Source organism: Typopeltis vanoorti, chromosome 4 (assembly GCF_054136105.1).
Source record: "Typopeltis vanoorti isolate ZY-2024b chromosome 4, IOZ_Tvanoo_1.0, whole genome shotgun sequence".
Taxonomy (NCBI): domain Eukaryota; kingdom Metazoa; phylum Arthropoda; class Arachnida; order Uropygi; family Thelyphonidae; genus Typopeltis; species Typopeltis vanoorti.
In genome coordinates, this window is record NC_143552.1 from 113,297,129 (window position 1) to 113,423,496 (window position 126,368).

The following is a 126,368-nucleotide window of genomic DNA, read 5'->3' on the forward strand; positions in this document are numbered from 1 at the left end:
TATCTAATTATAAGAAAATACAGGGGGGTAACTTGTTCTGCCTATATACAAATGTCAGGAGGATCAAAAACAAATGGGTTGAGTTCGTTACTTCAGTGAATACGTTGTAGCCTAAAGCTGTTCGCATTAGTGAAACCTGGCTACGGAAATAAAATATTGTAATAGTGATCGAGTATAAAGAGCATAGTATTTTTAGGAATGAAGAGGTAGGAGAGGAGGAGGGAAGTATTACTAATGATATCAGACGACTTAAGTCCAGTAAGGATAGAAACACAAGAAAACAATGATGGTAACAATTGTCCCACGTAGCAGAGACTTTGAGACTATCTGGTGTGAACTGGAGGATAACAGGATGAAATATACGGTGGAGTGTTGCTACACACACCTGGCGGTTCAGTTGCTGGGGGACGTTGAAATGCATCGCTAATTTACCCTGATGGGTAATAAACGAGTGACCATTATGGGTGACTTAATTATCCAAACATTGATTAGGTAGAAGAGAAATCTCACAAGAACGAAAAGGAATTTATTGACCTGTTGCGATACAGCTTTCTCGAGCAGCGTGAAAGAGGGAATTCAAGGTCAAAGAGTGTTAGATTTGTTCATTACGTAAGAAAGGGTCTCTGCTAAGAATAAGACGATTTTACCACAGTTGGTGATACCTTGCTTTCCTGGGAAGTAGCGAATTATATTGATGTTCCAATTAGGAGAGATCACATGTCTTTAGAGGGAAAACAAAGCTGGGCCTTTTTTTAATTAGAAAAACCGAAGTGGTGACTTCTGAAATCAGAAGACTAGCTGTCGGGGAAGAAAGTTATGTCAAACTTAATAGTTAAAGATATCGATGCTAGTTAGCTACTGTTACAACTAAGTGGGTCACAATCTCCCTCTCTCTCTCTCTCTCTCTCTCTCTCTGTGTGTGTGTGTGTGTGTGTGTGTGTGTGTGTGTGTGTGTGTGTGTGTGTGTGTGTGTGTGTGTGTGTGTTATAAACAATTTATTCGTCTCTTCATTATATGAAAAGAGGGTCTATCTTAATAATTATTAATTTTTGCTAATTATTTGCTATTTGCTAATTATTTGCTATTTGCTAATTAGCAAATAGCGAGGCGATTCTCCCTATTTCAGGAAGAATACGGTAACAGTTTTAATAAAAACAAGCTAACAATTAATACATGCTAAAATGGCTTAAACTCTCACATTCATTAAATAACTGCGCACATTAAACTTAATGACCTAATTAAGTTAGATAATATGCATATGAACGTATGCTTAAAATAACCTTACTGGTAGCTTCACATCTCATCATTAAATCTTTTAAGCAGTGAAGATGAAGTTATTTACATTGATCTCACAATGCATTTAATCAACATAATCAATGCCGAGTAAATAATCAACTATGCGAGGTTACCACTTATGGTTTATATTGTCCCTTCCTTAATATGGAATAACAGTTTACGTCATAAGAGAGCTTCTTTACATGTGAGAGAGAGGGACCTCCACTGTGGGAGTATCCAAATTATCTGTCTTTATTAATTTACTTAAATTGCTCTTTTTTCTCTCCTGGATTCTCGGGTTCGTCGTCCCTCAAAACACATAAATCCGCCAAAAGAACATAACGCTGTTAATGGTCATAATATACTGGCATCACACTTCACGGTTGCCGAAGCAACTAAAGCCACGAAGCCAGTATATTATCTAATTCCAACCAAATAGCCATTGTCCATAACTTGCTCAGTCGATTCCAAAACTAGTGATCTTCGTCACAGAAAAAGATGGTGTTTGTTTCCTGGAACGAAACTCGTATCTTTTCTTAATTTTGCAACTCTTGAAAAATCGACCTTACAACTCCTTTCATTTCAGAAAATAACTTACCAGTTAGGGTTTAGGATCACTAGATGGTGACGATTCTCTACCATAGTTTTAATCTCTTCGTGCCTTCAAAATCACCAGTGGCCATAAGTTAAGCAACTGGTAATAAGGTTAGAGACCAGCTGCCCACCTATTTCCAGTAGTGGGTTAAAACTAAAGGAATTCTTCTCACTCCTTTTGGGAAATAAAAAGTCTACAATGATAGGACTGTATTAAAAATGAAGATATTAGAAAGAACTGACATCGTCAGCATTCAGGAGGTTCACAAAATAGGTGTGTAATGCCAGGATGGTAGGAAAAAAGACTCAGAGAGAGGAACGATCTGAGTGGATTATTGAGGCATTTACACTACTCTAGACCAAACATGGAACTTTTAAAAGCCACTTCAGGTCTCCAATATAATGATTTAGGTGGTAGATGAATTTCATCTCTCAGCGTGAGACCACCGCTAGTTTTTGGAGCCTGAAGTACGAATTTGACCCCTTCCCTTGAGGATTAGAATCCCGCTTTTGCAGGATTCGAACCCTGAGAGCGGTATACTAACCATTTGGCAAACAAGGCCGGCAAAGATTTGGAACTTAGCTAATAGAATTATATTCGGCATTTTTTAAAAACCACGTACAAACACTATAGTGAGATGGTGGGCTTCTTCTGCACATATTTTTTTTTCAAAATGTGGAGAGTTTTGTGCTCAAAAATAAACAATAATGTTTACTATTGCTTCTCTCCCGTCACAGAGTTTGAAAATCATTTGTTTAAGTGTGCATACCAAGCAACTCGAATGGCGAAGATTATATTCTCATAAGCCCTGTGGTAAATTTTCAAAACTTTTCTTAAGATTTTTTCTATATTTCGCTATAAAATATTATTGCATTAATAATATTCTCCATGATACTGTCTTATTTATGCGAAATTGAACCATTTTAATTCTAGTTTCGATCATTTTATATTCTAAGCTATTATTCTTGTAAATAATAAAAACTTATAAGATAGTAAATTGCGATGTAATGGAATCTATCAGAGATAAAAACAGAGCTCGAAAAAGATTCCGTAACACGTGTGCACCACAAGACAAAACAAATCTAAACAGACTAAATGGGGCAGTAAGAGATGCACTGAATGCTCATAGAGACTATGTATGGGATGAAAAGTTATCCTCCATTTCACCTAGTGATCACTCCATCTGGGGACTACTGAAAAATACCAAAAACAAAGGCAGATCCCTTCCCCCAATATTAACTGATCAGGGCCTTGCTCACACAGATGTGGACAAAGCAGAGGCTATAGCGCACAGCTTGGAAGAGCAATGCAGGCCTTCGTATGGAAACCTTGACTTTGACCACATACATAAGATTCACAGTAAGGTCAGACACTCACTCAAATTTCCTATCACCAGCACTGACCATATTGCATCAACATCACCTGCTGAGATATATGACATTATTAAAAATTTAAAGAACAAAAAAGCTCCTGGACCAGACGGCATTACTAATCGTGTGATTAAACTTCTGCCCCGGAGGGCAGTAGTGTACCTGACCAGTATAATAAATGCAATTTTAAGATTTCACTATTTTCCTTCCACCTGGAAACTGGCTGACGTAATTCCCATACATAAGCCAGGCAAAGACTCACACCTACCCCAAAATTATCTTCCAATCAGTCTCATCTCAAATCTGGGTAAGGTTGCAGAGAAGGTCATCCTCTCACGACTTCAGGCCTCAATAAATGACCTAAACATCCTTCCAAAAGAACAGTTTGGTTTTAGGCAACACCATAGTACTACCCAGCAAATCCACAGAATTGTTGAATACATCACAACCAGCTACAACTGGCGCCAGTGCACAGGCGCTGTTTTTCTAGACTTATCCAAAGCATTTGACAAAATCTGGCATTTTGGACTCCTGCACAAGCTTATCTCAGCCGGCATCTCACCTAAAATGGTTCATTTAATCCACTCATATCTTCAAATAAGATCAATGCAAGTAAAAATCAACGGTTCTACATCCTTCCAGCGCCACATCTTTGCTGGAGTGCCGCAGGGATCTCTACTGGCTCCATTGCTGTTCTCTGTATACATGTCAGACATCCCACATAATCCGATGACTTCCATTTTGGCCCTATATGCGGACGATACGGCAATACTAACGAGATCTCTTAGACCCCTTTTCATTACCAGAAAGCTTCAAGAAAACATTCTAAACTGGAGGGTTGGTTCTCTAAATGGAGATTGGAAGTCAACCCCCAGAAAAGCTCAGCTGTTCTTTTCTCAAAAAGGCCAATGTCTCCTGTAGGAGATTTGTTACTATTCAATACTAAAATTCCCTGGCATTCAGAAACAAATTACCTGGGTGTAATTCTCGACAAAAAGCTATCTTTCAATCAACACACCAAGTCTGCATGCACAAAGGCATCTAAAGCCATAGCACAGATCTATCCGCTAATTAATAGAAATAGCAAGCTCAGCAACAGAATCAAATTGCAGCTATACCAGTTGACGATTCGTCCTATAATCACCTATGCCTCTCCTGCCTGGAGCCACACCTCTAATGCTAACATCATCAAAATACAGCGAGTGCACTACAAGTGCCTGAGAATGATTTTGAACGCCCCGTGGTATGTTAGAAACACTCAACTCCACAGAGACACAAATATTCCCTATATTTTCTCTTTTCTACGATCCTTAGCCACCAAGTTTTTCCTAAAGACGTCCACACATCCCAACGATTTGGTTCAACAAGCTACAGCATACGATCCAACGGACATATTCAAATATAGAAGACCAAAAGCTATATTGGCCTCCTTTAGTGATGCATAATCTCCATGCCCAATCAGGGCGAGCATTCTGCTCATAAATTTTACCTTCACTGCAACCACAACAGATAGCGGGGAATATGAAAAGCATCTTGCTTCACCCCTAAAGACATAAATGTCAATTGTCAATTGTAATGGAATCTGGTCAAGTTTCGGATTTATAAAAGAGCAAACTGCGAGAAATTCAGAATGCTTCCTATATATCTCGTATGCAAACTGTAAGAAATTCAAATATAAGTATACAAACTGTGAGAAATTCAAAATGCTTCCTATATATAAGTGTGCAAACTGTGAAAAAAATGTTTCCTATATTCCTACAGGAAGGGAAGGGAGAAATTGGGAAGAGGGAGTGCGATGAAACACAGCTCTTATATATCATATTAGATGTATAAAATATATGAGAGATTAAAAAAAATCTAAGTGAAATATATACGAGATTAAAAAATCTAAGAGAAATAATAACAAAATGCTACGGTGAGTTGACTAGATGCCCACTACATTTTATTTCTAAAGAAATAAACTACGTTACAAAATGTATAGAAATAAGTCTTACCTCAGCGTGAAGTACAGTATGAAAGGCGAGTGTTCAAAAGATTACACAAGTCAATCCAGTGATGCCATCTTTTGATCACTTATGGTATTAAAGCATCGAATACATTATGAATACCTAAAACAACTCTGTTAATTTTTTTATTGTTGTTTTTTCTGCCTGGATGTCCATCGTGTATGTAAACTTAATGGGAATAGGAAATTAGAATATTTCTAGTTCTACAATAGAAAATGGAGAAGGTTTGTTTGTTTGTTTTTAACTTAAGATACTGGCAATGTTTTCCTCGATAGCTTTGCACACATCTGGGACAAAGGGATACAGAACCTAGCGGGACAGAAAATCAATGGAAAGAGGAATATATTAATGAAACGATGCCTTCATTATTATTATTAATTTAAAACAATAATTTTTGCATTACGACAATAAATTATTAAAAAAAGCAAAATTTACCCTGGGTCCATTTCCCAGAAGTCCATACACAACTATCATAGCTACCACTTCAGACAATCCGCGTGTAAAATGATCCATCCGGGCATTTTTCTGCCCTGGTTTTAAAATATATAAATAATTACAGACACACCCATTAAGTTTTTAGTTGTACACGTGTATGTAATGTTTCTATTTTAAGTGGATTGACATCATTAGAGTTTCACACGGTTACTGTGAACGTTTCGTGACGTAGAAAATGTACGATGAGTCAGATATACAAACGTACATGAAGATACCTTGCTAAAGTAGCTATTAGTTGACTTTGTGCGTGTGTGTGTGTGTGTGTACTTTCCTCCCAAATCCAGGTGTCTGACTTGCCATGTGATTTGGTGAGTGTGTCATTTATTTCTACACATATTTCAAGTATATTTTTAAGCACTAAATCCAATAGATTCACTTATGCACTGTAGCCTTCTTTAGTTATTTAACCCCACTAGAACACGTTTGTTCCAATGTCTTCTATAACAGTAACTAAAGAAATGTTCAGATGGGGTTAAATAATTTCTACGTCTGCAACACTAATGTTAAATATAAAATAAATAAATAAATGATAAATAGTAAAAAAAAAAAAAAAGCCTTTATATGTGGAAAACAAATGTCTGTAAGATTGCATATTTACTTACTGTTTCAGCTTGCTGGGAAATATCCTGGAAAACAGCAAGGTATACACTGATAACGCTTAGAGAGAAGTAGTGGATGCTACATTTCCTGCTGTTTTTTCAGTATTACTCAGATATAGCCAGTGAAAGCTATTTTTAGATTTAGTTCGGCTACTCAAGTCCTCTCCTCTTCTTTCCAAAGGTTTTTATCCAAGACAGATGACATCTATTGATAAACAGAGTAATCACGATATTCACTCTTTTATTTTGTTTAGTTGAATATTTAGCTAGACGATAAACAGTTTCCCTCGAATATAATTATAAAAGGTATTTTATAATTATATTCGAAAGAATATAATTATAAAATACCTTTAATAATAAATGCAGCTTGTTATTTTAGAATGGGACTGATAAATGCACGCGTAAAAGGTGAAATCATAAGTACTGCTAACAACGTATTATAAAAAGCAACACTTATATTTCATAAATATCCGTAACACAACTTATGAATAATTTATTTGGTGCTTGGGAATAGTCACATTTTGATTCCGGAACAAATAAGCGTATGCAATTAGTTTGCTACACAGATAAGAAATTATTTGTATTATGGGTTCGCAAATAGAGTTTACTTGTACGTGATGTTAATACAGTATATGTTCACAGTATTTGCAATGACTATACGAATATTTTATCGATAGTTTTTTTTTAAAAAAATCCTTCATGTGAATTACAATGATGGAATTTTATTGGTTAGAGTAGGCACAGAACTTCTAAAACCAGCTTTTGTCAGGGAAACTGAACTATAATTTATTTGAATATTTAGTAATTTGTGTAACTGCATTGAGATTTTTAATGAATATTTTTGCTTTTCATATTGAATCTTTAATTATATACAAATTTTGTATGTATTGAAAATTTTTAACATATTCACATAATGAACAAATTGTAATCGTACTTTCTTTCTTCATTTTTTTTCTCTTGCTGTATACTTAGGTATCATCATTATACAAACACATTTCCTCCCTTAACTTCTGTACATGTTAAAGAAGTTAAGAGGAAAATCCTTTGTTACAGTTTCTCAGAGTTTCATCTCATCCCTAATGTCACAGATAACACATACCTAAAATGCTTCAGTCTGGTATAGTTTCTATTTTACTGTGACATCAATATATTGATCATATCCTAATAACCCATAATCCGTGTTTTCTAAATATAAAAAATAGTAGCATAATAAATTTTACGGATAGATTAATTTCCATGTTTCAGATTTCATTCTATCTTAATTGATTTTGAAATGAATCCTAAACAATTTGTAATTTGCAATTTTAAATATTAACAGTTAAGGTGTACAGTAATGATCACTTTTCTAAGTGGATAGCTTTCACGATATATCTTAAATCCATTAATAATATGATGCTTTTTTTAATACTTCATTTTATAAAAATAATGTGAAAATGGTCTTAAAGAAAGAGAACTGCACTCAGTTGCTTATCTCTTTCTTGAAACTGGAAATCTGAAACGGTTAGGTAAAATATTGTTTTCTTTCCACAATAAAGACGATATTTAATATGTACATATACTCAAAAAAAAAAAAAAAAAAAAAAACTGGACATCATTTTAATGGATGCTTAATTACAACAAAGTTTTCACTTATTGCTTTACAGTAACAAATGTTTGTTCAACCAGTTAAGTAATAATAATAAATAGAATACGTATTAATGTTTAAACCTCACGTTAAATTATTTATTATATTTAAGATTTAAGTAATTCATTGTCTCCCCCCCTAAGAAAATGTCAAATGACTGTTTATATATATATTTATTTATTTTTATTTTTATTTTTTTCTGAGGTACCAGAGAAATTCGTCGCGTCTGGGTTCAGTCTCAGAATGTTTGAAATTAGGACCAAAGCAACTTAGGCTATAAGACCAATGTATTATGTCTGTTAACTGTGTGTGTTCATCTTGCCGGATTTCGCTTGTGTTTACGGGATGTAGAATCAGAGTTGTCAGAGTAGAACGTAAGAAGAAGAAGAATGGCTTCCTAGAAAGTATTGGAACCATGGTTTTTCCGGTTGGAAACCAAGGCATTACCACCTGAGCTACGGAGGCTCCAATAGTTTGATCTGAAAAGATAATCACAGAACCTAATTTTGATATTTAATTTAATGGTGCCGTAAAGTGTATGCCAAGTGTATAGATTCAGAAATAATTCAGAAACACTGTATTCTTTTATCTTTATAATGTTTCGGAAACGAATTCGTTCTCCTTCGTAATACGTAAATCAGTCTTTTTAAAAATATAAAATAAATTGCACATATTTTGAGGGCGAGCAAAAGATTATGTTACTTCCTTGGATACAATATTGCACACGGTGTATTCCTTCAATATTTATTCTTGAACCCGATTCACTAACTCTCATGGATGAAGGGTTGCTTTGCTCCAGCAATCATTTCAGCTACGTGGTAGAGTAGCTATGGTATGAATAGACTTCGACATTCATTCAATCAGGAGTACATTACATACAATGTAACTAAATTTTTATCTGCTCAACACAAACACACAACAGAAAGAGATTTGCCTCAAAAGCATATCTAAATGTGAGATATGGTTTGGTTCTTTTCCATATTTGAAATATCTTATCCTTCGAACAAATCACATAACGTGACCCAAAATGACACTCCAAACAATAGTGCACAGTAGAGATACAATCACTAGCATAGAATTATTTTCTTTGAACCATAAGCTGTTTGTTCATCTTCTCGTCGTACATGGTTGACAGCTACCATCGTGTTTTTAGCGACACCTTAATAATAATAATAAGCATTGCTTGTCTAGTTAGGATCTCAATGTTTATTTACTTAATACATGATTTCATTCAGTTAGTTAGATGTTTGAGTAAATTAAATTATTTGAATTCGTATCAAACTAAAGTATTTTATGCGTGGGAGCCATTTTTACTATTTTTGAAAAAAGTGATACAGATGAAAATAAAATGCCGAATAGTTCGGAGAATTCTCTAAATTTTGGAGAATGAACAACTAGAAACTGGAAAAGGAGAAAGCTCAAAACACATAATAGAAAAGATGAAAAAAATTATGCAAAAAAAAAAAAAATTAAAACATGACCTTTCCCACTTTTCAACGTCACATTTGGGGATTACTGAAGTAAAATCTTTCTAATTTCTTCGGAATGGCAAAAATGTAATTGTGAGAAATTATTATTATTACGTGACACCTCCAGGGAGTCCAAAGACTCATTGAGGAAAGGTATCTACTTTACAACTCTCTCTCTCTCTCTCTCCACCATTCAATCCACCAACTACAACAACGCCATCTACCGCCTATCACCAGTATTCTCACAATCCAAAATCCATGTCCAGGGCGGGATTCTAACCCAGTCTTTCGGCTGGACAGCGGATGCGCTAATCACTCGGCCAAACAGGCCGGCAAATGAAATTAGGAAAAAGGTATGAAAATATATTTAAAGCAGAATCTCTATATAGAGACTCATGAAGCAGTTGTTAAGATTTTGGTAACTTATATCTTTTCTCTCTCTCTCTCTCTCTCTCTCTCTCTCTCTCTCTCTCTCTCTCTCTCTATATATATATATATATATATATATATATATATATATATATATATATATATATATCTGAACTGGCACTGGTGCCAGTTCAGATATATGTGTGTTGAGATATGCGTTCAGATATTCGTGTTGAGATATCTGAACGCATATGTTGAGATATTCGTGTTGAGATAAATGTTCAGATATGCGTGTTGAGATATCAGATATCTCAACACGCAGCACACCAGTGCCAGTTCAGATATATGTGTGTATATATATATATATATATATATATATATATATACACACATATATCTGAACTGGCACTGGTGTGCTGCGTGTTGAGATAGAAGTATATTCATTATTATTTTATTTTATTTTATTTATTTATTTTTGAAGAATTGCAGGACGCAGCTGTTTAGTAATATTTCATGAAGAAAGCTATTTCAGAATACAGAAGTAGATAGAATAAAAGAGATAAAGGATAAGCAGTTTCGGCGTGATTATACAGCAAAGAGATAGAGAACGCCAAGTTTTTTGGATGTTGATGAAGCAATTGATGTGTTTATGCCATGCGAGACTAGAGGTAAATATTAGTCCAAACAGAGAATACTCATCTTGTCTGGTGATTTGTGTATTAATGAGGGTAAAGGTAGGTGAGCTGAGATCTCTTTTGCTAGAGAAAAGACAAGATTGCGTTGTGGTGGCATTGAATGTGACTAGATTGTCCTCTTCCCCATTGAAAAATGGTACGTACATCAATGTTCAAGGCCCTTATTGTAGATGATTTTGTAGCTGAATAGAGAGCGTCATTGTCTGCAAAGCTGTGGATGGGATTAGTGGTAATTGAGAGTAGATCATTACAGGAGAGAGAGAGAGAGAGAGAGAGAGAGAGAGAGAGAGAGAGAGAGAGAGAGAGAGAGAGAGAGAGAGAGAGAGAAAGCTGGCCACCCAATTACTAAGGGTAGTATGTAGGCCAGACCAGACCAAAGAATGACAATTTGTTTAGCAGGCTTCGATGCTAAATACAGTCAAAAGATCTGGAAATGTCAAGAGGGATAGCACAAGTTTTCCAGACTTTTCACTAGTACGTGAACAGTGGCGGGTGATGTACGCTAAGAGATCAGCTGTGGATTTTGAATGCGGAATCCATAACTAGTGCTCGCTAATTAATTGGTAGCCTTCATGGTAGTGGAGAAGTAGTTGGCTGTTGATGACTTTCTCCATTATTTTGGAGAGGAATGAGTTACTTTTTCCTTCTTTAGTACCAGCTATGTACAGGATAATTATAATTAAAGTTCACATTTCGAAATGCTGTAACTGAGTAACTACTCAGCGGAACGATTTAATATTTAACATGATGATGATGTGTGCAGCAATGAACTTTATTTTATGGAAAATCAACGTTAGTTATAAACGTTGCCAGTAGGGTGATACATGGCTCTGCAATATAGGGAGGTAATTCAAAACGTCACAAATGACAGCGATATGCATCTCTCTGAGCCAATGAGGTGATTCCAATACGTCAATAGCGTTAGTACCTGGATTCAACAGTTTTTAACCAGGATGGTGCCCCTCCTCACATCGGCACCCCTGTCAAGCAGTTGCTTCAGACACATTTTACGAGGACAGAATCATCAGCCTCTATTTTTGTACAACATGAGCTGCTCGTGCGCCGGATCTGAACCCTTGAAACGTTTGGCTGTGAAGACATCTCAAAGACGTTGTTTATCGTCGTGGACACGTAACCAACTTAGTGGACCTCAAGACCAGCATTGCATGCGATACCAACAACATTTCAAGTGAAACTCTGCGTTCTGTGGTTGAGCATGCGATTTTGCGATTTCAACACGTTGCCGACAATGGAAGATAGCATGTCGAACATGTTGTTGTGTAACCACACAACGCGTCGTGTGTACCCTATGTTTTTTGGAGTTTTGAGTTATCACTACGGTACTGCAGTGCCATGTATCTCCCTGGTGGCAACGTTTAGAAATAACGTTGGAAATAACTAATGACAGCCTTTTGAACCAGAAGACCTTTTAGTATCCAAATTACTTAATAATTTACTGCAGTCTTTGTGTCGAAAAACTAGCAAAGGGAGGTATTCGGTGCTCGGATTCTGCTATGGTAGGAAGCGATTTCCAATGGTCATTTATTCGGGATTCCGAGGAAATTTGTGATGCTAATCTGTGATGTCAGCTTTATCTTTGGGTGAAGTACCTGTTGTTCTCAGAATGAGAGAAAGAGAGGTGGAAGTGCAAGTGAATAGCACTTGTGTCCAACGACCTTAGCAAGGGACCAGAAGGCACAGCTTTCATTTGGAGAGAAGGCAAGGTCTTTGCTGTTGGGCCTTATGAAATTAGATTTAGATCTGTCAATGACTGTTTTGCATTTGTCGCTTGCTTTAGTATAAGCTGAGTATGAAGCTGGAATTCTTAATGCGAGCTATCTGTGGAAAGCAGAATTTTTTTTCTTCAACTGCTTTGATACACTTTCTGCTGAACCAGTGTTTGGAACGTGGATGAGGAATTTGAGTAGAAAGAAGAGTGAATGCTTTCATGTCAGTTAGAATAATTTCTGTGACTCGTTCGGAGTAGGTGTTAGGATCGATGATCGAAACCAATAATCAGACCAAGGAGAAGAGGAGTAGAAAGTAGAACTCGCAACCTGTTGGTTGGTTGGTTGGTTGGGGGTGTAGTTGTGCTGTCTGCTATGCCAACAAGCAGGCACCTTATATTGTTTGTCACGTGTTTCTATGCAGTTTAAAAGCGGATATGCACAACTAGCAAGAGACATCGAACCTAAGAAATCTCACTGAATGTAGTCTTCTTAATGATTTGATAACATTAAGCTTATTGAATACAACGTGCTCTTGCTAAAGCTACAAGTAACATTGTGAATATGTCCATCTGTCTCTTGGGAAGATTTTAGATATTCATTTTGAATGTCTAAAAAAAATAGTTTTTCGATTCACGTCAAGAAATTAATTTCAGGTGGTCATCGAATTTAGGTGTATTTCTTTGGAACTGCTTTGATGTACACAGTGGGAGAATGAAAAACACCGTTTCTGTTTTTCTGATAAGGCAGTGTATATAACATGAAACTTCAGAAAATCGTATAGCAACAGGAACTTTTTTTAAATGTGCACGTGTTCATCTGATGGGTTGCAGAATATGTGCATAGTATTGGCGTTCATCTAGTAGAACAATCATTGATTGTGATGAATCATTATACTGTAAAGAAAAGAAAATATGTTGCTTTAACATATGTCTTCCGATTTTATTGAATTCATAATTTCTCTTGGCTGGTTCATTGTAATTTCTCCACCTCAAAAGCACCTCTCCTTTTTTTTTTTAAATTTAATTTTGAAAAAAAAAAAAAAAAAAAAAAAATATATATATATATATATATATATATATATTGGCCGCTTTTCCAGCTTACAATACTTACTCCTTTTCTTTCTTTGCTTCCGTAATCCCTTCTTTACTTCCGAATTTCTTTAGCAGAATTACAAGGCTGGATTCAGAATCAGCACAGAGGTCTATCACCGTGTGTGTTGGGGATATTCTGAATTTCCAAAAATTCTAAAACACAAAGATAATAATGTGGACATTACTTGGTGTTATACTTTTTCTATTTTTAATAATAATGAGTCGTATATTATTCTATTAAATATTTTATTATATAATAAATTTAGAAAATAAAATAAACAAATTATAATATTTTAATACATCTCATTAAAATTTAAGAAAATAGTACATACGAGAAATTCCAGTTATATATATTTTATTCTGAAACCCCGTGAATTCCCTGGCAGCAATAAGAATATCTCCACTGTAGCCCATGCATGTCGTAAGAGGAGACTAAAATGGATACCCAGGGAGGGTAATGGATGGCAATGCTGTAGCCAATGAAGTTTTAACTGAGGCTCGGCTATTGCTGTTACCCTCCTGCCATGATCAGAGCATATAGCGCTAAATTATACATTTTCTTCATACATTTTCCATACATTTTCTTCTACAGATAACGGGGAATATGAAAAGCATTCTTGCTTCACCTATCTAGCCAAAAAAATTAAAAAAAATAAAAATAATTAATATTTTATTCTCTGCTTGGCAATGGCAGTTTGGATGCATTGTATATAAGGGAACGAGTAAGTTTAAAATTTAGAACGAGCAATAAAAAAATTTAATAACAATAAATAATAATTATTAATTGTATGCTTTTATATTGTGTAGTAGACTTGAAGAGCTATCTTAAATCAACGAATAAAAAGATGCACATGTTTTAATATACTTTATTATTGAATATATCAAAGGAATCACAAATCTGTCTTTCGTTTACTCTTTATGCAACCTACTGGCAATGCTAGTTTTCGTCTATTCATCTTCAGTTGCTGAATATAATGTTTCGTACTAGGTTAAAAGTTGTTACATCTGCCTATAAAGCTATAGGCATAATCGTTATTTGATTAAATTCTTTAATTGAGTGCCGTGTGAGATACGACTAATTTTGCAATACTAGACTTCAAATAGTTATAATCTGAATACTAATTATATGGAATAATTAATATAGCTATGACCTTTGTTACATGGAATATGAAGCATAAATTTCGTAAATATCAAGCCATTTCAACGATCATGATGTGAATCAAATTTAAAAATGGAAAAGTAGATAAGCAGATTTAGTTGTGTCTATGGAATTGAGAAAAATTCGAGTAGGGGAACAAGAAAAGAAAAAGGAAGTGTATGAGTTATTATAGGAGGAAAGCTGACTTAAAGAAAAAGGAAAAGCTTGTTCTGGCTAGAGACCTGACCAACAGCGCGTAGTAAGCGAATCTAAAGTGTGTAGAAATGTTCTGGAAATTTTAAAAGAAAACAGCAACAGAAATAGGAATTGTTTCGTTTTAAGGAGAATAAAACTAAGTATCATACTGGTAAAGACAACTATGTACAAAACATTAGAAAAAGATTCAAAGTTGAGGAGTATTCAGATGAGAAATGTAGACTTAAATATACAAATGTTACTAAAGAAAACTAGGAAAGGAAATCATTGATTACACAGTCCAACACAATTTTTGCTGACTTTTATATGAGACTTGTTTTTTACTAATTTGGGTGCGCTGATTTCAAATATCAAACCCATTTTTCTCTATCACGTCAGGTTTTTCCTCTATGGCATTTTCTTTTTGCTAATTTGTAAGTTTTTGATAGTTTTAAGGAGGCAGTACTATTTAGAGGATCAAAAAAATCGATTTTTTAATATCATTTTCTGAAAGTATGTACTTTTAAAAATCTGTTCCTAACTTTTTATCAAGACATTCGAAAAATTCCCGAAGATATAGCCTATTATTCAAAGCGGTGCGCAGATCAGAATCGGAGCGCTCACCGCTCTCGCTTGTTAGTAAACGAATAAATGTGTAAGAACCTGCAACGGTACGTACTGGCGCTTTGAATGCGAGAGAGGCCGATAATTAGATACATAACTACTTAACAATATTCATTAAAAATTACAAGAATATTTATAAAAAAATAACAATTTTACTTACATATGAGTTTCAGGGAATAAATTTTTGTTTGTAGCAATTTCTTGCTGTGTGTTCTGTTTTGGAAATCCCTTTAAATACTGCAACAGTAGTCGGCCATCATGTGAGAATCCCATCTTCCTTGGTATACCGATCTTCCATAGTTTTTAAGTCTTGACAAGCGAGAGCGGTGAGCGCTCCGATTCTGATCTGCGCACCGCTTTGAATAATAGGCTATATCCTCGGGAATTTTTCGAATGTCTTGATAAAAAGTTAGGAACAGATTTTTAAAAGTACATACTTTTAGAAAATAATATTAAAAAAATCGATTTTTTTGATCCTCTAAATAGTACTGCCTCCTTAAAAATATCAAAAACTTACAAATTAGGCAAAAGAAAATGCCATAGAGGAAAAACCTGACGTGATAGAGAAAAATGGGTTTGATATTTGAAATCAGCGCACCCAAATTAGTAAAAAACAAGTGTCAGATCATAATCAGCAGGAAAAAAATTTTTTTTTTTGTTGGCCAGTGTTATCATTACGAATCAACCAATTATTTTAACCTTTGTTTTCCGATTTTATTTAACTCATTTCATTGCTGGTTCATTTAGAAAAGCAAAGTACAGTCGTTTGCTGTTTGTAATTTTTTAATCTTAGCAGCACCTTTCCTTTTTTTAGGCTTTGAAAAAAAAATGGCATAATTACCAGCTTATAATATTTATTCCTTTGCTTCTTGAGATCTTCTTCGTTAGCAGAATTATAAGATTGGATTCAGATCCCCCCCCCCCCCCCCCACACACACACACAGCACTGAGGTACTATAAGTTTAGGAATCAAAGATAGAAAAGACTATTCGTGATATATCGTATAATAATGTATCGTCTAGAAAAGAAGATTCATCTTTTAATCTTACCATCTAAGATTTCCTTGCCAAATCCTGATTTGAGTGCCAGAATTTCCCAACAATCGTGAAGATATCTACTACTGCAACTTTCTTCGCTGAGTTTCATATTCGACTCTTTCGTGATCATCCGTAGAGAAAGATGTGAAGAATACGATAATTTCTGTCTCTTTCTCTGGAAATCCAAAATTTTTTACTGTCCTTTTCTCTAGAGCGAGGGTGCATGCGCTATTATAACCCCCACTGATTAGATCATTCTATTCATTGATACTTTCATTTGTTTCCATTACTTTGCAACATCTCTTACGTGTATAATGAACAGAGAACATTAATATAACTCCGAGAAGAATTTTACTTTTACCGCCTTTACTGCTCTGATTTATGTACGTTGATTTTCTTTGATAAGATTCCAACTTCACTTGACCTAATTTATATATTTCTGGCTTGTCTTATTATTAGTGCAGTCAGGTCTGTTCGCACTCATTGAAGCATTATTCAAAGTGCAATTCAGTTGATATAAACAAGGTGAAATACCAGGGGTAGTTTCCTACAATCTCTCGGTTACTGCCTTCTTGTAGAGCGCGATACTATTTAATTTCCTTAGTTATGCGCGGATGAATCTTCTGCTGTAGTCAGACTGGTTTTCTGCAATGAAGTTTCCTGTTTATCAGAAAATAACGGATATAACTTTTAACATGATTTGGATAATTATTATAATATATAACAGCGATATGCTGCTCTTAAAATTTAGATATATTTTGCAAAATACATAAACACGTATTAGATTCGTTTTTGTCCGTCCATATGCGATATGTCTAGTCTCTAATTACACTGGTTTCTATAAATTAAGGAACAAAGAGAAAAATCACGTTATCAAAAAACTGAATTTTTGTGCATTTCGGTGAAAAGCAGTATGGTATGAGATGTGAAAGAACACCAGCAAAAATTGTAAATAAATAGTTTAATTCAGTTATTACATATGAGTACATGAAAACAGTGGTTAAAAAACAAGAAGTCAAAATGAAATTGTAAAAGTACCCCAGTAAGGAATGCGGTTACCCTACTCACAGTAATAGCCGCTCACCTCGATGTTTCATGCTGTTTGTAATGGTGCTGAAGAGGTTCAGTTGGTAATAATAATCATTGCTCCAGCGAAGCTCTCCTAAGTCTCAAGGTCTCGAGGAGGGCAGAACATGTGTGATATCAGATGTGAAATGTCTACTTAAAGCATCCCAAACATTCTCAATAGGATTATGGTCAGGACACCTGGCTGGCCAGTCCATATGTGTACAAGTTCATGAGTTCTAGGGTTTACCCCTTCCTATAATATATTGAAAAATCTATCCTATAAACCTTCTAACTTATATGTTTGTTATACAGTCAGAACCTACTAACTCAGTCGTTATAGACTGAGCTAGACGTTATAGACTCTCCAACCCTTTGGTTGGCAATACTTATGTTCAAATCCCGTCTAGGAGGTGAAGAACTATTACCAGGACTCTTCACCATAAGATGAGTTAGCCGGTCTTATGCGGTTGTGGCAGGGTTTGCCCTTTAGACTCTCGGGTTTTTCATCCTGTAATGAGACAAACCGGCCAGGAGAACACACGCAGTTTTACTTACAAAGAGTACTTATAGGCATATCGTATCCTACAATTATGGTTACGAAATCCAAGGATACTTGGAAGGTCGTGGGCGCACAAATCCCTTTTTCAACCACTGATGATCATCATCATCAGTGGCTGAAAAGGTTCTTCATTCTCTTTAAATCCAAGAGACCAAATCTGTAACACAGTAATCCAAATGCGATAGATGCCAAAAATTTTCCAGCATTGCTGATGTAAACTTCAATGCCAGTTATTTATAGGTTTTTGGTATGGGGGTTGGTTATGGCATTATGTTTAAGATAGTTTTTGATATAGATGGCAGTATCACCACCTCTGGAATCAAGTTTATCATTTCTAAACATAGTATATCCTCGTAATTTCGGATTATTTGCTGACCGAAAATGCGTCTCACTGAGTAGAATTACATCTGGGTTGTATCTGAGTGCGAATTCTTGCATTTTAGATTTTGTTGACGAGGCCGTTGGCATTCCAAGCGGCGATTAGGAGAGAGTTTGGTAGAATTTTATTTCTATTTCTAGACTAGAAACAAAACTAGAATAGAGTGGATCTCGCAGAAATCTTTTTTTGTAGAGATCAGTGATGGGCTGGATTTGCTAAAATCTTGTAGCATGGTAGCTAGTGATGCGGTTATAAGCGCAGTTAAGTTGGAATTTATTTGTTCATAGAGTGTCGATTTCTTGGAACGTACCGCATCTGCGTAAATTTTGTTCAGTGGTAGCTTTCCTTCCTGATTTCTAGAGTTTATTTGAGTTGGAGGGTGATCAGTATGATTGACAAGGGCAAACGAATGGGAGAGAGGCTGTGTATTTCTTCCCGTTCATTGATTTTTTATTTTTTTTTGGATAGAAACTACACCCTTTGTAGTTTCATCCCATTTCAGATATTTATAGTAAAGCTTCTGGACATGGCCAAATTTTTGGCATGTATTCATATCCCAGATGATGTTCTCTTTCGATGGGGTCCGAGACCTCAGATTGAAGTTAATTCATAAATTTGTTTCTGAGTATTGTTAATTTCCACTAACACAAGTGGCATTGGCTTTTTGTCCGTTCTGTACATTCGGTTCGCTTTATTAGAGCCAAACCATGATTGATAAGCTCTCTCGATGTTCTCAATGACTCCTCTAAGTACAACCTTTAGATTTCTTTTACTACTAAGGGTAAAAGTATGGTATTAAAAGTTAAATTGTCCATAAGTTTATTAACTGACTGTAATCGCTAACTGTGGTAGGCTGAATTTTTATGCTTTCATCCGTATTTTTTGCCCAGGAGTAGACGTTATTATGATCCTTAATAATTGGTGTGATCGAAGTTCACTTTTCTTTGTCGCGCAGAACTCCTGGCGGAACCTTGTCATTTTTATCCGGAGCATCCCCTATAGGAGAGTCATCTTCCATGAGATCTTCTTCAGCCCTTCGTCTTTTACTAATATGCTCCTCCTGTGCATCCAGCTGATGAGGCACCTTAGGTGGGGAGACCATTGAGTTTATATTTTCATCTTCTCTGCCAGTGTCATCATCTTCTGCGTCACTTGTCAATGAATATAGGTTTAAAATTTTAGAAATCCAGACCATTCGACCTCAACCTTCTTCACCAGCTTTTTAAATAGATCAAGCGTTCGATTCCAGTCTAAATTTTTGTCGTTCCCGTTCTTACCTGTTAATCGGCTACTGATGTTCACAAACACAAAAGTAAAGATCGAATAGGATCATTACTATAAACAACGGTATGACACTATGCTTACATATAACGTTCACACTCACACAAAAAAAATTCTCCTGAAATATCATCTAACTCATCATCAGTTGAAATGAAAAATCGAAGTGCATACGAATGCGATTTTTTTAATTTTATTTATATACATAGATATAAATAAATATCTACACATAGCTTTTAATTTAATAAAAAGGTGTATTAAGTTATATTTAAGTTATTTATTAAATTCTTCAAATTTTTAAAAGAAAACAAAAATATATCATAACAATTGTTACAGTATTGAAGTATTATTTTTGTTCTGTACTTGGCGCTGCAGATGTAACCTTAGATTTCCATTTGTTTTAACAAAAATCTCATAGAACACTGTTACTAAAAATCTCTGCATGTCATGGTGCCAGTAGATGAATACGAAGAATTGGAAATGAGACATGATGGACACAATGAGTATTCCTTCCCTTCCTTATGGAACGGTGTCCCACTGCTTTGGAAGACATGAAATGATTTGGTTTGAGACTATTGGAATTGGTTCCACAGTCTGTTAACCACGGAACACGTCACACGCAACCATCTGGCTATCTCCACCTGAGGTTTTTTGGCTTCTAGTCTTACAATGGTTCGCAAGCTGACTTGCAGCCATATCCAAAAGTTTTGCTATCACAAAATGTTTTGTTCTCACTCCAGACACGAAATGGAAAACCACTCCCAAATGCCAGGAGCATTTTGGAGTGGTTTCTATGTCTTGTGGTTTCTATGAGTGGAGTACGTTTCTATGTCTTGACTCATTTTGCATATATCGCTGACAGCACCACTCATTTGTATACGATAAACAAGGAGACTTTATATTTTTATTTATTTATATACGTAGTGTAAACGATGTTCATATATCCCCCCCCCCCACACACACACGAGTTATCACGATTTTTCCCGTTTTTGTTTAATTTATGGAAACCAGTGTACCTGGATGATATTGAAATTTCGATACTGGAAATACGTTCAGCAAATTTATGGAACCGTCTCAGGTTTTATTCAAACTTTTTGCAAAGAGTATTATTGAGTGGAAGTAAACAAAATTTAGGGTTAGTTTAAACACTGGTTTAAATCATTTCATTTTAATCGCAAAACATTTCAATCATATATTCAGAAATGGGTGAATGAAATTTAATGAAAATTGTTACAAGATCAACATTTAAATTTATCAGATATCATTTCTAGTCCCAACTGTGAGTGAGTCGAAATAATATAAAATAAATTTAAAAAAAAAACAATTATGGTTATAAAAATTAAAAGCTTTTTTTTGTTTCATTCGAAATTATATCAAAATTTTAATCATCACTATACAAACGTAACATCTATATTCATTTTTTTAATCGTGTAATTGTAAAAATATGATTTAAACTTGGCCTAAAATAAATAAATAATAATAATAATAACGTGCCTCAGTAACCAAATACTACTGCCTGGAATACAAAATGACGTTTATTTCTTCAAGGAACTGCTGTTACGTTCCTGACAAGGTCGGTATTATAAACAGCGAAACCAAGTGATGTATTGGAGTAGTTCTCATGGAGACAGGTTAGTTTTATTGTTAACTGATTTTCTTCAGCGTTCGTTTTTCCGTATCCGATAAACTTGCATTTTGGGCTGGATTCGATCCTCGTACGATCCTTTGGCAATGCTTACTATATTATAGTACGCATTGCCAAAGGATCGTACGAGGAACTCAGAAGAAAAACAATTAACAATAAAACTAACCTGTCTCCATGACAACTATGACAATACATCATTTGCCGTAGGCTTAATATACAGTATCATTTCATTTAGTACGTACTTGTTTTTCAGCAGAATACATTGGTCTCCACTGTAGTCATATCTCTAAATAACTCTCTTTTAATTATCCTACCACTTGGACTGGTTTTGTAGTACACGAATAAATTTAGGTAAGATGTTTTCTGAGATGACGTCACTGCCAACCTAACGGGCATTAGCCATTGAAGGAATTACTTTTTTAATTATCGATGACGCATGCATTTCTTGCAAGAATATAGAACTAAGTTCGTTGAGCTTGCAAGCTCAACGAACTAAGGCAGTAGAAATATATTTCCTCAAATTAATTCACCATTTAATTAGCTAATATAGTTTGACATACAATAGTTCTAACTGAAAACATCGAAACAGAATCCCAATACGAATTAAACCCTAATCTACTCATATTTGCAATACGCGTCTTAAATACGTTTTTTTTTCCCTTAATCACAAGCACAAAGCCGTGGTGTAATTTTGGAGACGAACTTCATAGGGAATCCAGGCACAACCGTAATAATAGGCGATTAAAATAAAAATGGTCTTCTGTAGGTAAGCAGGACAATAAAAAACACTCACTTTACAGATATACAGAACTTGTATCTATGTAGTTATTTCTTCTCTGAATACCTAAAAAAAGCTGAAATTCTGCCCTTTGTGTGCAGTTCACCTCTCACTTCACTGAACTACATTTCATGAAGTGAGAGATGAACTGCACGCGATTCCAGAAATATAATATTAACTCTTGAAGAGTTAATTGAAGAGTCAAATTCAATCATCACGTTTGACTGAAAGAAACCAAGAAACTATTGGGTCGATCACATAATTGTAAGAGTGAGAGAGAGTACAGTAAACCAACGTACGTTTCTACTATCGGTCGTTCTCTAGCGGTGTCTGTTAACCAGAAGTCTGTGTGTCCGTAAGAAGTAGAAATTTATTCCATAGCATTACTACATATAAGGATTGCTACATATAGGCTAGAATACAATTCTTCGTTTTCACTTGTGTGGTGTAGAACTCACTCTAATTTCACAAGATCATTAGAAAGCTACAGTACTAATCACAATAAACCCTCTTCGATTCAGATGAACGTGTTTGAGTATGGTAGCTTCCAGCAGGGCATTACTTAGCATCTTTCGATACGTTACTGAACAATGGTTGCGACATGACTACTAAGTCAACTCTATTTACTTGTATCCGTGATAGATCATTTGGGGATGAATGTATCTGGTAGAATTCTATCAATAAAATGGATATAAATTTTCGTTATGTTCGGAGCTCTATGTAAACGTGGTATTTCCAAATGTTTCGATTTCAGTCTTTTATTGTTATTATTCTATTTTCTATATGATCTGGTCGGCTATTTTGTGTGGGCTTCCACGTAGGATATGTGTAATAAGTATGTAGGTGCTGTCACTCGGTAGGTGTTTCTGTCACTCGGTAGGTGTGTATGTGTCAGTTTTCCATGGTAAGTCGTATTAGTCTACAGTTCGCTTCCTCCATTCTTCTTATATCTAATGACGGAAGCGGAGGGGTAAACTGCATATAGCAAAAAACAAAATAGCCACCGTTTGTAACTAATCTGTTTGATTGTAGTACTGGGTAAGATACTGTGTATTTTACACTCACATGATATATATATATATATATATATATATATATATACATACTAGGGGATACGCCCCCTTGGCGTATCTATTACGCCCCCCCTCCCCAAGTTCCGGACTGGTAGGCCGGTTCTCCTTGAATTCTGATTACTCGAATTTTGAAGACTCGACACTCAGGGTAGTAGCCCCTGAGTTTCAAAACGTTTCAAAAAACGTGACATAAAGAGGCTTATCATTATATATATATATATATAGAAAGAGAGAGAGTTTTTTTTTATGTTATTTACATTGGTTACGAAATGTCCTGCCGTGTACGCTTATGATAGCATTAAAGCTGTCTTTTTTTTTTCCTTTCTTTTTTTATCACAGTTCTATTCACGAAAGTTTGATGTCTTTTTTATTTGAGAAATATGGTCGCAGCACCTAGCACTATGAGGCCTAGGTATTAATGGCTTTTAACTGAGTGTGTTCTTTGATATTTTGCCAGTAATGCGAGGTGAAAAATTCTACCATACTCATATGAGATAGGCTAACTCTCTTCAATTGAAAAATGTATTTTAAAGATTCTTCACGTTCAGATTCGAAACCAGGTTTTGTGCTATAAGGTACAACCTTTCGTAGGTAATACGAAAGTTTGTACCTTATAGCACATAATCAATAATACTCTAGGTTAACTAACAGATAATCAGGAACGCTGCATCAAAAGACCAAAATATTAAAAATTTTCAAGCAAATAACTCTCCAATAATCAGAATAATGGTCAAAAAAGGATGAAAATTATTGTCGATACCATAAAAAGCATTCCTTTTTAGTGAGAGTACAAATATCAAAATAAATAAAATTTTACATCTTAAGTATGAAAAATGAATGGGAATTACTAAATGTCAGAGAGCAATATAATTTAAATCTTCTTTGTTCAGTGCTGAGTTCGCCTTTTGTTACCTCTAGAATCAGACAGTTTTTGAGATGCAAACATTTATCAGATTCCTTTTGCGCGTCTGTCTTTCCTCAAGTTATTCTGGAATATGGCTGTACTGATTTTAATGAAATTATTATTTTATTTTTATCAGTTTTATATTTAGTTATCAGAATCAAAAAGTACAAAGTACACCTAACAAAGTAATTGCATCTTTAACTGGCAGATATGACCAATTCGGACCTCATTTAAAAGACCTAGGTGTCCGTTACGTATCTCCGTAAAATGTTCCATGTGCCTAATTTTTTTTTTTTTTTTAAGGTTAAGGTGGTGTTATAACTGATGGGGGAGGGGACACAACTTTTTCAGATGGTTCATACATTGTTTTGGTATTGCTCTTATGAAAATTGTGAGTTTTTGCTTTTTGATTCCAAATTCGTTGAATTTCAGTCTACAAATAACTATGTCTTTCTGTCTTAATTTTTAAGTGCCATAATGTCGTCGCATTTTCATTTTCAACAGTATTTCAACTGTTTCCAAATTATTTTGCAAGTTGAGAAACAATTTCTTTAGATAATTTCCAGTGAACAGCTTTTGTAACGCAATCATGTTTTCTGAGAAAGTTTACCAAGAACTGATCAGATGGTCCAATCTTCGTGTCTAAATTTTTCTATTTACTATCATTACTAACCTTTTCAATCTTCCCTTTCGCTTTTATCACATTCATTTTCACTACTTGTTCTTCAGCAGCAAATATGAGACCTGTCTTGTCTCTTTCTTGATGGTGCCCTGCTGAAGTTTTATCATGAAAGATCAAATTTCCCTTCAGTTTCCTTCAAAATAGTAGGAGACAGAAATAGCAAAAAATTCTGGATTTATCTTAATGTAGTGAGTTAATACATACTCGCTGTCTGATTCTATTGTTTGCTTGACTTGAAAAAGTTTACTGCCTCCAATTTTTTTTTTTTTTTTTCTAGATGGATACAATTTATTTACCTCACTACGCGGATGCAAAGCATGATTACTGTTCAAATGCTTCTGAATCGGATTGTATTCAGTCAGTTATCCCTGTTGTGTATCTGATTACAAGCACGGCCCATATACTGATTGCTGTTACAGCGTTGCCTTCATTGAGTTTGGACTTTAAATAAACTTTTTCTGACGCTTTTCAGATATACAGAGCCGGCTTTCTTTTTCTTTTTTTTTTTTTTTTTTTGATTTCTGAATACAAAATGTCTAAATATACACTTATATTCATAGAAATCGCATCACCTTACATAAATATAGTTTTTAGTAGTTAAATGGTCATTTTCAAAATTTCGAAATATCTGATGATATCTGGTTTATCATCAGATATTTCGTTCTATTGCGTCATCTGTCATTCCCACGAGTTTCTGCAATAATTGCTGCTATTGCGTCAGATTTTTTTTATGCTATAAACAGAAAGCAAGAGCTAGTTTTCGAATTTTCGTGCCGAGATCACTATGGTTAGTTACGTGTAGTTAACACCTCGCAGAAAAAGTGTGATTCAAGCTTTGAATAGAGAAGGTTATTCCTCTCGTGAAATACCTAAAAGGGTGTCCAGTAGTCAATATATTGGGGTACGGCTGCTGAAGGAAACCGGATATCCAGAGAGGAAGAAGGAGGACAGGAAGAATGTCATTTTTTACACCATGCCAAGATTGAGTTCTAAAGCAGCTCTGTCTCAAAAATCGCCGTGCCTTGTCCGGAGAACTGAAACGGGGCGGCGAAGAACAAACAGGAATTGTAGCAGGCTCTGTAACTGTGAGAAAAAGACTCATTGGATAGGGACTAAAAAAGAAGCTCTTGTTAACCAAAAAAAAAAAAGATTGGCTCGATTAAATTGGTGCAAAATGCATGCCAAATTGACCCCTGATCAGTGGAAAAGAGTAACTTTTTTTTTTCTGACGAGAAAACGTTTAACCTGCAACACGCCGACTGCAGAGAGAGTTCGAAGACGATTAGAGTAAAAATTCATCCCTAACTGTCTGGTGTCACCAATCAAATTCTCAGTCAGTCAGATGGTCTGGGGCTCTATGTCGTATCATGGTGTTGGTCGCTTGCATTTCACAAAAGGTTCAGTGAATGCACAAGTGCACCAGAAAATTTTAGAAGAATTGCTGCCTACTATCAGAGACCACTTTACCTTAACGACGAACTGCATCTTTAAAAATGATTCTGCCCTTTGTCATAGGGCAAAAAGTGTAAGTAATGTTATTATAATCCTAAAATGTACAATATGAATTAGCACTTAAAAGGCTTTAGTTTTTATTGCAGTTAATAAATGGCTCAATAAACACTCGATTCAGAGACTACCGTGGCCAGGAAACAGTTTAAATCGGAACCCCCTTTGAGAATTTGTTATACCAAATGGGGACTGAAATACACAAGAAGCCAGAAACACTTCTGGAACTCCAAGAAGCCATTGTCAGTTCATGAACTGACAGTTGCATCCATCATGAAATTAATTGTATCAATGTCCCGCCGATGCCAAGCTATGATAAAGGAAAGAGGAAGACCAGTGAAGTACTAAACAGCAAAAAAGTGAATTTTTAGCTTTGAATGTTAGTAAAACTGTGTAGTTGAAATAAATTTTGATACTGGTATTTGTTTTTCCAGTGAAAATATCACAGTCCACACAATTTTGAAATATTTGAAAATTTGTCAAGTTTGTTGTCATTTCCTAATTATGTTACATCTTGTACTAAAATGAGCCAAATATTAATCAAATATTAAAATGTCATATTACCTTTATTCATTATTTTTGATAATTATTGTGGGATTATCCCTTTTCAAATAGGCATTCAAATTTAATTACCAAAAAAACATGGTTTACAGAAGGTGATGCGGTTTCTATGAACATATGAGGGTAGCTAAATTTTGTTATCAGCTTTGCTTTGGTGTCTGAAGTCGCTTTTTTTTTTAAAGCTCTGCGTTTGTTTTACAATCGTGGGCATCAAAAAGATCTTGTTCCCAAATTTCATGGTAATCCAGAAGTAATTCGTCCGGAAGTTATTCTGAGATTATGGCTTATACTGATTTTATCGAAATTCGATATTTGAAACCCTTACACTAATTTGTCAAGACACGCACGCACACACACACACACACACACACACACACACACACACACACACACACACACACACACACACACACACACACACACACACACACACACACACACACACACACACACACACACACACACACACACCATTTCAATGTGCAAAATTAAACAAAAACAAATTTATATCCACAGTACATATTGCCAAGAACCAGTTCTATGTTCAGTTGTGATAATAAATAATGTCACAATTCAAGATACGAAATGTATCTTTTTTCCCCTCTTTTTTTTTTTTTTCTTAATGACAGCCTCTCAACCAGTCATTTCCTTATTTGTTATACATCAAAACATCAAATCTATTTCTGAGAAATCATTTTCGACTTGATGAAAGTAATAACTTTTTAATGCAATGTTTTTTGCTTTGTATAATAAAACTAATATCTCACTCTTTTTCTCTAAAATAAAAGAAAAATATATGTCATCACTGTATTTTCTCGAGCTGATATTTTTTTAATAACGGAAACTGATTGGTAAAGCCGCAAAACTAAAAAATCAGCCAAAAGAACATAACGTAGTTAATATATATAACATTCCGTCTAATTCCAATTTTCAAAAAAAAGCTTAGGTCATGTTCAGCCGATTTCGGAATTAGGTCATCTTCGTCACTAAAATATAAGATTTTCTCTCGAAAAGAACTCGGATTTATATAATCATGCTCCTTAGTAAAATTGATCGTGGAACAAATGAATAGATGTAAATGTATATTTGTTAGTAGCATACTCTCTCACAGTGCCCACTGATTTAAATAGTAGGACTTAAGGACTTCCGTATGCTTCTTTTGTAGAAAAAACAAACGTCATCGCAGTTCTGTATATCATATTATTGTAATTAATACATATTATTTGATTATATTAAATAATGTACACTTATTTAAGTTATTTTTTATTGGATATACACAAGACTTTTTTTTTAAATAAGGTGTTTCAGCTATCATCATCAATGGATCATTTATTTTTTTTTTTTTTTTGGTGGGGGGGACTTATCTTAGTTCGTATTCTTCCATGATTTGCTCCTGAGAAAGAACTACATAAAGTAAATTTTTAAAAAATTCTTAAAAATACATTTATCAACACATTTTAAATTTATAATGGAAATAATTTTATTATAAAAATGAGTATTGCTGTGTATCGTTATTGTGAGAATGATGTAGAAGAGTCCTTGTATTAAGAGACAGACGTGTTGGTGAAGATAGATCTACTACTCGACAGTCATTTTAATGTTTACAAAGAATCTCAGCTCTGCTTACACTTCCAAGTGCAACTCAATGCAGCTGTATCCGGGTGAAATGGCTGTGAGAAGGGAACTGACGGAGTTGAAAGAGGCGTTGTGATAAGATGTCATGTTGTAGGCCTATCTGTACGCTGACAAATTGGAACATCCCAGGTTTACAATTAGTGATACCATACTGAGAGGGAAGCGCATCGCAAGTCAACTGCATGTTCTATCCGCAGTGGGACGTGAAGGTTTGCAAACTGTGGGATAGAGCGACGAATCATACTACACCCTCTACGGAGCAAATGGACGGGTGGGTGTGTGGACGTCTCTTACTAAAATCCGTAACCTCAGTTATGAATCTCAGTTATTTATGCATTGCTTCTTACTTTATGACATTTCTAAGGAACTTGTGACACGGCGCAAGACAATGCACCGTCTCATAAGGCTGCTTCTGTTACTACGTAGACATAATCGTCACCACACTTGACTGGCCTCCACAGAGCCCTGATCTCAACCCCTATTGAACATCTATGGGATGAATTGGAGCGATGGGTGAGGTCAAGGGACGCCCCCCCCCACAACAGCCTAGGACCTCATTACATGCCTACAGGAAACATGGTCCAGAATTCCTTTTGATCATTATCGTACGCTTGTGGAAGGTATACCTCGTGGGATTCTGCAGTAATCGCAGTGAAAGAGGTCCTACATCTTCTTAAGGTGGCCGCGTTTGTTTGTTCCTCACACTATGGTGTCCATTGACTTCTTTCCAAGTAGTGTATTATATATATATACATATATATATATGTGTGTGTGTGTGTGTGTGACCATGGCCATGACGGTAGGATATTACTGTTTATTATCTGGGTGTGTTTTTCTGTTCGGTTTTCCCGGAAGAAAAAGCTGTAAGTTTCGGGATGAAAAACTCTTTCCTCCATCTGAGACCGACTAGCTCACCTGTACGTAAAATGCCTTTGTCAAAAAAAAAAAAAAAAAAAAAAAAATCGTGTTCAAGCCATGATTCCAATCAAGGTCCAAACAAAGGTTAAGGGACGCATCGTACTCGCTTAGTGCGGTAGAGTCTACAGTTCGTTCGTTCGCGAATACTCTAGAATAGCGTTTCTCAATCTTTCTAAGCCCAATGACCAGTAAAATGCCCTAAAACAATTCTACGAACCACTAAGTTACAGAGGCGTAGCTGGGGGAGGGGGGGGGGGCATCAGCCCTGAGCGACACTTTTTTGACGTTTAAGAAATCTTGCCATACTGTCTATGGTGAATGTTCAAAGGCAGAATTGCTTCTGCCTTTGAACATTCTGACGTTATTTGTTCGGTTTTTTAAAGTCTCCATTTGAGTTCAATAATTTTTACTTATTCAATTTTAATTTGTTTTGTTTAGATAATTAAAAAAATATATTTATTTAATTAATTTAAGTCTGCCTGCGGACCACCTGTCCTATCGTCGCGGACCATAGGTTGAGAAACACTGCTCTAGAACGTTGTAGAAGTCAGTGAAAGTGGCAGTGGTGGCTTCCAATTTCTGATGTCAAAAGCCCCCCATGCCTCGTTTGGTATAATGGATGAGACTTAATTAATTTAAGGGACGTTTTAGTCCACTGAACAGGCGCTCGCTCTGCCTTTACGCTCCTTCTCACAACTGGTCTTGAGTACTTAAACACAAATTATTTGATACACACCATTATTTAATTTATATGCGGTCAGAAACTCGACGTTGATAATTTAAGGCGATATTTTCATTACAATTTCCTGAACTCTTAAGAGAATCATAGTAACTGAATGTTATAGTTACTCGATAGCTTGTTTACACAGTAAAGACTAGAACTCCTGGTTTAGTCGACATTCTGAATTCACTCAGTCATTGTCCTAATTTCATTGTAATTCATTTTACTCCGCAGGTTTTATATATATATTTGTAGATGTTCTAGATATCAACAATCCTTGTTGAACAGATTTTGCAAATAAATGAAAAAAATTATCCTAAATCATAAAACTATTAGAAATATTTCTTCTGTGAATCACGACATTGAAAAAAAGTAATGAAGAAAAAGTTTGATATATTGCTGGACCCTTTCGGTTAAGAAATGATATATTGTCAACCTTCGCGGTACATTTCTTTTTATGTGGCTCCTACCCAAGAAAGGTTGTAAAAGTACATTATTACCGGACGTGGGCTAAGGTTTTTTTTTCTATTTTATACTGGTATTATTTCATTATTCATTTTTATATATCTATATCTAATCACTATTTTATACATAATTGTTTTATAAGATACCCCCTCCCCTACCACCCCTTTATAAACCTGTGGCGAATAGACTGCTTTTATTTCAGACAAGACTGCCAAGTATTCTACTTTCTACGTCCAGGCTTACTTTAGGTATTGGAATGCAAAATGTATTATAATCGGGTGTAAGGTCCACTCTAAACAGTTCAGAAATCACACACGTCTTAGAGATTAACGTAATACTCCCTGCAGACATTCGATTTAAGAATTCGATAACGCTTCTTCAACTAAATCTCTAAGAAATTGGAATTCTTGGAAGTATCAGTACATTGCAGATCATGATCTCTTATGACTTATCCAGAAAGACCACCAGATGCAGCATAAACCTGTAGAAGGGAGAAAGCGGGGGTCAAATAATTGGGAAAGCGAACAGTCAATGATGTCGAAATATATAATATGTAAGTTTTTCAGCATGTGTTATTTTGTAGTTTATTATCTCCTAACCTTGGACTTCACATTGCGATATATATATATATATATATATATTGTTCTCATAACCTATTTCAAAGTTTTATTTTGTAGAAAATAAGTGGTCACATCTGTTCATAATTTGGTGCGGAAATTTATTTAAAGCAAATCAGCAAAACCCACGTCTATCCTAAAGTCATCTTGTTGTTCTATAACAAATTATTAGCAATACTGTCCGTTCTCTTATTTAAAATCTTCTTGCATAATTTATATGCAGTTTTATTAAACTAATAATCCTACAGTTTGCACACAGACTTCTGACTCTTCGGTAATAATTATAGATTTTTTTTTTTTTTCAATTCTTTAAGTACTTTGCATGAGTTAAGTTAAGAATCATATTTTAAGGGACTATTCCTGTACCTTCCACTTTTCTCTTTCTTGTTGTAGTGAAATTTCTATTTCTTATCAACACGGCATCAATTTCCTTCTGGGACCCCTCGTATGTGGAAGTGATACAAAAATCTTAAAAATAATAAAAAGTTATAAAAATAAATAATAATAAAAATAACTCTTCTAATTATAATAATAATATTATTATTATAGTGTCATATTGCTTAATGTGTTCCAACATCTCCTTGTAATGACAAATCACATTCTGATCCAGTCATTCAAGAAACAAAGAAACTACAAATAGTATTGTGAATTTTTTGAATATTAATTTACTTTTTAAGTGTATTATTATTATTATTATTATTATTATTGTTTATTTAAATTTTTGATTTAATTTATGTCTGAAACTTCGAAATTGGTGATCTAATTCTTAATATGGTGATCTAATTCTTAATATATACCATCTAAATCATCGACATACCCAAAGCAGTACAAGGAGCACACGGAAACATCTAAGACTCTTCAAAGGACAAGACAACAACAACAGCAACATACCATTAAAAGGTACATATTACTATTACATGAAAGTTTCCATTAATCCTAATTTTCTGTTAACAACTTTCCTCTAAATTTAGTCTTATCCAATATTGTCAGATCTTATATTTCATCTTCTAAGGGATTCTGATTACATCAGTCCACCTAGATCAGTGTTGTTTGTTTGTTCAACTGTGTTCTATGAAAATATTAAGAGATCTTACAGCATACAGGTATTTGTACTTGTATTAGATGTAACATCTGGAAAAAAAATCTTTCAGTGAGTGGGAAAGATACTATTGGTTATTCAAGGGAAGATTAATCTAACTGACACAACAGGTATCGTGCATCTTTTTAAAGCGATTCACCGATAATCTCACCACTGTCCTTTGCAACATATTCCACTCGTATTTAGAAAAATGTGCTTCTCATTCCCCTGTTGGTCGAACTTGTTATTCAGCTTCCATGAATAAGTTTTGAGTTTTCCCCTTACTACAATGTACTGAAAATCTTGCCTATGAACCTCGTCTACCTTATATGTTTCTATCATACCCCCAGAACTTCCTAGCTCAGTCGATATATTGAAGAGCTACAATACATGAAGTGCTCTTTGGTTAGAAAGACTTGTGTTCGAATCGCGCCTAGGATTGTTATATATACAGTATTAGAACCTTTTATCGGCAGTTTTCGACTGAAGATGGGTTGTCTGGTTTCATGGTGGAAGGGTTTTCATCCTGCAATCAAGCAAATCGATCAGGAGACTATGTAATTTACATATAAGCAATGTTTTACTTATAGCCATAGGGCTAACTACTTATTCTAGAATTATGGTTATCCCCCCCCCTCCCACACACACACACACACACAACCTGCACTCCTCTGATCAATTGTGCAACGTATGGTTACCGAATCTCATAATCAAGATGCCACAGACCTGAAATCATCATAGTATTTCTTCCTTGAACTTAAACTATAATGTTCTTCATTCTCTTTAAATTCTAGAGACTAAATCTGCGTAGAATAGTCCAAACGTAATGGAGCTCCCCTGTGTAGTTCCTTTGCAGATTAAAACAGATTAGTGGAAAGAATATAGAGAAAAACAAAGCATACCAGGAAATTCTTGACAGTAAACATGACTGTCATATTTGAGACCATTTTTAATATTAAGTGAGTCATCCGTCTCCTATGTTTTGATACTGAACTTAATAGGGATAAACCAAAACAGCATCAGACTGAAATAATGAAGAAATGGAAGATCGAATAAATGTGCATGAATATATAAAAGCAATAATTAAACAAAAAGAAGATATCATGAAGTCAAAAGGCTAAGGGGAAAAAATAACACGAAAGAACTGTAATAAATATATACATGACAGACTAATAGAAGGTATGCTGGTTTGTCATTTTATTCCTTAAATCCTTAAAAGGATTAGCTAGATGGACGAAGCAAGAATGCTTTTCATATTCCCCGTTATCTGAAGAGGACAGTGAAGGATAGGGTGTTATTGAGCTATATAAAGCTCTGATCATGGCAGGAGGAGCAATAGCCGAGCCTCAGTTAGAACTTCATTGGCTACAGCATTGCCATCCATTACTCTCCCAGGGTACCCATTTTAGTCGCCTCGTACGACATGCATGAGCTACATTGGGGCTATTCTTATCCCGGCCACCACACGGGAAACCTTTGTCATTTTATTATTATTATAAAGGGCTGATTTCTAAATTATCATAAAAGGTGTATTAAGCTATATGTAGGTTAGTAATTAAATTCTATAAATCATTAACAAACAGAAATAATATCATAAAAAGAAATATAATGCAACATGTTTTTATTATTTTTTAAATTATATTTAATTATAACATTAATATTAAAAATTGATATCTAAAACTAAATTATCTAATAATACATTTCTTTTTAGAACAATATTCGTTGGTATAATGTTAAAATGTTAAAACTAATATTAGTTCTGTTTTGCGCTAAAAATTCCCTTTTATTTGCTGTAATAAAAATCTCAGAACACAGTTCCTAAAAATCCCTGCATGTTCATGAAGATGAATATTGAGACTTGAACATGCAACATACTGAACACAATAAATCTTTTCTCCGGTTCTTTTAGAACAAGTGTATCACCCTGTCGCTGCCAAATTTGCCGTAAGAGGCGAAAGGCGTTAAGACAGACTACATGTTTGTTGTTGTCGATAAATTGTAACATCGAAAAGATCACTGCTGCTGCTACCTTATTGTCTTTCAGACAGTTTTGGAACAAGACAAAATTTTAAAAAGCAAATATACATAGAAGATGACTCACAAGATTAGAAGGAATTTGAAATAGAAATAATTAACAGCAACATTTACTTCGATTATTTCCCCTAATTCTCTTGAAAGCAATATCAATCACTGAAAAATACATAGATTGGCAATCTATCAATGAAAATACAAAATCTATACATGAAATATTGTATCCATTCTTTATGAAGCTCCAGGTAACACCAGACATAGAGTTGCAGTTATGTTATAGGAAGAAGTATTTGCTGAAGAATAAGGATAAGGACATCTGCTTCTCTTAATATAATTTTTCTATAAACTTGTATAAGCAGAGAGGGTTTTAATGATTTGTTCATGTAACTAAAGCTGGCACTAAACGAAAATTTGCTATAAAATGTTCATAATTTTATCATAGAATTATGAACAGATTAACTAGATATTAAATTTATGCAGAAATGGATTTAATCTTTCAATATGAAGCTATTCTTGCTTTAATGGAGACATAGTTTCTTGATAAGTTCTATGTTTTGTCTCTGCAGCGAGATTTCGGGATTATATAAACTTTTTTAGCCTCTCCACTGTACTAATGTCACTGTATTATAGACCCATAGCCTGTCATCGGCTGGATTATTATTACGTGACACCTCCCTCGATGAGTCCAAAGCCTCATTGAGGGAGGGCACCTATTCTACAACTCTCCGTCTCCACCACTCAATCCACCAACTACAGCGAACCGCAACTGCCATCATCATCATCTACACCAACGCCATCTACTGTCCACCACTATCACTAGCATTTTCACAGACAATCGCAAACATCCATGCCCACGGAGGGATTCGAACCATGGCCTTTTTGGCTGGAGAGCGGATACGCTAAGCACTCGGCCAACCAGGCAGGCGATTCGTTAAAAAAAAAAAAAAAAAGTAATTCCTAATTGGAAAATGCCTTTTTAATGGAATTACAGTACAATGTAAGTCAAAGATACTCTTTTGAATGCTTTTTCTCCAAAATGAATAAATTTGGACCAAAAAGATAAGCAGTATGCAGGTTCTGAATAAAATCCTATGAGAAGTAGTTCAAACAAGACATCATCTTTTTTTTTTTTTTTTTTTTTTTGTGATCGAGTGACATCGAAAACACAGATTCCCCATTTAAACCGAGCTTTTCGAAGTACTTCTTAATAATGGTTAGTTATATTTTTTATTCAGAAAGTATATTTTTAACATCATGCAACTAGCAAAGCATCTGGTTTAGAATGTACAAACTTCTTATACATTCTTGTACAAACTGCAAACTTGCCCGAAGGTTATTCCCAAATCTCCAAAACACGTATAGTTTGGTCAAAATGTGACGTGACTTTTTTTCTTTTAAGGAAAAAAAGGAAACGCCTCAAAGATTTTGACGCCCCCCTCCCACCCAACTCTGGCATAATAGTCAGCCAAGTTCTGAAAAAGTATAATATAAATATTTATTTTAAATAAAAAGGAACATAGGTAAAACTGTTTTTAATTTGACTTTCTTCAATGAATATAAATTTTATATTACACTTTGTATATTATAAAACGTAAATCGAACTGAACTCGGAAAAATAAAATTCAAGTTAATGCGATCCTTGAGCTTGATGTCTGCTGCAAAGAATTTTTATTTGAGGTACTAATTTAGTCATTTTCAATCTCGAATCCCCATGGTTTGCGATATCCAGATGATTTCTTTTTTTCAGTAGCAAGTCGTTTACAGCACTAAAGCCACATTCAACTAAATATGACGACGGGAAGGGCAACAGTATTTTTTTTTTTTTTTAAACTAGTTGAATTTCGGTATTTCGTTTCTGTCTCGTCAGAAAACCATGCCATTGTTCCTTTTATGTTAAATAAATTTTTAACAGACTCATCATTTTGCTTTTCTGAGAATTCTTCTTGATACTGTATTTATGTTGACTGCTGTACTAGTGATGTCAGCTTTTTTTTCTCGGAAAGTCAGGATTGCAACATCGACAATGGTGAGTTTTTTTAGTATATCGGTGATGAGATGACGAATGCAACGTCATTTTCTAACCCCCCCCCCAAATATTCAAATTGCTCCCCTGTGGGGGGTACGCCCCACGTTGGGAAATACTGCAGTAAGGCAATGAAAGGCAGCATAATTTCTCTCTTCTTTATACAAATTTTTTGACAAGTTGAGTTGAACGTGGTACCCCACACAGATGCAAATTTTACTTTTCATCGATTACTATAAAATTACTTATTTTTTATTAAATATCATAATTCAATTTTATTGTGTTTTAATTATTAATTCAAGTTTAAAATAATCGAAAATAATTTTAAAAATTCTACAAACACGTCTCATACCTTCAAGTATTTAATATCATAATACGGTGATGATTACGATGAACATATTTCATGTTGCATATTTTTGGAATAAACTACTCAGACACAGCAGAAACAATTAAATTTAAAGTATTTATAATCTGATGTTTCGCCAGCTAAAGCTAGTATTATCAAAGACATTTTTTACGATCACGCTCAAGGAGACTAGAATTACAAAGGCTTCCAGTAAAGGAGACAGTGGCACTATCTAGTAATGTTTCGTGATTATTGCTGACCGGCGAATAAACTGTGCAACAAGAATGCCGTAAATATTTAAAATTTTGAAAAAATGCGCCTGCTTTGTGGATTTACGATCGAGGCATAATCATGTTACATAATGATTATGTATTATATGTTTTGGCTATTATTTCTTTAATCCCTCTGTGCCTACATGTTTCTATAGAGCTACAAGATAATATTAATAATATGCACCTCTATTGCTAACATTGCTAACAAATAGGGCTTATATTTTCATTCTTATATGAATGGAAATAACAGTAACATTTTTGGATTAATATAGCATTCGTTCATTCATTCATTTAGGTAAAATTCTTATCTCTCTCAAATTCTGGTTCTGTTATACAAGACATCAAGAAGAAAAAAAAAGTCATTTTTTTAATGCAAATATTTATTAAAAGAAATAAATAAATGTAATAGATAACCTTTTTATTAGGGATGAGTATGTTCAATATGAGCTTCCAGTATAGCTCGACACACACACACACACACCCTTAGTCCACCTACGGTATTACTAGCACACAGCAGGTGGGCTAAAGAATTTTCTATTTGTATCCATTTTTTATATTTTTCGTGTTTTAATTTAATTTTTACCTATATTCAATTGTAACTCAGCATGTATCATGGGCTCTAAAAAATTTCTGGATTAACTGCAGCTGGATATATCTAATTTTGTCTTTTAACTAGTATAGTAAAATAACTGTTATATGTACACTTTATCCTTCACGTAATCCAATACGGAACAAAGTCTAATATGATACAGTTAGGTTTGTGAAGTGGCCATGAAAGTGATTATTAATAATAAGAACTGATGTTCTATCTAGCCGCATATGTTATAGCTCATGCTTTACCCACATAGGTCATGTTTTAGCAACTTGCTCACATTCTATAATAATGTTACCATTGAACTAGACAAGGGAAAATGGATACACCATGACACTTTTGGATTTTGCTAAGGCTTTTGAATACAGCATGGAGGACTGTTGCATAAATTGGAGAATATGGGTTTGGATTTTAAAATAGCGTGGATAAGAGGATGGCTGACTGACAGATATCGAAATGTGATATGGATGTAAGTCTGCAAGATTTAAGGTAACTACTGGTGTACCACGCATCTACAGACAGGACACACCGGGAGGCATAGGGCTAACAACCTTCTCCTCGAAGCGGTCGCTGTTTCAAATCGCAATAGGTCATGACTAATACGAACGTAACGGGCCATTGGGCCTAATCGACGTGAAAGGAAGAGAAGGAGTAATGTACTTGTACCACAACGATCATTCCTTGTCTACTGTTATTCAATCTGTGCATTAATGATATTAGAAAGGATTTGACAGGCGACATACAGCTATTTGCTGATGATGCAAAGATGGGTAAGGTAATCAGGAATGTGCTGCTGATATGCAGAATGATTTGAATAAGCTGGAATTGTGGGCATGGTAAATGGATTTCAGTTCAATGTTATTCACTTCGGCATGATTAGATATCCAATGTCGTATTATATTGGTGGGATTATGCTTGAAGAAACTAATGAGGCTAGGGATCTTGGGGTGTTAATAGATAAGAAGTTGAAGGTTCAGAGGGTCATGTGGCAAAGATTGCAAATACAACTCAATAGATAATGGAACGTTCACATATAAAGATAAGGATGTCATTTTGCCTCTTTACAAGGCCTTGATAAGACCTCGCTTGGCCTATAGCGCGCAGGACTGGTCTTCTGGTTTTCGTTGTGATTCTGATATAGGTGAGAGAGAGTACAAAGGAGAGTGTTAAAATGATATCATGATCATGGAATACTGATTATGAAGACAGATAGAGAATTTGCAGATTCCCAATCTGTCAAAACTGCAGACACTAGCAAACAGGAGATAAAGGGGGTAATATGATTGAGACTTACAAATTTTTGAAAGGCTCATGCAGGATTTTTTCATTTTATGGAGGGTGGGGAAAGGACAAGAGGACATCCTTGAAAGCTGAGAATGAATGCCGCTAAGAAGGGGATGAGGGGTAAATTTTTCTCTCATAGGGTGGTGCATGATTGGAATGGATTGCCATTGGATGTTGTGAGTGCAAGCAGTGGGAATGAATTCAAGAATAAGTATAATAGCTGGTGTGTGTAGCATGTGACCTCCCTGGAGGTCTCTCTTAATAATAATAATCATAATATTCGAGAAAAGCGATATCTGACATTTTTCACATGTGTAGTTCCATCAAGCAAGATAGTGTGTTAGGATCCCTTGAGCTATCTAAGCCGCAACTTGCTAACGTATCAATATATAAAATAACACTGTTTATTATTTTCTATGCAAAAATCAAATAAGCCTAGCACGTCTGTGTTTGTAAGTGCACCGCATTCATATTTGAAAGAATCACTTTCAGGGTTCACATATTTTGTGAATTATCTAGAATCTCAAATTCGATCTTTGCATTCGCTAAAATGTCAGTTCATCTGAAAATATTACTTCGACTCATGACCGCTTACTTGATAAGTTTTAAACAACTTGAATTTCTCAATAATTTACCATTAAGAGATGAAATTTATGCGATCTTCGAACTTTCTAGCATTAATTGGAGAGCGTCTTCAGCTGTGGCGTGAATCTATCTGCGACATTTATAGTCTTGCTCGTACAAGAAATAAAATCGACTAAGATGGGATATTCGAGATGAAGTGATCTCGCTTTTTACAAGTATCTTACTTACAACTTTCTTTCTTCATATACAATTGCGGCGCTACTTCACTAAAATGCTGGTACTACCACAACATTTTTGGGTGATCTATAGACAATCGCAGTGGCAACTTCTTCAAATGCCTGCGGTGGCATTGGTTTCCGTCCTCTATGAAGTTGAACTTCCAAAGATCCCGTTTCTTCAGACTTCCGAATCGATCTAACTGTGTTAGCTGACAGAGGACCTTTACGAGATCTAGCGGGTTCCAAGCTCACGAAGAGCAGTTGATGCATTGCATTCGTTAAGGTACAATAACTTCACAAGAAAAGCGTGGTAAGGTTAACTAAGGCGCATGTTGAACGCGACTATCAATTGGAATGCGTTTGTGAAGTTTTCTCTTTACTTTACATGATACCAGCAAAACAGGTGTTCAACTTCGCTTTATGCAAAATTTCGGCTTCCTGGGCTATAGCGCCATATTCTTCCTATCGATGACTTTTAGTTTTTTTTTTTTTTTCGCGGAATCTTTCTTCCCATATCTTGATTAGTCTCCCTAACAAATTTGGTGCCTGACATTCCGATTGTTAGCTCTAACTACATAAGGCTCTTAATAAAGGAAGTTTAATCATGGCCATATTTATGGCCACATGATCATGTGGCCATAAATACCGATATCAGAGACTTGTAAGTAAATAGATCTTTTCATCCATCAGGTAAAGTGTTAGTAGAATTCTAGTTTAATTTACTGGTTTTGACATTTCCCTTACCCATAGTTAAAGTGACAGTACCAGCACTAGGAAGCTGCCAGTCTCTTTTGAATTCCTCAGGCTACGGATACAAAGTTGAACCTAAGAGATGCAACATTATGTTCCTCATCATCTTATTATCAAACCACAGGCAGAGTTCGAAGTAATATGAGTTAAGAAATAAAACAGTGGGAACAAGTTAATAACTGGAATTATTAAAGCTACAGAGATAACAATATGCAACACGGTATATCAGTCTTTCTCTCTCTCAAAAAAAAGACAAAAAGCAGGCTACATTTTTTTATGATCACGAAGTATCTGATATTATGCACGTCATAATTAGAGTTCTCGTTACGGCATTCCAAATTTAGATGCAGTCATCCAAAGCCTTATGTATTTATTACTAGTTTTATTTTATTTATTTATGTTACTACTATTTTATTATTACTGGGGATATATTTTACCCAACTTTTAATACAATGCAGAAGCAATTGCAAGACTGTTGGAACATTCGCCTTTTTTGTTGGAAAGCTCCGGATTCGAATCCTATCTGGGAAGGAAAAGAGCTTTTATAAGGGATTTTCAACTGAAAGTAAGTTAGCCAGTCTCATATGGTGGAAAATCTTCTCCTCTCTCTCTCTCTCTTGGATTATCGCGTTGCATCTTGAAAAATGGCCAGGGAACATCTGTAATTAGAAGGCACAATATACCTGTCTCATAAATAAATATAAACTATACCGTCTAAATTACTTAGTTTGGGAGAAAGGAAAATTTTTGTAAAAATGAATATTTAGCGAATATTATTATTCAAAAATATTAATATAAAATTCTATATAAAATACTATTATATGATGAATATGAAAACTAAAAGATCAACATCAGATAAAATTATTTTATATAGAATTTTATATTAGTATATTTCGTATGCCAGTTTTATTTGTTGTTTTATATATATCCCAGTAAGTCAATAGGAGTTCCATAAAGTAATTAATGGTGATGTATAGTTATTTGGAGAACGTCTCCTTTATGTAAGAACCATTCCAATAATTATAAACCAGTCAATAAAATTAAACTTGCAGCAATTGTTTATTTTGATTCTACTCACACAATTCTCTGATCTCAGAAAATAATGTGCATGCTTAGATAGTTTACTAAATATTTTGAAATATTCTGGAAGTACAATTTAATGTTTCCTCAGTAAATATCTGTTTCCTTGTTTATTTGCTTTTTTTCCGGGGAGAGAGGTGGACTTGGTATAAAGGGTTAACATGCAAATGGCAGATACAACAAACATCATGAAGCACATTATGTGCTTGATATAGAATTTTTCGAACGGTTGATGAATTTCTTTGTGACACGTAAATAATAATTTCGCTAATGCATTTATTAGAAAAACTGTTCATTTTCGTATTTGTCTCATTCCAACAAAGGATAGAGTAGGGGCCCGTCTTGCTACAAACATCATTTCATGGGTTATGTTTGAATAAACTGGGATGAGAAAAGAAATGTTTCCTTATGTCTGTTCCTCTCTTAATCTTTGCCCCCTTTTTATATACAGTACCTTATTTACTGCTATTTCATTTTGTTTCAACTACTCCTAAGTTTTTTTTTTCTTTTTTGCTAGGCCTTATGAAAGGATCAAGGCTTGGTCTGTTATATGCACATGCATATAAAAATTCTAATAACATCCACGCTACACACACACACACACACACACACACACACACACACACACACACACACACACACACACACACACACACACACACACACTATCCTTAACCCTCTCGTAACAGTTACCTTTGAGTTCTTTCTTTTCAACGTTTTCGAAGCAATTCTGGCCACTCCTTTCCACTAAAGAATAAAAATCTCTTAACTAAATCCTGTGCTATTTACTCACACAAGATGAACTGGGTTCCTGTTTTTTTTTTTTATATATATATATATAGCAACCATATACTCTCAATTGTATAACAATAAAGCTTTGTGCTCCACCGCTAGCTGTATTGTTTACAATAATCTGCCATATGAAACGGAAGATGGCTTCTAGCCTTGAACAAACACCTCACAATGTGATTGCTCTTCTGTGACTCCACACAATGACCCCCTAATAATGCGAAAAGAGGTTTGCCCAGCGGATTCTTCAGAAGGCTAAACTTTTTTTCGAAAAAAAAAAAATGACCGGCCCATCTTTGATTAAACAAAGTGAGTACACACACACACACACACAAGCACGCACACCCATATATGCACATAAACATAGGGGAGATAATACGTTTCTTGAGATTCTGCATATAAGGGAAAAAATAGTTCTACAAATATTAAAGCGTTTCATAATTATTGAAGACACTATAACATTAGGCCTAACTCTGGTAAAGAACTTGTAGCGTGTACCTTGTCCACTTGAAGTTCGACTTTCTGTGGGCAACATCTTCCGAAGAGGCAGCTTCGTCTGATGACCTTGTATATGACGCGAATCCCGTCATTACCTGTAGACATTTCCACCAATAGGAAAAAAGCATTCTTCGGCAGTTGAAATATTTCGGAGCAACACATTGTTAAGGGAGCTACAGTGAGAGAAGTGAACCGTGACGAAGGTAGCGGCGGCCCCTTCCCACGTACACGACCTGTCGGACCGGTTATTATGCGAAAGCGCTCAGAGCGTAGATGCCAGACTCAGTTCCTACAAAGTGTTCTTGCTGCTACCTCTGGAAGCCAGGCTAAAAGTACCGCAGGATAGAACTTCATGAGTACAGTCACATGACAGATTAAAATATCATGCGAACAATGCCCGAGTGATATGTGATTAACGTTAATCCACTTAGCACACGAATTGGACTTTGAAATCTGAAGATGTGTGTGCAGTTGAGTAAATCCGACTGCCACCGATGACGATTTTCGTTGTTATTGAACTCAGGTCATCAACAAAGCGTGGTCGTCGCTATACTGGATTGGGGGTCGTTTTGAAAGTCTGTATTCTGGCGAATTATACTTGATAATGCAGTCGGAAGATGATTCGTCATTTGAAAGGAGTAATTTTTCTGCATTCACTAAAGCTATTTCCAAGCAAAACGTGCATTTCGAGAAAGGTAGGACAGATATTTCTATTATTGCAGAATGATATTAAATAATTTCATTTAATATTATATCCTAAATTGTGTTTATAAATATTACTTTACGGGGAAAAAAAAAAAATATATATATATATATATATATATAACATTGTTTAATAGAATGCCTTTAAATTAAAATACGTGAATTTAATATAACTGATGACTTGCTACGAATATAAATTTTTGATTTTTATATATCAATAGCCTCACACTCAAAGAAGATACATCTTTTATAAGCTGGCATTAACTATAAGAAATCAATCATCAATTTCAAAATATATATATTACATCATAATGAATTAGAAAATATTATATTATATGAAAATTAGATAGCAAAGATTTCAAATGTAAATTGTAAATTAAAATACAGCCACCTTTCGTGTTACACGTTAGAAACTGCCTTTTTCTTATATTTCCAACATAATTGAACTTTTTTGGTGCAGAAATGTTATCTTGTAATATATCCTTTTTAAAATTCAAATTTTAAATTCGTATATTTTGGTTGTTTATTAATACACTTTCTTTTATATTATTTACTAGACCAGTGTTTAAGATGTTGTTAAAGACCTTAAACATTTGTCTAGTAAAGTGTTTAAGGTGTTGTTACGCTATACAATATGTCTAATACTTCCAGTTATATCGGAAAATTCTTCACTATTTATCTAAAACCTTTGCTGCGAAATTAACAGAAACTGAAACAATTAGAAAAAAATATTAATATAAAATTCACTGTTAACAATAAATAAATGTTTTTATATAAATAAATCTACTTTGAAACTATGCAAGGTATAGGAAATAATTTTGCCTCAAAATCTTTTCCTAAAGATTTCTCAAAAAATTCTTAAATTACCGAATGGTATTTTGATTATTAAACTACTCTTGATAATAAGTGATAAAATTTATTATTAACTAGGAAATAAATTTCTTTCAAAGGACTGGCGAAACAATAATTCGAGAAGAAATATTTATTGATGTATTATATTTGTTTAATAGAATTCTGATGTATTATTATTTTTGTTTAATAACATATTCATGTGTTATTATTAGTTTTTTAACAGAATACTTTATTGATAGTGTAAGCATTAATTTAAATAAAGAGTTAGCAAAAAAAAATATTACAGAGGCTTAAGTTATCATTAATTAGCCTTAATCAATATCATTTTGAATTATTATTGATTATAATAAGTGCCCAAAAAAGTTCTAAAAAGAAAGTTACTTCTCTTACAAATTTTGCGGTAGTAGTAACGGACATGAATACTTATCAAGATTACTATAAACGGGGAACAAATTAGTTAAGAGATTTCATTATTGTTAAGAGATTTTTAAGAGACTTTTTAGTTAAAAGATTTTAAAGCTGTAGAGATTTTTAGTTAGAATGAATCCTTTGGCTTTTTTTTTTGTTTTTTAAGGTTAAAAAACAGGATTCTGTTGTTGATTTTCCAGTCTAGTTTGGTTCAACGTACTGCTGCGAAGTCCTCTATATAAACACTAAAAATACTGAAATTGCTCTGCATGAGATAACTGTACTTACTCATCTGACTTATTGCAGCGTGAACTGGGATGGTATTCTTCTTCTCCAGACACCCTGGAAAGTCTCCGAAGTGTACATAATTGACAGTGACAGTCTCTGAATAGATCTCTTCCTTAATCCGTTCCGCTTGATGACAATTTTTAAGGCTCCTTCTCATGCATGAACAATAGCGTCGACTTTTTCTTTTTCGGTGGGGGGGGGGAGGGAATTGCCATGGGGTAAGATTAATCTTGCAAATAACTGCGATGACAACAATATCCAGAAACAGGAATTGCACTAAAAAGAATAGTTCCTGTCTGATTTAAAATTTGATATTCTCTAGCTAATGTCTTGTTCATATTTCTTTTGATTACACGTGATCGGTTTAAACGGTGGAATTTTTCAAACCTTTAGGTAGTTTGAACATTAAAACTGTTGTTTCGTACATCACAGTTCAGTATGTGTACCTGCAATATTAACAACAACAACACGTGTTACTCTCAGCTGACTGTGATGCAACCTTTTTCTAGAATTTCACAACAGCCATTTCTTCAGTCACGCCTATCCGAAAACAATACCTTGCGCAATGTATGAAAATATCAAGGCTTGATGAAACCAAGCTCTCTGTAATAATACATTAAAGTCATCATCATTGGACATAGAGTAGAAGTGTCAGATTTATCGGTCAGTGGACCGAGCCTATAATTTTTACAGATTTTTTTTTATTATTTTTTTTTAACTGGTACACTTCCGCTAAACGATATTTGCATTTTCAGTGCGTGTGAAGAATCGATGATGCATTTCCTATCTGAGTTCTATGTACCTGTATTTTATACTATGTAGGTTTAATTCTCAAAGCTCGACATAACCGTCATCGCGTGTGGTAAATTGTTCAAGCCAATTTTCGAACTCTAAACATTCATCAGCTGCTGCTCAGCGATTGTATGAATTATATCTGTAATCTTAATGCTAAGATCATTCAAAGAACGAGGTTTTGATGCATAGATAACTGGTTTGAAGTGACTCCATACAAAAAAGAGTCCAATGAAGTTAGATCAAAGGACCGAGGTGGCTTTCCTTTACCGATCCACCTGTCTGAGAAAGTGTCATTCAAAAACTGCCGTACACCGATAATGGCAGAGTGCCCCCATCTCGTTGAAAGATGGTGTTATTAAAAGATTCAATCTCTCTCTCTCTCTCTCTATCTCTCTCTCTGTAAAGTTCAAGAATGAAGAATATCTACAGCACTGCAATTTAAGACTCCCATTGAATGTTGACTCTTCAAAAAATAAAGAAAGGACCGAAAAGGTAAAACTTCCTGAGGACACACCATAAATTAAAAAAAAAAATAATGAATAAATAAATTAAAAAATAAAATAAAATAAAATAAATAGTACAAATTCATAAAACTAGTGAATAAAAAACTTCAATAAATTAAGCTTTCGAATGGTGTTTATTGTAAATTTATAATATTTATACATCTCACGTTATTACGCACGCACAAGGACTTTTGGGACACCCTGTGTAATCTTACTATCACGTGTGCAGTTTCTCAAATGGCAAACGGATTTTTTTTTATTTTAAATTTGCGATATAAAAGACTGAATTTTTGCTAGGAACAACTATTAATTAATATAATATAGATCTTAATATGCACCTTAAGAAATAATTACATTTTTAAAACTTTTTTTTGGGGGGGGGGAGGACTAGAAGTATTAATAGTTATTTGGCATTACAGAGACTAGTGGGGGACGGTGCACTAATCCACGAGTTCTACAGATCAAGTGTTACTGTTTGGCTAGTGAAAGGAGAAAAAAAAAAAGTAAATAAAAATACCTTAAAATTTAGTTTGACTGAAGTAGCACTATGAAATTATTAAAATTAGCGTACATGCAAGAGGGAAACCTAACATCGCATTTAAACCAAATTAACCAAAATAAAATTTTATAATAATGTTACGGTTGAAGCTTTTGACCGGATAAGTTGGAGGATATGGGATTGGGTTAAAAACTATTAGTTTGGATAAAACAGTGGGCTGATTGACGGATATCAAAAAGTGGTATACTCCAGGGATCAGTCCTTGGTCCATTTGTATTCAATATTTTTATGTTAATGATATTGAGAAGGAATTGAAAGGAGACATGCTGATGTTGCAAAGATATGCTTTGAAAATGGCTATCAGTTGAATATTAGTAAATGTAAAATCATGCATTTTGGCGTAGTAAGATACCAAACGTCATTATATTGGCAAGATCATGTTTTAAGAAGCTGAGCAGGCTAGAGATCTTGGATTTTAGCAATTACGAAGTTGAAGTTCAGGGACCATATAACAATGACTGCGAAGATTTATTGCAACCATTTCTTATTCTTACATGTCAGTGTAAGGATATGATGATGATAATAAGATAAGGATAATAAAAGAGGTTAGAGCTAGATTTTTCTCTCATGCGAGCGGTGAGAGATTTGTAATGGCTTGCTTTGTCAGGTGGTGGTGGTGTAGACAGTGTGAGTGAATTCAAGAGCTGATATGACATCGTCTCTCTCTCTCTCTCTTTCTTGGCATGCTTCCGATTTCTTATGTTGGCTTGGATGATTTGAGTGGATTGCGCAAACAGCAGGTTGTCATTTCGAATAGCACGGATATCCGCAAATGTCTTTAGCTAGTAGATGTTTTCATTTCCCTGTGTGAGATTACCGCTCTGCTAGTACACTGGAAGGCTGAAGTGTTCGAAAAAAAATTTATATTTGATTTATATAATTGGGTTTTGCGGTTATCCAGTCTTAACCCACTCGCGATACTGGTGAATTATTATAGGTTTCCTTCTTGAGTGGAATTTACATTAAAAAAAATCTGTCAAAGACCGATGTTTGAACATTAAACAACAAAAATAACGAAATGGTTTTGTTTACTACTTTTCTATTTAACAGTTATGGCAGACGATATCACCTCATTTTTTTTCGCAGCACAACAAAAATATATTTATTTTCTATTTAATTGTTTTTATTCCCCCCCCTCCTTAATTGTCAGTCGTAGGTAAAGGCATTGTTCCAAACACAAACTTCTACTCATATTGGTTTTGACATGCGTTGAATTCAACATTCGTTTGATTTGCTGTTCAAATACGGTGTGCAAACGATAGAGCATTTGTCAATTTTTTAATCTCTAGATTATTTCTTTCTTTTTTCCAGCCTGCATCTGATTTCTTAAATGCGCTTCACTTTGCTTAGCTTTCGTTTCAGATTTTCACATCTGAAGAATTATGCGAGGGATCGTTTCTAACATTAAAATAGGATTTTTCCCTGAGGTGAAATAGCTACGTTTGAATTTTTCTGGAAACTAATAATATTACTAAAACGGAAACTCGCGACCTTAGATTAGGATGACACTGGCAACAGGAAATATTTCAAATGTTTCAAAAAAAAAAATAATAAAATAAAATAAAGAGCTATCCCGGAACCTAACAAAAAAAATTTTCATTTTTTTAAGATGTTTTAATATTTTGACTGATTTTCTCCCTAAAATTCGAAAAATTTCATTTTTTTTCTAAATACTTCATTTTGAAATACTTTTTTTTAAAATTATTATACTTATATAGAAACCTCTCTCATTCATGAATGAATATAATATCTCATCATTATTATTATTATTTAATTTCTAGACTATAAGATTAAACAAAAAAAAAAAAAAAGGGGGGGAGAAAACCAAGACAGTATCTTTAGTATGGTGGCAAGTTCCAACCATCCCCAGAATGCATTTGTCACTTAATCCTAATACACTATTCTCTATTAAGTTCGATTTCAGGATTCAGGATTTGACCAATTTTTAAAATATGTTGTTGTTGTTGTTGTTTTTTTTGACATCGTTTTGGATATGCTTCATCCGACTCCGGTCATCAAAGGTCATGTTTGCCTTCTTTCTTCCGGATATGTTACAGTGTTTATGAATAATCTCAATACTTTTCTGTGCAAATTTATTAAGCGACCCTCATCCCTGATTACTTCCTTCAGTTTTTAGAGCTCGGATCTCCCAATGAACTCATAATTTCGCGGTTCTACAAAAGGATTCGTGAAAACCTAAATAACAGAGACAAAAGACAAATGAATGATTTCGTTATAAAAAATCTGTTAAATTTGAGAAAGTCAGTTAAGATCTATCAAGCTGTTAGCGCCCTCTAATAGCGTGACAGGATTTACCCTGTTAGCGTAACATAACATGATCATTATCAAAATCGTTACACAGAGAAAAAGTCTATAATATATAATCCATAAATTTATGTATATTATTACTGAAAAAGAGCCAAAAGGCTTCACTTCGGGATGCAAAATTATTCAAATTAAGTGGATAATGAATCCAACATTATTTCAAAGCCGAATAGAGAAACTATAAGAGTTTCATGCCAAATATAAAAATTATAAAAGTTTCAGCGGATCCAAGCGTAAGCAAACCTTTCATGACAGGAGCAACTTGTAATAAAGGTGGAGTAAGCCTGATCACTGTCCTTGGTATTTGCCATATGGTAAAGCACATCTAACGGACATGTATGATGTTATACATTATGGGGGGGGGGGGGGTCACTACCCACACCGGTTTCAATCTTTTTTGAAGTCTCGTCAGTGGGAGCCAGACCCGTAAATACTCAGGTTGAAGTGATGCAGAACTTATACTTTACCATACGAGTTGCTAAAAAAAAGGTATCACATCACAAAAGGCACCAAGAATTACTGAAAAATTGTAAAGTATAAGTTCTGCATCACTTCAACCTGAGTATTTACATCTGGGTCTGGCTCCCACTGAAGACCTCAAAAAAGGTCGAAACCGGTCTGGGTAGTGACCCCCCCCCCATAATGTATAACATCATACATATCCGCTAGGAGATGTTTTACATTATGGGAAATACTAAGGATAGTGATTGGAGCTTACTCCTCCTTTACTACGAGTTGCTCCTGTCATGAAAGGTTTACGCTTGGATGCGCCGAAACTTTTATAGCAGTGATTTTCAACCTTTTCCATAATACGGTACACCTAGACTAATTATTAAAATTGTGCGGCACACTAAAAATATATTCTTTTAATTTTTTTGATGATCTGGAAAAAAATAGGCATGATTTTGATTGATTTACACACACAAGAAGAGGGAAGACCAGACACTAATAAATAAATGCGCAAATTACGACATTATTTCTTTCAATTAATTTGTTTTCATAAATCTCGCGGTACACCTGAAGACCTCTCGCTGCACACCAATGTGCCGCGGCACGCCGGTTGAAAATCGCTGTTTTATAGTTTCTATATTCGGCATGAAACTCTTGTAGTTTCTCTATTCGGCTTTGAAATAATGTTGATTCAATATCCACTTAATTTGAATGTATATTATATTTAAATAAGTTTATATAGTAATTAAAATTCAAAATCTTTCTTTTTAGCGTTTTAAAATTTAAAAAGTTTTAATAATACACCTTTTCTTTTTTAAAATAATCCAGTAAAAACAAGTAGTATTATTAAATCCATTGATGTTCGTTGTAGAGGAATTAATACTTAGAAGTTATGAATACATGCACGCCTCATCCCAGCGAATAGCGCTACACATTATGAGTTCGAATACCACTATTGTTAACTGTTAACGTTTTTGAGTGATGGACTGGGTCCTTCACTCCTTATCCCTTTATCTGAGTTCTTGCTTGTGAATGGGGGGGGGGGGGTAGTGTGGGTACTTCACCCGCTCTTGTGAACGTTTTGAGTTGTTTCAGATGAAGGCGTTTGGTCTTCTGTGTTTGAAGCCTTCCGAGGGTGAGTCAGCTGCATATCACTATTTGTTTTCTTCTATTGGTCCTTATAAGGACTGGCTTAAAGGGGCGAAGCAAGAATGCTTTTCATCTTCCCCGTTATCTGTACAGGGCAGTGTAAGGATAAGATGTTATTGAGCTATATAAAGCTCTGATCATGGCAGGAAGGTAACAGCAATAGCCGAGCTTCAGTTAGAACTTCAATGGCTACAGCATTGCCATCCATTTTCCCTCCATGGATACCCATTTTGGTCTCCTCGTACGACATGTATGAGCTAGATTGGGGCTATTCTTATCCCGACCACCAGCCGGTATGATATTATGATTATTTATACGTTAATTAAAACAGTTTTTATTAGGTGTGCAAATATGGATAACATTTTTAAATTAAAAAGTAAATTATTATATACTTTTAATTATACTTTAATAAAGTATAATTAATTTTTAAAATAATTTAATGTTTAATTTACAATAATATTGATTAATATAGTTTTAGTGTATAGCTAAAGATATTATTTCTTTAATTTTAAAAATAATTTTTTATTTCAGTTTGTGATTGAGAACGACTTGTATTTCCATTGAAATGATATGATTTTTATTATTATAACATAACAAAAAAAAATAATATTAATTATATACGAAAAAAAAAAAGGACGTCCACAACAGTTCAGATCGTGAATCATAAATATAGGTTACTCACTGACTTATTTCGGTCACGTTTAATTAGAAAGGTACTGGAAATGTTCTTTTTTTGCTTTCTTGTTTTTGTTTTGTTTTGTTGTAGCTCTCTGTCCACCTTTCTATTGTATTAATGATACAGTAAATGAACGAGAATATGCTGTGTTTTTATCTTTTGCCATCTTTTCCTATTTTAAATGAATATTAAACATTAATTCGGATAATTTTTCACATCCCTTGCGTGAGAGAGTAATCACATCCAACGAATTCCTCGTTTTCAGTGACCTTTGTGCGAGGTTCTCATCATTGGCTTTTATGTTTCTTTGAGACTAGCTGGTAATTATGCAGGTGCTAAGAATCTCTGCTGTACAAAATCAGGTATGCATCACGCTTGGAAGCAGGTGTCTCACGCCTTGGGATTGCAGGTGCAGACATCACGTTTTAAAAAAAATAATAACCAAATATATAAATGTCTGTAAGTATTCAGTCAGGTTTTTTTTGTTGTTGTTTTTGTTTTGTTTTGTTTTGTTTGAGAGAAGGTTTTTTGATCCATTAAAAACAAAGTCTGTTGTAGTCACAAGGACTTCCAGTAGCAATTGTGAGTGCTTTGTACTCTGACATATGCCAACATCCTTTCTTCGTGTAGCACAGCAAATTGTTATATAGAACAAATCCATGGAGAGAACACAGCAGATGTGGAAAGGAGGTAGGCGAAGTTATTATTATTTATGTATTATTTTGTAAATAATCTGAAATATCAAATGCTATTTAAGGCTTTATTCAAAAGGAATAAACTATCTGCTGTTTATGTTGTATTTAACTCTGCATAGGATATTGTCCACTCCAATGATGTGTTGAGATGATACTAGGATACTTTTACTGTTAATTGAGTGTTCGGGTCGGTTTGTCTATTCCTTGAGATAAAAAAAAAATCTAAAGGTTTCTCATATTTTGTACGTAATTCACATCCAAGTTTTCAAGTCATGGCAACAGCACAACGGCGTTTACAAAATTACGGAAGACTAAAAAAAATTTTCACGGAGTTGGGTTATAATTTTGTCCATATGCACGGGAAGTCGAGGATCATATGCAAATAAATATCTGCGTTTGGTAGTTCGTAATTAATAATGAATATTGGTTTGCAAAGAGTGCAAAATATTTCTATATTTCGAGTGACTAAAATTATGGGCAATAGTGTCATAATATGCTCATGGCAGCAAACTTATCGTGTTTTTAGCTTCCGGCCTAATTTTCAGTGACTTGTTCATGTTGTGGTTGCTTCTTTGTGTTCTTTACTGGGTTATGGTCACAGATAACTGGTGCAGACAATTATACTTATATGAACTGATTTATTTAAAAAAAAGTTTCGTGATGTGCAAAGATTCCTGAATATTTTAATCTCAAAAGAACCACTTCGTATTCAAATTTTAATTTTGAAACACAAATTTTTTGCTACCCCCCCCCCTTTATTTTTTCGTTTTTATTTATTTATTTCACTTTATTTTATTTTTGCAGACGTGCTTGTTCCACCAAGCAAATGTCTACGGAATTAAATTAGGAAAACAGTCAAATAGCTGTTCTTTCAAACAGTCCATAATTTAATCTAAAAAATATTTTATAATAATTTTAAATTATTAAAATCATAATAAATGCTGAAAGAATAACTTTTTTGCATATTACATCAAAATAGCATATATAATTGCGGCAATTTTTTTACCTTTGTAAATGAGTAAAGTACCGAAATATGGTTCCTAAAGGGGTCCCAAAAACTTACATGAAACTATGAACCCTACCCAGTAACTGGCTTCTCTGCATGATCATATGCACTCTTCCCACCCCACCCCCTTTTTTGCCTCTGCATTTTTCAAATATTCCATTTGTGATATTTACTCTTCATTTGTCCCTTTCGAACTGTTTTTAACTCTTTTCCAATACTCACGTATAACAATATCTATAATTCCACTTAATAATATATTATTTGAAGAAATTCGCCCATGTTATTTTTTTTCCTCTTTATCATAAATAACCCTTATTAAGATGAATGTGCTTGTGTTCTTCCATTGCAGAAATAAGTCATTGACTCGATCGAAAAAAAAACCCTTCGATTTTAGTTAGATTCCAAATGCAGTTACTACTTAGACTTGTTGAGGGAAATTCAGATTCAACATACACATTTTTGTTGCTGTAGGAAAAAGCATCGATATTTTGATTGTATTTTTAATGACTTCCTTATTTTTCTTTTGATAATTGTCTCCAGAAACCCACTAAAGATACTGAGAGTTTCTTCATCTTGATTAAATTTCTCTGAAAATATAATAAAAAATTTTTTGGCGTGTTCATCATCATCATCAAATTCCTGCCATGTACCCTCAAGGGGTGTACAGGATATGACAGTACTACATGAAAAAATTACATCATTACTAACTTCCTATCTACAATTTTCCTCCAAATCAGTCTGTTACTTGTCAAGACTCCAACATTATCAGATCTTATATTTCTATCGTCTAAGGCACTTTGTACCGTATCAATCCACCTATATCTTGGTCTTCCTCTGGGTCGTTTTCCTGCCAACCTGGCAGAGAACACTTGTTTTGCTAATCTTTCCTCTCCCATTCTATTTAAGTGACCATACCACCTGAGATTAGCTCTGCTAACACATGCTGACAATGTCAAGTTCTTTCCTAATATCCTCATTTTTAATATGATATTGCCATTGATGCCATCTGTTCATGCCTCTAATCTTTCTCAGGACACTCTCATATCTGCGTTCTCTAGTCTTTGGTCAAGTGTTTTGCTTCTGACCCAGCTCTCAGATCCATAAGTTAAAACTGGTTTGAACACTGTCTTGTATACAGCTAATTTAGTGTTGCGACTAATTTCTTTCTTATTCCATATGAATTTATTCAATTGACTTCCCACCATACCAGCTTTGCTGATTCTGTTGTCTATTTCTATATTTAATTTACCATATTCAGTAAATTTGGCGTGTTCTGTGTCATATTGTCACCAATTATGTAAATTTTCTATCTCAGAGCGTCTTGAGTATTCCAGAGAGGATATTCATGGTATACATGTACTTACTCTACATAAATATACTGTATTTAAAAAAATAATAATTAATAAAAGCGTAAGATCTCAGCTCTGTTATCTTATTCACAGACGATATTCTTAGATATTTTCCAGCGGGGAAGAGCTACCTTTTCTTCAGCCATGCTAATTAATGGACAAGCTTTGATCGGCAAGTTCCCTATCATAGTGTAAACATTTCTTTCTTTCTTTTTCTTCCTGTGATAATATAATAGTAATTTGGAAGAACATTTATATGGATTTGATGTAATCTTGTGGAAATGAACATTGTTTATATGTTTATCTCTAAAATTTATTTCACTATTCATTTGACTTTTCATAAGTTTCCTAATTTTAGTGCATTCAAATTTTTTCTTGTCTTTACTTCGTTTCGAGGATTTTTAGCACATTCATCGTTTTTAGTTTGTTTCTTAGGCTGTTCTTCACTCGGCAATCCTCTTTTTAATGTATGCTCATAAAAATAATATAAATGATATCCATTGTTGATTCACATAATACCTTCTGACGAAACGTTTTCAGGCTGTTTCGCATTTTATTTTATTTTGCTTGCTTGTTTATAATGTGATTTAAGTCATTTGAGTACTACAAGATTTTTTGGATGACGAACTTAGTGGAATGGACTGTACCCTCATCAGCATTGCTATGAAATAGGGTTTCAGTAGTGAGAGATCACAGAGAAGAAGCTGGCAATCCACTCACAAAGAGTATGTATGTTTGAGACCCATAAGAGGCAGTTTGAAAAGAAGACTGCGATGCCAGTCGCCGTCAAATACCTTGAAAATATCAAGAAGGATTACATGATTTTCTCCTGTCTGTCTAAATGTGAAAAGGTTAGCAAGGTGGTCAGCCTGTTAGAATGATAATGATGATCCCTAATTAACCGATGGATCTCTTATTAGTGAAAAAAAAAACTGGTTGTTGGTGACCTCCATTACTTTGGGACGATAGTTCGATGGTTTTTATTTCCCTTTTAAGAGCATGCTGGATAAAAGTGTGCCTTCCATACTGTTGTATACATGCCTGGTGAGTAGGACAACTTGTAAAGGCGTTAGTGGATGTGCGTTTTTGGAGAACGAGCTCTTAATAGTAATAATACAACTGGAGGGACATCATCTAGACAGAGGACTATTTAATATGAAAGATATTGCATATTTTATGTCCTTCTGACAAAAGATCATAGTAGACATACTGTTGGTGATTTGTGGAATAGTAGGAAGAGATTGATATGGAGATGTTATTTCGGATTTGTGGCTGAAGCAACTAAGATTATGAGGCCAGCGCATTATGTCTGTAAATTGCATGTGTACTTTTGGCGGGTTTGTCTATTTTGCAGGATGAAAAACCCAAGTTTCTCAGAGGAAGAACATCCCTACTTATGTATGAGACCGTATAACTTGAGTTGAATAGCCCCAATAAAAGTTCTTCGCATCCTAGACGGGATTTGAACCCAGGACTTTCCAGTCGAAGGGAATCGTAGATACCAGCTGATCCACGGAGGCTTCTGGCATTGGAAAAGAATATTGAAATAGAGTAAAAGTTTCCTCTCACAGCTTTGTCAAGGGACCAAAAGGCTGGTCTGAAATTTGAGCAAGAGGCAAACTTAGTGAATTTAGCTCTTACAAAGTCTGCTTTAAGTTTGCAGATGGTTTTCTTATGGTTGTTAGGGGCTATAATGCAAGATGAGTGAGATGTTGGAGTTTTAAACTTGAGCTATTTAGTTATGCTGCATTTTTAGCTTTTTTGGTACATTTGTTGTTGGAAAACCAAGACTTATATAAGGATCAGATATTTTGATTTGAGTGGGGGATAAAGGCACTCGTTCCAGGAAGAATAATATCAGTCATTAGATAAAAGCAAGTGCTTGGGTTAGAAGAGCAGAAGCAACAATCAGACTATGGAAAAGTGGCATATAAATCCTAAAGGTCATCCCATTTGCCTCCATTGCAGCAACTTAGGAACGTCTTACTTATGTCCAGAGTTTCTAATAAGAGGGCTGAAGTCATCAGTATATTTGGAAGGAGAGCTGGTTAAGGAGTGTTAACAACCGTTTGGTTCTGTGTGCAAAAATCTCTTTAATGCTGTATCGTCAAGTGGAGAAGGCGCTCGTTCCCTACTTGAATAATTGTGGTGTGTAGAGCCTGCCAAGCAAGGACCCTGTCCTCACTACATGTAAAAAAAAAAACTGGAATGCTTTTCATAATCATTTTATTTTCTGAAATATTTTCTATTCAATAGTTCGACGTATCTACACTTTCTACCTTCCTTTATATTTTTTCAGTATCATATTTGTTATTTTCTTATTGTTTTCTTTGCAATAAGCTATTTCGATTATTATTTCTGATAATGTACACACAAAACAACATTATTATCTCGTATCGAAGAACGTGATTAAGGTAAATTCAAGCGTATGCAATGCAATACACGCATAAATAAAAATGACGAATGTGTTTACATTTAATTTGGGTAATTATCATTCTTGTTTATGTATTATTTTTCTCCTATTATAATTTCAATTTCTTGATCTTTCTTTTCATTTCAAAGCGTCGCATTGAAATTGCGGAGACTTTCTTCCTGTCTGCTTTTCTTAGTAGCATGCAATCTGCCCACATACAACACCGGAATGCGTTAAATTTTGCAACCTTTTGTGTGTGGTTTGATATATAGAGAAATCCTCTTTATATATATGGCCGGTGTCATGACTTATCAAACGAAGCCTACTTTTTTCTATCGAAATGTTTTCTGTGTCATCGAAACCTGCTTCTGTGTTCTGAAGTCTATTCAAACCTTTATTACTTTTCTGACTAAATGTTGTGACTGTCATAAAAACGTCTTCTACCTTATCAAGACTAACTTTACTTTTTTTCTCCCCTCCAATTCTTCCACTAGTAGGAAATTTTATACTCTTCCCTAATCTCTCTCTTGCTTTCACTCCTATTCATTTGTCATTGGTACCGAAATTTATACTCCTCTCCGCTTCAATAGTTTATGTGTATATATGTCAGCGTCCCAATATTCCACAATACGTGATATATAAAAGTAGATTTTACAGTTAAATATGCAGATAGATTCAAGGGATTTAATTTTTTACCGAGTTGAAGCCGTTGAAATAGCAAAGCAATGTTTTTATTTATTGATTGATTGATATTATTTATTTATATTGACCATACCCACGAAGCTGCAGACTGGATAAAATAGATTTTTTTTTTTATTTAATGAAAAACAGAACTTTTGCAACCAGGTACAGCACCCCTTAATCATCACTTATAGCTTGTTGATATATAAATACAAAATTGATAACGGAAAAACTCACGTAAAAATATTATTTAATAGTATAATTTTCGCCTGCGTGTCACAGGCATCTTCATTACATTTTAAGCTAAAATTAAACAATAAATGACATTTCCAAAAAGCGCCACCTAAGTAGCTAATGTAAGATAACTAAAAAGGTCAATAAATTTCCTAACTAAAAAAAAGACGTAAGTCATCGGATCTGTTTAAGTTAGGAGAGTGAAGTAAAGTTTTACGTGTTTCTTTATAAAGGTGTTCCATGAGGAACCGACTTTTGTGAAGGTCTCTTGTATTTTTCCAGTGAACTCTATGTCTAGTGATAATGTCTAGTTCATTGGAAAAAGACAATGAACTAGACATTAATCTAGTTCAATGAAGTCCTTCACAAAAGTCGGTTTTATATAGAAACTTTATAAAGAAACATGTGAAACTTTACTCCACTCTCCTAACTTAAACAGATCCGATGGTTATCCCCTTTATGGGAGATAGTACTTTATAAATCAGCTAATCTTTCCTAACTTTTTATTGTATATATAATTTTTTTTTTTTTAGTTAGGAAATTTATTGACCTTTTTAGTTATCTTACACCAGCTACTTAGGTGGCGCTTTTTGGAATTGTCAGTTATTGTTTAATTTTAGCTTAAAATGTACTGAAGATGTCTGTGACACACAGGCGAAAATTATACTATTAAATAATCTTTTTATGTGAGTTTTTCCGTTATTAATTTTGTATTTATATGTTTTCTCATGGTATTCCCTTATTAAAACTTAGCTTGTTGACATATTGGGACATATTAATAAAAGAAATGCGCGGTTAGCCTAGTGGCTTTGCGCTTCGCAAACCATATGCCTGGGGAAGGAGTATCCTGGGTTCGATTCCCAGGACACTCCTTCCATCGCCTCCTTGCCGACGTGAGGAGCTTAAGGATCTTCCTCAGCCATAGCCAAGTTAGTCGGTCTTGGGCGTAGACAGCAAGGTTTTTTCCCCAAGTTTATCTGGGGTTTTTCATCCCGCAAGGAGGCAAACCGGCCTCGTGAACACACGGATCTAAAGCCATAAATACTTAACCCCCCATGAGGGGGATCAACTCGCCCCAATAAGGACGGGGGAGAAAAGAGAGGAAACTCCATATGAATAAATAAATAAAAGAAATGGGAGTCGTGGATTTTTGGGCTAGTGTATGTTTTGCGTGGCGTGTAAGTTTTGCATAACTTGTCTAGCCCTCCATGTAACTATTAAAAGTGCTGTATTATAGTTTTGTTGTTATTGTTCTTTTTCTTTCTTTTCTTTCTTTTTTTTTTTAAAGTCAGTCAAACAAACGCTTGTCATATTCCTCTAGGAAAAATCCAAACTGGATCCCATCCGATTTATCACTTCTTTCTTCCCACAAACCTTCAAAGATCGCATATTTAGACCATAAAAGGATTTTAGAAAAAATGACTTTTTTTTTCTCTCTCTCTCTTTTTATCGTTTTGTATATATTATTTATTGAATGTCGTCCTGTTTAAGCCCAAACCGAGATAACGCGCTAATTAGTAAAGATTTGAAATCCATCTCACATAGGTAAGAATTGAGGCGTTTACAATTGTCTGCAATAGAACTAAATCCATGAGGCCTCAGTATGTTACATTTGTCAGTTTGGTGTATTTTACGCTAGGAAGGAAAGTTTTCTTAGCCAAAGATTGCCTATATTCCATAAATAAGGATAAATATTCTTTGTTTATTACAATGTCACATATTTCTCCATTTTAAAATCATAAAATATAAAATCGACCATTTCCATCTGTGATTTGTGAGCTCAAAACACATTGTATCTCGTATATTGGTGTATCTGTATATGAATATTATATAATCTTTTAATCTTCATTTTAAAAATAGCAAGTTTATAGTTTATATATAACATATACTTATTTTTATAATATTATGTTTAATATTCCATAATATTTTCTGTTTTGTTTTAGTTTTAGTAGTTTTCCTTAATGAAATTTAATAATTTGAAGCTCTCAGATGTTTTTTTTTTTTTTTTTTTTCCTGATGTGGCTCTCGATCTAACCAGTCACTGGGCGGACTCCAATTGTAGGACAGTGCTTTTTACAATTGTACACCTAGTCTTGATTCAACTTTATTTATTTATCGTTATTATTATTATTATTATTACTGCTCGTGATAACTGTGAGTTCACAATATGAATTATGCATTCGCTTTCGATATTTTATGCATGTAAATGGTGGTCAGATTTGATAACTGAAGATGCAGGAAAACATTTGCAGATTACTTTTCTTTGTTATTTGGTTTGAGGTAATAAAATATATGACAATAAACATGACTGTTCTAGAGCAAGTCAAGTGTGAGGACCAGCATATAGCTGTTCAACGTCCGCAGGTGAAACACGCTGTTCTGGCGTTTGGATGACGTCGACAATTATTGAAACATGGTGTAACTATGGGAGAGGGGAGAATAAATAAAAAATAAGTATAAAACAATTATGCTTAGAGGACATAATAATAAAGTTAATTGGAACAGCAACGTGAATTAAAAATAAGTCGTTTCCACTGCGGTGTACAGGACAGAATCTGTCTTTTCGTTTTTTGTTTAAAAAATTAATATTTTAACGGTTATTATAGTTTTACAACAATCTCGATAATGAAAGGTTGAAAACGTAAAGCTCATTAGTTAAGGTGGGAAGAGGGGGAGGGCAATCCGGTTCCGAAAAAAGAAATATGGTCTCGATACCATTCAGTGTTACAATTAGTGACAACACAAGGAAACATGAAAATTGATTTTTATTATTTTCGTTTATTTTTGAAATTGATTTGATTAATACAAAATAATTTTAACTTATGTCAAATTATGCTTTGCATAGAAGAAAACGATAAAATTTAAACATCATATTCATAAATTGGTAAAACAATATGGACTTAAATATATGCAATACTTCAATAAACACACACACACAGACACACACACACACACACACACACACACACAGTGTGTGTCTGTGTGTTTATGTGCGATGCGATGAGTGTGCAATGAGTAAAATCTCGATAAAACGAGCATTGAAACTTTATTATGACGATAATTCTAAAAATCTAATCGCATACGTCCAATTCTTGAGTATAAACATGTAATGGTCCGATAAAGCGAACCTGAAAGAGCTATGCTGACGTGTTACTACGAAATTCGGTGTTTGTCAAAATAAAAGTCATTAAGAAACACTTTATTTTTAATGCGATAAATATAATACATGCACATTCTATTATTACATGGGTAGTGTAATTTCAGCAAAGATTCAAACAGATTCAACCGGTAGAGTTTGATAAGAGTGCTTGTCCGATCTTTCTGAAACCATGGCTTATCCAGTTTTAAGTTATGAAGGATAAAAAACATTAGGGATCAAGAATGACCCTCAAATACAATTGGTTCAATCCATATTGATCATCGTCAATCAATGACTCAAGATACAGCAACATCCAGTAACTAGATAAAGATAAAGATAGGATGGTTTTTTTTTTGTAAGAATGTATTGAAAGAAACAATTCAGTTTTTGTATGTTTATTATATATTAGAATTTTTATATAAAAAAATAATAATTTCTAAATTAAAATCAAAGCTTTAATCAATTTAATTACATCTGTTAATATCGTTATATATAGCAATTCAGTCACTGGACTCCCTAAACGACCAGATCATCCAATTCATCTTCACACCAAAGTCTTCCGAATTCGACTCATGCGGAGGATCGACTACAAAATGGCAGGAACAACGCGACACTTTAAAATCTTCGATGGCTTTGATGCGTCGCTTGTTAGTAGATGCCCAAGCGAAATTTCGAAAGATGATGGAAGACAACAAATCTCTAGCTTCGCGTATTGATGGGGACATACAAAATGCTCATCAGGAAGTGTCTTTATTACGTGCAGAACTTGCAGATACAAATAAAAGAATAGCCGAAATCACAATTCACAGTGTTCCTCATAAATCTGGTACGAACTTCACTAGTAATATACTGACTATGAGTGTACCCATCAAGACTGAGTTCAATTCTCCAAAACTGCCCTCCGCATCTTTTAACTCAAGTTATTCGCTGGCTTATGACGTAGAAACCAGGAACCTTACCAATCAGCTCTCTAGGGAAGCATTAAACTGTCCGCGATGCAGAAGTAAGTATGATGTCTTATGTATCTTCTTAATACATTCATTGGTAGTTGTTTATATTGACTTATTATATGCAAGACACAAATAGAATGTTGTTTTCATTCATTTTTCCGCTCCAGAATGTAACCACGAAGATGCGAACCAACTCGAAGATATTATAAACGAAATAAAACAGCAAAACGAGAAACTAAACGAGCAAAATAGTAATCTGCAAAGAGAAATAGAAAGTCTATTAGTGCTCAAGGATAAAACGGAAGAAGAAAATTCCCTTAAAAGTAAATTAGAAGAAATGGAAGAGGAATTGAATCACGCCAAAGATGCTCTCTCAGGTAAGATTACTTCAAAAGTTTAAATAACTCAAAAGGTCAAGTTCTCATAACAACAGATAGGTGGTAAAAAGCAAAATCGTATTGTTTGAGTAACTTGGAAAAGATTTTGGGGAAAAAAAAAAAAGACATTAATTTACATCAACATTTGATTAAGTTTGGTACAAAGTTCTTCAAGCAAGTTCCCCATTGAATGGTCTTCCTCTTTTCATTTGTCATAGGGTGCTTTTTATTTCTATTTGGCGCATTTCATCTACCCTTTCCCCTTCAATATACCCTATTCCTCCTATGGGTTTAAATTCGGAAGAAGGCGAGTTCAGAAGCCTTAAGGTAGCAGCCCTACCACTGAACTATTCCATCCCTGACATGGAGAACATAACCATACTTGTAAGCTGACAGAAAAAGACAATCGGATTGAATCTATGGGAAACGACACTGGAATGGAAAAGGGAAAACGAAAATGGAAACGACAAAATATAATACACATAGCAAACTGGAATGTAAGAGGAATAGCATATAAAGAAATAGAATTAGATAAGTTATTAAATGAAAGAAATTTTAAAATAGCAGTAATCACTGAAACAAAAAAGAAATTAAAAGGAACTATGAGAACTGAAAATTTTAATGTGATATACAGTGCAGTCGACAGAGACCAAAGAGCACAAGCAGGAGTCATGATTTGGATTCATAACTCCCTTTCAAAACAGTTAAAACATTATAAATTATGGAATGAAAGAATAATAGAAGCTAGAATAAAAATAGACAAAGGCTATTTAACAATAATATTGATTTTTATAATCAGCTACAAAACATATATAATAAAATAAATAAAAATGATTACATAATTTTAGCAGGAGACGACTTAAATGCAAGAATTGGAAACACGAAAATTAATAATAATATAGGAATACATGGAGAACACACTCTAAACAGAAATGGTAAAAAATTGATTGACTTTGTAGTTTATAATAACCTAAAAATAATGACTTCCTTCTATAAACATAAAGACATACATAAATATACTTGGGCAGCAAGAGGATGGAAATCAATATTAGATTACTTTATATTAAATGAAAAGACATCAAAATTTTCACTAGATGTTAGAGTTTACAGAGGATATGAAATAAGCAGTGACCACTTCCTTGTTAAAATAAAATTAAGATTACCACCTAAATGGCTACAAGTAACAAGAACAGAAAGAAAAATTGAAACATTTGTTTATAAAACTAGACTATTGAATGACACAAATGTACAATGGCTATATGAACAAAGAATTAACCAGTATCTAGATAAAATAAAACAAAATGAAGAAATAGAAATAGAATGGCTTAATATAAAAACGATACTAACTGCAGCAGCAAATGAAAGCTTAGGAAAGACCAAAAAATTCAATAAAAGAAAAAAACTGAAGATCTGGGATGATACAATCAAAGAAATAATCAAAAAAAAAAGAAGGCCTATCACAAATGGTTAAGCAGTAAAAAATTAGAAGATGAAATAGAATATAAAAGAATAAGAGCCATAGCTAAAAGAGAAGTCAGAAAAAGACATAGAGAATCATGGAATAAATTTGTTTCTAATTTAGAACATGATTTATATAAAATAAGACCCAATGTATATAAGATTTTGAAACACCTAAATGCAGATACCAAAGAAAACATAAAATTAAACACTGAATTGAAATTAGAAGAATTTCTAAATTACTACACAGAACTGTGGACAGACAAATATTTTAAAAAAGACAACTGGCAAACAATTAACGAAAATGAAAAGGAAATAACTGAAGAAGAATTAGAAATCAGCCTGAAAGAAACAAGAAACGGAAAATCACCTGGAGAAGATAAGCTAGGTTCAGAACTATATAAATACGCAGGAACAAGATTCAAAGGAAGACTCTTATTATTTTTAAATAAAATTTACTCAACTGGTATCCCCCCAATAGAATGGAAAAAAGCAATTGTGATTCCTATCTTTAAGAAAGGTAATAGAGATGACCCTAAAAACTATAGAGGTATCAGTATACTAAATTCATGTTACAAAATATACAGCAGAATCTTAAATAACAAACTAATGAAATATTCCGAAAACTTTATTCTAGAGGTACAAAATGGATTTAGAAAAGGACGATCATGTATAGACCCAGCCTTCTGCCTAAAATTAATAATAGAGAAAAGAAGAGAATATAATTTAGAAACACATATTGCATATATTGATTTTTTTGAAAAAGCATTTGACAAAGTTAAAAGAAACATATTATTTAACATGTTAAAAGAAAGACAAATACCAAATAATATCCTAAAAGCTGTCACAAGTATATATGAAAATAATCAAATACAAATATGATTAAATCACGAGCTATCATATACAAGAGAGATAAACCAAGGGGTCCGACAGGGATGTCCCCTCTCAGCAACTCTTTTTAATATCTACTTAAATGAAATAAAAATAAAATGGAGTAAAAATTTACATCAAGGAATTAAACTTTCACCTACAGTTAACTTAAACACTCTCCCCTTTGCAGACGACCAAATAATAATTACAAATTCTGAAGATAACTTACAGAAAGTTATTTTAAATCTAAATGAGATATCCAAAGATTATGATATGATAATATCAACAGAAAAATTAAAAACTATGGCCTTTAAAGGACAAGATCCAGCAAGAACTAAAATAATATTAGATAACAAGATCTTAGAACAGGTGAATTCATTTAACTACCTAGGATGTATGATCACTTATGAAAATGAAAAAGATATAAACATAAAAATTGCAAAATATTTAAAAATAACAGGAGTAATTAACTCTATATTTAAACCAAACCTAGTTCAAAAACAAACCAGACTAAAAGTATACAATACATTAGCCCTACCGGTCTTAATGTATGGAAGCGAAATCTGGACAATAAAACAAAAAGACAAACAAAGATTAACAACAGCAGAAATGAAGTTTATGAGAAAAACTGCAAAGTATACCCTATTTGATCACAAAAGAAACAAAGATATTATGAAATAATTAAACCAAGAACCAGTAATTGAAAAAATTAAAAAATATAAACATAGATGGATGGAACACGTTCAAAGAATGAAAACAGAAAGATTTCCAAAACAAGCCTTGAAGTACAAGCCATTAGGAAAAAGAAAACCAGGACGTCCTCTTAAACGATTCAACGATGACTTCTAAGGCCGGAACAGGCCATACTAGGCCTAAATCCTTGATACGTATGATGATGATGATGATGCATTTCATCGCTATATGTGTTTAGCTTGTAGAGCTGAATACAACAAATTCTGAAGTGTGTTCGACTTTTTTTTTTTTCCTACAGTCCTACATATATCAAGGATCGTTCACTGTCAGTAAATCCCAGTCATGGATTTATCCTTTTTTTTTTTTTTTTTTGTGATAATTTTACCTTCAAGGTGAAATGATCAAATCGTCAATCTAGAGCACTTTAGACATGTGATGGAATGAGTAATCTATATAAGCAACATTTAAAGAATACCTATAGCTATTTAACTATTTCCATAAATGAAGGCTTGGATTCAAACAAATCCCTTCTAGAGCGCGAAGACGCTTTAACAGGGATTTTCAAATGACAATGAGTTAGTTGGTTGGTCTCATTGAAGGCGAAGAGTTTCCCACTTGAATCTCTCATTTTTCCACAACTAGGCCATCTAACAAGGAAAACGCACATAATTTATAATATATGAGTACACACACACACACACACACACACACACACACACACACACACACACACACACACACACACACACACACACACACACACACACACACACACACACACACACACACACACACACACACACACACACACGCGCGCGCGAAAGCCAAGGATACTTGGCAGGTCGTGGACGTAGGTACCGCAGATTATTATATCAAAAGATTATACTATTGCCTTCAAAGTTCTATTTTATTTTGTCATTTAAAAAAAAAAAAAAAAAGCTATTTTTTCCTGATCCTGCTTTTTTCTAACATCAAGTCCAAATTCAAGAAAAGATTTTTCCTGAAATAACAATAACTTAATTAATTTAAAAAAAACTTGAGACCAAGACAAGGCTAATGTTAATAGCCTCATGCAGAAGCAGGAAAGCCCGACTTGTCGAAAACTAGGGTTTTTTTCATCTTTCAAAACGCATAAACCAGTCAGAAGAAGAAGTTTCGAAACCTTTTCCAATAAAGAATGCTTTGTTCCGACTGTGCTACGGAAACGACAGACCTGAATCATATCCAATAATAAATTAGTACAAGACTGCGGATAGAGAGAAGTAATAAAACTGGACCCATGATTTCGATTTGAAAAAGGGAAAAAAAAAATGAAAAGGCAGGAATTCTATATTAAATACTTGAGTTTTACTGAAATCCAACCAGAAATACTAGACACTACCCTTACCATCCCGGATTAGCAAAAATCTCCGTTTTGCACATTTGTTGGGTTTTCTGAAAATGAGTATTTACTCTGTGTAGCTATTAATAGTCACCATAACCCGTAGTTTTTGAACTAAAATTCGAACTATGTGTGAAGTATGTACTATATACTTCTGTTTACAATTACATAGAGGGGAGTATCTAGAAGTACAGGATATCCTCGCTTGACAAAAGAACTTTGTCAAATGGGGTAACTCTTGGAATATGCATATCACAGAGGTTAGACCAGGTTTCTTGGAATACAGTGAACGAGCTAATAATGCTACCCAGATGAAAAATGAGAACTCATGTTATTGTTGCTATAATATCTTTGTGTTGCTATTGATTTATTCATATTTTCTATATATTTAATCTCTTCTTTCAATACTTTCAGTCATGTATCTTAATTTATATTTCTTGGAAGTATATTTAAGCATCATTGTGCTTAAATATTTAAATAATTCTGGTTAATTATGGATATTATTTCTGGGAAAACTCCCATGTTACTCCTCTTAACAAACTATTATATTTAGTTTTTTTTTATATTTATGACATTTAAAAGGGGCACTCCTAAACAGAAGCAAGCAAAATAGCCGCAAATATAATAATTCTGGGTAACATTATTTATATAGTAGTAATTTTTATTCCTAACTTTTACACGTAAGACTTTTATACATAACTATTCGTTAGATGATTCTGGTAATAAACTGGGTTATACCCGGTCCTTGCAGTTTTTTTTTTTTTTTTTTTAACAGAGATTTCATACTCTATTAAGAAAATTAGTGCCCTATTTTGTACGTATATCGACTTGCTATGCAGAGCCCATCTGCCGATGATGAAGCAGGAATAATCACTAGACCATACCGATAACCGCATATATTGGATAAAGCATAGCGATTGTTTCCACCCACCTCGTGTCTGTCAGCTGGTCATTGCCATTTGTGTGTAAATGGTAAGCCGTTTGACAAGACTTCGATGCAGCCTGCACTTTGATTGTTCTTCCTCTGACTGACCGCTTAGCAGACAGATGGCTGACTGGCAACATAGTCCCTAGTTGGGGCAGCTGTCGATGCTGACGGTCCATTAGGTTGCTTTGGACATTCTGGTCGTGTGCGGGTGTAGTTACTAATTGCGGAAATGGATCTCTACCTTCTTAGCTGTGGACACAAAGTCTAATTTTGTTCGTCGACTGCCCCCCCCCCTCTTCCTCCATTGCTCATCTGTACTTTTCCCTTTGGCAGAGTCCATACGTGTACCAGGTGCAACATAACTAGAAAATGTTGTCTGGAAAATAAAGTTTAGGTGTGTACACACACCTAAAGGGGGGGGGGGGAGCTTCATTATTCTGTTAAATAATATAAATAAAAAAGCTTTCTGCAACGTTCCTCGATTCATGTTATGCAAATAAAATTAGTTAATGTACTTATAAAAAGTATTTTATTATAAAAAAAATGCTCATATCCTGGGTGAGCTTAACTGAATACCTGTTAAACTGTGTGTTTTAAGAATTTACTTATTTATGGTTGAAATAATAAAATATATAAATAAAGTCAACTGAAACCTAGTATACCGTGTATTGAAATTAATATGATATTTCAGTAATTTTTCCATCTTTTTCCTCATTTTGATCTAGCTTTGAAACAAGATCGGAAAAGGTTAAAAGCAGAAAAATTTGATCTTCTTAATCAAATGAAACAATTGTATGGCACCTTAGAAGATAAAGAAAAAGAACTGAGAGATTTCATACGAAGCTACGAACAGAAAGTTAAAGAGAGTGATGAAAATATTAAGCAGGTAATTAATTCAAAAGTTAATTGATAATAAAATAAGCAAATATAAATTTGCATATTAAAAGAAACAGACTTTTTTTTAAATAAAATATCTTTCTAACTTGTTAGTATTTAATCAGTTTTAAAATACTTTCAGCTTATCAGAGAACGAGAGGAAATGGAGAGAGAGAAGTGGAGCATTTTAAAGCATGCCCGAGACGAAGCAGAGAGGTCAGTGGCATTCTGTGCACAGCTGAGTCTGAAAGATTCCCAGATCAAACACCTCCAAGATGAACTGAACTCGGTAAGCTATTGGTAGGTTGGTTGATATGTTAAAACATTTTCAATTTTTTTATTATATTTGAAAATCCAAAAATTATATTTAAATAATGAACGTTTCATTATTATGATTCTACTTTTCTTTGTTCTCTATACAATGTTTTCAGTGGTGATATAACTTATAATATTAAGCGTGATAGGCTGTAATATATTAATGTTTGCGAGAAAAAATTTGCGATTAAATGTGTTTTAAGATTCTGTGATAAAAAAAAAAAAAACAGAAAAATTGCAATTTAAATGTGGCTTTGAGAAGTCTCGCGAAGAGATGTAGAAATAGGTCGATGTGGGGAAGGTGTCATGGAGATGCATTTGGATTTTAGAAAGATGTTTTGAGAATACAAAGTCTCTCTCTCTCTCTCTCTCACACACACACACAGAGAGAGAGAGAGAGGGAGAGAGTGGGCGATTCTTTCTTCCAAATGACCTGGCTATTCCAAAGATAGAATCACTACAGCAGGAAAGAAGTTGTCAGAGAATAAATAGCATGAAAATTATCTTTGAAATGAGATTCTTTAAAAAGTTTATATTAAGAAAACGGAGCAAAGGAAGATGCAATCCTTTTGTGTTGCAAAATAAGACGCGAGCTGCACAATTCCAAAGGGAAAAACCAGTAGTTTTATCTGGCAGATTAAAGTATTTGCTATAGTGTACAGTAGTACCAAAGCTTTTTCTTTTTTTAAAAAAATGAAATAAAATAAAATAAATAAAAACGCAATTTTGCGCTATTTGAGAATTTTTAAAATAATCATCGCAATTACAGTCATAAAAATCATTGATCTTAATGAAATATTAAAATTTTTATTTGAAATTTTTTAAAATTAATTAATTAGAAATGAGATTAATTAAAGGATAGCTTAAAATCAATTAAAATTATTAAGTAATTAAAATTAATTTTAAAGTCTTTAAAATTTTTAAATATTCCAATAAATATTAACTTTTACAATTATTTTTATTGTAAAATTTAGCGTTTATTTTAAAATTTAATTTATTAATTTATTTTTATTATAAAATTTAAAACATTAATTTATATAATTTAGTAATATACATTATCTTCCAGTAGAAAGTCTTATTTATTAAACTTAATTTAGGTGGTAATGGATCGACAAATTTAAGTTCTTCTAACTTGCAATCCCTAAAAATGTTAGTTTTTAAATGATGTTTTAGTCGTAGACTTTTTTTTTTTTTTTTTAGAAATAAGTAGTTTGTATACCGTATGTTTTTATAGGTAGAAGCAAAGCTGAATTACTTCTGTGACTCAGAGTATAGGATTAACGGATATCGTAGTACAAGTACCGCTTCGGCATATCCACCTAATGATATGAAGAACAATGACGCCATGTTGAATTCTTCATGCAGTAATTATGTGAACGTAACTGCCGACCGTACTCCTTCCAGTCCAGCACAAAGTAGTAAGTTACCATCATCTCATTTACAGTTTCGAACCCATAACATTAGTGAAGAAGTAGATACTGTGTAATTAAAAAATTTAAAAAGATACGCAAGTTAATAAGATATTTAATATTCATTTTTTAAATACGAATTATATAATTAATTAAATTATTAATGATAAATTAATTAAATGATAATCTTTAATATCGAAATATTTAATCAAATAACAGTGAATTAAATACGTCCCCCTCCCTAAGGTATTACTACACCAGGAGAAAGATATCAGCAGTCATTTCCCTTTCTTTCACGGTCTACAGAAGAAATTTATCACAGCAGCGGAGAATCCGATGGCAGCGGTAAAAAATCCAGAAAAAGAAAGGAAAGTAGAAGTCCATGGGGTTCGATATCAAGGATATTTACCAGAGGGCGCCACCGGCCAACATTAAATTCTTTTCTTACAGAAGGTAAGAATAATAATTTTTTTTTTTTTTTTTTAGAATCAGATTCATTGTAATAATTACAGTTTGAAATAAATAGTTTCCTGACGAATTTTTTTTTAAAAAAGGATTTTTTTTAAGATAACGTTACTCGCCATTATCAAATTGCATAGTGGTTTATCAAATGTTTGTTTCCAATCTTTTAGGAGAGCAAAGAATATCTTGGCCTCAAGGCAGTCGACCCCTTAGTGATCAGAGTTATTCGGACAAGCTAAAACTGTTAGAGGAAGTGAGGGATACTCCAATGGATAAATGGAAAGCCGATACAGTTTTGGCATGGTTGGAAATTAGTCTCTGCATGCCTCAATACTCAGTTAGGTGTGCGGAAAATATTAAGAGTGGGAAGGTGAGGTTTACTGACTTACTTAAAACTTAGTTATAGGTCTTTTTTTTTGTTTTTTTTTCCACACTACTTATACGAACGTGAAATTATTTCTTATAGGTACTTTTGGAGCTTTCGGATGCCGAACTGGAAAGCGGTTTAAATATAACAAATGTGATGCATCGAAGGAAGTTAAGACTGGCTGTCGAGGAACACCGAAACCCGTCAGCCTGGTGAGTTTTTTTTTTTTTTTTTTTTTCGTTTAAGTTTTGACCAGGCTTATAGAATGGGGGAATATCGAAACCTGAAATTTCTAAATATATTTCAGAGCGTTAACCTTAAGGGTGTTTGTTATAAAGCAATAAATTTTATCGCTTCTAGATCGTAAACCAAAAGCAGATACTTTAGTAGCAGAGTTGCATTAACTTGACTTTTATTACATTATTTCCAGCCGATTGTTTGAACTGATCAAGCCGATGCATAGTATGAAAATAACAGAATTCTTCCTAGAAATTCTCCACTCCTTGTTTTGAAAACACCTTTGTTCCTTTCTTAGGTCTATTATCCCGCTGTGCAAGAATGACATATTTCTCTTTCCACACACCCTTCAGTTCTCTTATTGGGTTAGATTAGAAATTTGACTCATTAACTAACCAAAGTTTTATTAATTCTAATTAACTACTTCCACTGACACTTGTTATTTAAAAATGCATGTTTTTCTTTCTCTCCACTCATCTGTAGATACTTTTAAACAGATCACATCGTTCTTACTGATTACAATGAAATTTAGAATATATATATTTGAACTGGTATATATTTTACGCTGAAGAAATTTTCTCTAATTGAACTGAAAAATAATATTCTTTATATAATAATATTTTGATCCGCCAAATATTATTTTGAATACGTATAAGCGTACTCTTTACTGTATAGGAATATTAAGAATTCTACTAACATTATAGCATACGCTTCATTGTTCGACATCAGAACATTTTAACTGCACACTAGTTAGGTTGTACTGAAAGTATACAGTGACCACAGTATATAGAAATGATACAACTGCAATTTTAATAGGATGACCCGAACATTTTTCTATAGGCATCGGTCATTGAAGGACAGTTTACTTCCAGGTAGATGATTGAGGTTATAAGGGAGGTCGCATTCCCTTAGGGGATTATCAAAATCAGTTTTATCGGTCACAACTAGCTTTTTTGTAATTAAATTAAATAGAAGAAAAAAATACCACAGCGTATCTTAGTAGCTTTAAGACGTTCATACCAGCCATGGTGGTATACAAGAGTGTGCTGAAAAGTTGTGATAATCACCATGAAAGAATTAAGATAGAAACGTGTAAATTACACATTATTCTGCATATTCCTCATGAAGTGTTAGACATTTGTTACAACCCCTCTGCATCAATTGCAATCCTGTAGAAAAAAAAAGTCTTTGTTACACGAACCAGTCGTCAGCTGCAGATATGCTTCATCTGTGGTAAATTTTGTTCCTTTCAAGTGTTTCTTTAAATTTGGAAATAGGAAATAGTCAGCGTGGGCCAGGTTTGGTGAATAGGGTGGGTGAGGCAGATATTAAAACCCTCAAGTTGTGTATTATCTGTTGGGTTTCATGAGCAGTGTGAGTAGGCGTATTATCCTGTAAAAGCGACACGCCTCTGCTCAGTTTATCGCAGCGTTTTTTCCTTCAGTACCACCTTCAATTCCTTCAGAGCTGTTAAATAAACTGCTGCTATAACTATACGATTATACCATCCACATCCCAAAAGGCAATGGCAAGAATCTTCCCTGCTGATTTAAGATTCAGAATTTCTTTGGTAGTGAAAAATCTTTGTGTCTCCACTCCATTGACTGTTATTTGGTCTCTGGGTAATAGTGATGAAGCCACGTTTCATCAACAGTCACAATATGAGCCTAAACATTGGACCTGATTTCTCAAAATGACCCAAAATCTCTTGAGATGACAGCATGCGTTCTCTCTTTTGTTCGACATTCCACCATTTGGGAACCCACTTCACTGAGAGCTTCTGCATGTCCAGATGTTGGTAGATAATGATTCTAATTCGTTCTCGGAATATCCCCAGAGTCTTTGTAATGTTTTTGGCTGGTATTTTCTATCATCAAGGATCATGGCATACACTTCATCCATGTTTTCAGGTGTGATCGCTGCGAAAGGTCTTCCTGACCTGGGGCATCTGTTTTCTCAGGATGCACAGTTTTAAACTTGGCCATCCATCTGGTAGCTATTGTATATGCTGGAGAACAGTCCCCTAAAGTCTCACACAAAGTTTGGTGAATCTCAGTTGCGCACTTTTCTTGATGACGGCTTGCACCTCAGTGTCCGAATTTCTTCAAAACCTCTGACATGTCTTCTTATATATCCTGAAAGAAACAGAACAAATTATTGAGATTTGAAAAAGTGTGTGTGGGGGGGTAAAGAGTTTTAAGATGTTCTCTTTCTTGTGGTTATTTTAGATGCTTAAATCATTTTTGTTGTAGGTGTTTATTATAACTTTTCGGCCCCCTCCCCCTCCCGTATTACGTCCCATCCGCTGCGAGCGGGAAAGATCTTCCGTAGCTGAGTCCGTTTTGACCATAATCTCTGGACAAATCTCCAAATTTCCTCAAATACATTAAAGACCACCGGGATCCTCTCTCCTTCCCAGGTGTCTACATTGACAGGGGATACTGTATTTTGGACAAATATCACCAGAAGAAAAGAACATAAAAAAATATATCCGATATGGACAACCAAAAAGTGGACAAGTCCAACGTGCGTTAGAAAAACACCATTTGATCAGGTGGAAAAAAAAAAAAAAAGCTACTACATATCTCCTGGTTTAAATCACAGAGACTTCCTAGATGCGGCTCGTGTGAAGCCCATTGAACTCTAAACGAAATGACTGTGTAATTATAATCACTGTAGATAGCATTACCTTGTCCTTCCATGCACGGAACTGTCCTTGTTTTAGAAGCCTTTGTAATTCTAGTCTGCTTTCAGTGTGTATCTTAGAAATGCCTTTGATAATAAGCGCACATATCGTTTTGAGAAAACTTTTGCAGTCGACTTTCGGCAGCAAGTTTGCCGACTGAGTCTACAACGTATACAACCAATAGGAAAGCATTCTAACTAGTATGGATGATTTCTAATAACAGAATCAACATGATTCATTTTTTATTCAATAACTGTGTTTCATGTCACAACAAACTATTATATACATATTGCGTCCTGTGATTCGCCGATGCCTGAATAAAGGCAGTCGATTAGGAAGATAGTCCTTTCACGGTCTCTTTATACGATCCCTTGGATCGTATAAAGACCGTGAAAGATGAGATGCCTAGAATGAACTCGCCGAATCCAATCCGAAGGGAGTGGACATTTAAACCTAAACAAAAATTGACGATTTTTGTTTAGGTTTAAATCTTCTTTGAAAAAGTCGTTTCGATTGTAGTTAAGATAGCAAATCGATTGATTCTTGAAATCTCTACTGAAAATATAAATGAATTTACTGAACTCGCATATCGAAATGAAAATGACAGAGCAAGAACTGCCCAAAAAGAAGATGAATATTGAAAATCCTAATCCAATCTCTATCTTTACATTACAAAGACATACAAAAGCTTTTTAAAAAAGTTTTTTTTTTCAAAGCATTTTCATTGTAGCAGTTTATTCACTGATAAATGGTGTATAGATGGCGAATCTAATGCTACTACTCATGAGACAATTGTTATTTTTATTCACCTGATATATGAAAAAGAAATCAGTAAACCTGAGAGAAAATCTCCTTTCAAAGTCCCTATCAATTAATTCCATATACGTTAGTATACTCGTATTTTCCTATAGTTATCTTACTGTAAAATGTACTGTACTTCGTGAGGGCATTTCTAATTTTTAATACCTTACTCAGAATTGAGTAAGGTCTCAAAAATATCTTATATTTGCTGAAAAAAAAAGAAAGAAAAAAAACATCACGAAGGTGGTGTAATGTATTCAAAATAGCCAGAAATATTTCATTTTTAATAATATGGATATAGAAAAAAAGTTACTACTTTTCTAAAATTATCAAGTAATATAGAAATAATAATAATAATAATAATAATAATAACTTAATTTTTGTTTCTTCATCTAGTGTGTACTCCAAGATAGGCTTATTGAACCATTATTGGGTAACAGAAGAATGGCTACCTAGCATAGGCCTTCCATGTTATGTTGAAAGTTTTAACAATCAGTTAGTGGATGCTCGGATGTTGGACATCGTGACGAAAAAAGATCTTGAGAAATATTTAGGAATCACGCGGAAATTTCACCAAGTGAGCGTACTTCAGGCTATTCATTTACTTCGATTAGTGAAATATGATAAACAGGTAAGTTTGCTTAATTATTCTCAACCTAATCTAAAAAGATCTCTCACACACACAAATGAGATTCGTAGAATCACGTATGTTAGCAAATGATTTATTTTTCTATTACCTAACTGTTGCATAGATTCGTTGTCATAATTATTTTCGTGGAAAAAAATCATACATCTGGAGGGACTACTACTTTATATTTAAAATAATGATGATCATAACAACAATAATAAAGTTTCACATGCTCCATTTAATGTTTTTGATACTTCATTAGTTTCTATATTTTAAAGTAATTCATAACATGGAATTATGTTTACTATAAAACTTCTTCATATAAATAAATAAATAATATGAACCTAATTTTAATTTCAGATCCTTTCACAAAGAAGGTCCCAAAGTGAAGTCATGGATATTGATCCAATAGTATGGACGAACGAAAGGTTTATCAAATGGGCTAAAAGTATTGATCTTGGGGTTAGTGAAATTCTTTCTTTTGTTTATTATCCAATTTATTTAACATTTATTTTTTCACAACGCACTCAATGAGTAATAAACTTAATGTTTTGATATGTTGTATTTACTAATCTTAACTATACTTATCTAGCCTGATAATACTCGATTTATTGTGTGTGTGTGTGTGTGTGAGAGAGAGAGAGAGAGAGAGAGAGAGAGAGAGAGAGAGAACTTGGCATTTGCACATACAAATCGTAGAAGAGGCTTCAAAATCTTTTTAATAGATCGATTTTTCAATAGAGTAACAGATCATCATTTTGTTGAGTTCATTAAAATTAAAAAAATAAATAAATAAAAATAAAAATTTACAGGAAGAAAAATTAGAAATGACTTCTGCCTGAGTTCAACTTACTTGTCTTGGTTGAAATAGTCTCCATAAATTTCTTGATGGAACTTCAACACAAGTTTCTCTGACCAACAGTGTCTATAGTACTATTATTGGGAGGATTTCAAACATGCTGTTACATACTTGCAGCTCTTGTTTCCAAAAACAATTTGGCACCAGTAAAAAGAGAGGGGGGGGGGGAGAACGTACGAAACGGTTTCACAATTTCAGGCGTGTTGCACTTTTAATATTATATTAAAGAGGCAGAGAGGGAGCATTCAAAAATCCACACAACATAAAAACAGGTAGGTCGTTGTTCATAGTTCACTGGCAAGCATTAGTCATTGTTTGTCCGATGCTCTTAACTTTACTTCCTGTTGGAGTTAGCCTCTAACAGGAAGTAAAGACATGTGCACTCACCTGTGTTTGCGTGTGTGTATGTTAAACATATCTTTTACTGATTAATCACAAATCAAAAAAGGCGTGATAGCATGAAATCAATAAGGGTTAGCCCACCTTTGGTTTAATAACTGCTTCAGTTAAACTGTAGTGCAATGTCCAAACTGGGTAAGCAAGCTGTTGGATAGACTGGGATGAGAGGACTAATCTAAGAAGCTATGGCTCGATTTGAATTTTAGAGCCAGAAGAAGAAGAACTGTTCAATTCAGTTTCAGAAACAAAGATGGTAGTATTGTATTCCATTCTTCCTTCAAAATATGAGTGAATTCAAACTAATATTTTTACTGTTACAGATGTAATACCTGTTATTTGGTTTATTAACTGCATTACATGCAACTAATAAACTTGGTTGCTTTGGCAGTACCCAAGTTCTGCGATGTTATGTGTCTGTGCAGATCACTATAATATTCCAGTGTTCTCTTCAAGAGCCTCCGTAGCACTGGTTGAAAAACAACCTGAGTTTGAATCCTGTCTAGAATGCGAAGAACCTACCTTTATATGGCCTTTTCAACTGAAGGTTATTTAGCAGGTCTTACATGGAGATGATAGGTGTTTTCCCTTCTGGAAATTAGAATTATTCATCCTGCAAGACAGACAATCCTTTAATTGCTTCAGCTGTTATTGACACAAAGCAATGGAACAAAAAAAAAAAAAATTTCTCGGGTTTTCAGGGAATCTTCCCCCACTTCTCGCCGGTTCACCCTAATCAATGATGTGCATCTGTTGTTGTTAACAACAATAAGTACACATATGGGATGGAGCTCTTACTTGAAAATCATAGCATGAAGCTCTGTGCATATGAAAACACTTCTGTGACTTGGTGCATTTCCAAAACTACACAATATAATATTGGAAATGCTTAATACTTGTATAGTAACATGTTCAGACGTTTTCCCAAATGGTTTCCGGTTTTGCAATTAGTCGCTATTCGGAAGCCATTTTATTAATTCAGCATCATAAACATTTAAGGTGTGCTAATTAAAAGTTAGGTAAATTTAAGAATGCAAAGATAAAACAAAACCTGTGGTAACCACAAGCTTTGATTAATAAATAATTTTATTAATCAAAGTTTTGTTCTAAAGTTTTTCTACAAAAAAATGATAAAGATTACCCTCCTCCTCATTGTAGTGGAAAGATAGAAGCATTTACCAAAAATTAAAAAAAAAGGCAATCTATAAGAATTAAGAAGTAACAATAAACAATATCGAATTAAGAATAAACAATACTTGGCTACCTCTCCATAAATAGTTGCTAGATAGGTTCCAACACTTTTAAATGGGTGACATAAATAAGATAATTTTCGTACATAAAAGTGGTGGAAACCCGACTAGCAATCATTTATCTGGAGGTAGCCAAGTATCGTTATAAAAATCAATTTTTGGTGGATTCTTTCATTTTTTTTTTCAAATATTTGACTAAAGATTTAATTATTCCTAGTAAAAGATAGAATGTATAATAACTTTCAAGTTGGAGGATAAATAAAGGCGTCACCTCAGGAGCACAAACTTTCAATATTATGAAAGAAACGACGCCAGATCAGGCATTTCTTCCGTTGTCTAGAAGACTCTGGAAACTGGAAGCCTTGTAGTGTTACAATTATGTTTAAACCTAGCATACTTTCCAGCTACTGCACTGCAAGATCATTTTAAAAGTTGCATTCACGAAATATTAGTTCAATATTCTTTTTCTCACTTTCTGTCAATGAATATGGTATGGTTGGAATGGCAGAAGGATATTCGTTTCGATCATCAATTCGAGAATTAGATGGAAATGAGGAACCAGAATGTTGATCCCTCCCCTCCCCCATAGATAATATCGTAATCTTACTGCCAAACACCATTAGTTAGAAAGAAGAAATTAAAATTGACATTTAGGTATTTGTAAATTTCTTGATTTTGGCTTTCACACAATTAAACTTTCTGCTGTGGTAATAATTTGTTGGCAATTACTGCCAAGTTAGCAAAGGAAAGACAGACATTTTAATGAAAACTATTTTATTTATGTGTCTCCTGACCACAATAGGTTAGGTTAGGTTAAGTTAAAATGAATGCGGCATGATTCAAATCCACAGCCTGTTAATAGAGAGTAGATCCGTTAACCAGCCCTACCAAATATGTCGGTAAATTTGCGATATGCTTGATTTTTATCTTGGATACTACTTACATCTTTGCTGTTGGTCCGAGGCAATGAGAAATGAATTATTTCAATGGATAAATAATTGCAAGTATTTGGATTAAAAAAAGATTGAAAGCGAATTGTTCGGAGGGAAAAACACACAACAAAATCTATAGAATACTTAATTAAATTTTCCAAGTCTAATGAATTCGATATTAGAAAATTATACTAGAAAAAGACAGATTTAAAGAAGAAATCAAAAGGTTAAAAATAATTGGGAACGTTAGCGGAATGACAGAAATCAAAAATAATTTGTTAGAATAACGTAAAGAGGTTTTTAGCCAAAGGTGAAGAAGAACAAAGAGGAGATTTCTGTTCTTGTGCAACAGCTTATCTCCTCTGGCACGGAACTGACAGAATTCTATGTTTGAGACGAAAAGCGTTGAGGACAGTAATTGAAAATGAGAGTTTAGCGGGATTGAAGAAATTGATAGTTTAGTTTGTTAGGAAAACTTGATGTAGATTACAGATGGAAATGGACTTACTTGACTTTGTAATAAACCACATATATTTGGGATGAAACCTGATAAATCTTAAGAGATATCTGTTACTTCTCTCACATGTAATTTATTGTCCTTTAACCTTTTTTTTTGTTTTAGATAAATTTAAATTGAGAAGGAAATAAAATATTTAGTGCAAATTCTTTCTATGCCATGCTAAGCTACTACTCTTAAATAAATCATGTCCTTGACAGTTCTACTCACTCCAGTGGGAATGTCTAAATTACCAGGTAGAATACAGGGAACGAAATTATTTGCCAAATTCTCCTGGAGTGATACAATCAAGTTTCAAAATTATAATATCTACAGAATAACAGGTTAAAATCTGCACTCTCGAAGAAGAATAAGTATTGGGATTCTCCATAATGTTGATCATAGTCATGAGTGGCGAATGCATTACCTGCTAAACAAATGGAAGAAAAATGGACTTTGTACTTTCACCAATACATGCTTCGATTATATCACTTCCTCAATAAGCATATTCGAGTTATTACACTTGGCAAACAAATTTATTTACTACCCTGCAGTTCTTTGCGAGGATTATGGGAAGTGTTCCAGCATGAGTTTATCTCTTAACTGGAGGGATATATCTATAGTCATCAATAATTGCAAAGAATTTAAAAAAAATTTTTTTTTTTTTAGCTGCAAATCTATTGGTCGTGGTGGCTTGAATGTCAGTTCCACCAGCACTTTATATCCAAATTTGAACCTGAGCTTGGTGTCACAAGTCGTTCATTTTTCCTCTGACTGTCTCTTAAAGAATAATTGTACCCCAACTTCACATATTACATCTTAAACAACTTAGCACGTTAAAAGATGCAAGCAAAAATAAATAATAATAATAAATCATAAGCACTAAACCAAATGATAAACTTTGATCCATGGGAAAAAGCTCCATTTTTGGAGAAACGAGAATTCATTAGTTCAATTTACATTTACTTGTCTAAAAATTGGCTGCTAAAATCAGTACAACTGAAAGGAGCAAAAACTTTTTCAGGCAGTAATAAATTAACAGATTTTATACGATAATAGCAGAAATTTTTATTCGTAGAAAAAAGAAAACCGATTTAGGGAAGATGGTATGAAATTTACTTGCTTCCATTCATTCTATTAATGCTCAAGTATTAGCCTTGAACTGTGTGTGTGTGTGTGTGTGTGTGTGTGTGTGTGTGTGTGTGTGTGTGTGTGTGCGCGTGCGTGCGTGCGCGCTCCAGTTTGTTTGTTTATTATAATATTAAAAAGTTTTAAATAGAAATAATTAAATTTATGATTTACATAAACACCTAAAATAATTATGTAGATCAAAATTAAGTGGATATTGAATATCACATTATTTCTTAGCCGAATAAGAAACTCAAAGATAGGAAATCTAATCTAAGAGTTTCATGCCGAATATAGAAAACTATAAAGTTCGGCGAGTCCAAGCATAAGCCAACACCTGGTAGTACAATGCCAGGGCAACTCGTAGTAAAGGTGGAGCAAACTCCGATCGCTATCCCTAGTATTTACCCATAATGTAAAACAACAGCTCCTAAGAGATGTATTCTGTTCTACATTATGAGTCACTATCCAGGCCTGTTTCGACCTTTTTTTTTTTAATAAATAAGCTCTGACTATTGAAACCTTAGTATTACATCTAGGTCTACCTACTCACTGATGAGACCTCAAAAAGGTCGAAACAGGTCTGGTAGTGACCTTTTCTCATAATGTAGAACAGAATACATCTCTTAGGAGCTGTTGTTTTACATTATGGGTAAATACTAAGTACAGTGATCAGAACTTGCTCCACCTTTACTACGAGTTGCCCTGGCATTGTACTACCAGGTGTTGGCTTACGCTTGGACTCGCCGAACTTTATAGGTTTCTATATTCGGCATGAAACTCTTAGATTAGATTTCCTATCTTTGAGTTTCTTATTCGGCTAAGAAATAATGTGCTATTCAATATCCACTTAATTTTGAATAATTTTACTTCGCCGAAGCGATGCCTGTTGGCTCTTATTTCAGTAATATGTAGATCAATACTTTTTATTTTCATTTGGATAGCTGTTTATTGACTATCCCTGTGGTGGCTGGGATAAGAATAGTCCCACTGTAGCCCATGTATGTCGTACGAGGCGACTAAAATGGGTACCAAGGGGGTAATGGATGGCACTGCTGTAGCCAATGAAGTTTTAACTGAGGGTTACTGATTGCTGTTACCTTCCTGCCATGATCAGAGCTTATAGTTCTATATTACCCTATCCATACATTTTCTTTATAGATAACGGGGAATATGGAAAGCATTTTTACTTCGTCCAATCTAGACAATTTTTTTTTTGTTTTGTTTGTTTGTTTATTGACTTTTTTCTGGTCAATGTTAATCTCTGTTAATGTATTTATTATCATGGAGATCACAGCTTCAGTTATGGACGCCAGTTTTGATGTGATTTGAAGTAGACAGTATGAACAAATAATGCCATTATCATTCCATCTCTTGTAATCCACAACGTTTTCTAAGATTTAATGACAAAACTGTTTCATAAGTTTGTAATGAACTTTAGCGGATAATATAGTAATCAAAATATTTTGTTTAAGCCGGATTGCAGAAAGAGGCCCCCCCTTCCTTTCTCATGTCTTGTTTATTCATAGTAGCGTCTTGTTTGGAATGATTTGTGAGATCTGTGCTCTTCAATCACGCATATTAATACGCATCATAAAGCAACATCACCCCGCTGTAAAATGATAATCTTCAGTTCACGCGGCTTTTGTTATATCGTATTTCATTTTATTTTTAAAATAAATGTTTATTGAAATCTCTCTCTCTCTCTCTCTCTCTCTCTCTCTCACAGATGAAAACGGAAACACACAAGCAGAACATTCTGTGGCCACTAAAGTCATTTTTGTCATATTTGTCGAAGTCGTCAACCAACAAAACCTTTTTTAAAAAATTAAGATTTATATCACGGTTTTGTTTCAGTGATTTGCATTATATAATTATTTGGATGTTTAACAGTGGTTAGAGAAGAACATATAATGAAGTTAAACCATAAGAATTCTACGTTATTTTCTAGGAGTATGCTGATAACTTAATGGCTAGTGGAGTTCATGGTGCTCTGGTTGTACTAGAACCCTCGTTCACTGCCGATACCATGGCAACCGCTTTAGGAATTCCTTCTTCGAAAAATATTATTAGACGCCATCTGACCACTGAACTAGAAAACCTTATACAACCTGCGAGGTAAGTGAGGTTTAAGATTTTCAAAAGTCAGGGCTGAAAAGATTCTTCCTCTGCTTAAAGAATAATTCATTACAGTATTTAATGATGCAGTTAGACTTGTTTCAAATATGATATGAATGAAATTAATCTTTTTTTTATATATATTTTTAACTTGATTTGGTTTTGATGTAATTCGGGAGAGGTAACTAAAGCTGCAGGACCAGTATGTTGCACCTTAATCTACACTATGACCTTAGGGAAGAGACGAGAAGCGATTCACCAGAAATTTTGTTTGTTTTATGAATAAGGGAAGAGAAACCATGATACCGTAAGATACCAGCTGAATTGCTTCAATTGAAAAGTCCTTTAAGGACGGAATTCGAGTCCATATCTTCCCAGTTGAAAGCAAATGCCTTGTCATCTGCACTGGAGAGGTACTCTCAGATTTAGTAATTTTCCTACATTAAGTATTCAGTTACGAATTGCTCTTGATGAAGATGCTGACCATTAAGTGGTTGGTTGGAATTACGGCCAAAGCAACTTCAAGCTATGAAGCCACTGTATTATGCCAGTTAAATGAGTGTATTTTTTCTGGCTAGTTCCTGCTTCCAAGAACTGGGAGAGGAAACTCTTCCATCACTGTGTGAGACTGTTCTTTGTCACATGGCTATGAGATTTCCATAATTTTCCACAAGTATTTTTTATGTGCCTAAGGCACTAGTTTTCACATACTGAAGTGACCTAACTTATTATCCCCATAAAAAAAAAAAAAAAAAAAAGGACGTATCCAAATGTTTGTCAGAAGTGATACGGGAAAATGTACATTAAATCGAAGTCCTTTAAATGAAATTTATTAAATACACAAGACTGGAATGTGCTGAACTTTTAAATTGATCCTCGTCGTAAAATAATAATAATAATAATAATAATAATAATTATTATTATTATTATTATTATTATTATTATTATTATTATTATTATTATTATTAAAATTTAAAATTTTGGTTTGAAAATAGAACGATATACCATCTTTTAAAAAATCAAAGCACACCCCTTCCTTTGGAAAATTAGGAAAAGCAGTGTAACTAAACTATGAGTATCGAAATATAACGACTTGACTTGAGCAAACGAATATAGTTATTTATTAGAAAAGAACTGCAGAATTCTTTTCACTTAATGTTCAAAATGCGCTCACACATCTTGCTCGTTCATGGAACCTCGCACACGGAAATCTAGGGGATTTGGAACTGGTGATCACATTGGCTGATCCATCGGTCGCGTAATTGCCAATTCAACTATTGTGTTACTTTCCTAGCGAACTGCGGGGGTACTCCGTCATGTTGATAGTACATCTTCATCTGTGCTCGAAAGGGATGTCCTGTAAAAAATCCAGCAGTTCACATGAAATCTTTCTGCAATTGGAGGTTTTTCAGATGGTGTGAACAATGACAATACCACCTCACCTCGGTATCCGGAGAGTTCGTCGAAAAACAGTTAATCGAAAGACAATTCATAGAAAAAATAAATAAAACATTCACCGAAAATTTTTACTTTTCAAAAATGTTATGATAAAAGTGATCCATTTAGAACAAATACTGAACCGCGCAGAATGAGAGTGAGAAAGCAATGCTACTTTAATAGGGAATAATTATAGAATAATATGGTTTCTCATTGTCTTTCTTGTCCGATAACTGTTTCATGTCTGTTCATGGGACTGATTTGCCTGTTTCCTGGAGAAAAACCCAGCCTACGCAGGCTCCATTATTATTATTATTGTTACTAGTAGTAATATGCGACTTCAATACAGCAATTATTATGGGATGAATTTTACGCTCTTTGAAACTTTTACAAAAAAATGTCAAACCGTTCCCGTTTTCAGTTCAGCTATATTCGGGGCAACAAAGAAATCACGTGTCCAAATTATGTGTTGCAATAGCTCCCTGACTTAGCAGAATTAGTAGAAGTTGTTGGTAGTACAAGAAGCTGTCTCCAAGGTTCAGTTTTTGTTCTAAATGGATTACTTTTATCATAATATTTTCGAAATGGTATTAGCAATTACGCTTTGGCCGGATCAATTTAATGAAATTTTAGTTAAATTTTTCAGTGAATTGTTTTTTCGATGAATTGCATTTTCGACAAATTGTCTTTCGATTAACTGTTTTTCGATGAATTTTCATGGAACCCTTCACCTCATATCTTCGGAAAGCTATGTGGTCTGATATTGTTCACATCATCCTGAGTAAGTTGTATCAAAACAGAGCGATGCACGCGGAATGTGCTTCTAACCAATACTAGAATTCCAACCATCTATTGTTATTATTATTATTTCATAGTACCTGCACATAGTTACAGCACTCATTGGAGAAAACTCAACATTATACTACACGCATTTATACTTTTGGAGGCCAGAGGCGCAACATCATTATGAGGCCTCAAAAGTAAGCATTTTTTTAGTTTATTGAAAATAAAAGTCAACATTTCCATAATAAATCATTTTAATAACACAATAACGACAAGTCACTTGTCGTTATTGGTGCAAGTTGCTTCTTAAATAATTTTTTATTCGTTTCAACACTGAAAATGAGCGTTCAGCACTTGCATTTGAAATAGGCATCGTCAAAAATATTTTTTAAATTGTTTTTACTTTCGAAAAAGTAGACCTGAACCAATCGTTTATAAATTTATACATATTTTAAACTGAAGAATTTTCTTCCTTTATCATTATTAAAAATTGCTTAACTTCATCAGTAAATTTTTCTGGATCAATATCAGTCCCATAAGTTTGTAAAATTTTATTATCATACTAGTCTTGTACCTGTTTTGATCTATATCTTTCTTCAAAAAAAAGTCAAACATATCTAATATGTCGAAATAGCTTTTTGTTCTTTCATTAATTTCCAAAATTAGCTTATCGCAAATGACATTAAAAGTGTTCACAGCAAAATTTTCTTTCCCATGTAATATAATCTCATTGTTAGGTTGTGAAACTTCGTCACTCATTTTTTTTCCGTTTTTTAGCTCTTTCCTTTTCATCTTTAAATTTTGTCTCATCTGTTAATAAATTCGCTTCTTCATTTACATGAGCAAAACTATTTCTTATATCTAAAATAAAACCAACTAAAGACTGTAACAAATTATTAGCTAAAAACAAATCCATATCGAGATCTTGTAGAAATTTACTAGTAGCATGTATTCATTGTAAAATTTTGCCCCACACAACTGTTAAAATTGCTGTTTCTGGTTTGTCAAAATGTTCAGCCAATGATGAGCTCTCTAATATAGAAATAGGTTTTTCATGAGGAGAATGGATAGTTCAAGTAATGCGTCTTTAATTTGTTTATATCCACGTTTCAAAGCTAATATAGTGTCAGCTCTTGCGGACCACCTCGTTTCACTTAGTCTTTTAACTGTTAAAGATTTTTTTTTCTGAATGTTTAAGGAGTATACCCCATCTTCTTGTTGAAGATGAAAAGTAATTATATACATTTTGAATAAAACAAAAATATTCCACTGCTTCCGGACAAGATTCCGCGGCATAGGTGCCAATTAAATTTAAGGAATGACTAGAGCACGGTATATAATATGCAGAGGGACTATGTTTTTTCAGCCTAGCTTGTAAACCTGTATAGATATCTTTCATATTGACAGCGTTATCATAGCTTTGCCTTCTGCACATTTTTATATCCAAAGATAATTCTAATTTTTTTAACACTATCTCTTCTAAATATAAGGAATTAGGTTGTGTAATACTGATGAACCCGTTAAATGTTTCTCTAATGTCAGAATTTGCGGCAACATACCTAAATATTACAGCTAATTGGTCATTATGGGCAATGGCTGGCGTTGAATCGAGTATTATTGCAAAATAAGCAGCTTCCTTAATTTCTGATATTAATATTTCTCTTGTTATTTTAGCTATTAACGCTATGAATTCATCACAAGTGTGGTAAGAAAGATAATTTGATCTGCCAAAACCGCAGTTGGCGTACATTTCCATGTGATGTTTTAAAAAAAATCATCAAATTCACTTAAATAATGTAAACACGATAAATAATTTCCACAAGAATCAGAAAAAATATCCTTTGTATTTCCTCTAAATGCTAGCCCTAGTTTACTCAGTAACTTAATGGTAGCTATTATTCTTTTTAAAACCTCTCTCCAATAATTTTCTTCAGATTGTATTTGTTTGATCAATTCGACTATTTACAGAACTTGATTTTCTTTTGCGATATGTGCACATAGCTCGTATATGCTCAGTAGCTCATCGCAAATACGGTTTGTTATATTTCCCCAGTCATTAAAATCCTTCATTAAGTTATTATTTGATTTAAAAAAAATTACAAACAAAGCAGTAAATTGCTTTGCTGGTTTCTGAAAAAATTAGCCACTCTCGGTTCTCCTTTGTTCCATTCGCCTTTTTACAGTAAAAATGCGATTCATTTACATTTCTGACATATATTCTATTGCGTTCTGTGTATTCATTTTTTAAATTTTCGATTTTACCAACATTCTGAGCCATATTTATTAAAATATGCTCGATAAACTGTTCATTAATAGTAAGTCGTCACACTGCTATATCGGTAGGATAAGAGATAGCTTGCTTGCTGATAAGTACAGACTCCGATTGAAAATTTTCTTCAGAACTCTCTTGATTTGTTTCATTTACTTCTTTCTCTCCTTCTATGTTTTTATATTATGAATTTAATATTTAAAAATAAGTATTTTATTTTGCAACTATAACTATGATGTTTTTTTTATTGTTCTCTGTGAGGAGTAAGGTTTTAAAATGTGGCCCCCAGCTTGCCCCTAATGGTAAATGCAGCCCTGACTACACTACGCAATCCACTCTATTTATTAAATTAAACTATGTCGTTAAGTGTGTTGTTTTCCCTTCTAGTTACGTATAAGACAAGCTAATGCAATTTCAGGTAAAAACGTCGCTATAAAAGTTCTTCATATCAGGATGACATTTAAATCAGGATTTTTTTTTTTTTTTAACTGGGTTAGACATCTTTTCTATCCAAAACGTTCATTTCATGTTATCCTTCAGACTATGTTATAGAAGTGCCTTGAATTCTCTAGATATGATACGACTATGATCCATGACTGCATAACCTTTCCTAGAACTGTCACGTGCAGAAATGGTAAAAGTTTTTCAAATACTAACATAGGGGCTGCAGGGCGCTTCTTTGGAGAATGTAGTTGTCTCTCTCAGCATTTTGTTGTAACGGACGTACAGAAGTAGAAAATTTGGAAATTTCCGTAATTGAAATTTGCACAACTTTCGGTGAGCATTACTGAATACACGTGGATCTAGGATTCTAATACACATCACCTTATTTTTCATTGAAACATGTAAATAGCATGCTTGCAGCAATGATGCAAACAATCTTCATATATAAATCAATCCTTGCTTCTTCTGGTGAACTGTTCCAATTAATAAAGCGGCAGATTTGAAAAAATTCTCTTGCTCCATTTATTTCTATCTGACTTTCAAGTGTATAGAAGCTGCATTTGTCGCTATTTATTACAGTACAATACTGAATACATATAGAAATTGTATGTTATAATTTTTTTAATAATTTGAATATTGTATTATTTCTCTATAAACAAAGAGTAAAATTAATTAAAAACATAACAAACAGACGTACATATTTTATCATACAAGCATGTTAATTATTAACATACTCTTCTGGTTCGGGTGGTGATTTCCGATAAAATCATCTGAAAGGAATCCTGTGGTTTTTGTATCGTACATCATATTTAAAGCTATGAATGTTTTGTATTTTATTGCACAGTTTAGTGTCGGAATAGGAATTATAATGAGAATCTCAAAACATAATCTTCTCCCATCTTACCTTTTTTTCGTATCAGGCTTTTTGGTCTGATACTGCTTATGATATGGTGGTTAATTCTATCTGCATTGTCTGTTGTTATGACTACAAATTGCTTTATTTATTTTATTTCTCTCCTCACTATTCAGGAAAGTACGTTTTTCTCGCTATTTAACTTCAGACATTATATTGCTCCTAAAGAACTACTCATCAATACGCGTATTTACGGGCCGTAAAACACTCACGACCTTCTAACTTCCTTGAATAAGGTAGTTAGCACTATATCTATAGGTGGTGAAATCCTACCAACTGGATGCTATTCACACACGAGTGGGTAGGATTTTAAAAAAAAATAAAAAAGTGTCCAGGAGGAGAAAAATCCACATCTTCCATATGATTAAGTAACTATTAATTCTTTACAAACACAAATACTGTACCTCCAAATCTTTAACTCTCTCAGTAAATGTACGATGTATTTCTATCTTCACACACACACACGTTCATTACTGCTACTCAGTTATTTCAGTCACCTCTAATTACCGATGCATCAGAAATGCATCGGTAAAAAAAAAATGCATCGGTAATATATATATATAGGCTAGATGGGCAAAGCAAGAATGCTTTTCATATTCCCGTTATCTGTAGAGGATAATGCAAGGATAGCGTGTTATTGAGCTATGATCATGGCAGGAGGGGTAACAGCAATAGCCGAGCCTCAGTTAGAACTTCATTGGCTACAGCATTGCCATCCATTACACTCCCTGGGTACACATTTTAGTCGCCTCGTATGACATGCATGGGCTGCAGTGGAGCTATTCTTATCCTGGCTACCACACGGGAACTTCACTTATGAAGTTCTCTTATATGAATACTGTATATGAATATTTAAAATATATGAAGTTCCTGTTTTATATATCCCGGCTACCACACGGGAACTTCATTTATGAAGTTCTCTTATATTAATATTTAAAATATATGAAGTTCCTGTTTTATATATATATATATATATACAGGGTGTTCGGGATAAATTTGACAGTTTCGTAAGGAAAAAGAAAATCTTCTTTGTATCTATTAAATTTAATGAATTGACAAAAAAACATTACAGGCAGAGTTAATTACAATACTATCAACAAGATTTACTCAAAATAACCACCATTAGCATCGATCACAGCTTCAATTCTGCTTCGGAACCTCGAACAAGCTGATGCTACAGTCTCCCTGGGAAGGGCCGCAAAAACTGTTTTAATTTTATCCATTAACTGGGCTTTTGTATTACTGGAAGTGCGATTGGTGTCTTTTTCAACTGCGCCCCATACAAAATAATCCATGGGGTTAAGGTCTGGGGAGTTTGGAGGCCAAACATTTGGACTGGTGAAGTCGTAGAAATTTTCAGACAACCATTTTTGACTTTTCCCAGAGGTGTGGCAAGGGGCCGAATCCTGCTGCCATACATACGGCCTACCATTGGCTACCCTTGTTATCCAGGGCTTGACTACAGTTAGCAACTCCACGAACAAAGCCCGAATTCCAATGCCAGGGTTCTTCAACACCTGTTCCTGCAGATTTGCGAGGAATTCTGCTGTACGAACGCAATCAGATCGTCTGCTAGGGATCTTTCTTCTTGCTACATCCTCGTAGTCACCATTGCAAGTCTCTAGTTCATGCCTGATTGTTTTTACTGTATTCAGGGAGCATTGGGCAGCAGTCGTAATATCCTTATTTTGATGGCGGGCACGAATCATCATGATACAAGTTATTCTCTTCCATGATTCAGGTGGGTTCCAGCTATCCATCCTTTCTGACATCTTGTATATGAATGAAGAAGGGTCCAAACTTTTAAATGAAGAGAAGTGTGTGTTAATACATGTAACTTACGGAAAAATATAATTAATTATAAATATGTCAAATTTATCCCGAACACCCTGTACATATATAAAACAGGAACCATCAAGAGAATCCTTAAAATGCCTCCAACTAACAACACAATAAAACAGGATTACAAAAACGCAATCTCCCTTCCTTATATCAAAAATGTTACAGATAAGCTAGTCAAATTAATGAACAAACACAACTTAAAAGTAGCCTTCCTTGCTATGGAAAAATATATATAATATATATATATATTTATATTTATATATTTATATTCAAAATAAATTAACAACATTAACATTTCTGGCTAGATGGGTGAAGCAAAATTGCTTTTCATATTCCCCTTTGTCTTGTAATGGTAGGACTTTAAATGGAGTGTTTGTGAGCTTTATGCTCGCCCAAAATAAATAAAAGTATTTTAAACTCTTATGTAATATTATCATACATATATTATGGTGTCTATGTTATTTGTAATACAACTCTATTATCATTTAGCATTTTCTTTTAATTTGCCTTTTGTGTTATTAATATTTCTTAGTTTAATTTTTAAAATAATAATTTTAGTCTCTCTTGCAAAATAAATTTAATTCTTAACCATATTTTCAATATTTGTATTTCTTCGCAACTTTGTATAGAATATCTCCTGTGGGCGGTATATGATTCATGCACCATAAAGTAAAAAAAAAAAATAAATAAATAAATTGATTATTACTTGAAGTCATCAAATTTTCCAAGAATTCAAAATATTATTCTGCAAAAATTTTAAAACGTTTCATTTAAATGCATCTTTAATTTTTAAATAGAACTATTCCATATAAACTCGTATATAAACATTGCTATATGCATAAAGTATTGATTGATACTTGCTCATTTTCGTTTATCCCATTTAATCATATACCTTACTTTTAGTTTTATTACAAAATGAGAATGGTTTTCATATTATATTCAAAATTTTACATTTATACTATGAATATTGCAAATTCTTCAAAAATATTCGAGTGTTATGCTAAGAGAAAAGAGGTAACAATTGCTAACTGTGCATGTGCGCGCGTGTATATAATTCTCTCTCTCTCTCTCTCTCTCTCTCTCTCTCTCTCTCTCTCTCTCTCTCTCTCTCTCTCTCTCTATATATATATATATATATATATATATATATATATATATATTATAGAAAGAGAGAGAGAGAGAGAGAGAGAGAGAGAGAGAGAGAACGATCATTAACTCGGTTAACATACATATTTTTATAAAGAATTGAATGACTAGAATCCAGATTTAAGTAAAAAGGTTTTAATATAAAAACACGATTAGTTTCGGCCCGTAACAGCCTTCATCAGGTGAGGTGACATTATAAAAGAAAGAAAAAAGAAAAAACACTAAACACTGAAGGTTAAAAGACTATGAACAGCATAGAGAGTCTCTGTACATAATTAGCATGAAAATGTTGTAGTTGTATTTAAAGCTGTTCTCTCGTTTGTAGCATTGTTGGGAGAGTGCGTGCTTGCAGCATCACGTGAACGCCAGTACATGATTACAGCTGAATGACTATCTGGGAGGTTTAGCTCAAGTTATTATTTAGATGAACAGGATTGAAGATAATTTCTCTAGATTCCACGATTTTTCTCTTAGTTCATCATTGCAACGGAAGATGTTAGTAGATTTTTCCCAACAGACTTTGTGACTTTGGTTTTCATCATTAGGATTAGCCGAGAAAAGGATATGACTTGATAATGCACTCGCTCGCTGTCTCTTGTAAGTAATGTCCCTCATATGTTCTTCCATACGCAATTCGACAGAAAGAGAAATCATCTTCAATCCTGTTCATCTAAATAACAACTTGAGCTACAACCTCCCAGATAGTCATTCAGCTGTAATCATGTACTGGCGTTCACGTGATGCTGCGAGCACGCACTCTGCCAACAATGCAACAAACGAAAGAACAGCTTTAAATACAACTACAACGTTTTCATGATAATTATGTATAGAGACTCTCTCTCTCTCTCTCTCCCTATATATATATATATATGCTATGAAATGCGTCCGCAGGTAGTGCATTTGTGGGCAACTCGCGGCAAAGGTGATACAATTTCCACTTTTTAAGCATGGTTTAGCCAAATTATTTTATGAATATTTATTTTTATCCATCTTTACTAAATGTGTTTACATTCGTTTAACAAGTTTAAATTGCAAAGTTTTATTTGAAAAGAATCTAATTCTTGAAAGAAATTGTAGCTTCACAGAAAAAAACACGTCAAATTTCATGACATTTCGATGTCATTTTGGCATAAGGATATGTTCAGTTTCTATATAATCACTTTGTCTGTTAAGTCAGATGACTGGTTGGTTAGTGAAATGAAAACTAGGTGGCTAATGTGTCATTTCACGATTTAAAAAAAAAAAAAAAAAGAGCTCTGTGCGACAGGTAGAGATTCGGTTCAAAAGGCTGCAAGCAAAAGTTTCTTTGTATTAGAATCCAGATTTTTCTAAAAGGCATTAATTCTGGAAAGCAATTTAAATAATAATGAACAGAACAGCTCAGTTTTAAAAAGTACGCCATTAAAAGCAAACTGAATAATATTTCAGATTTTATTGTAAAACAAAGGAGAAATTTGAATCCTCTGAGAATAAAAAAAACAAGAAAAAGAAAAGAAAAAATAAAATAATCATGTTAGTATACTCCTTTCATAAATGCAACCATAGTCCTTATAGTAAGGACTGGCTTAAAGGAGCAAAGCAAGAATGCTTTTCATATTCCCCCTTATCCGTAGAGGACAGTATAGGGATAAGGTGTTATTGGGCTATAAAACTCTGATCATGGCAAGAGGATAACAGCAATAGCCAAGCCTCAGTTAGAACTTCATTGGCTACAGCATTGCCATCCATTAACCTCCCAGTACCCAGTTTAGTCGCCTCGTACGACATGCATGAGCTAAATTGGGGCTATTCTTATCCCGGCCACCACACGGGTAAAAATGCAACCAGTTCTTATAGTTCTTATAAGAACTGGGCGATGGACTGAGTCCTTGACTCTTTATCCCGTCATCTGAATGAAGTAAATCTGTGTGGATGGAGTGTTATTGAGCTAAAAAGCTCTAGTCATGGCTGGGTAACGGCAATAGTAACCTCAGTTAAAACTTCATTGGCTACAACAGCATTGCCATTTGTTACCCTGGAAGTCCTAAAAAGGACTTTTTTTTTCTCTTCCCTTCAAAAATGCAACCATTGCTTTGAAAGGTCAATTTAAATATTAAATTAATAATTTTTATTATGGTGTTAGGTATGTTTTTATAATTGATTATGTGTTTATAATTAAACCCTAATCAATTATAACATTTTTGACGTTAACATTATAAATCCAATTTTTAAAATATGTCCGCCTTATAAAATTATTGAAAAAAATTGAAAAAAATTGGAATGATGATTAAAGGGAAAAAATTAAAAATTTTTTTCCCTTTAATCATCATTCCAATTGAATTTTGAATAAGACCATGCCGAATAAGGTTTGGAATCTGTGATAGGGATATTTTAAAAACAGAGACATGGAATTCTCATAGCCGTTAATATATTGTAACTTATTGCGTTTCTTGATAGGTAGAGTTATGTACTGTATGCCCACAAATGCGAGACCCTTCGAACACTTCTGCGCATGGCAGAAGAAGGAGTATCCATTCCGATAATAGGGTAATCAATCCGTCTTGTGGGATGAGTTTGTTTATTATTACAGGTCGTAAAATTAGCTTTTCTTTTATGAACATTCTAGTTTTTCAAGTAATAACTATTTTGCTTGTACAACAGTTGAAAAATTTTACTTATAAAGCAAAATCGCGTGTTGGTGACCAATTCGTACGTCCTTCATTTCCTTCTCTCCTTCAACATAAATTGCCTATTCTTGGCATCTGTCAGACTCGGTTCTGTGAACTGTGGGCGTACAATATTTATCAGGTACATCTTGGTTTGAAGCCTCCTATCATATGGTTGTTTGTGAATGTCTTGAGGTGGTAGTTTATTATAATTGTCCGGTTTGAAATCACCTTACTTGTTGTAGGCCTGTAGTGGTTAGAAAAAACTCCATCGGGTTTCAGGATTGTCTAACCTATCCCAGGAACTAAATACACTGTAAGTTTTCAACTGTTGGTAGTAGGTAGGAATGTCATTAAAAAATGTATGCTAATAATGTTAGTAAATAGTCTTTAATTTCAGTTGAAGTGATAATTTTCGAACTCAGTTAAACGTGGTAACGATATCCATCCATTACAATGTTTAACTGAGGTTAAAAGTAATTGTTGTCCTAAAACAGTAAATTTGTTCAACTTCATTTTTCGAAGATGACATGGAGTTTTCAATAGGTAGTTCAAGGTTGTTCAGGTAGTTTCAGAATATCATCGCAAGAGGCGAGAACTATTGCCAAAAAAAAAAAAAAAAATCAGAAAATGATTATCTGCTAAACTTCAAAGTCTCTTCAGGGATATTTTTAAGACCACAGAACAGGTTCAAGTAACGTTAGTGTTCCGTGGACAACCTATCATCTGAAATCCAGAGAAATCCAAACCTACTGATCTTTATAAAACACGTAAATTTTATTATTATTATTATTATTATTATTATTATTAATTTTCAAATAATCATTAGTGTTTATTAAATTTTTTTCCGTCTTTACATGGGAGAGAGTTGGTTACCTACTCAGATTGCTGTGTGTGGAGTTTCTTGGTCTACTGAATCCGCTTACAGAAGGTTAATCTCCTGCTTTAGGGGATTCACCAATTCTTTCTTCCGGCATCCCAGCGATATTTGACATTATTTCTCATTTATTTCAGGATAGCATTGCAAGAAGAAAGAACTATTGCCAAAGAAAAATCAGAAAGATTATCTGATCGTACTTCAAGTTCTCTTCGTAGGAATTTTATAAGATCATCTAGTAGGGGCAGTTTGGACAGAAGCGATAAGCGACGATCAAGTGCAAGGGTGAGTGAGTCAACTGTCTTCTTCTAGAGTAACCAAATCTACAGAAAATGATGTTTATGACTTTTACTGTTCTCAATAATTTAAATTGAGGTTTATTTGGGTCTGATTGGTTCAAATAAATCTAAAAATTCGTTCTCCAATCAAGAAGCTACGGGTTCGAATCCAAGCGTGGGAATGGACTAAAGGATTATCATACATCACGTTTTGACCAAACCCTTCATGTTTTCGATATTTTCGGTTGCTTCCCAGTCAGTCTGCTCGTACAAGAAAAATTCCAAAGCAGATACTTTTCTGGTTGCATTACGTTAAGAATATTCTTTATGAGTAAAAAAAAATTAACCACAGTAAGGAGTACTTTGAAAAGCTAGGTTTAAAAGAGAAGCGGCGTTTTCGAAATCCCTTGATCACACAAAGAGATGATGTCTTGTTTGAGCTGAAACGCAATGCTTTTCATAGAATTTCATTCAAGGAAATCGGGATGCACCATGCACTTACCTTTTAAGTTAATTTTTAATATATTTTTTTCCGGAAAAGAACATTCTAATGGAATTAAATTGTATTTTAATTCCATTAGAATTTTTCCATTAGGAATGACATTTTTTACGAAACCAACGAAGACAGGCCATGATCAATAATACAGTGACATTAGTACAGTGGAGAGGCTAAAACAAGTTTATATAATCCGTAAATCTCGCTGAAGAGACCAAACATGTAACTTATCAAGTAACTACAGCCCTCCACTAAGCAGGAATAGCCTCGCACTGGAAGATTAAATCCATCTTCTACCTAAATCTGTTCGTAATTCTATGATAAAATTATAATTTACTACCAGATTCATGTAAAATCTTTTGTTTCTAATGAAACTATCTTAAAAAGGAATAATCATTTTTTTTGTATAGTACTGAATTCTATAATAACTTTTTATGCATTTAATAGCTAATTTTCGGCAGTACCAGCTTTAGTTATATGAACAGATTACAACTTTTTAAAGCCTTCTTTGCTTATGCAAGTTTATAGAAAAACTACATTACGAATAAAAGAGAAGCAGATGTTCTTACTCTCCAACCAATACTTTTTGCTATAACATAATCCTATCTCTTTATAATCCTTTTGACGGATAAAGGATAGTGTGTATCCAAAAATTAAACCACATTCTCTGAGATATATTTAAAAAAAGAAAGAAAGAAAGAAAGAAAAAGCCAGTAGGAGTGAATGGAAATATATGATAAAATAAGAAATAAATAAAAACCTCATCCCGTTTTTCTTTTTCCTGTCTTCGAGTGTGATTCTTACACTTCCGCTCCAGAATAGCATATATTTTCTATCTTATGCTGTTGTAGACAAATTACCCCAGTTTTAACCGCTTACGGCAAATTTGGCAGCGACAGAATGATCGCATGTTTTCCAGAGCAGCGGAACACGTTCTCAAAGGACGGGAAGGAAGATTTGTTATGTCCGGTATGTCGCATTTTCAAGCCTCCGTGTTCATCTACTATCGTCCTCATGAACATTCAAGGATTTTTAGGAACCGTATTCTTCCAGGAGTATTTGTTACAGCAAAGAAACACGAATATCAACGGTTACATTTTCAGCACAAACGAATATTACTTTTATACATTTTTCTATAACAACGAATATTGTTTTAAAAAGAAATGGATTATTGGATAATTTAGTTTGGATATCAATGTTTAATATTAATGTTATAATTAAATATAATTATAATTTACTATAAAACATTAATTTTTTTTTTTGAAAATTATTCCCTTTTATTAATAATTTAAAATATAAAAGTAATAAACCTACATAGAGTTTAATACACCTTTCATGATATTTCAGAAGATGTATATATATATATATATATATATATATATAAAATTCATTCAGAAAAATGGGTGGTGGAATACCCTTGGAGGGTAATGGATGGCGTGCTGTAGCCAGTGAAGTTCTAACTGAGGCTCGGCTGTTGCTGTTACCCTCCTGCCATGATCAGAGCTTTAATTGCTCAATAACACCTTATCCCTACACTGTCCTCTACAGATAACGGGGAAGATGAAAAGCATTCTTGCCCCGCCCCTTTAAGTCAGTCCTTATAAGGACTAAGAAAATTCATCTGAATGAATTGATGTGTAAATGAATTGATGTGTATATATATGTATATATATATCTTCTAAAATATCATGAAAGGTGTATTAAACTCTATGTAAGTTTATTAATTCAGAAAATGCATTGATTAGACCCTTGGAGGGCAATGGATGGCAATGCTGTAGCCAATGAAGTTCTAACTGAGGCTCGGCTATTGCTGTTACCCTCCTTCCATGATCAGAGCTTTAATAGTTCATTAACCTTATCCCTACACTGTCCTCTACAGATAACGGGGAAGATGAAAAGCATTCTTGCTTCGCCCCTTTAAGCCAGTCCTTATAATGATATAAAGAAAATGCATCGAGAAATTCAGACAACCTAAAGTCTTTTTTAAGATTTCCAGGGTAACATATGGCAATGCTGTAGCCAATGAAGTTTTAACTGAGGCTGGGCTATTGCCATTACCCAGCCATGACTAGAGCTTTTAGGAGAGACCTGAAGAGTTTCGGTATCTGGAGGCCCATTTCCTTGACCAATACTGATTACAAGCTGTTCACAAAAGTGATCTATAACCGTCTGACATTGGGTATAGGAAATTTGCTTACCAGCACTCAAGTGTATGGAGTTCAGAGGTCGATGGGACTCCACCTCTTTTTGATAAGAGATCTTATTCGCCTCGTGACTAGCAAAGAACTCTCATTGGTGTCAGTGGAAAGTGTTTGATAGTACAACGCACATCTTCCTGCATTATCCTAGAGAAAATCAGTGTGGCTTCTTGCTTAGGGAAATAAATAAAAGCATCTACAATAGAACAATAATATCTATCGCCAAAATAGTTTCCTCTCTGAACCCATTCCCGTTGGCAGAGGGATTCGGCAAGGCTCCTCTCTGAGCCCCCCCCCCCCCCTTCTTTTCTCCCTAGTGCTAGAACCTTTTTTTTTTTTAAATAAAATTGACGACTCGCACGCAGTGAGAGAAATACCGCTACCCATAGGCTCCAAACAGAGCAAGACTGTCGTATATGCAGATGATATTGTCACCATCTAGAATTCCAATTCAATTTACATTTTCTTCGTTGTACTGTGACAGTTTAACGTGCTCAGTAGTCTTCGCGCTAACCCAAACAAAACGAAAATCAAAATACTCGGAAAATTCAGCCCTGTCAATCTTCTGTATGGTTTGATATATTAACCAGGACAGTAACAACAGCACAGGCCTTGCGAGCCCTGTGCTACCAACATAAAACTGCTGAATTCCTATCTTTACAAACTCATCACTTTTAAGTCGAGTTATTTATCTTTTAAAACAGTAAAGTAACAGTCATCAAAACCTTTATAGTGTCAATGTTATTACACACAATCAACTTAAGAAACATCACAGACCTACAGAACAGTTATTTACAGACAGCTTACCGACTTCTTCTGGAGCCACAGAAAACACGAGGGACGGAGGGGGGGGGGGGCATTTATTCATCCCTCCCACACGCATGGAAGATTTGTCCTGCTGATCTTAAAATATTCATATTTCACTGACACTGTTCGAACTATATGAAAAGCATCGAATCATCCACCTGGCAATCTAATTAAATACTTTATTGGATATTTCCTAACCTGTTTTGGGACCATGGGTCACTCTGAACCAGTGGCACACCAAGGGAGGGGGAAGGGGGCCCAAAAAAAGAAAAAGGAAAACAACACTAGAAAATTTTTCCAAAAATCTTTTCCTATTTGTGTTCGTGTCTTCTATTTCTCTACTACTTATGAATTAGCGGTCACATAAGGTGGGAAGACCCTATAGCTCTCGGGAATCACGGCCGCTGTGAACGCAAGGCGAAAGAGGTAGTGCTCGGGCGGACCGAGCTCTGCTTCGCTTGCCCGAGGAGATCACGGATTTAATATATTGGCAATCATTGCAGATGCTCAGTCATAGGTCGCATTCAATGCGTAATGTCTATTCTCAAATCGTCTACTCAACTCGTCCCCCCATATTAAATCTTGAGTGCTCTCTCCCTCCCCAAGATTAATTGCTGAGTGAGCCACTGCTCTGAACCATGTGCAGAGTTGGTGGCAGAGTGTTACTATACCATACGTAATACATTAAAAGATTTGTCACACATGGGGTTCTGTTGCTTCAGCTTAGTTCAAAGCAGTTACTGCAAACTTTTTTGATTTCTTTAGTTTAGAAACGCCTGATCTGTACACAAATGAAGAGGAGCTCTTTACGAATATCAAAAACAACTGGAGATAATTTTTTTCACCGGAATTTGCTTGGAGAATCGTTTACGGCCCGAGTTCTTATTTTTTTTTTAATTTTGTCATTTCTGTACTACGAAATTGATGGCATACTGTTACAAAAAAAAAAAAAAAAAAAAACATCTGCAGTGAGAAATATGAGAAGTACAGTGATATTCCTGCTAAAATATGATTCCTGAATCATTAAGTGAATAACAATGTGTTGAATGCATGCAAAATACCTAAAGATTGGGGGGGGGGAGCTAAAATAATTCCAATAAAAAATAATATAGGATTTTAAATAAGAGAACGGACAGTATTGCCAATAGTTTGTTGTAGAACAACAAGCTTCACGAAAGGCAGACGCGGTTTTGCTGATTTGCTTACACTGATGCAGTGTTTTTCAAACTGCAGGTCGCGAAATGAAAATGAAATGAATAGGTAGCGACTAGCATTTTTTTATAAAATGATATAGAATAAAAAATGCTCAAGTGTGTTTCATAGATTGCATGTTTATAACACGTTCATGCTGGGTTGGACGGTAGGTCCTTTTCACGTCGACTGAGTGCATTTTTAAAATTTATGCTGATTATCCCTACATATAATGCGTTGTGTTGTGACTCCACTTGTGTCCGTGCTGTTACAATTAATATTATCTGTGGGGGGGGGGGGATTTTAATCGTTATACTGCGACATTTTTATTCGCCTTCTGAAAGAATAAGTTTAGCGAGGAAACTATTTCTTCCTATGAATAAAAACGCATCTTTTTGTGTTTTATGGGTGGCACACTTCACATCAAATAAAATATTTCTGTTTTCAAATTGTTTATTTAATGTGAAGTGTGTTTGTCGTATTTATAGCGAAATAATACAATGTATAAATTATAATATAAAATTGCTGTATGCTGTGAATAGGAAGTCGCGATATAAAATGTATTTTTACTTGTGAGTCGAGGTCAGGATAATTTGAAAAACACTGGCTTAAGGAATATAGCTCGCATAATATCCCTTAAACTGTATTACAATTGTGGATATTATAATAGCGCAGACTGTAATAATTTTAATAACAGACTACTGCTTTTTTTGTTGTTGCATATCGCTTTGATTTATGCTTATCTCTCTTACTTCTCCAGGGTTCGCTAAGTAGGGCTCTTGGATTGAAATTCCAGGAAGAAATTAACAGGACTTCAAGTGGTCGAACAACTCCTCAGCTTCCAAAGACACCTGATACTAAACGCCATCGGCCCCAAAGAGATATCCAGACAATTACAGTAACGCCGGTCTGATCGTCGGTCTTTTCTCAGCATAAATATATAATTGATATGTAAATAAGTCAGAGGATCATTTCGGGAAGTACAAAAAAAGCCATTTGATTTTTCTTGGAGCTTTTGTATTATAGAATTTGTTTTTTAGGCGTTATTTCCTGGAACGTCTCTTTAAGCTATTCAGCTAAATACGAACTGTGTGTACTTGAAAGATATACTAACCTAATTAGTATATCTGTGGTTTGAAAAACAGATTAATGGTATCATATCTCAGAGGTATCACTAGATGGCAGCACCAATCATCAATCAACTACTTTATTACATTATTCCATATAAAAAATGGTGTTTTGGGATTTCTTTAAATATTCCAGACAATTTTAAGAAAAATTGAAGAGTTCCTAATATAAAGTGTTTTCTAATTCCATTTCCAAAAAATTTATAATGACAATCGCAGCTGATTTTAATAATGAAATTTTAAAACTTTTTAATGCTTTTAATTTTTTAGAAATGTTCATACTTCTTTAAAATATATTGACATCTCTTGTTTAATTCACTTTTACGGTTAAATTAAAATGTTAATTTAAGTAAATTAAAATGGAATCGTCAGCCACAGTCATGATTCCCATTGTAACTGAATTACTTTCAAAAGTAAAGGTGGAAAATGGTTTTATTATGTATCACTACAGATATTAATACTTGCATTCATTTTAACGTGTTATATCCTAAGTGATGATTGAATTTAGCTCAGATATAATTAAACCTATAACTTAATTGCGAAAAATTCTTCTCAGATTAAATTTATTCCTATGTTCTGACGAGCGACCATTCCGGTGAAACAGCACTCAGGGAAGAATATTTTTCTGGTGATGTTTGCGATGCAAATAATCTTTTGTATTAAGTTGTAATTATAATACAATGCAATATACGATATTTTTTTTAAAAAAGTTTATAGAGTCGATGATGTTGTCTACAAAATTCATTTTAGCTTCATATTGCAAAATAAATGAAGTGCAGATCGGTGGTATTTCGATAATACAATAGTAGATATTTAAATCTAAAAATAATTTTTTTTTGCATGGCGATCTTTTATACTTAAATAATTTGTTTTATGCTTGCAAATATCTGAGTTTTTAAAGTCGATGATCTCTGTTAATATGAAATAAAATGATTTACATAGCATACTCATTTTAATTTTAAGCGAAATGTAACTGCCGAAGTTTCGTATGTTTACATAATTGCTGTTCACTTATATAAAAATAACAATTACAAACAAAAAGCAAACTATAAGGATTTTTAATGCAAAACGATCAAGTATATAATAAAATATACTAAAAGAAAGTATAATTAAAATTTTCCTTACAAATAAACAATGAATATGGTTTTGCATACTCAATCTAGATTGCGCCACATTCTGGTACTTTCTTTATCTTGCAAAATAAAATTTTAAAAATGCTATTTGAATTTCAAAAACATAAATAAATTAATTAAACGAAAATAATAAAGGTAAAACTATTAATAAAAAATAGCAAGACTAATGATAAATGAAATGAACTCCATAATGACTTTGATTATCTGACATGCATGAACCACGGGCAAAAAAAAAAAAATAAATAAATAAATAAAATAAAATACTGGAACAAAGTTAACTTGCACTATATTACAATTATAATTACGGCTATTTTGCCTGCTTCAGTTTAGGAGTGCCCCTGCTGAAGAAGGCAAAATAGCCTTAATTATAATAGTTTATTAAGAGGAACATGGGAGTTTTCCCAGAAATAATATACACTATATTACAAATTTCTTATATCATTTAAAATCCTTATTCACTTTTAAATATCGATGTCAGATGTTAATTGACTTTTAAATAAATGAAAATTCGACCAGGGTTTTAAAACAAACTAGTTTTACTAGAGAAAAACCGATGTAATTATAATTTACTTTAAACTGAAAAGGATATATCTATATACGGTAATCTACAACTTTGCAAATTTATTAATAATTTAAAAATAATGATGAAAGAACTATTTTCATTTAACTTTCAACGCAACTTAATATCAGATGTCAAAATGCAAATGAAAAAGTTGCATGATATATATATATATATATATAATTACACGAAAAGAGGCATACTACCTAAACTGCAGAATTTTTGCTTTGAAACCTAGCAACGGAACAGTTATGACTCATACAAGTATAACGCATGCGCAAACAGTTCATTGAAATTCTCTGTGATTAAGCAAAGAAAAATTTTCGTGGCGCTTGCAGTTTCATTCTCAGTTATTTAGTAATTGTTCCTGAAAAGATTTGTAAATAATTACATAATATTTAACGTTCATCGAATCACTGTATAGATTTATTCCAGTCATCTGTAGGAAATATATGCGACGCATGTAATATAACATAGGCTTAAATAGACCTCTCAATATTATTGTCAGGCAGTTATGCTATTAGAACACTAGTCTTTTTGGGATGTACAACATTTTTTTATTATTTTATTTTCAATATAAAAACGAAGTTTAAAAACCATGTGTTTTGTATATTGTTTAATGTTCCTAAAATTAGACAGAAATGCATTTTATTCATGAGGACATTTATACGTTTGGAGTAACAACAGTAGTAGACAGTATTTGGGGAGTTGTGACATCTGTCGAATCGGAAAGTAATTTGGATATGTTAGTAATGTGAAAAATTATTGTTGCTTTTGTGTATACTGTTTTAAAGAATTGCATTAAACTGTTTCATATTTCGATGTAAGGTTTGTTTCTATAATAAAGCATACCGATGTACATGGACATCACTGTACACAGAATTTGCACACTTTTTTTAACGAATTACCCAAGGTGCTATACGCATATTCACTATACAAACACTGTACGTATAGTGTTCTATACATACAATAACACGAAGATTAAAATACCACGTTTTTTTTCTTTTGTATGTGTGTGTGTAAAATACATTTTAAAAATACAAAAATTAAAAATAATAATATACATTAAAAAAAATTTTTTTTTTTTTCAAACCATCTAGACCATAGGTTTTTTCCAAACTTTTTCGGGCCACCGCCCACTTTGCAAGACATAAATTTTGTAACGCCCTCCCCCCATTATAACAGTTTTCCTCGTTGAAGCCGTTTGATATTTTTGACGTAAATAGCAACTAATGATACATTACTGCTTATGCCGTTAAATTTTTAAAAAGAAGTGGACAATATGTGCTTCATTTTGAACACAGTTATTGCTATACCGATTTTGGTGAAACGTAGCCCATATGTAAAGATTGTAAAATGTATGCTCGAATAATAGTATGCACAGTTTCATACAATGGTTTAAATATGAAAATGTGGAATACAATGAAGAGATTGCATTGCATTAGTAAGAATCTTATTGTAATAATTAAAACACCATTAAATATATTATAAAATTACACAAGATATAAACAACAAACCTACAAAACATAACCACAGAAAACAGTATAATAAGTTTCGAATAATATTTGCTTTGTTTTTTCCCTCTAGTTAGCAATATAAGTTAGTACTAACTAGGCTAACTAAAATTTACGATTTTATTTCTTTCTTGCCATTATTATTTTTACTCGTAATATTAAATTATATAAAATTGGGTTTATTTTTGTACAAATCAATTAGAAAAGTGGTTTTATATATTTTATATATATTTTGAAATGAAATATAACGAATATATTTGCTACTGTAAACATAACCTATTATACGCACATATATACATGCTCTATTTTCTCATTGACATAGAAAATTGACATCTATTTCTATCTGACATGGTAAATTTTCAAATGATTAAATAATTAAAATAGAAAATTGAGAAAAAAATTTATCTTGTAAGACGGGCATAAGATGAATTAAAATGCAATATTTAAATTTTAAATGATTATCTAATCGCAAAATCACGAAAATAATTAATTTTTAAATTTATTAATTTCTTCTATAAAGAGCCACCGACCGCCTGAACGCCCCCCAAATGCTTCTGATCCCACTATAACCCCCCTAGAAGGCTTCAGCGCCCACTTGGGGACGGTACCGTCCACTTTGGGAACCTATGATCTAGATCTTCAAAAATGAAATTTTGTTTCTGTATATATCACGAAGTCTATAATACAAATGTACTGTCTTTCCAAATTTATCTTTCCACTCCATAAAAAAAAAAGACATTCTGATTGTGTTCATTGGTCCTGGTTTTGCTTGTTTCTAATGTTTCATGCTCTTAGGAAACAATAATAATTATCCATAGAAAAATTCACAAATTCATGATGACAAACTTTTATTAGAGCTCTGTTAATTAAGTGCAAACAATGTACTCAATATGTAATAGCTGCAATAATAAAAACACGTGTGAGGATATGATTTTTAACATAATAACAATATCAAGTATTAATTTGACGATTAATATTTTACAGTATCGATATATATCACAGCCTTTTGAAAAGCAATGTAACTATATTCTGTATAATTATTTGACATCAGGAAACATTGAAATTAACTGACATTGAAGATTTTATATACATGACAAATACAATGACATATACAAATCGTTTAGTGAATGTCATATTGAGAAGCAATTCGTTGAGAACTTTTAAAACGAATGATTTTTTTTCAGCCTCAGACAAATCATAGAGATGCATTCTGATAACTCAGGCAGATGCATGTCATAACAGGATGCCCAAAAAGAAGAAAAGAAAAATTGTAATGTGTTCCTAATTAGTGTTACACACGAATAACAGATGGCACTAGTGACAAAGACAAAATCGAAATTATACCCATAATGCAAACTATAAAAACATAATGGGGGGGGAGGCTAAGCAACACAAAGCAGTTTTTATTTTCAAAAGCAATTTACGCAATCTGTAATGCAATGTGCTCTACGAACAACTAAATCAGATATTTTGTGTTGAAGTGATTGGATGCAATAGCAGAAGTTGCGAATAGTTGTCAGGAAAAGGGTGGACAAAGTTAAATTGCTCTTAGGTATGACTGTTTACTTAGATGAGAAGCATTCAACTCAATAACACAGTGTGAACCCACATAACTACTAATTCGACTCCATCTGACTTTCGTTTCATACTACATTGAAGGATATGTATATATATCTCATAAAATTAAATACAATCAAGTGTTTCAACTGAAAATTTTATGTACGAAAAAATATATAATAAAATATTGAATAATTATATATTTATAAATAAAAACAATAAACTTCTTTTTTTTTTCTGTCTAGTAGCTTTTGAATGTTTGCTTTCCTCTTTATAGCAATGAAGGACATTTTCAATATTTGACACTCACTCACTGGCTAAAGTCACGAAATAATAATAATAATAATAATTCTATAACATAATCGATATCTTTAAAATCTTTAGACCTCCAAAATATGCGCTTGCAACAATCGGCATTGTATTTTTGCTTAGAACTGAGAATTCGTCTTCACGTTCCATCACCTATGATCTTGTAGCGCCAAATTCAAAGTTCAAAATTCGCTGTGAATAACGAAAGTGCTTCCTGCTATTTTAACTGAGTTATTTAAAATAGATAAGTAAATAAAAATTGAAATATATAACTAAATAAAAAAATATGTAAATCGAGAAACCCATCCATTTTCTGTAAATTTAAGATATAGCAAAACGATCATTATAGACAGACCAATGATAGTAAACCTTTCCCTGACAGAATAATATATATATATATATACACTGTATATAAATTCCAGGGTAACGAATGGCAATGCTGTAGTCAATAAAGTTTTAACTGAGGCTCGGCTATTGCCGTTACCCAGTCATGACCAGAGCTCAATTTAGCTCAATAACACCCCATCCACACAGATTTTCTTCATTCAGATGACGGGATAAAGAGTCAAGGACTCTGTCCATCGCCCAGTTCTTTTAAGAACTTAATATATATATATTATATTAAGTTCTTAAAAGTATATATTAAGTTCTTAAATATATATATATATATAAGCTATTTATAAGCAACATATAAAATAAATACAAAAAAAAGTTGAATATATAAATGAAAGATGGCCATATAATAATATAAATAAATAAATACAAAAAAAGATAAATATATAAATGAAATATGAATAGAATATATCATATTTAATTATTCAATTTATTCGATTATTATTTTGGTATGTTTACTTTATCTTTTATAGCTAAATATTTAATTGAAATATTTAAATAAAAATATTAAATAGCTAAATATTTAATTATTTAAATAAAATAATATCACTGTTTTGTAAATTGATCTTAAACAACAGAAGAGAATAAAAAAAAACGAGATTTTATCGAAAAAAAAATAGACCTATTGGGAATCGTTAGTAAAACCAAAATAAATAAATAATAAAAGAGTGTACTTCGTTATTCTTGGCGATATATAGGAAACTCTTGGAGGGTAATGGATGGCAATGCTGTAGCCAATAAAGTTCTAACTGAGGCTCGGCTACTGCCTCATAATGCTACCCTTCTGCCATGATCAGAGCTTTAATAGCTCAATAACACCTTATCCGTACATTGTCCTCTACAGATAACGGGATAGATGAAAAGCATTCTTGCTTCTCCCCTTTAAGCGAGTCCTTATAAGGATAGGGACTTGGCAATATATGGAATTTTTCATTATTTTTAAAATAAATAACTTTAGGTTAAGCACTCGTCGAAATGATCTTTTCAAACATATTTTTAGTGTTTATCAAATAGGAACAATATTTCATTTATATCATGCACATCGCCATAAATTTAAATTTATTAGTTTTTATAATGTAATTATTCATTTTTAACATAGTAGTCAGTTAATTCTCTGCTAGGGATGGATTTGCTTTGAGCGATTGCATTAATGTCATCATTACTTCCTAACAACAAACCTCCTAGTAGAAACACTTAGGATATCATGTAAAATAAATAAATTCGGTTTACTGTTGTCTCCATTTAGTATAAATAAATAAGCAACAGTTAGAAGAACATTAAATCTTCGTTTTATAACATTTATAAACTTTGAATACATATTGAACAATAGATTTTAAGGATGAGTAATATAAATTAATTTATTAATAGATAAAAAATGAAAACTTATAAATACTTCGTGCTACATTCAGAGAGGCTAAGTTGGCTTATATGTAATTACAGCACATAAAAAATTCAAGCACTTTCAATAGTTATTTGAATTTATTCGATCGTTTCCTTTTTAATCTCCTATGCATGAGATAAAGGTAGGTCTGTTTCTCTGAACTATTAATCACCTACATTAATTATTCTCTCATTAAGTAGAGTATAGATAGAGTATAGATAGGCACAAAATCCCCCTTAGCAAGATTATATTAGATAAGAAAGGTGTAAGGAATGTCCTAAAGGAAAATAGGTGTTTAATATTAATGTAATAAAAAGACTATAAAACTGCATGGCAAAGATGATCTGTTGCTATATTCAAGCATATTGCTATATGTTATTGTCATTTGGGCATATTTAGCTATGATATTTATCATAATGATAAAAAAGAAAAACTATTAAGCTATTACACAGATTCAAGATGAGGAAAAAGAATTTTCCTTCTTTCATTTAAGACAATGATAATTTATTTATATTTGCATTTTAATAAAAAAAAAAATTATCTCCTTAACGGAAAAACAAACACACGCACATATTGTCATCAGAAAAAATATCGAGATTAGGCTTTTGATTCGACGAAAAGCATATACTCAGAACATCAACACTTAAAAAAATATTTTCCATTTAAAACACTAATCAAGAGTAGAAATGTATGTAATTGAATTAACATCAACTTTTATTACAAATAACGTCACAATCATGATAGGAAACGACATCGATAAATAAACATGACAGAATTATTGTATTTATTTACACCACAAATAAAAAACTAATGAAAAGTGGATGTAGATGCGAAAACACTAAACAAAACTTCTTCATTAGACAAGTATTTTATAAAAAAAATCTGAAATAAAAATAAAGGTGTGTAAGTTTACGAGTAATTATATTAAAAACATTATAAATTTTTTTTTATTATAGTCAAATTTAAATATTAATTTTTATTACAACTTAATGATAGCCTTTCTAATTAATTTATTATATTTAATAAATTAAACTAATTAGTAATAAAAAGAATTATGGGCATAAAAACTTATATGCCCATAATACTTTTTATTACTAAATAATATAAGAATGATTTTAATAACATATTAATAAATTATTATTATTATTATTATATTAAACACTATATTATATAATATATTATTTAATATGATATATAATTATATAACATAAATATTTATATTATGTAGTATAAATATTAAACATAATATAAATATTTATATTACGTTTAATAAATTAGTATGTTTTTTAAAGATAATATAACGAGAGTTTGTGAACTAATTACTTGATAAAATTAATTACATGATTAATTTTATATATTAACTCTGTATACTAAGTTTTTGCATACAACAAGATTATAAGCATCACGTATCCTATTTAATCATGTGAAATGTTTAATAAATGTTTGCACATGAATCAGAATGTGTTGTTGAATTGAAGTATTAAAGAATCTATAACATCAGAAAAACGACTTCACATTAAAAGTTTATCCTCTGGTCAGTAGGCTGCGATATTTCATCAGAAAATTTCTCTCCTAATATAAATTTCCCTCCCTTCCACTTTGTGTTTTGAAGATCGCACCAGCTACTGAGATGAAATTTTTTTTTTTTTTTTTTTTTTTTTAAAGATTGCCACAAATGACGAAAAATCCACATTTTTCACTATTCTGTCATAACCTGACTACGAGCTCAGAAAGCATCTGCGAATAATTGTTTTCAACACTGAGTGCAGGCAGAGTCACCGTTTTGTCTCCGTCACGAATAGAAACAAGGGTCAAAGTTGGTTGCTGTCCCCCCTTTCCCACTACCGCTTCCTGCCCGATCAACTAAGCATCGGAAGAATACCTTCCGTAGCAGTACTCACTAAACATGGGTCCTCTCCTCGGAGGGCTACGCAGTAAATTGGACGACGGTTTCTTTGATCTGTTAAGAAAAAAAAAAACATTCAATAAATACATTAATATTTCTATGATTATTTGTTAAGTTCAATGTAAACGATTGCATATAATAACAGCCATTGACATTAATACGTATTATTTATAAAAATGACTTCTATATCGAAACGTATTATCTTTTAACACGTTCATTGCCAAGCTGAAAATTGGAATTTCGTGCAGTGGGCAAATTTTTTTTATTTTTTTATTTAGTTAGCGACGTCCACGCGATATCACGTGATTGGCAATGAACGTGTTAAGGAGAGAATCTCCTTAACACGTTCATTGCCAATTGAGAATCTCCTTAACACGTTAATATATATATATATATATATATATATATATATATATATATATATATATATATATATATATATATATATATATATATAATGTAATCAAAATTATATTCCATTCATGGCAAATTTGAGTTTTCAAAAAAAAAAAAAATGAGTCGTTCTTCCTGCATACAGTATCTTAATTGGTTAGTTTTCCATTTGGCTTGTTTTTATGCCGATTCTTCAATATCATTTTATAATTCTGAGGCTTGCAGGTTGAAGAAAGGAGATACTCTCTTCTGACCTACAATATATGAGCTCGAATCCCACTGCTGACATGGATTTTTGAAAATGTTTTTAAGTGGTAGATGAATTGGGAGACAAAAAAAAAAGGTGAACTGACTCTTTGAGTCAGTTCATCTTTTACTCGCAGTAGCATTCAAATCCTCAAACAATATCAGATTTTCCTTAACATGCTGACATTTATTTCTAACCATTCTTGGCTAATTCACATCACATTCTTTTTTTCCGCTCAAGAATTTTTTGTATCTTGCCTGCTCACTGCTAACTGTATACGAATCCTAAATCCTCCCAAACTTAGAATACTATTCCCACATTTAAAAAACGTGCCCAAAACTTTGCTTAAAATTCTTCATGCTTGTTATTCAGAACATATACATTCAGTAATGAATAATCCCTCTTTTACTGAGTTATACTTTCTCTCTCTCTCTTTCATTCAATTTTCTCCTGTTGCCTGGAAATGCATTCCTCGACAAATGCTTCCTATGATCTATAGTAGTTATTCAAAACAAAAATCAACAAATTGCCTCTCTCTTATTACATGACACTAATGTATCATGCTTTCTATTTTATCCTATCCTTTTCATCCGTCTAGGACGGGTTGAGTCCCCTCCTAATGAGGGGGTTATTGTCGTATTAATGCAGTCGGTTCAGCACTCCTCTGCTACATCCCCTAAGGGTGATATTCATGACTGTATCTGTGTGTGTTCACGGGGTCGGTTTACCTGCTTGCGGGATGAAAAACCCCAGATAAACTGGAATGGTGGGGAAACCCAGCTGCCCAAGACCGGATAACTTGGCTATGGCTGATGAAGACCCTTTAGCTCCTCACATCATTGACGGGAATCGAACCTACGACACTCCTTCCCCACATGGGGTTGCGAATCGCATAGCCACTATGCTAACAGCGCGAACACTTTCTATTTTACGATTTCTAAAGTCCTATGCAAATTAGCTAATCGCCAGAGGGTGTTTTTTTCCCACTTAAGATAAAGTCTTTCAAACTGTTAAAATCCTTCAATATTCTTGCATCGAAAATTCTATCCTTTTTTTCTTTTTCCCCTATCTTTATCCCCTATTTTAGATTCAGTACCTGTCAGCTAATTCCTAAGGAAATGACTGCGAAGAATAATTTTTAAAGGATATAATTTGTAATTGCATTCTTGTATAGTGACATCATTCATATCCAAATAATGAATGATTTTATTATTACTTGTTTGAATTGCTTAATTTTACTATGAAAACTCCGATTATAGCGGAATAAAAAAAAAATATTCGTCAGTCAGCCTTAAACCAAGACTGAAAGGGACTGGAATTCAACATACTCATAATGATCAAATACGCAACTCAACTACACATACCGGCCACTGAATTAGAAACTTTATTTTACGTATAGGCATGCGACTGCCAATACCGATCCTCTTCAATTCCCTACGCATATTTCGGTGAGATATGGGTCGGGAACAGTCTTCATTAAATGCTTCGGTCAATTGCTGCATGCACGAAGTTCCGTTTGTTCATACAAGACTTCTCAGACGTCAATCTCATTCCTGACAGACTGTCCTAGAACACAGTTACGCCTCTCAGACAAGCAATGCGGTTTATTTTTTCCACTGATTAAACACCCGGGATATCTCAACTTTTGAGAAACCAGTCAGCTCTGCTGTTTTCAGAATCGTGGCTCGAGCCAAACGGGCACCCACAATAAGCCCTTTATCCAACTCCGAAAGGGCCTTTGTTTTTCCCATTGCGATCAACACTATGGAGGATTACTGACCAGCATCATTTTTAAATATTGTTTAGAACACGTAGAACACTTTATCTTACTGACGCATTTGACCAAGTATTTTGAATATACACTGCACAAAGGTTTCTAATTAGTGGCCGGTGTGTGTGACGTGCTCTTAAAACTACTTACATTTGTTATTGTTCACAGTTGAATTTTCCATCGCTGGTAGTTCATTTTCGCTAGAACCATCACGATGTTTGTAACAAACTTACGTTATCCAAAAAGAGCTCTGGATGTAATGTAGGTAATTGATACCACTGTAAAAATCTGACGAGTGTGGCAAAAGTTGGGCAGTTTATAACATAACTAGCTTTCTGCTTGTACTCTCCGCTTCTGCTTTGCCTATTGCCACCACAAATGACCCAAAGGAAATCAAAACTGAAACGATGTGATCAATTTCAGTAGACATTCTGAACACCAACTTTCACTAAATTCCATTCATCTAGCCAGCGCAGGATTTCAGTTTGAGTGATTCTCCTGCTATTACAAAATATACCTATGAAGAATGCATACATTTTAAATCTTATTCCATTCTGATCAGCCAGGGAGTTGTTGCAGTATGTAATTTCTACACTGTTTGCTACTTTACAGTTTTACAAATGATGTGATCAAATATTGAGAGAGTCAAAAAAAAAAATCTCTATGGATTTCATATACTGAATTTCACTTAAATCCAGTATGTCATTGTCCAGAACATTTTGATAAACGCCCATAATAATAAGAATAATAATATACAGTCTTTAACAAACCAAATTTTTGAAATATCTTCTCTCTCCTATAACTATAACCACAACTTAGTGAACAATTAAAATATATTAAAATATCGTTCCTACTTCTAAAGAGCGGTAAAGGTTTTATGCCAAATGCATAAATCAGCATGTTTATATATATATATATATATATATATATATATATATATATATTTTTTTTTTTTTTTTTTTTTTTTTCAAAAGAAATTTCGAATATCTCCAAGCCAAGAGTATGTGCTACGCAGCACCAGATATACACCTGCAGCATGAAATGCGTGAAAAGCTATGCTGCAAAGATAACGCTGCCCATTATTAAATTATGCATGCAAAATGAGCCATGGTGCATTATCTGACCCACTTGAACTGCTGTAGGATGCCAACTTGGCTGAGAGGTCAGATTAGGTTTCCGTTTGCCAATCCACAAACAACGTGTAGGTTTCGAATCAGATCATGTGCCCAGATGTTTGTGAATGTCTTTAAGAGACAGATGATTTTCATTGTCTGGTGTGAGACAACCATCCTGTATAATTATTGACATTCTGAAATGTCATGAAGAAAGTTCGATGTTTGATCTCTAGAGCAGGATTAGCAGATTATTTTACATTAGCACATCAGTCATAGTAAATGTTCTATAGGCTATTCATATTCGTGAGCTGGACTATCATAAAATGACGATTTTCACCGTCAGGAGTGACACTACTATATTGGGAAAGTGAAATAGGTATGGAACTACTTTTGACTTCTCAGCAGGGATTGTTGGAAATCAATAGCTGATTTTCAGTAAGCCTAGGGCTTACCGAAAGTCAGCTATTGATTTCCAGTCCGTTTTCTACTATAAGATTCATTGAATCTTATAGTAGAAAGATCAGTTTGAGCATGGTTGATCATGTAACTATGAAATTGCATGAAGGAGAGCTCTTTTGTAGCTTGATAAATTATGAAAGCGATTACGCTGTACTCGTTTAATGTGAAGTCAAGCATACGCCATTCAGTAGGCTGAGGAACTTTGTGGATTCCGCGGCATAAAAAGCAATTCGACAGTTCGATAATTTTGAAAATTACTGATATAGAAGTAGGGCTTACAATGCCGAGATCCAAATATTCCACGATCATTTTTTCCAGTATTCAAATACCGGTAATGATATAAAAACACAGGTTTTTCGTTACTAATTTAATATATATTGTTTATGATTATTTACATAAATGTTATAAATTCTCCACAATAAATCATTAATATTACTGAATTTGCAAAATACAAATTCACCTTTGTTTGGTACGTATTACACATTTCGCAATGGCAGACGTACGCTGTAAGTCAAACAATAAACGAAGCAAAAATTGAATTTTACAATTTTGTAGAATCTGAATAGTAAAATGATAGTGATGATAATGAAGGTGTTAGAAAACCTATAGAAAACAGCAGGTACCGTTCCTCACGGTTTCATTTAATGTTCCATTTATGAAAGATGAGTTGAGATATTGCGTGCATAAAGCTTTAATGACTTAGATTCAAATAATAATTCCTGTAAGGATAATTTATTTCAAAATTTTGAAATAACTAGAGAACTGCATAAAACATTGAAACTATATTCCACAGAGACCTACAAATTAGCACCAGTTCTTCAGTATTCGTGAAGCGGGACACTACATGATAGCGAATTTTTTTCCCTAACATACCGTAAGGAAAATTATACTTCGTTTAATAAAATGTCTTTCTCCTTCAAAAAATGATGATCAGAATTCAACCTTAAGTAACGAAAATGGAACAGAACATCAGCGTTTCCGCAACTTTCCCAAATAAGAAATTTCCTGACTGTAATGAAATACAATCATTAAAAGAAAAACTTGAGTTAACAATTCATGAAAGACTGTTAACTGTTCCTTCCCAAAGTACAAAGCCTAGAAAATATGGTTAAAAAGGAAATATAATTTTTTGAAGATGAGGAAATAAGGGGATTGGGTAGGGTAAAGCTGCAACTCGTTTACGACTGTCTCAGTACATTACTATTATCCCGCATTGAATTCGAGGGTAATAGTTCAGCTGCTAATCAAACATGAACCAAAGTTAGATCTAATAACAATAACACTATTGAAAAATTGGGGGGGGGGGAATATTTAAAACAGGAATTCAAGTAATTAATATTTTTTTTTACTTTGTTGCACCTAATTGTTATCAAAATTTATTGAGAAAAATGTTTATTTTGTTTTAGTACTGGTATTAATACCATTTTCGCGGTTTCATAAAGTATTCATACGGTATTGTGAGACGTATATAGCAGCGCTTCCCAAATTGTGGGCCGTAGGTTTTGTTGAGGGGGGGGGGTCTGAAATAATGAAAACGAATTTAAGATGTTTTAAGATTAAGTAGATTTTTTTATCTTAATAGAAACGTATTTAATTTTTATTATTTCTTTTTTGTTATTTTTTATATTTTAATGGAAAAAATCACACATTGGTGCGGGCTTACAAATTTTGTTTGCTGCGTATTTCGGTAATGAATATTTGTAAATATATGCTTATTCATATAAGTTTCATTTCAAAGCAGAAATAATCTAAGAATTGCAGTTTCAAATATTTCACCTGATATTGACTTTTTGTGTATCAGTATTGAAACACATCCATCACATTAAATTGTCATTAAACTTCTTTTATGTTTTTAATGTGATGGATGTGTTTCAATATTTCAAACATCCAGAAGTTTGGGCAGCACTGGTATATAGAACAAAGCAAATTGCGTTGGCGCCATCTGTTAACAACAAGTTAAAACGTTTTAATAAAAATTATTTGATGACTTAAAAATGATATGCTCTTATACGGTATTTATATGATATATTTTCTGTTGTTGTTCTTATTCCTTGCAAACAAATAAGCAGCACAAACCTTTTAGTATCTGTCACATTTTTTTTTTTTTTTTAGAATCTTTAAACGGTTTTATATTCTACTTAGATTTCCTTTAATGAATAATAATTTCAGTTAAATAATTACCTTCCTCTTCTTACAACTGGTGCCTGCTTCTTTTCGTCTATTCCTTCAAACAGTTTATGCAGTTGATCAGTGTTTGATACCCAAATAATTCGCGATCCCTCAGATCTAGTGCTCCCTGCACTGCCTTTCTTTTTTGATTCCTCTGGAGGTGTTATTGGACGGACCTCTTAAAACAGAGAAAGTCACGCTAATGAGGACATATTAATATCAAATCATAAAGAATAAGAAAATTGATAGTTTTCGGAAAGTGTGGAACAATTAATGTTTTTTGCAGAAAAAAAAAACGTTCAGGCCCAGACAGCCCCGTTATTTTTGTACAGTAGATAATTACAACTATAATATAAGTAAATGGTTCCCGAGTTAGTCGATCTCTGGCACGGACAAGCAGGTTTTTCCTCCCGGAAACTCGGGTTTTTCGTCCTGTAAACTCAAGAAAATCGACCGTAGAACCCACATTATTTCAGACATTAAATATATTGTGTTAGGGTTAGAGACCACGAGATGGCGGCACATTTTTGCCGTCTCTCTTCACTGGGTACCGCTTAATTAGTGATATCCTTGGGCCATCTGTCTCTGATTGGGTACCAGTAGAGATTGAACTGCCCACTCAGTCTCCAAAAGTTAGATAGGGCTAAATGGCCTCGCCTACTCCCGTATATACGGGAATAAAAAGGCGTTAGCTGATTTTTTTTTTTTTTTTTTATATAAGTAAATAAAACCAAAGCTAATTGACAAAGTTGCAACATTCAGAAATAAATTGTCAAAAAACTAACATTTTTTATAGTTAACGATGTGCTTACCATTGGATAATGAATGAAGATCTTAATTTGTAGCATATTTAATTACTTCAAAAATTTGGAAGACGAAATAAGATATCAAAAATAATAAGGAAAGGTTGGAAATGAAATATTTTAAATTTTTCTTAATAATTTCAAAAAAAAAAAAAACTTTGACATCTGCTTCTTATCTCGCAGTTTGTTTTCTTATCTGTCTATTAGTCATTCCAACTTAGGCATTCTTATTACAGATATTAGTGCTTGCTGCTAAGTCATACACGACTTAGTTGTGATGTACATAACTGTTATACAGGATTCCCACCATTGCTGATCTCACTAGATCAGGGGTCGGCAAACTGCGGCTCGCGAGCCACATGCGGCTCTTTGGGTACGTACATGTGGCTCTGAAGTAAAATTGAAAATGAAAATAAAAATATCATAGTTTCATTTATAACATTTTTAAAGGATTTTATTTACATAATGGTGATTTCATTTGTTTTATAGGTCTCGCAAAACTTCGTGGCACTAAGATGCGCGATGTCAGGGAGGGGGAAAGCGAGCGTGGAGAGGGGGGATATACGGAGGGAGTGGAGGAAATGATTGAGCACATGGTAGGCAGGGCAGCCAAACAAAGTGACTAATTAGGATTAGGTTTTAGGGTGCCTCGACATCTGAGGTCATTTGAAGAGCAACAAAGTAACTAATAAGTGAGCGCAGGGGCGCCCTCTACTGGGCAGTCAATGTTGGCAATGGCAAAATGTGAAAGCGGAGTACGTGTCGCTTTGCTGTTTCGGCAACTTCGCATTCTCTTTTGGCTGGGTGCATCCAGAAACTGCATTAAAGTGATAAAGGCAACCTGGCAATTATTATTATTATTATTATAAAGGCAATTATTTTAAATATATATATATATATATATATATATATATATATATATATATATATATATATATATATATATATATATATATATATATATATATATATATATATTTGTTTTTATTATATTTTCGAATTATTGTCATTTATTATTTTGAATAATCACTTAGTTCTTTTTATTTTCTTTTTATATAATGTATTTATATAACATGTTAAATAAAATATATTGTTCAGGGTGCTTTTCAAAATGGCTACGAAGAAAAAACTAAGAAAAACAACAGATGAGTATCGTGACTTTAAAACTGAATGGACTGAATCTTTCGCGTTTATCTCGAATTCAGATGGCCTTCCAACCTGTCTTATTTGCCGAGAAAAACTGGCGCACAACAAAAAGTCAAATTTGGAGAGACACTTCACCAAAAAACATGCCACATTTGCCAGAAAATATCCTGTCGGTGACACGAGAAAGAGAGCAGTCGAAGAACTTCAGAAAAATGTTGAAAAATCCAGTTCTGTATTTAATTATTGGAGAGAGTCTGCCAATGATGTTAATATGCATTTTGGGGTGAAAAGATGGGAGGCAGTTTACTGCATTGGTGGAACCGTGCTCCAGGAAATTGATGAGGCACGAGATTTAGGAGTGTTGGTGGATAAGGAATTGAAATTTAGGGGACACATTGCAAAAGTGGCCAAATCAGCTCATCAAATCACTTGGTTGCTGAAGAATACGTTGATAAGCAGAGACAAGCAGGTTATTGTTCCTCTGTATCGAGCCTTGATAAGACCTCATCTCGACTACTGTGCTCAGATTTGGTCACCTAGGTTTCTTCTTGATGGGGAGGAGGTGGAGAGGATCCAGAGGCGAGTGACCAAGATGATAGCAGGTCTGTGGAATGAACCGTATTAGAACAGGTTGAGGATTTGTGGGTTGCAAAAATTGGTTGATAGGCGGAGGAGGGGAGATATGATTGAGACATTCAAATTACTGAAGGGTTTCTATAAAATTAATTCAGAAGATATTTTTGAGAACAGGGCTGGTTGTGGGAGGACTAGGGGACATCCATGGAAACTGGGCAAAAGTGTGGTTAGTAAAGGTGTTAGAGCTGGGTTCTTTACTTTTAGAGTAGTGAATGAGTGGAATGCGCTCCCTGAGTCTGTGGTGGATGCTGTGACAGTGAATGAGTTTAAGGCGAGGTATGATAGATACTGTATGAATGTCGAATAGTTGTGATGAAAATGATTTGGGGCCTCCCTCGATGAGTCTAATGACTCCCTGGAGTTTCCCGTAATAATAATAATAATAATAATAATATTTCAAGCTTCGTAGTGAGTCAGGAGATCGTTAAGAGAGGAAAACCATTCACAGATGGTGAATATATAAAATGTTGTTTTGTTAATGCATCTGAAGAACTTTTTCGGGATTTCAAAAACAAAGCGGAGATTTTAAATAAAATTAAAAACATACTGTTAATTGCCAAAACAGTAGCAGATAGGATAGTTACAGTATCCTCAAATGTGACAACCAACAGGTCGAAGACGTTAAATTAGCTTCAGCTTTATCAATTGCTGTAGATGAATCTTGCGACATCAAAGACACGGCCCAAGTTTCCCTTTCTGTGCGGTATGTATCATCTGAGTGTCCGAGAGAAGAATTTCTGGGATTATTGCCACTCAAGGACCAAACGCATGGAGAGGACATAGCAAATGCTGTCCTTGAATGCATGGAAAAAAATCATATCCCATTCAATAAAATTGTGTCAATTGCAACCGATGGTGTAAAAAGTATGACGGGAGCAAAAAAGAGTTTTGTCTCAATTTTAAAAGGAAAAATTAATCATGAAATGATTACTTTCCATTGCATACTTCACAAGGAAGCACTTTGTGCACAAACATTTACAGAAGAAATTGGTAAAATTATGGAATTGGTAATTAAGATTACCAACACCATTACAGCAGGGGGACTTAACCATCTACAATTTAAAGAGTTGCTAAGTGAAATGCAGAGCGAGTATTCAGATCTTCTCCAGTACAACAGGGTTCAATGGCTTTTCGGAGGTAACATGTTAAAGCGTTTTGCATCTTGCATAAATGAAATCAAACTATTCCTCGACAACAAGGATGTTCAATATCCAGAATTAACAGAAGATCAGTGGTTGCAAAAATTGTACTTTATGGTGGACGTTATATCACAACTGAATCAGCTGAATCGTAAATTACAAGGCAAGGGAAATACTGCTTTTTCAATGCTAGAGGAAGTGATTTCGTTTGAAAAGAAATTCATTCTGTTCGCTGAAGATTTAGAGAGGGGAATTTTAGTTCATTTCCCAAACTTGTCTCAATATTGCCGATAATAAAGCGACTCTAGCTTTTATTACAAATCCTCTTAATTCCAATGTGAAGGAATTAAATTTTTCTCCGTTTGATATTGACACGACTAATTTTGAAATACAATTGCTGGACTTGACAAGCAAAGACTTCTCTCTTCTTCTTGAGTATTCTGCAATTGGGCAGGTTCTTCTTTTGGGAGCAAAAACTTTTCCTCCACTCTCTTCGGTTCTGAGGCTTCTCTTTCAAGGTTGTGTACCTGTCTCTATTCAGCATGTCATCTAGCATTGTTTTCCTTACTCTTCCTCTGAGTCTTTTTCCGTCTATTTTTCCTTCGATGGCATCTCTGATGATTCCATTCCCTCACAGAATATGTCCGATCCAGTTTCCCTTTCTTCTTTTTATCCTCCTTAACAGAATTCTTTCTTCTTCTACTCTTTTTAAGACCTCTTCATTAGTTATTTTATCTGTCCATTTGAATTTTTCCATCCTTCTCCAAATCCACATCTCAAAACTTTCCAAAATCTTAATTTCTTCTTTCTTCAATGTCCAAGTTTCAGCTGCATAGAGGGCAACACTCCACACATAACATTTTATTAGTCTTTTCTTTAGGTTTCTATCCATTTTACTTCTGAATAAATTCCATTTTCTATTAAAGGCATCTCTTCCCATCGCTATTCTTTCTTTTATGTAACTTTTACATCTTCCATCACTGCTAATAACATTTCCTAGATATTTAAATGTCTTTACTTGATTCAATTTTCCCCCATTTATTCTGATATCCATATTTGCCTCTTTCCATGCTGTTTTCATTACCTTTGTTTTTCCGATGTTAATTTTCATTCCATAATTGATACAGGATTCCAGTAATCTGTTTAGCAGATGTTGTAGTCCTGTTTTAGTGTTTGATAATAATGCCTTGTCACCTGCATATCTTATTGCAAATACCTGTCTACCTCCAATCTTTATTCCTTCTTCCGAATTCTCCAGTGCTTCTTTTAACATTGCTTCAGAATACATGTTAAACAAAATTGGTGACAGAGAACAACCTTGTCTTACTCCTCGTCCAATGATACTTGGTTTTGTTATACCATATATGTCTCTCACCATGGCAGTTCGTCCCATATATAGTGAAATTTAGCCTTCTGTCTTTCCAATCTATACCGATCTTTTCCATTACTTCCACCATCTTATCCAATTTCACAAAGTCAAAAGCTTTTCAAAATCTATATAACAGATATTAACTTCTTTATTCACTTCCAGACTTCTTTCACTTGCTATTCTTAACAGTCCAATCGCATCTCTTGTTCCCCTACCCTTTCTGAAACCAAACTGATCTTCTCCAAGAAATTCTTCCACCTTAGATGCAATTCTTCGTGTTAAGATTCTCATAAGTATTTTTGATGTATGGGAAATGAGGCTTATTGTTCTAAAATCCTTTCAGTTCACTGTATTACTTTACTTTGGTATAAATATTAAGGTCATAAAATCTTTCGGTAATTCTCCTTTGTCATAAATTTAATTTATTATTTTGGTTATTTCTTCAGTTCCTTTCTTCGGAAAGGAACTGTTTGAAGTTGTTTCAAGAATTCTGCAGGTATTTCATCTATTCCTTCTGCCTTTCCACATTTTAGTTCTTTAATGGCTATTTCTACTTCTGTCTTCAAAATGTCTGGGTCTAGATCATCTTCATTTACCTTCTTTATATCTTCTAATGGCAATTCATTTGGTCTATTTTCCTTGTCATATAGATCTTCAATGTATTCCTTCCATCTCATTAGGATTTCATCTTCTTCAGTTGTGATTTCTCCGTTCTTATTTTCTATGCCTCTAGCTCGAATTTCATTTCTCTTGTGATTCATGCTTCTTGCTTTTTTCATACAAAAGCTCATACTTTCCCACTCTCTCATAATTTTCCATTTCTTCACATTGTTTTTTAAGCCAATCTTCTCTATTCCTTTCTGCTTCCCTTCTCAATTTGTTATTCAGGGTTCTATATTGTATTTTCTCTTCTGGGGTGTCTTTATTGTTCCATTTTCTTCTTTCTTCCGTTAGACAAATCATCTCATTAGTTATCCAAGGTTTTTTATTCTTTTAGCTCTTACAAATCCAATTTCTTCTTCTGCAATCTTCTTTATTTTCTCTTTAATTTGTTCCCATTTCTTTTCTGGATCTTCAATTTTTACCAAACTTGTTTCCTCTAATTCTTCCTCCAATCTATTTCCATTCCTTGGTATTTTTTTAATTTCTCTAAGTTCCAATATTTCCTTTTCATAGCTTATTTTATTTTCTTTAGTTTCACATTTATTTCTATGAATTGTAGGTTGTGGTCAGAGTAAATATCAGCTCCAGGATAAGTGCATATATTTTTTGCACCGTTCTTGTATCTTTGCTTTACTATAATGTAATCAATTTGATACTTTTCCGTATCTTTTGGTTTTTTCCATGTGTATAGTCTTCTCTTAGATTTTTTAAACCAAGTATTTGTAATTATTAGCTTATTTTCTTTACAGAATTCCACTAACCTTTCCCCTCTCTTATTTCTATTACCTAGTCCGTAATTCCAAAGACTTATGGAGCTCCAAATGTGTATGTCTGGGTACTGAAATGAAAGGACTGGAAAAAGAAAAATGCAGTCTAATTTCACAGCGCAAACTGCTATAAAAGAACTACAGAAGGCAGACTCAATGATTTTCAATACTTGGAACAGTCTTCCCGACTCATATCATTAGAAAAAATTTGCATTTAGTGTTCTCAGTGTCTTCGGGTCTACATATTTATGTGAGCAATCGTTTTCTAACATGAATTTCATTAAATGTAAACTGAGAAGCCAAATTACTGATGCCAACTTGGAATCGTGCCTTAAATGAAAAACGACTAGTTACAAACCGGACATACAGAAACTTTGTAAGGAAATGAAAGCTCATTGCTCACTGATTAAAACCAATGAGAGCAAAAAGACAGTAGCGTGTTTTTTCAGCTAACTCAGACGAAGGCCGCCAACACATTGTGAACTGGACTCAAACTTCTAACATGCATGTGTGCTATGATGAACTCGAGAGAAAGATTGTCGAATCTAGGGAAATTTCTCTAGAATCCTCTCATATCAACAACAGCCTGGGTTTCAATCTCTTTGACGCACACGTTGCCTCTGTTCAGTACTGGCGCACTCGCGACAGCGCGGAGTATACGTTTGTTTGGAACTCAAGCTCGCATTTTGTTTTCAAACACGCTACTGTCTTTTTGTAATTGTTCTGTTATTACAATTTTAAGTCTCTGTAATCTGTAATAAGTCGTCTTCTTTTGTCGTTACTATTAGTAGGCATGCGAGTGAGGGAGCAGAGAAATCTGCCCAATGTTACTCCACGTTAAAATCCACGTTATGCCAGTTCGTGGATTTTACCCAGTGAACTATATAAAGAGTTTGTGGGTGCGGTGGATGAGCTCGAAAGGTAAGATACCGCGGACATACTTTAGCCATTTCATATATGTATATTCCTTCTTTTAAATTTAAATATTTCCATATTTAAATTTGCCATCGTCAATGCCTAAATAATTAAAATGTTTTACATGTTATTAATCACATTATATACGAAAGTGGTATTGAACTTGGAGATGTTAATTTCAGCTCATTATACAGGTTTTTCATGCCATATTTATTACAATTATTTTTTACAATTACAGTTATTTAGTTTGGTCAGAGAACGTCGGCAAATTGGTATTGAATTTATTTAAAAGTATATGAGATATAATGGGCTTGCGCGAACCCTTTATAAAGAGTCCCTTGTTCTTCTTGTTTACTTTTTTATTTTTTCAAAAAAGCAATTTTTTGAAACATTATATTAAGCTACAAACTCATACGGTAACCTAACAAAAAATAACTATTCGGCAGTGTTTGGAATTATTGTTTCAACTCCTCCATAACGAATTGCCGGCAAAGGTTGGTCGATTGGTAGAGCCTCTGCTACTAATGGCTCAGTTAAGTAAGTTTGTGCACGGTTAGTAGTTGGAAGGGGACCAATCATTCGATGCTGTTGGCACACTCTCCCTCGATGAGTCTTTGAACTCCCTGGAGGTCTCAAATAATAATAATAATACGCCCAAGTTTGAAATAAAATAAGCGCATGCGCTATCTTTTCCTTCTCCCTTCTGGTAGTCAATCGTACGGATAACCAGTAGCCAATCAAACGTACGTTAAACTGGTCTGTATTAAAGCTCTAAATAGAAAGTATGCTTTTATTGAATTAGCGTTTTGATAAAATACTGTTATTAATTTTAGAAATTCTGCATTGTCTAAATCCGTACTTTAAAATACGGAACTGACATTAAATGATGGATACTTAATACCAAGATAATACAGAGATTGTTTTAAATTGTTCAAGTATCCATCGTATAATGTCAGTTCCGTATTTAGAAATTAGAAATTAATTTAGAAATAAATTCGTTAAACACATTCATTAAAATTACCAAAGTAGATTAATTTGGTTTGTCTCTATTAATTCCCACTTTCTGTATGAATAAACATCTAATTCTGCATTCCAAACATATGTAGTGTCCACATCTGAAGCTTGTGCTGTTAAGCCAAATTCTAGGCTCATTAACCCTTTTTGCCCTAGTGATTCCAATTGGAATCACTGTCTTGGATTTCGTAGCCCATATTACGTGGCGAATGATTCCAATTGGTATCGTATGTCGTAGTCCCATTTCTTTAATATAATAACAGGTATGTATTATACGTATAAATCTTACCAATATCGGTTTTTATGACTTAGTAGAATAATATGCATATATTGGATTATACAGCATAAGCTCAGAAGTTGAATATTTGCTACGAGAATATAATGATTCCATATGGAATCAGTCAGTCAGAATTCCTATCCTGAAATGTATTTTTTATCATAATACTTGATACTCTTGCTTTTTTAGACCTAAAGACAAAATAAATCTCTTCTTCTTCTCTTCCTTCTAAGACGGGTTGAGTCTTCTCTTGAGCAGGATCTTCCAGTCTTCTCTATTCCTTGCTGTTCGAAAAAGTTCCTTATATGTTCTGCATCCAGAGATGTTCTTTATTAATTTCAGCCAGGTAATTCTTGGTCTTCTAGCTCTTCTTTTTTCAGTTGGAAAAGTATTCGTTAGAAAGTCCATGCGTACAGTGTGTCCAAACCATCTCAGTTGTTGCTTTCTAATTTTTTCTATTATTGTCTTTTTATACAATAGTTCTTGTCTGACTGTGATGTTTGTTTTCTTTTCTATCCAATTTGTTCTATTTATTTTTCTTAAGCATTTCATTTCAAATACCAGCAGTTTTTTCTCCTCTCTTTTTTTAACTGTCCACGCTTCTGCTCCATAGATTACTGTTGGTATAATTATTGCTTCATATAATTTGATTTTGGCTTGCTTAGATATCTTGTTTGTTTTCCATATTTTCTGTAATTTTCCCATGGTGGTCCATCCTATCGCTATTCTGTGTTTGATTGTTTTGAGTTCATCTATTGTTTCTGTTAGTTTTGATCCAAGGTATATGAAGTTGTCTACTTGTTCTATTTGTTCTCCGTTTAGGGTGGCTGAGATGGTAGTTCCTTCCTCCCTATTTTCATCACTTTTGTCTTTTGTATATTTATTGTCATGTCTTGTCATATGTTTTACAGGTTTCGTTTAGCTTGTTGATCAATTTTTGTAGTTCATTTGGGGTTCTTGCAAGAAGGACGAGATCATCTGCATATTTGATATTATTTATGTTTTAACCATTGACATTGATTCCAGGCTAATTGTCTCTTGCCTTCTTTACAACTTCTTCTAGATATATGTTGAATAGGCATGGGGATAATGGGCATCCTTACATTACTCCTTTTTGGATCTCTATGGGTTCTGTTGTGAGTGTGTCCTTTTCAATTATTGCTGTCTTAGAGTAATATTTTATCAGAAACTGTATTATATATTTGTCTATTGCTTTTTCTATTAGAATTTTAAGAAGGATTAGTCTGTTGATGTTATCGAAAGCTTGTTTAAAGTCCACAAAACAACAATATAGTTCTTTATGGTCTTCCCAGCTGAGCTCTGCTAGTTGGTGCAATGTGAAAATTTGGTCTATTCTTGAATAGTTTCCTCAGAAACCAGCTTGTTCTATGCCTATCATTTCTTCATAGGTGTTTTTTAATCTATTTTGTATAATTCTTATGAATATTTTATAGGTGTGAGGGAGTAAATTGATTGGTCTGTAATTTCTGAAGTCTCTTTTGTCTCCTTTGTTGTATATTGGGATGATCTTTCCAGTTCTCCGGTCATCTGGGATCTCTCCTGTTTGTAGTATTTTATTGAATAGGGTTGTTAAATATTCTATTGATATGCTGCCTCCATATGACCACAGTTCAGTAGGGATAGTATCAATGCCTGGTGCTTTATTGTTTTTCATCTGTTTTATTGCGTATCTAACTTCTTCTTGTAAAATTTTTGGGTGATCATTATTTTCTGCTATTGTTGGCATTGTAGTTTTGTTTCCTTGGTGGAAGATAGTCTTAAAATGATTTGA

At 33.7% G+C, this 126,368-nt stretch overlaps 1 protein-coding gene across 2 annotated transcripts; it reads left to right on the forward strand.

The window, feature by feature from the left end:
- The first annotated feature begins 30,988 nt into the window (after positions 1-30,988).
- On the forward strand, positions 30,989-103,498 carry LOC150107617 (kazrin-like). 2 transcript variants are annotated; one of them, XM_090391423.1, is made up of 14 exons: positions 30,989-31,037; positions 61,368-61,874; positions 61,989-62,198; positions 68,254-68,414; positions 68,547-68,693; positions 69,954-70,137; positions 70,375-70,581; positions 70,761-70,960; positions 71,057-71,169; positions 75,078-75,312; positions 75,670-75,771; positions 82,322-82,488; positions 94,982-95,129; positions 100,575-103,498. In XM_090391423.1, the coding sequence occupies exons 1-14, from the start codon at positions 31,016-31,018 to the stop codon at positions 100,725-100,727; spliced, it is 2,556 nt and encodes an 851-aa protein (XP_090247549.1). In that variant the 5' UTR covers positions 30,989-31,015; the 3' UTR covers positions 100,728-103,498. The 2 variants fall into 2 exon arrangements, with proteins under 2 accessions (XP_090247549.1, XP_090247548.1); XM_090391422.1 differs by lacking the exon at positions 30,989-31,037 and adding an exon at positions 51,918-52,044.
- The last annotated feature ends 22,870 nt before the right edge of the window (positions 103,499-126,368 follow it).

Excerpts from the sequence above, each read along its gene's own strand:
- LOC150107617 (XM_090391422.1), top strand. The coding sequence starts at position 52,014 with ATGGAGAGAACACAGCAGATGTGGAAAGGAG. Across the intron at positions 52,045-61,367 it reads ACAGCAGATGTGGAAAGGAG|CAATTCAGTCACTGGACTCC; the intron begins GTAGGCGAAGTT and ends CGTTATATATAG. Across the intron at positions 75,313-75,669 it reads TAGTGAAATATGATAAACAG|ATCCTTTCACAAAGAAGGTC; the intron begins GTAAGTTTGCTT and ends TTTTAATTTCAG.